Source organism: Rhopalosiphum padi, chromosome 2, assembly GCF_020882245.1.
Source record: "Rhopalosiphum padi isolate XX-2018 chromosome 2, ASM2088224v1, whole genome shotgun sequence".
Taxonomy (NCBI): Eukaryota; Metazoa; Arthropoda; class Insecta; order Hemiptera; family Aphididae; genus Rhopalosiphum; species Rhopalosiphum padi.
In genome coordinates, this window is record NC_083598.1 from 34,588,397 (window position 1) to 34,690,880 (window position 102,484).

Below are 102,484 nucleotides of genomic sequence, written 5' to 3' on the forward strand. Positions count from 1 at the left end.
TGTACGGAAAAAATTGATAACACCGAAATAGATTTGGTTAATATTAGATTATATAGCGAATTTCTAAATTGATTTATCGGATAATACATATTTGTTGGATAATTTTTGGGTATCATTGTATTAATAAATTCATCAAATTCGTGTAATAATGTTACTATGTCGTCTATAGAGGTTACTAGCTCTTTTTTCATACATTTTATATAAAAAATGCTTTTTATTACTTCAATTAATAATACTTGATATTCAAATATATTTTGAAGATTGTAAGTACTTTTAACTTCATTCATTACATTGTTTAATGTTGGCCATTTAGTAGCATTTTTCCATTCAACAACTAAATCGGAAATAGTGAACGATCCATCTTTAAAAATGTTGAATATATCTTCTAATAACATGTATTTTTGATCGTACAAATCTATCGAAAACAGTATATCGTAATTCAAATAAATCATGTATAATGTTCTATCGTTATAATAATTTTCTAAATTATTTAATGTTTCTTCAATTAAATTATGAACACTATTATTAGCTGTATCATCTACTTTAGTACAAATTATTTTTTTTCTTAACGAATCATAATAATTTTCAATATAACAATGTTTACACCTAAAGCGTTCAACTAAGTTTATCATTTGAGCAATTACTTTTTGGACATCGATAGAGTGTAATACAATTAATTCACTTTCATCATCCTTATGTTGATCAATATGGATTTTTATGTGATCTAAATATAAATTAATAGATAATAATGATTTTATTAATGTGTGATCAGAAGATTTTAATGTTGAACTTAAATTCATCAAATGGTATATATTATATATAAATTTTGCAATATATTTTTTGAGTTCAACGATACGTTTTATAATGTTTTTTAAAGATATTATTCTATTTGTATTTGACAATAGTTTGTCATTATTTTTTGAATTATCAGTTGGCAATTTTTGACATGATGAAATGCTTTCAAAAAAAATACGAAATGCATGAATAATTAAATTTGAATATTTACATTTCTGAGCAGTGTAAAGAGCTTTTGAAGCTTTAAACACAATATTTATGTCTAAGTCTAATTCACTTGAATAATTATAATCAGTTATTACTTTAAGAGCATCTTTTAAAATGATGATTTTGTTTTCAATTATTATTTTTTGATTTATAATATTTTCGATCCAAAACTCTTGAGTAGAAATTTTTTTAATTGTTAAAATTATTGAATTTTTTTCATTATTGGACATTGATATACTACTACAACACAAACAAATTATTGTATATATTATTAACAACTTCATATTGTATACGTATAATAATTTTAAATCACTAAATTGATACTTAAGAGTTTATTTCAATTTTAATTCACTGGTAATAAATTTTTAAATAATTACTTAATTACTTTGCAGTAGTATTTTAGCATTGCATGATGTGTACATATATAAACTAAATACAATTTAAAACGTTATTCTATTAAGTATAAATTATTTAAAAAAATATTAAATAGAATTTTTTATTTGTCTTATTAGTTATTTGTAAATACCAATTGTATAAATGTTATTTATCTGCACTCAGCTTAAAACCATTTTTTCAAGTTAAAATGTAATATTATATTCAAATATGTTTTTCGATAGCTTAACAATATAATAATTACACACAACTACACAAGTCATTTAAACCATATTTTTATGTTCAAAATGTATAAAAATTATGTCTTTGAAATCTTTTATTCTTACAAATTAAAAAAATTAAGAAATAAATGATGAAGAATGAGAATATTTGTGCAATATCTTTTGACATAAAATTAATTTTATTATTTTGTTATAATTCATACACGAATAATCGTAAATAGATAGGTAGGTACTTAAAATGTTCACCAAATACTTATTATTTATTATTCATTTTCTAAACGTGTGATCAAATTTTATCTTTCTTAAGAATATATTTGAGCGCTTTATAGACATTTTTAATATTTTCGATTATTTTTAATTAGTTTTCAATTGTTCAATATTAACTTTTCCCAATCGGAGGTACGTGAGATGTGAGAAGGTATGAGAGGATAAGTTATATTCAACGTATACATGGTACATACGAAGTAGGGTCAAATTAATAATGGATTAAATAATCACATATCGATATCAAATCTTCAGCGACTTTTTTTTCTTGATATTCCTTCGCCTCTTAGAATATAGGAATACTTGATATTATTGTAAGAATTTAAAACAAAATATTTTTAACATATTATTAAGTTTTTTTTGAAACTGCAGAGTTTCCTATTTTTTCCGAAGCTATTGCTTAATTTTGTGTTTAATCATTTCTTTACAAAAAATGAACAAACTTTTTTTGTAAGTAGCATCCCTCCAGATATTTCTAAATATATGTATGTAATTTTAGTAACCAATAATCTAAAATTATTTTTTTACGTATCCATTAAATTTTATTCTATTTCTGCGTTTTAAATTAAATATGTGGAATTTTTAATTGCCAGTAAATCATCTTAGTCCAATTTAAGTATAACATATTTAATATATTGAAAACATTCACAATAATAGTTAACGGAATTTAACCAAGTGCCCCAAAGAGTTAGTACCTGCAGGGTTCTGAAAATAGAGGATCAACAAGAGCCAAATTGTTAAGCAAATTTGCATGGTATGAAGCTTTAATTTTTTTTAAATTAACTTAAAAAAACTATTAATTTATAGAAAATTTTTTCTAACCTCTTCAACCACTTTATGTGTAGGACATAATATGCCAAACAAGTTAAATTCGCCGTTTTTTGAATGAAATAATTGTATAAGTTTTCTTGTTTTCACAATATATATGGTACCGTACTACCGTATCAGACACATTCATAAATAGTAAAATATTTTTATACAGTATAGACTTCAAGTCATAATATAACAAAAAAATCTGTCAAATAATTTAGGTAAAGTAGAGTGATTGACTTTTTCTAACACCTTCGACTTGAGTAGATATTATATCTCAGGATTATTTACTTCCGCGGATATACCAATTAAAACATTGCCTACATATCACACTTCAACATTAGTAGTTTCGTCAATTGACATCTATAATTTTTATTTTTTTGTACGTTATCTTTAATATTTTTAATTTTATTTATACATAGTATTAATCGATGTATAGTTTGTTTGTAACGTAGATTTGCCTAACACTATTTTTTAGTTAGTTTTTTATTGTATTTTTTTTTCGTATATTGGTTCATGGATGTTAAAACTCAATCTCAAAATAAGCCTGAATAGCCAATAGGTACCTAAAAATAATAACAATTCACTTATCAATAAAATACAGTGTAAAAAAAATTGTTGATACCGTTAAAGGTCCCTTTATTTTTGGGTACCATAAATTTATTTAGCATAAATATGTAGCCAATGGTAAAGGGTATGAATATTGAATGAATCTAGGACGTTTTCCCTCCGTGCAACCCCCTTCCCACCCTCACAACAGAACAATTTCCCTCGGATAAAAAATTAATAAAAGTAAAAATATTAAACAATATTATACAATGTAAATCAATAAAAGTACAAATTAATTATATATGTTTGTTACCTGTATTTTATAAATTATATTAAATTAAATATAATTCAATAATTCGTCATAACACTATTACCAATACATTAATATAAATATTAAACAATTTATTATACAGATGAAAATAAAATAAATACACTTTTAATATTATAATACAAAATTAAATAATACAAATAGAAAAAAAATCGAACTAATATTTTTATTCTGATAAGATAGCTCACGGAAATTACAATATTAAAAATATAATTATTTGAAAAACTTTCCCATAACTTTTTTAACCTGTCATCAGTGTCATCATTACACAAATTATAACGAAAACCTCATACTCTATAATTTAAAAGTGTATTAAGAGGACGTTATACCCGCATGTGTTGTCTCTCTCTCTTACTAATGTAGATCAGACCAAGTTTTCGTTCAGCAGAACCCATTTTTTTAGCTTTAATATTAGAGTCAATTTACCTATTATCAAACTTAAAGGTAATAATATTATCTAGGGCATCTCATAGGCTTTTATTGATATCTTAATTTTTAAGTGAGTTATAGTTATGTAAAATATTAAAACTTTAAAATGCTAGTAATTCGCTTAAAAATTAAAATATCAATAAAAGCCTATGAGATGCCCTAGATAATATTATTACCTTTAAATTTAATAATAGGTAAATTGATTAATAATAAAGTTAACATCACAAAATGTGTTCTGCTGAACGAAAACTAGGTATGATTTACATAAGTCTCTGGTCAGTGGTGAAACTTACAATAGTGTTAAAATCCACGGGAAGAGGGAAGACACGAGGGAAACGTCTAAATACCTACCATATTGAATACACGAAGACACGAACATGAAAAACAACTAAAAAAGCTTACCTATCGCAATATGGCGAGTATTCGATATTATGCAATTATGTTTATCACTTTTCGATAGATCTCATCTATTATCTATTACAAAATCTATTTTGTCACGTCCCCCCCATACTTCCATCTGCATTCTTAATATTCTTACTAAAAGTTAAAAAACGGTAATATTCATAAATTGTAGTATGTAAAATATCCGATAATGATAGTGTAGCTAAATAATAACTAGCCAATTACGTTTTTTTTAAGTTATATACTAAATTAAAAACATTTTTTAAAACTTTATGACTATTGTGGTTTTACTACTTATAATTTGTATTTATTCATACGTAATAAATTAATAAATAATAATACGAAATATGTCCGATAGTCGAATCTCGAATAACTACAAAATAAGAACCACTGGTTCATGAGCCACGTTGGAATATTACAACTCGTTTAGAACTTCATATATATCCTCTTTTTTAAAATTAAAGATAATAATTATTTTTGCAAAATATACCTTTACTCTTTAGTCATATTTCTATACGTGTTTCTTAGAAAGAGTTGAAAAGAAGTTTATACTTATTTTTTATGGTGTTTTTGATTACTAATTAAATGAATTTTTTATTTAAGTAACTTGTAAGTTAAAAAAAATTAATATTGTAAGATAGACAACAAATTATGTTATATCTATATTTAAATATTATTATTTATTATTGCTTATGATTAATCTGAATATCTGTTATATTTACTTACATAGGTAGGAAACTTAAAGTTTTTATCGCATACCCAAAATTATTTCTTGAAAAGTCAAAATGAAAATTAAACAGTTTCAAAAGACTGTTGTATCAACATGGTCGCCAAAATCAAATTATCCAATCAATATAGCAATGGGTACTGCTGCCCAACAATTAGATGCTTCATTTAACACATCATCAACATTAGAACTGTATACAGTACAATCTAATGATATAACACTTAATGCATCAATCTCCACTGATTGTCGGTAAGTCCATTAATTAAAACTAAAGATAAACTATTATAATGATTATAAATATTTTTGTATTTTATATAATATATAAAGGTTTCATAAATTAGTTTGGGGTGGTGCTAATAATAATGAAGAATGGGATTCTGGAATCATTGCCGCAGGCTGTGATAATGGTGTAATTTGTCTATATAATGCTTCAAAATTAGCAAGAAATGTTGATAGTATTTTAGTTAAAAGTGATCGCCATGTTGGTTCAGTCAAAGCTCTCAATTTTAATTTATTTCAAGTATGTATCAAATTATTTAATTATTTATTAATCGTGTGTACATAATGTAATTAATTGTTTCTACATAAATAATAATTAGGTATTATAACTTAATTTGTTTTTTTTTTTTAATATTTAATTGTTGAATCCATGAATTCTTTACCAATAATATTTTCTACACCTTCAAGTATTAACTTTGTCAAAAACTAATTGCTCTAGAAAATAGTACTCATAGGCCCCCAAACAAGTTAGTTCAGAGGATGCCATTATATATTATATTTGTAAATAAATAAATAATAAAATATATACCTAGTGTTTATTATGTACAGTTATACAGTAATTAAACATTTATTAAAATGAAATAATACTTGTGATTTAAAAGAAACCTTATATTTACTGAATGTGTAAAAAAAACCAGGATTATATCAAATGGTTTTCACTGTATAATTATGTTTTTTTTTTTTTTTTTTTTTTTATTTGGATTTCTTATTCTATATATAATATAAATAACTTAATTTTTTAGACAAATTTATTTGCATCTGGTGCTTCAGAATCAGAAATATTCATTTGGGATTTGAACAGTATGAGTACTCCAATGACTCCAGGTTCTAAATCAGAAACTTTAGAAGATGTAATTGATTTAGCATGGAATAATGAAGGTATACAATTATAATTTTTTTTTTTAATCATTATTACATTGTAATTTTATTTCTTATTTATTAAGGGGTGAGTTATGAGTATTGTAAATAGAATTTTGTTTTGTATTTTACTTTAATACATTTATATGTATTGAATGATAAAAAAATGTATCATAAATGTATATTATCAGTTACTTTAAATAATTAAAATATAGGTACTTCTTTCAATGTAATTGAAATGTATGTTTTATACTTAAAATTATTCAATGTTTTTCTTAAAACCTTTTTTTAAGTTCAACACATTCTTGGTTCGTTGTTTCATAAATATACCGTTGTATGGGATTTACGTAAGAATGAACCTATCATTAAATTATCAGACAGCAACTCAAAAGTAAATATACAAATATATATTTTTCATTTATTTAAATATATATATATAAAAACATGACTCATATAGGTTAAATGGAAAGCAATGTCTTGGAACCCTAAAGTGGCAACACAAGTATGCATCGCATCAGAAGATGATCAAAATCCAGTTATTCAACTATGGGATTTAAGATACGCATCTTCACCTGTAAAAAATTTAATGGGACATCAAAAGTGATTATTTGTTATTTTTACCATTCAAATAATAATAATAATACATGAATATTTGATATCTTGTTATAATTATATGTAATAATTTTAATTCATAAGCTAATCATCTATACTTAGGGGTATTTTATCAATGTCATGGTGTTCTGAAGATCCAGATTTATTAATAAGTTGTGGAAAAGACAATCGATTACTCATATGGAATCCAAGTAGTGAGAATGATGTAATTTTAAATTTATTTATTTTATTGTATAGAGATATAGTTTTCTTCTTGTTTTTGTTTCTAATACTTAGGTTATTTTTTGAAGCTCTTTGCACTTTCCTTGTAACTTAATTCTTTTAGACTGGTTTAAGGTGACCATATTTATAAAAATTATACCAAATATGTTAAAATTTCATATTATAAATATAATATTTTTTTCCAGGAAAATTTACTAGTATGTGATTTAGAACATAATAACCAATGGAATTTTGAAATAAACTGGTGTCCAAAAGATCCATTATTGATAGCTACATCTAGTTTTGATGGGCTAACAACTGTATATTCAATAAATGATTTGCAGAATTTTGATGATCGGGTAATAATAATTATAATTGTTTATCATAGTTTAAAATTTTTAATATTATAAATACTTATTTGTAATAAAAGTGACCATGAGAGCAGCCAGTTATATTTGAGTCGTTTTGTGACTATAAGTGGTTTTAGGTACTTTACCTATAATTATTGTAAATCACTGAATTATTATATTGTTTTAGAATATAAGTAGTAAAAATGAAAATGTCAATTCTCAATGGACAACAGCATCTAATTTAACAAACGCTCCCAAGTGGCTTCAAAGAAACTGTGGCGCATCATTTGCAGTAAGAAAATAATTGTATGAAAACAATTAAAGCCAGCTATGTTATTTAAGTATCTTTATATAGTTTGGTGGTTACTTGGTGTCATTTGATGGTTCACTTAAAGCTGTTCAATTAAACAAGACAGTGATTGAATCTGATTTATTGGTGTGGTCTGATCATCTAAGTAAAATCTTAAATAATGGAAATTTTGAAGGATTTTGTCATAATAAAAGTGAAATGACTTCTGATGATAATCTTCAGCTAGTATGGAAGTTCTTAAAAACTATGTTTCAAAATAATCCCAAGGAAGCACAGTTGGAGATACTTGGATATTCAACTAAAAAAGTTGGTAGTATAGATTCTAATTTTTATTTTATTTATCAATTTTTAAGACAAGTTTAATTTACATATTTAGGAAGAAAATGAAGGATTTCATTCAAATCTTTCAAATATTCAAGAAGAAAATAATATAGTGGCTAAATTTGATGATTTCAATTTAAAATCTTCTAACGCTGATGGTAAAGAACATTTTTATTCTTTATTTATTAAATTCTGGGTGGGATGCTCTGAATATATTGGTTTTACAAAGATGTATGTGTGAGTGATTTTATTTGTATCTACATTTTTCATAGTAGAAAAAATGCTTTGATTTTCAATCTTGAGAATAGGTTTTGGAGACAATTTGGATCTATTTTAACAGTTCCCAATCCATAGGCTGTGGGTACCGTAGAACTGGGCTGCAAGCCACATAATATTAATATTACTAACACATATATTTATAATAATATTATATATAGAAGTTCTATTAGTGATTAATGGGCCTTAAAGATTTTTTTACAAAATTGGTGGTGCGTACAATTAAAATGGTTGGGATCTGCTAATATATTTAGTACTTGGGTGGGTTGAGATAGTTAAAAAAATGATATTGAATATTGAAACATTGAAACATATAATAAAAATTTTTATTAATCAAAGAAACTTGAAACATTCCTTAATAGTTATTACCTGTTTAGAATAATTTGAATTTTTTCTTATAAATGTTAATAAAAATGTTATATCTTATATTCTTTCAAAATTTAGTAACTTATAGCAATTTAAATATATAAAAAAAAATTAGGTTTTTCTGTGCTCAGAATTAATTTTTATGCAATGATTTACCATTCAATTCAAATTTAACACATTCATTAAAGTAATGTATACTCGATACCTACTTTAAATTATAATAGAATGACTTCTCCAGTTCTTAAATATTTATTTTCTTATTCACTAATTAGTAATTTATATTACAAATATAGAACTACAAGACTTAATATATCAGTCACTTCTTATTGGAAATTTGTCAACGGCGGCAGACTTGTTTTTAGATAGCGGAAAGCCAGTTGAAGCTTTATTACTTGCAATAATTGCTGGTCCTAAAACATTATCTAGAATACAAAATAAATATCTCAAGGTAAACCAATATCATTATTAATCTATACCTTGTAATTATCCATTAAATACATGTTATAGAATTCAAGAGAACCCACTGCTGCTTTATTACATGCAATTGTTACTAATGATTGGAGTAATCTAATTGAAAATTGCAATTTAAATTGTTGGAAAGAAATTATGACAGCCATTCTAACTCATACAAATGGATCAAATTTTATTTCTTCTTTTGAAAAACTTGGCAATCGTCTTGCAGCTAGTGATGACCAAAGCTTGTCAAAATATGCACAACTCTGTTATATATGTTCTGGAAATGTTGAAGCTCTTATAGATAATAAAAAAGATATTAAAACAATTGAGAAGTTACAAGAATGTGTAGAAATGGCAATGATGTTGCATCAATCAAAATTGTCTAATAAATCTCATTTGGAAGTTGGGCAAAAGTTGTCAGGTCTTTTAGTGATGTATAGTGAAACATTGATTTCTCAAGGTGATCTGGAAGGAGCTTTAACATATTTAGAATTTACAAATAAGGTAAATAATAAAAACAGTTGTATTTAAATTTAATGTAATATAATTATTTAAATACTTAAATATTATTGCTTTAGGATTATAACGTTGAATTAAAAAATCAACTATATAAAGCGCTTGGAAAAAATCAAACAGCTGAATATTCAAATAATGTTTCACAAGTAATAAAATAATATAATTTTTGTTTTATTAATTAAAAATATGAGTAATTATTATTAATTATTTTTTAGAAAACATTTAATGTTGGTACTCAAGATTTACGAAAATACTCAACATCAAGTGCTACAGGCACTGTAACACCAGAACCACCTTTTCCATCGTATCCAAATAAGTTTATCCAAGATAATGAAATACATCAAAATCATAGACAACTTCCTTCAAGTTATCCTCCTAATATTCAATCTCAACCAACATACAATATACATAATCAACCAACACCTATTTATAACAATCACCTTAATAGTACACCAGAATATGGAAATAGTTTTATTAATCAAACAAATGTGCAAAAAACAGTACCTCCAACACCACCACCAGATTCTAGCAGTAGATGTATGACTCCTAGCAGTATTAAGCCAGGTATAAAATAATAATAATAATAATAATACTATATATAATCATGAATTAATATAAAATTAGTGTTAAAATATATTGCTTATAACAGTTATAACAAATATTATTTTCAATTCTACAGATAAAGAAAAATTTCTTATTTAATTAATTTAGCTTTTTTTGTTCAAATATAATGTAAATATATAATACTTATAATAGTATACATACATTATATTGTATGTGTTATACTATTTAGTTATTATCTTATCATTTAAAAATTTAAAAAAATTCATGTAACTTTCATAATTATTTTTTCATATTTCTAGTTTCTTGTATTTCTTGGATTTAATTTTAATGTTCTTTTTTTGCATCTTTTGTTAGCCATCATTTCTTTATTCATTTTTCTATTATCTCTTTATTTACTGTCTTTCTACAAAAAATGTTAAATATTAAAAGAGCTTATTTATTTACATAGTTTTCTATTTAATAATATTTGTAATGTATTTATATTATATTATGAACTGTAAAGTAAATTTTCTTTTTCTTTTTGTCTTGTTATAGGAAAGCCTAAGTATGTTGTTGATCCTTCTGTTAAAGGAAATAACGTTTATGGGAGTTATAACAATGGATTAGGAACTCCGTCTATGACAAATCCAGGACAACAAAGTGGTTTTAATGCACAAATGGGACAACCCCATACATTAAACCCACCATTTATACAACAAAGCGGTTTTAATTCACCAATGGGACAGCCTCTACCTCATACATTAAACCATCCATTTGGACAACAAAGTAATTTTAATCAACCAGTAGGCCAATTAAATACTTTGAACCAACCAATGGGACAACAAAGTGGTTTTAATCCACCAATGGGTCAGTCAAATTTTATAAATCAACCATTGGGACACACAAGTAATTTCAATGAACAATTAAACCAACCAACGCAACCAAATATTTATAATCCCGCTTCAGCTCAAATAAGTAATTTTAATCAGCCTAAAAGTTTTGGTCAGTTACCTAATATGAATCAACAACCAACATTTCAACCTATTCAAAGTCATTTAAATAATTTTTCTCAAGCAATTCCTCCATCGCCCAATTTTAATCAGTCATCATCAAATTATAATCAAACAACTCCATCAGGTAAATACGTATTTATTTAGTTAAAAAATACTTATGTTAATTGAATTTGTATTTTTTTGTAGTTGAACCTCTACCAATGAATTACATGAAAAAATCAACTCCTGGTTGGAATGATCCTCCAATGTTATCAACTTCTGCTCCAATTCAAGTAATAATCATTTATTTATAACATGAACTGTATATTAATATATTATCAATAATTAGACATTTTTTCCTCGAACATCGATGCTGGATTGAGCCACCAAGTTTCTAAGCAAAACTCAGTAATCTACTCTAAATATTATGCTGTGGGGCTAAACATAATTAAATACTAAAAAACTGATTATCCTTAAGTTGTGATTTTTTACCAATTAATAAGTAGTGTTCGGGATTTTTTTTCATTTATATGTTTTTCTGTAGTGGTCGTAGATTATTCTAGGTGAGTTATAAATTTGTTTTATGAAATGGCGAAACTAAATACTAAGTTTAAATTTGCATATTTTTGTATGTTTCTTCATATTTTAGGAAAAGTGCGTATTTGAGCAATTTTTAGCATATTTGTGCATATTTTGTGTTTTTTTAATTTGTTTGTTGCGTAAAATTGTTGGGAAAAATTAATACTTGAAAAAAAATTCAAAAATATTATTTATATAAATTAAGGTCATAGTCTGTCATATCTGACTCGTATGTCTGTTTATGATAATTTCTTTATCACTTGAGGACCAACTTTTTTATTGACAATTGTATAGTTGTGGTAAAACCTTATGACATCTAGATTCTAAATTGTACAACAGATTTAATCACGGTTAACTGATCACATTATACTACGCATTTACATTATTTCTTATTAACTCAGGATTTAATATGTTTTAATAAATAAAATAAAAAATTCTGATTGGATAAAACCAGAAAATTTTGTTTCCTTTATGTCTCAAACTACTGCAGTCTACATTATTAACTATTTAACACATAACATAAATGACCATGATCAATTAATAAATAAGTATAATAGTTATGTTACTAAGTAAGTAAATGAACGTCTTTGGTATTGTTATTATTACTTCATGAATTGAAAAAACATATGATACAGTTATAGTTTTATGGATAATTTAGGTATATATAAGATAACGTATATAGATAGTTCCATGAACTATGTTTCCAATATGAGAAAACAATTCAATGAATTTAACATGTAAATTGAAAAAAGCCTTGTTTCAAATTTATACGTGATGTTACACACGTGTGTTAAATTTGGCGATAGATACCACTAAAGTTTTAAATATTTAAATTTATTTAGACTATTAAATTATTATGTGGTATTTGTAAGGAAATCTTATCTAAGGGTCACCAAATTGACTATAAAGTAATTGTGTGTGTGTATATATATATATATTCATAAAAAAGAATTAAGATTTTTTTGAAGAATTTGTGTCATTATCATTCAAATGGTTTAAATAAAAAAAAAAACACTTAATATGTTGAACCACTTTAAATTATAACTCAAGCCAGTTTTGCTTCTCGATCCAGCACTATTAGTTATATTTGGCAGAGAAGAACATTACCCCTATTAATTTATTCAGTTAAATTCTACATTATTTAAGTATAAATTTTATGAAATACATTTCATGTACACTTTATTAAAATACATATTACTATATATAAAACATTTGTAAAACTAGTTTTTAAAGCAAAAGTAGGCAGTTCAAATATTGCTTTTAATAAAATAATAAACAAAAAATATATATATATATTTTATAAACAGCGTCATTCGTCAAGCATGCTACCCTCAATTTTTAATTTATTATAATTCTACTTTTTATTGTGCCTATGAGTAGTTTGTCAAAATATTTTGAAATTTCTTTTTTATTTCACATTAAAAAAAATATATAGGGGGAAATTAGCTAAACCTTAAAACTAAAAATTATGTAAAACAAATTAGAAGTTTTTAAATTAATGAATGTTTTCCAATATAAAAAAATTGCCCAGTATTTATATATATTTAATTTAATCATATATTTAGAAACCACCAACACCTGTGTCATCAATTCCTATTACACATCCGTTGTATACAAATAATCCACCTCCAATTGAAGAAATTGGAACTTACATTCCACTTCGAAGTAACAATGAAGAACAATATTCAAATAATAATATCACACAAGGTGTAGAAGCATTAACAAAACAACCTATACCACAAGAGCATGTTAAAATTCAAGTGGTATTGGAAGGATTGCAATCAAAATTATTAGAAGCAGCACCTACTGCTGTAAGTAATAGACATTTTCATGTAATTGTTTCATCTATATTCATATCTTGAGTACATTTATAATGTACTAGTTTTACTCTAATTATGTAAAATTTGTTAATATGCATACATTTTTTTCTTATAGCAAACCAGAAAAAAAGTTTTAGATATTTCAAAAAAATTAGAGTTGTTGTATGATTCTTTACGAGAAAATTCTGTAAGTATTAATATTAATACAAAATTATCTGAGAATGATATGTTTACAGTAATTTCTGAAATTTGTTACTGATAATTTTGACACAATCACAAATTTGTGACTATAAATTCTATATAAAAGTTATAAGTTGCATAAAATAATAAAAAATGTTAATATTTAACCCTTATCAGATAGTCTGGAACTGACCTGATTTCCATTTATACATTTCCTTATGGATATTAAATACCTTATTTGGATACAATTAAGGTCATTTAATCGTCCTAATACTCAGAAAAATTATAAAAATATGATTTTTTTTTATATTTTAAATACGCAAAGATGTATGTTAAAATTATCATTTACATATAATGAAATACATTTTAAACCTTTAAATTATTATTATAACTTATTAAATCAATGTTATCATAAATTACAGTTGTCAGCTTATTTGATTCAATGTCTCCACACAATGATCGATCTTGTACTGAAGCGAGATTACAATGGTGCATTTAATATACATACACAACTGGTTTCGGGCCCAGAATTTTCAAAAATATCAACTTTTATGCCTTCGTTGAAAGCACTGTTTCAGATGACATATCAATATAATGTCAGCCTTGAAGGATTGTGATCGAACTTGTATTGTTGACAAATAATCTTTAGATTAAAAAAAGAAATATAATATGTTGTATAACATTAATAACACTATAGCAATTTAATATTTCTTCATATTTATTTATATATTATAATTTATTATACTGGTGGTACATAAAAATTATTTAATTTATATGTTAATATTTGTGTATTTATTAAAATATTGTAGTAATACATTATTTATTTTGTTTTAAAAAAACTAGTTAATGAAGATTGTTTCATGCCTTGGTTAGAACTGTTTTTAGATTTTTTATTTTTGTTCTTTTTCTTATCAGCAGAATCTGATTCACAAATTTTAATTTTTTTAACAACTGGTTCAATATTTAATTCTTTAGGTTCAGGAATGTTGTCGTTTTCAGTGGACTCTGAAAGTGATTCACATTCTGTTTCCACAATTTTAACTTCTTTAGTAGTATCTACAAAAGAAATAAATTCACATCCATAGGTCAATAAAAACATTAGACTTATTAGATACTTTATTGTTTAAGTATTAAATTTAATTGAAATATTTTAAAATAATAAAAATGTGTTCTCACGGACAAAACCATCATCATCTATAAATGTGGATGTGGTTGTTTGTTTTTCTTTTTTTCGATTCTCTCTTGGTGTTGGGCGAGGTGGAGTAGGCTGTACAAAATCAACATCATCCTCATCATCCATAACATGTTCAGATCTTTTCATATCTAAAAATATATATTGATTAGTAAAATATAACACTGTACACTATCTCACATAAAAGTAATTTTAAGCGCTAATGATTTTTGTACAGTTTGTTCAGAACACACCCCTCAATTGAATTGATTTTTGTTTCTGATTGTTAGAATCACTGAAAACCGTGCTTTACTATGTGTTAGTCTTAGCAAAATGTAAATTAGGTATTTGTTGAAATAATCAGCTGATACTCTCAAAGCCTAGCGTGCAGTAGTTACATTAATTTTTATTGCCGTACACAGAAGCCCATCTGGAGTTACACTTATATGAGACAAATTATAAATAAATAAATATTCTACACATACCTTCTTCTTCACTATCTATTTCTTCATCTGAACTATCGAAAGTTTGAATACGTTTTCTTTTAACTTTTTGATTACTTTTACTTTTACTTTTATTTACATTTTCTTTTTTCTTTTTTTCTTTTTTTAAATTTTTTTCCTTACATACACTTGTTGAATTATCTTGTACATTTTTCGGTGGTTCTAAATCTATTATTTTAGTATCTACTTTTGTAATTTTTTCTGCTGTAACCTTGTTTTTAGAATCAGTAGAACCATTTGTTATACATGAATTTTTATTGGAATTTTTGAATTTTGTAAAGAAATCTGAATTGGCCTAAGAATTAATTTTTCATATTAAATTTATACATTTTTAATTTTTTGGCTTTATTTAATTTACCTTGTTTGGAATAACTTTTTTTTCAATTTCTTCCTGTTTTGTATTATTGGTACTATTATTTTTAAAGAAATCCAATCCATTTTTCTATAAAATAAATAAATAAATCATAACCGTTAGTAATTAAAAAATTAAATTAAATACTAAAATTACCTTTTTCTGTGGTTTATCTAATTTTGTACTGGCAATTGTTTCACTTTTATGATTTTGAATTTTATTAGGTGACAGGTTTGTTTGTTTAGTCAAAGGTAAATTAATCTCCATTTCAATTGCATCTTTTTGTTCAGACATTGAATCATTTATTTTTTCTTTCGTTTTAATACTTGAAGGCAAGTTAGTATAATTATTTAATGAATTATCAACTAGATATAAAGCATTATTTATATCGTCAAATCTGCTAATAGGTTGAATACTATAAATGTGTTCAAAATCAATTTGCTTAAAACGCCGGCGCATAGTTTCAACATGATCATCATACGCCAATACAATACAAAATTCATCATTTTCCTTGAGTGTCCCCCCAATAACAACTGTGATGGAATATTTTTGATCATCAGTGAGTTTAGAAACATAATCTTTTAACAATCTAGAAAAAATAAAAATAAATTAAAAAAAATATATATTTATAAGCTCTTTACTTACTGTTTTGCTTTATTTGGATGGATGTTTAATTTTTCAGTCAAATATTTATATGTAACCTAAAAGTACAAAATATATAATATTAAATTAAAGAATTAATATGAGACTAGAAAAATATATTAAGCTAAATCACTTCTTGTTAAAAAATTATTAGTGACATAGATAATGGGACAAACAATATTTAGAATAAGTATTGTAATCTGTCTAAATAACAGATTTAAATACTAGGTATACTATTACATTATATTATATCTAAATTTATGTTATTTACTAAGTATTTTTTTTTAATTAAAGTAAAATATGAGTAAATCTATTGACATACTGCATTACATTTTTTTCAATTTATGTATATAATGTTACATAATTAATGTATAAAGTAATAAAAAATTCAAAAAACTACAAAAATATAGTTATAATTCTTAGATTGCCAACAGTTGAAATATTTTATTTTTGTATTTGTTAAATAATTTTACAAGAAGCAAATACACAATTATAATTACAGATATATATCATATATCAATAATAGCATATAATATGTTGAAAAGTAACATGAATTTAAAATTTGTTAACACATACTTTAAAACTCCAACCAATAATTAATCTATAAAAGTACTTTATAAGTCTTAGTAACTTTGTAATCTATAGTACAAGAAAAAACATTCTTAAGATATGGTAAATTACAGTTACGCAAAGTAATAAGGTAAGTGAGTCATGTGCCATTTCTAATAGATTAAATAGGTAAGTAGGAAAATTTATTATACAGATTGTAGGCAGTGATGCACTCATATAATAAATAGAGGTAGCACATTGGAAAATATACCACCCACCCACCAAATTGCTTTCAAAAACTAAAAATAAATATTAATTAGTAGAATAATGATTTTTCTAATATGCTACTATTATTGGCAAACGTATTAATTACAGTATTTGTGTCAATTTGAGTATCATTTTTGCACGAAAATACCATTAAATTTTCAAGCCAAAATATTCAGGGGTAGCAGCTGCTACCCAAGAACCCTCTAGTATGTGTTATTGTATGTGCTATATTCAAAACCAAAACGTATATTATATACTAATATCATAGAACTGAAGAATATAATTATTATATGCTTAAATGAGTTGAACGTGGTTAACACAGAAACTACAAGACCAGTTTCAAAAAAATTATTTAAATATATTTCCTGAGATTCAGATGCTTATTCTTTCAACCCCTATAGGTTAGTATAGGGTGGCTCACACATGAATTTGTTTTGGCTCTCAAAAATCATATGGTTGTTTGTTTATACATAGGATTGCTATTAACTACTAAAATAGAAAATTTTAAAAAGAATTGGCAATTGACTCAGCTATACATTGCTATATGCCTATATGATAGCATTTAAATAAAAGAACATTTATTTATTATCTGTTACTCAAAATTGAAATGGTAAATGTACCACAGTATCATAGTAGCTTATAGTTTCAAAAAATTACTCCATTGATTTTGACAAGTTTCAGATATAGTTTTTAAAGTCATCAGGAAAATTTAGAGAGCAATTTGAACCATGTTCAAAAACATACCAAGTGGTCATCTCGATAGAATTAGTAGCAAGATTCGATATCAGTTTATCAGTAAACTGAGGTATACTAAAACTAGTAAAACTTGATGTATGCCAATATAACAGTACTTTATGATTGTTCCATTTTTCTCGAGAAATTTGAGATCACAGCTAGTAATATAAAAACTAGTCTTGAGAAGTGTATATTATAAATTTAATATTATTACTGAAATAATAAAATAATTTTACTTATTTAAATATTAAATATATTTTGGACTAGGGTTAAAATAAATTTGCACTCAAACTGGCACACTGCAATATTATTAACTACATCAGTGGTCGGCAATCGGAAATCGACAGCCCGCTTTAATTTCTAGAGCAAATTTTTTTTTTATACTTTTTATTATTTTAAAGTTTAAAACAGTATTTTTTTTCGTAGTAAAGAATTTAACAATATAATTTTTTTATTTTTGTCTGGTCCGTGAACTCTTTTTAATTTGTGAATATGGCCCAAGAGTACAAAAAAGTTGCCAACCATTAACCTACATATTGCTTATTGTAACCGAATGAAGCACTAATGTGTCATTTTGTTATTCATTACATAAGGACAACAAATTTTGAATTAAATATAAAAACCTTACTATTTGTTGTTTATCTTCAAGTTGTTCAACAATAATTTTAGTTTCCATTATAGTATAAATAAAAAAACTTGAATAAAAATTTAGTTAAAGTAGCTTAAATAAGCTTTACAGAAGTGTAACTTAATTTAAAGAACTTCAATGATATATTTTAAATGCCAAATGAAAGTAGTTTGCGTTATAGATTTAACACCAAATACAAAAATTCCGATGAAATGAAAACATTGAAAACCAAACGTTTAAAAAATTGATATCATTTCATTATCTAATATAATCAAAAAAAAAATTTTTTGCCGCCAAAAAGGAACAAAGAATTTAACCATAGAATAACAATGCAGATATCTTAATATCTTGTATACCTAATAGAATATTATTGTAGATTTTATCGCATTGTGGCGTCATGCACTCGTACTCGTATATAATACATCAATACCATAACCCTTACAATAAGGCACACAGGCCATAGACAAAAATATTAAAAACGGGTAAATATTTTACAAGTATTTTAAAAACTATTACGAATTACGATATTAGAATCCAGATGTATTTATAAATCAGATCCAAATCTATTTATCAAATGTTGGATTACATTGAACATTGAACTAATTTATCTGTTAAAATAATTTTAATAGGTAATAACGTTTATTTTTACATTTTAGGTCTTAAATCATTTCGGTGATTGATTCAATATTGAAGATTACAAACAAACTGATAAGAAAATAATATTTAAAAAACATTAAACATAGGTAAAGAACTAGAAGTCTTATAAGTAAATACAATAAATTGTATTGTTTAATGTTTATTGCTACTATTACTAAATTAAAATATTAAACAATATTTCAAAAAATGTAGTTTTATTAATCAATTATTATTATTATTAAAATTTTTTCTTGACTTAAATAATAAGTTCACAACATTTTAATTTAATAACTATAAAATAAAACTAATGTCTTGAACATAATGATATTTATAAACTTTTTGCAAATAAATATGTAAATATTTATAATTACCCACATGCACAGGCAATTTCAATCAGTGATGCACACTACCGACCACAAGTAATAACATATCACAATACATTGTTCAATTGTTTAGTATTTGATTGACACCCTCACAAATGGAGTAGTATGCACAATGGGTTGCAATTTATAAAATGTTTCTGGTTATTATATTTAAAATGTTTTACTAAAAGGAGTGTTTAATATTATATACAGTGGTGGGATCAAGATAGATCATAAGGTGCTGTAGTACATGTGCCTAGATACTTGGGGCTTGGGGGCCCATGGTATGTTTTCTTTTAATAATATACTGTTTTTAATTTATTTTGATGATTCAGTTAAATCACAGTTAAATTTGATTTTATGAACCTGTAGTAATAAATGTGAATAATATGTTACCAATTCAATTTTCTGTGTATGGAATGCTAATTATTACTTAGTGGAAAATCAAAATTTTTAATATTTACAATATTTAAAGATTTTCAGCAAATGAGCAAAAACTTTTAAAATTTCTCAGATATTTGCCTAGATTGAGAGGAGGCAGAAATTTTTGTTCCCGTCCCAAATTTTAAAATTGCACCACTGATGAATGTTTATGATAATATTATCTATTAGTACTTGGTATTTTTTTTTTAATGTCCTTTATATATATATATATATATATTATATATTTTTATATAATATATAAAAATTAACAAACAAAAATTCTGGATTTAATTATTAAAAATATTATAAGAAAAATAAAAACAAATTTTCTCAACATTTGTGGTATACTACCTAGTACCTGCTTAAATAAACTTACATTTTAAAAACAAAAATTTAAGATAAGGAGTGTTATAAATCATTTTGTATATAGAAAACCACATGAGAAAATTAGTTAATATTATTGTTTTTTATACTTTTTATGAATCATGTATTCACTTGTATTATGTTAGGTACAAATGTTCTGCCTATTATTATATTATTACTTATTTTTTTTTTTTTTTTATAGGTTTTGATTAATTCATTTTATACTTATTTTTTAAAACTGGTAAGTATAACTGCTTCATTTAAGATGAATAGCCCTAAAGTAAATATGAGTATTCAAGCTGCTAAAAAGGTGAATGGTTTAGCGGATCCAACTAAACCATTTTCTTCATTTATGAAATATAATAAAAATGATCTTGAAGTGACAATGCGTTTCATAAAAGCACCTGCCATGACTACTTTTCTCAAAGATAAGTTATATTCTATGATTAAAGACAATATGATGGAAGCATATAAAAAGTGTCCTTGGGGATGGGATGGAAAAAAGAAACGTGCAGAGTTATTCCACAAAGATGCTAGGTAAATAATAATTTTGCTTAAACCAAATGTACCATTAAATTAATTTTTGCTTGATATTAATTATTCAATTGAAAAAAACTGTACTATATTGTAGGTATATTTTAGTTCGGCATTCAAGTGATAACTCTCTTGCAGCTTTTGTGCATTTTCGATTTGATATTGAAAATTTGATTGAAGTTTTATATCTATATGAACTTCAAATTGAAAAAAATGTGCGTGGTAAAGGTCTTGGAAGATACTTGATGACCCTCTTGGAAACTATGGCATTTCATTATAAGATGAAACGTATTGTATTAACAGTGCTTAAAAGTGATGTGAATGTAGTCAAATTTTATTTTTCACTTCAATATGAAATTGAATCATATTCTCCTGAAGATGCATTTTATTATATACTAAGTAAAAAAAAAAAAACTTTAGAACTTACAAAGAACCAATAAGTTTGAAACAAGTTGGTTCTAAATCTATAATAAGTAATTTAACAAACTTTTTATACATATATTTTAATTTATATTCAATTTATTTAATACTTTGGGTTACATTATTTGTATCATTATTGCTATAATTTAAAATTCATAATATTGTTATGAAATAATATACAATTTAATAAAATTATATTTATAATACATACATATTTTTAATTAGTACAGATTAATTAAGAAATCACAACATTTTAGGAACTTACATCTATTAACAACCTATAACAAATACTGAAGTGTAAAAATGTGACAAACAGCTGAAAAATTAATAATATACATATATCACTCATAAGAAAAATAAATTCAAACATAAATAATTATTACATTTTACATATAAATTATTTATTTAAATCTGAAATAAAAGTAAAGATGATATTATTTAAGAAAATTAAAAATACTAATTTTACCTAAATAGTTAAAAATATTCATAATATTAAATGGAGAACAAGGAATGGAACTTTTATATTATACTTAGTATTTTTGTTCATTAAAAAAAACAACTAAGCCTAGTTTATGAATGCAATATAAAATTACTTTATAATTATTATGAGAGTATATATTTTACCTAGCCTTATTATTAAAAGAATAATATGTTGCACATCAGTTTTTATTTTACACCACACAGTAAAATAAAATATCTAGAACCCTCCATTCTTTAGTAACATCATTACATCATATTAGGTAATATGAACATATGAAATTTTAATTAGAGCCTATTTTTAGATTTAGTCGAAATTGTTTTCAAATTTTCAATATTTTAACAACATACAATATAGCTATAAAAATATATAATATATATAATATAATGTTATTAATAAACTTTTAAAATATAATATCAGAAAAAGACTAAATATAAAAAATATTTTCTGTACATTTAAGAATAGACCATAGGCATAACAATGTTAACTTGGATCCAAATTGGTTTGGAATATATTGAAAATAAGATAATTGTTTTATGGTATGTATACGAAGTGTGATATGCGGCAAACCAATAACTAGACGAATGCGTTACATTATAAGATAATTTTCTTCTAAATTTATAATTTAGTATGTTTGACATTTTCTGTCCAGTAGTTTTGAATTGTCATGGCTTCTAAGCTATTTAGAAATGAATCATTATCCAAACTATACATTTCATCTGAATTTTCCTGTAATATTAAACATTTTTTAATTAAGTTAAAGTTTTAGTTATTATTAAAAAAAAATATTTTTGTTCAATTATTTTTAATTTATCCTAACAATTGAAGGGTCTATGGGAATAACATGCTATGTAACAATTTGTAAATTTTACTGGGACGACTAAAAACAAAAAATGTTTTGCCGTATTGTATACCGGTTTATAAGTTTGAACACGATGATTGTGTACTATAAAAAAATTCTCAGAATTTCTTAAAATATATCGAGATTGCTTCATAGCATGTTATTCAACAAAAACATAAAATCCATAATATATTACACACCACGTTATTTCCACCCACCCTTCAATTATATCTGTAATAATTGGTAGAATGATATTCTAAAGAAACATAAACACAAGTGTAAATTACATTTTTAGAATAATTTAAGCTTAATCTTGACAATTAAACATTTTTTTTTTTAATTTAAATAATTGTGTCTACATTTATATTGTTTTTACAACAACAAATTAAAATTATGATACATTAATATTAACTTACTTTGAACATATCATCTAAATAACCAATAGAGTCTGCGTTGCTACAATGATCAAGTGCTTGAGGAGTATTCCATCTGCTTTTTTTGTACATTATATATCCTAGAATGACTGAAAAAAAAATTAATATAATTCAGTCATATATATATACAAATACAAATATATAAAATATTAATATGTCTACACTATTCAATTAAAATGTTTGGATAGTTTTGCGTATAACAAATAAGCTCATATATTGGCTCAAATCCCCTAATGCCTAAGTCGACAAAGATGATATGCTGATCATTTCTGGTAAACGATAAGTTAGACTATAGGCAGCTATACTCAGTGGTGTATTGCTAAAAATATTCGTGGGTATACGCCTTCTAGATCTTAGGTGTCAATGATATACCTATAACATTGAATCAAAAAAAATTTTTTCTCGCTTCGCTCGAATTAACTAACAATCTTTAGTTTAATTATCAGTATTTATCAAATGTAATTATGTAATTATCAAATTTTATGCTTTAAGGTCATTTTTGTAGTATTTTTAGTGCATTTTATTCATTTTTGAAAATTCTAACAGGTATACGGGGCTATACGGCCGTATACCCGCGTATCGTCGTTTATTTAGAGAGTATACGCTAAACAAAAAAATTGAGAAGTATACGCCGTATACCCTCCAATACACCACTGGCTATACTGAACCAATAATAAAGTTTATAAACATTTTTAAATAGTGTTGTGAAATATTTGAGTAAAGTTATTCATGTACCATGACAAAAAAGAATCAACATGACGGACATTAACTTAATGGTAATATGTTTCTGAAGTGGAATAAATAATTATTTAATAATATAAATTATCATATACTGTTAACTAATTACAAACCAACAAAATAATAATCAAAAAAACTGAGTAGTATTATAAAAGTTTTTAAAAATATTCTTTACATCACTGGATTAGTTACCATCCTTAAGAGTATGTCACACCCGCGTATGTTGTCTTAGTCTTACATATGATTACACATGTACAACATAGACAAAACGCAATTATGCATGTTAAGTAGAACTCGCTCAATTTTGATTCTAAAGTAAATATCCTTATTATAAAATAAAGAGATGATAATACTTAGGAGGGCAAAACAATGGGTTTTATTTTAAAATTTAAATTTTGTAAAGTTAAATAAAGGTTTTATAAAAATTTTGAAATTTTTGCTACTTCTAAACGATATAATAAACGTTATATTGGGAGTAATGGAAAAAACTTAGCGTCTTGCCCTCCAAAATATCGTCATATTTTATAATAGGTATAATTACTATAGAACCAAAATTAAGCGAGTTCTACTCAGACTGGGTAAACACGTTTTGTCCATGTCATAAGTATGTAAGACAGAGACAACAAATGTAGGTGCGATATCCTCTTAAACTTGATAGAGATTAGACTAAAAGTAAGAATAAATGGCACTTGGTATTATTTTTTGAATGAACTCCTTTATTAGTTTAATTTTAAAACTAAAAATGTCAAGTTTGAAATTATATAAAAAATGTTTTTATTTTAATAAACTGATCATAAATAACTAAATTGTGTTGAAGAAATCTTTACTCGCTGTTTATAAAATATTCATTAAATATTAAGTAAATTTTTTTTTATGAAATATAGCACCAGATACTTTAAGTATTTGAGTTAAATGTATATTTTTGTTCTCCTTAAAAAGTATTAAACAATAATCTAGCTTTGAATTGCAAATAATAATCAATATTTTTAATTTGTAACACTAATTTTTTATGAAAACAGCTATGACATTTAAATCCAATTAACAGTCAACAAAAAAATTACATAAACTATTCAGTATTGAATTATTTAACGGAAAGTTAAGTGTAATAATTTATCAATTAAAAAAAAAAAATTATCATTTTGGTCATGGTACAATTTTTTTTATACAGTGCATAAATATTATATTAATTAAGAAAAATATACATAAAAAACAACATAAATTATTTTTTTCATATTTTAAATATTCTCAAGGTTTACTAAAGTATTAAACGCACTAAATTAGAAATTATAACTGATTTAAAACTTCTAAGTTCTAACTAATATTATTTATAAAATACCAAATGATAGAAGAATCACGCAGCCAGCAAGTGAAGCTCCCGATATCAAAACAAAATGAGAATTCATATAACTTGAAATTTCAGGTAAAGATGTGATATTTGTATATGTGTCATTTGATCTATCAATTATATCTGTGAATAAATGTATCAATTATTTATTTTTTCTGAAAATATAAATTAATTATAGACAAACCTGTTTCATTCTGAAGTTCATATTGTTCTTTTAAAGCAAAATTGTCATTGAGTTCTGTAGAATTTTCTGTTAACAAAACAATCTGTGACTTATTGTTTACTTGTACATTGTTAACAAGTCCAGAGTTAGAAGGGACAGTTTTTAAACTGTGTATCTGTGTACTGCGAGCAAGACGAATTAAACTATAAGGAGTAAATGCATGACTGGATAATACTATTGGTAAAATACCTGAAAAAGTAATAATATATAAATAATTTGAAGTTTAAATTGAATATATATCACTAAAATATTTACCTTTCAGGTAACTAGCCAAACATATGAAACAAATTAAGTACATTATGTTGATACTAGGTAATGAAACATTTTAAGAAAATTGTTAAGTAGTATAATTTAACAATATTTCAATCCAAAATCGCGAAAAAATATGTTCAAGCAATTGTAAAATCATCAATTAATAACTTCTAATAATTATTTATTATTAAGGATTAACGAAAAGAAATAATTTTATAGCCTATTAATGGCACTTTGGCACTTTGAACTTGAATAGATGAATGGTTGATTATTATTGATTGATAACAAAATTCTTGTTTATACTTTGGTGAAAGCAAAAACAACAATAAACTTATAGGTATAAGGATATAGGTATAATAATAATTTTATTTGAATGAAATTATAAGCAATAATATTTATAACCTCTTTGGTATTTACTATTACAAAAAAACTGTATTTTGTACCCGCGATGTTTATAATAATATGAACATATAATATGATATATCATATATGTATAAATTTATATGTTTAATATTATGTGCATCATATTCCACAAGTAGTTTAATAGTTTATACGTTGAATTGTACATTTGTATAAATAAAAATAGATAAAACATTAGTCTTTCTATAAAAGAAACAAATAAAGTATTGACACATTCATGCTATATGTGTACATGATTATAGTCATGGTATTAACCAACTACTAATCAGTAGTAAATTAGCGGCAGCGGTACAGCACGAATTGTTGGTTACTTACTGGCAAAGTGGTAAGTGGCGAGTGATTCAAGGAAATCGTTGATTTTTGGTAAGGTACGTTTTAATACATTTTTTAAATATTTTTGTGCGAATTAAAAGGTGAATATGACTTACAATATGCCATCGCAGTCTGATGTCTCATGTGCAACTGATCGTTGTCGGTACATTGTTTGGTCTACCTACTCTGTTTTTTTTATTTGACTATTAATATAGTCATTGGGTTTTAGGATACTTTGTACGGTCGAGATTTAAAGTAGAAGACGCAGACGCTTTGTAGTGTCGAATAAAAATTAAGATAGCAGAACGTAGACACTATAGTAAATATGTAATATAAATTTTAAATAAAAATTTTCGGGGGGGGGGACGTGTCCCCGGTGCACAGTGGTTCGAAATTAATAAAAGGTGGCCAAAACTCAAAATGGTTAAACAATTTTCCAAAACAATATATAAAAAACATTTAAAAATATTCAATATAAAATTTTTTTAGTCCAAGCATTTTTATTGTATATAAAAAAAATACATTTTATTCATTAGTTCTTGGTTGTGTCTTTTCCTCCATCCTTGAATATCTTGATCATATATGGGTCCGTATATTTTGCGCAGTTACCTTCCTCTCAAAAATATGTAATATATCCTCCTCTGACTTTCGCAAAGTCCAACATTGTGAACCATACATGATAATTGGTTGTATGATTGTCAGATATAACTGAATTTTAATCTCTTTTGAAAGGATTTTAGAGCTCAATAGTTTGCTTTGTGCAAAAAAGCATCTATTTCCCATTTTAATTCTTTGTTGAATTTATATTTGACATTCATTCTTCCGTGTTACAATAGTACCCAGGTATTTGAAATCTTCCACTTTTTTAAACTCGTATTGATCCACTGTTATGGTCAAGGCCGTGACTGAAATTTTTTTTTTATATTTAAACGTTGAAAATGTATAGTCAATAAACTATATTCATCACTAAAATATTTCTACTTTTAAAAATTTCGGAGGAGTCCGGACCCATGGACCCTCCCCCCAATTACGGCCTTGGTTATGATTTCGGTTATAGGAAAGATGGTTACCTAGTTCCCTACTAACTTTCATGTATTGCGTTTTCTCTGTGTTGTAGCACTTGTAGCCCCATCTTTTTTGCCGATTCTATTAACCTGCCACATAAGTATACCACTTTCTATTCCTCTTCCCCTAGCAGGACTTTGTCGTCTGCATAGGCAAGCAAACTAAATTAAGTTCTATCCATTAATACTCCTTCATCTCTTTCAATATTCATTTCTCGGATTACCTTCTCTAATACCAAATTAAAAAGGATTGGTGATAGGGCATCACATTGTCTAAGTCCGGTTCTTACCTGATACCTCCACCATCCTTGATGTTTCGTTTCCTACTTTGACTTTAACTTTAGTCTGTTTCATACTAGCTTTAATTAAATGTACTATTTTCCTTGGGAAATGGAAATGCTTCAAAATTTTGGTTATGCTGGTTCTATGTATACTGCCATATACCTTTTGAAAACCTACATAGATTGTATGGAGTTCCTTATTTTTATTCCCAGCTTTTCTGAAATAACTGTCTCATTATAAAGATCTGGTCCGTCGTTGACCTGCTTTGCCTGAATCCGCATTGATAATCACCCACAACTTCTTCGGCTAAAGGTTTGATTCCATTCAGGATGCAATATAAGTATATAACAATACCTTATAATATGTTGTATCTAGCAGTGCTATTCCTCTATAGTTACTACAGACTTGCTTGTTGCCTTTTTTATGAATTGGGCATATATATGCTATTCCCCAATCTACCGGCAAAGTTTCCTTTTCCCCACACTTCTTTTATTAATAAGTATTATATACTCTCTATCATGGAGCTATCTTAATGCTTTAATACTTCCCCTTGAAGATCATCTTCCCCGGGTGACTTGTGGTTTTTGAGTCTATAAATTTGTTTAGCAATATTATTTATTTTTTTAACTTGTTTTAATATTATACTTAACCTTATATTTATATTATAATTTTTTTTACTAACGGACAATGTAACCGTCAATAAATAAAAATTCTGTACAAAATTTGATCAGAAATCCATTTTTTACGTTAACACATGAAGAACAAATGGAAATAAAGCAACTAGGATGACCGACTCCGGACTTAAAAGTTCTCGTTTTAAAATCGGAAAAAAAAATAACAAGATACACACGTGTCATTTTCATACAGATACCTACAAAAAATACACGTGGTTATGCGGGTGTGAAGTCGAAAAAACATTATTTTGTTTTCCGTGTTTTATGTTTTGGTAATGTAACTTACTTCTTGGACCGATTGTGGTATAAATCAATTGAACAATCTATCAACAAAAATAATAAAACCAAAATTAATTTGATCATTTACAAAACGAAATTAATCTTAGTGCTCGGCAATCGTTAAGTAAACGATGGAACTGATAAACTTGACGAAATAGAAATAAAACGTCATAACGAGAAAACCAAAAAAAAACCATTACATTCTGAAAATACATCTCAATTGTGTACCACCTAGTGAGACATTTATTCTTCAGTTGAAGAATCGAGGTAATAATAATATAATTAGGTACCTCCGGTAATAACAACGTGTATTTCTAGGTGCCGTTGAACTATGCAAAAGTTCTAATGAAAATCTTCTTTGCTATTTGGAAAATTCGACGAGCATAGATTGGACTTCGAATACAATCCACGACGACTTATTGGACTGCATATTCCTCGTAACCCGGCAAAACATTTTATCGGAAATCGAAAAAGTGGAATTAATTTCAATAATTGTTGACGGGACCATCAATGTTTCAAACACAATACATTTTATTTTACTGTTCCATTATGAATTAAATGGTGAACCTGTGGAACGTTTTTTTTTTTTTTTTTTTTTTTTTTTGGGGGGGGGGGGGGGGTTTCAACGCCACCAACGGATACAATGTAGAATCATTAACGCATACAATATTGTCCGAAGTAAACTCGATTGTAAAAAATGCATCGTATAAATTAGTTGCTCAATCGTACAGTGGTGCAGGTGCAGCCGTTATTAGTAAAGTAAACATTGGGGTTAAGGAATCGTACCCGTACGCATACTATATGCATTGCCACCACGATTAAAGATATATATATATTATATCTTTTTTCTTGATTGCCACTTACACCATTTGGACGTAGAAATGATCCAGTCAGTATCTATGTACAAAGAAGTGCACATTTTGTTTTCGCATTTGTCGGGCATTACTGAATTCTTTTCGAAATCACCCCAAAGGCCCAAGGGATAACTGTTTTCCACGGGCTAATGAACAACTGGTCGTCGCGATCCAAATGTTTCACCAAAACGAACAGCACATTGAAGACTGTGTACTTGTATCGAAGCGAGATAATGCATTGTGTGAACATAATAATAGATACATTGCAAAAAATGCCGACAATTAATGAGCTGGGAATTAATCAGGCGGCATCAATAAAATGTTTACTGACTACTGAGTGAATCGGGTTTTGTACCTTTGTTATCAGTATTTCAAAAAGTCATGCCAAATGGCAAATATACAGTCTCCACAACAATATGAAATCCACTGAGTTATCTAAATTTGCGAATGTACGTCTACCGATTTTGATTAGAAAATTCTAAATATTCTAAAATATTTCTAATATTTGTAATAGTGTAATTGATATTGTTTCAAACTATAAAATAAAACGTCTTGATGATCAATGCAATAATCGCAACTATAACAAAGAATCCCACAAACAATTAGCTTTTGACATTTGTGATACTTTAATAAAAACATTAAAAACAACGAAAGATCATTTAGCGTTCAGCAAGTTTCAAGCTGAAAAATACCCATCGTAATCGAAAAAATCAGTTATTTCAATTTACGTTACATTGCTACCCACTTGTTGATAAAAATAGATTGAAAACTGAACTACAAGTTATTTATTATAGAGATGATTTTCGTAATTTGTCTGGAATTATTCCAACATATCAATATATATTAAAGACCGATATAATTGATATTTTCAAAGAAACTATTTTATTATTAAGAATATTAATAACAGTTCCTCGTATAACTACAAAAAATAAAAACAGTTCTTCATAATTAAAAATGATTAAGACGTGTCTAAAAAACACTATATTTGAAGAAAAATTGAATGCTTTAATAATAATAAAAATTAAAAAAAGAAATGATTTCAAATGATACAAACTTTAGTCAAAAAGTGATAATTATGTTTAGTGGAAAAAAGAATAGATGTTTAGATTTTAACTATAAAACCAAGTAGTTTTATAAATTTTTAATTTTGTATAATATAAAATTGTAAGTAAGAAACGTAAACTATTTATTAATAAGGTACGAATAATATGAGCTATTATGAATTTTTTTATAACATTCTATTTAAGTAAAATATATTTAGTTTTTACACATATTTTGACTTCTTTGACTTCTCTTTCCAGTTTCCTGTATTGAATAAATTATATTTATATTTATTAATTATTTGCAAACACACTGATGATTATTACTAGTACTATAACTATTATACATTTATACTTCATAATATAATATGTTTGGCTATATATATATATTCACACAAGTGTTGGATCACAGCTGTCAGGAGATGAATTCATCGTTTAATTACCTACTATTGGTAGAAATAATGATGTTTCCTATTTTTTTATTGTTTTTAATTTAGTATCGCACAGCCTCATACTACCACCAAGAAGGTGCAAGTGTACACATTTGTGTGGTTAAGACATAACGTTATACTTCATTGGTGTTTATTTGTTAATGTTGTTCTTAGATCAAGTATGAATAAAAATATATAATTATATTTTTAAATTGTAAAATTAATTTTTCAAAAATAGGTAGTTATTTTTACTGCAACTAGCAGTATCTGCTAGATGTCTATATAGATCTAAGCTTTCTAGAAAGTATAATCAATTAAACTTCAAAATAATTTATTATTTATTAATAAAAGGTTTTTATTTTAAAAATAATTTCTAATTTGTATGTTGTAAACTGTAAAGGAACCATTTTCAGAATTGTATTAAAGTGCCTAAATACTTTGTGTTGTTACAAAATTTTACTTAAACAAATATTATAAACTGAGTGCTTGTTACCTGTACTAACTGTTGTTTTAACAATAAATCATGAGTAATAAAAGTAATCATAATTCGGGATCAATAAAAAGGTAGAATAGATATCAGATATCTTAATAATAATTAATAACACCTTCATCGCCTATACAAATTTCACAAATTTTATCACAGCAAATTAACAATTGATAAAAAAAAAAACACTTAAAAAGTTCAAGATTGGCTTAATTTTAATTTTTAAGTATTATATTGAATCGATTAAACATTGTTTTCAAATACCAACTAAGTTTTAAGTAATGTGTGTCATATTCATTAGTAGTGTACAGCACATAAATAATGGATATCGTTTGATTATTGCTTCTAACCGTGACGAATATTTTAATCGTCCAACGTTGCCAGCAAACTATTGGCTAGAAGATCAAAACATCATTGGAGGTATAAAACAACAATAAAAATATTTTTGTAAAACATAATAATTTCAATGTTTTAATTTTCAGGGCGCGATTTAATGTCATCAAATGAGGGTGGCGCTTGGCTGGCTTTAAACATCCGTGGTAAGTTAGCTGCTTTATTAAATGTGTTTGAATTAGATAAAAGACAAAATGCTAAATCTAGAGGCTATCTGGTTAAGAACTTTGTAAAAGGCAATAGTTCAACCCTAGAATATTTGCAAGAATTGCAAGGATCACAAGATGTGTATAATGGATTTAAACTAATCACAATTAACATAAGGTTAGCATTTATGAAATAATTTAAATAATATATGTAATCAAATATTATATTTATATTATGGTATCTGTTTTTGAAGCAAGAAATCTTTAGAAACACATTACTTTACCAATTTTGTACAAGATGAAGGACCCGCCTTGAAACACATACAAAATGGTGTACAAGGATTTGGAAATGGACCTTTTTTAAAAGTGGCTGAGGGAGAGAAACTTTTCAATGACATTGTTAAGAAATATGGACATAGTAATCATAAGGATACACTAATCAAAGAACTGCTACGATTTTTGAAATGGAATAAATTGTAAGACAAAATAAAAGTAAACAAATATATCAGAAATCAAAGCTAAATTTAAACCTATTGTAGACATTATCCTGATGAAGAGTTAATTAAACGGACTCCAAAATTTCCTGGAACTGATGACCAGAAAAAATTTAGTTCCATTTTTGTAGAAATGCCATCTCGTCAGTATGGAACTCGGTAAATTGTTGTTCATTTATGATTTAATTCTATTGATAAGGTTTTTAATTTTGAAATATTTAATTTTAGAACACACACAATAATACTAATAGATCACGATGGAAAAGTAGAATATAACGAATGGACCAAGTCTGGTTTAATTTGGAATCATCAGTGTTATACGACCATACTAAAAGCTGAAGTATAGAATATGCAGTGCAGCTCTGTGACTTGGACGACGAGACAATCGCAACCCTTACTAAAATTAATTATATATTTCTATATTTATAAAACTGAAATTTCTTAGTAGTATAATTTATAATTTACAATAGTTATAATACATATTGTTGTGTGTAAACATTAAATTTGTTTCCCTCAGATATGCATGCATACGGGGTTGTGTTTGGATGACTGGCAGCGTTGTCCAAGCTTTTCTGAATACGTATATTTTAAGTGAAGGCTCTTATGTGAATCATGTGCGTGCTGGTATGTTTAAACTGTGATCTTATATACTGGTTTTGAACAACCGGTAGCGTCGTCTATGACTTATATTTTATATTATCATTTCTATTTTCTACTGCGGCCTGCGACTAGTAGGAAGCAGATTATATAATATTATCATAATATTATATTTAATATTTATAATACTTAAATGAATAAAATATTAAGTTTAAAACTTTTATTTTTTTAATTTTATTTACAATCTGTATATAACAAAATTACAATAAATAATATATATAATATAAGTTTACACAGGATTGACAGCTTGAGAGAAGGGGGGCGTCTAGTGACGCTACTTCAGCTTGAATGAGTTTTTTTTTTAGTTTTTGTTTATTAGATTTTAGACTAATTTAGATTTTTTTTTAGTACTTTACACCGAAAATTATTTGTTTAGGAGATTACATGGCTAATTACGCTTTAAGCATCGGGGAGGATTATCTGGGATAATAAGAGACTGAGAGAGGATAGATTTGATGTTAGAGAATTTGAGTGAATCAATGTGTTGGAGTGAAATTTTATATAGTGAGTGGAAGCAAGTTCAGAGAGAGTAGGAATTTTGAGATCATTATGAAGAGTTTTATTGCTAATGTACCAGGGAGCTTTGGTTAATAAACATAAGTTTATAGACTGAAAAGATTGGAATAATTTTAGATTTGAAACTTTGGTCGATCCCCAGATTTGGATGCTATAAGTCATCGCAGGTCAAATTAGTTGTTTGTAGAGAGGCTTAAAACTTTTTAGTAATAATACAGTAGTGGATCTGAAGCTCATTTAAGGAGGGGGCGAATTTGTATCATAGATTGATAGATACTACACTCTGTTCAGCAAGGGAGCACGCCACGGCCCGAAAAAAATCAGTTTGTTCTGCGCATCCCCTTAAAAAAAAAGCCCAATGGTGGGGGGGGGGTTAATCACCAAGTCCCCCCCTCAAATCTGCCACTGTAATAATATGTGTATTGTGTTTCATTTTATTATATTTAATTTGTAATTTGTTATACCTATTACCTATGAATATGGGTATTATATTTAATTTGTAATTTGTTATACCTATGAATATGGGTATTATATTTAAAATCACACTACTACTAAGAATATGGTACTATATATATTAGAAGCAAATGAGATTAATATTTGGATAACTTCTTTCTAAAGGCTAAGAAGCTAATACTTAAAAATAACTTTATAAATTTTAAACTAAAAATATAATTATTGCTGTGGGTATTTAAGTATTTTTGATAGAATATATATACATATTTTTTTTTTGTAAAAATTTGGACATAATATTAGATTTTTTAAGCATTATATAGTTATACATAAAAAGTATAACAATATTAAAAAAAAAAAAATTATATTCTTGTTTGATTATTGATTTCACCAGATAAAAAAGTAAAAATTACATATTGTATAATATTTAACTGTGTATCATGGATGTAAATTATGATCTTCAAGAATAAAAAGAGTGGGAGATTCACCAACTACATACTACATACATAGGTACAACTTTATCTATGATACAATTCAAAACAGTCAAAATATTAATGTATTGTATTAAAATTTAATAAAAACAGTTTTATATACCTATATATTATATAATATTGATTATTTTAAAATTACAACATTTTATTCTTCACATAAAACTTGTTTATTGTTTGTTCAATTTTAGATCTTAGATACGTATTTATCCTCTTCATAGAGGATAAAGTCTCTCAGATGTTGACAAGCTGCTTAATCTCTTCATTTTCCGGGCATAGCGTAGAATAGCTACTGATTGTAATAGTATAAAAAAAATATTTGAGGGTGTTAATACCCCCAAAGCGCTCCTCTATTTATGCCTATGCCTATAGGTATAGCTAATGCGACATGCATTAACTTATATATTATACTTGGATATGTATCATATTATAAAATAACAGACTGGTGAGTATGGAAGATAATTGTTTTATTATTATTTATAAAAGATATTTACAATCTGAATACATAGGATAATACATTGAGTAAATGAGATAACATAGAATAATAGACGTAGACATGTGATGGAAGGAGCATCCATCGGCAATACTTTCAATTAGAAATTAGGGGATAGTTTCTAAAATAATAGTAGAACTTTAAATGTTTAGTGTTATTTTTTAATAGATCATGTGGCCATTTACATTCGAGACGACGGATAGATTTGTCAGGTAATGTGCAAGCACTGCAAGCGATAGTTTAGATAGAAGGAGTTTGAGTGATTAAAGCAGTTTTTATTAAATTTGTTGTAGTGATAGGAAGCAAGTGTGGATAATGTTAGTATGTTGAAATCATGATGTAGGGTGCTATTACTGACGTACCAGGGAGCATTAGAAAGGACACGAAAAGATATCGATTGAAAAGCTTGAAATTTGGTGTTTGGTTAGGTTTGAATTTTTTGAGGTTCCCCAAAGTTGGATTCCATATTCCATTGCTGGACGTAGTAATTGTTTATAAATTAGTGTTTTGTTATTTAAAGAAATTTTGGATCCGAGTAGTGATCTTTAATGATCTTTAAGATTCATTAAGTGATAGATCTTTATAATAATAGCTTTAAGCCTGATGTTGAGTGATGATCTTTTGGATTTGATATGGTTAGACCAGATTAGTCTTTTGCCAAAGAGGAGATTTAGGTATTCAAAAGTATTTTTTATGGGTATTATTTGTCTATTTAGGTGAACAGGAGTAATATTTTTAGGGCAGAGAGTGAAGGTAATTAATCTTGTAGTTGATTTAGGTGGTCTTAAAGATTGTTTATAACAGTTGTTATATCAGAGTTAGATAAGGTTATGGCTGTATCATCGGCGAAGATAACTAGAGTAGTGTTGATGGATTATGGTAAATTTGCTGTATATTATATTGTATATTGTAGAGAGTCGAAGAAATTATACTACCTGGAGACGCCAGGTTTTATAGTGCGCGTGTTGGAAAAGTTCCATCTTCACATCTTACTGAAAATGTACGATTTATTAGGAATGATTTAGTAAGAAATGAAAGATACTTGATAGGATGAGAACTGAAACTGGACAGACTGCTGGTAATATGAAGATAGAAGATACAAATTACTAATTATTGAGAAGGGAAGAGAATATAAATTTGAAGACTAACACGAAAAGCAGAAGAATAGATTAATTGTTTTCTATGTTTTTTTTTTATTTTTAAAATATTTTTAGCTTATTTAGCTTATTTGAGATTATCATCTTAAAATTTGAATAAAAACTGTTATATGATAATATAACAATTTTATAATTTTATTGTAATATTTAACATGTTATAAAAATATAAATTTTGGTTGTAAACCTTATAATGGTTAATAAAATAGAAATCCTTATCGAATTATAAATTTAAAAATATATAGTATTAAAGTGAAGTAACATATCTTGGAGAGGGCTTAAGATTGCTCGCCCTTCTATGCCCTTCCTCATATTAACGCCCATGCTATCTATAGACTTTTCAATAGGTGTATTATACAAGGTTTTTAATTATAAAGCTTTTTGATTTTTTACTTAATATTATCTATCACTAAATAGTTATCACTTAATAGTTAATACAGTTTCTAAATTCAATTTTTTCTGATGTGTTTTATGTTTTAACTATACTATTAACATTTATTATATGGTTGTAAATCTATTCTGTGGTATTAAGAGGACAACATACCCGTGTGTGTTGTCTTTGTCTTACAAATGTAGAACATAACAAATTTTCGATCAGCGGAATAAATTTTATTCTGTTGATTTTAATATTAAAATCAATTTACTTATTATTAAATTTATAGGTAATAATATTATCTAGGGTCAGGGACGACTTGTTATAAGAATATTAGGAGCTCCTGCCTCGAAAATGGGGGGGAAAAAAATATTTTAAGTTGAACAGGTTTAATCATAATTCTTAACAGAAGATTGATTATTCAAGTAAAAAATAATTGTATCTATATCATAAAATGTAAAAGTTAATGAAAAATTTAACTAAAGAAAAACCTAAAAATATTACATTGGTCATAGTAAATTTAGTTGGTGGATAAGTAGGTGGGTTGTTTTGAAACTTGCTTCTTGAGTTTTAAAAATTCAAACCGCCATTTTCTAGGGTATCTCATACTTATATCATTATTGAAATTTTAATTTTGAAGTGAGTTATAGTTATATAAAATATTAAAACTTTAAAATTAAAGTGTCAATAAAAGCCTACTAGATGCTCCGGATAATATTATTACCTTTAAGTTTTATAATAGGTAAATTGACTAATATTAAAGCTAAAAGAATAAAATTAATTCCATTGAACACAAATTTGCTATGTTTTACATTCGCAAGATGGATACATTACATGCAGATATGACGTCCTCACTCCTCTTAATGGAAAGTGAACACAGACATATACATTTATGGAAGTAAACACTGAACAAGTCAAGTATAAAATTATCTAATTTGTACAAACAGTTCATAAAATATTACTCATTTACTCTTACATTATTATAAATACTGCAGAATTGATTAAAATTTAATATATATATTTAAATATGTTTGAAAAATTATTTGCACAAACTAAGATATTTTATTATAGCTTGTGATTATTTTGTATTATTAATAACTTAAATAATACTAGTCTATTTAAGTATAACTTTACAATCAAGTTAATATGCAATATGTTGATTTATAATTTTCAGTATCAAAATTAATTAATGCATAAATGGATTTATATGCATTTGATTGATAAATTAAATGTTATCTACAATATATATACAATAAAATAAATTATTTTTAATCATGTAAACAATTACATTATTATAAATCATAACTATTTAACAATATTGATTATTAAACTTAAGCTTATAATAATGGTATAATATTTAAATTATAATTTAAAAGGTTTTGAATAAAAATAATTCAATCATAGTGATCATTAAAATTTGCTTTTTAGTTTTAAATACAATAAGATTTTTAAGATCTGATACCAAGTACAGAATTTTTTGGTGAAATATTATTAAATATAGATTAAAATAAAGTACTTATTAAATTAAATACTATTAATACCATTTTTATCCGCTTGTTCCAAAAGTGCTTGTAAATTAGTATCAAACAATTCACACCGAATAGGCATTTCTAAGGAATAAAATGGATTCTTTAGAGCAAAGTCTGCATAAATCTCATAAATTTTCTTTAAAAGTTGTTCAAGGCCTACATGCGTTGGATCAGCAATAACCATAAATTTCACTCCTATAATATACAATTTGTAAATTAATAATGAAATGTAATAGATAATTGTATTCAGTACCAGTCAGAGTTTGAAAACATTGGAGTTTAAATGTATCAGCTTCTAAAGTTTCGATTCCAGAACTCCTGGGCTCTGGACTTAATTGTGATGCAATGGCAAATAATGGATAAAACATACTGGCTAAGAATATCTTTTCATTGATAGTCATTTTTGGCCGGCCAAATTTCAAATTAAGGGGATAATTGGTTGCATCATTTAACATTTCTATTGCATCCTTGCCATCTTCCAGTTTTCTACCAGAAACAGGAACTCCATTGATTGCTAATAATACATGACCAACTAAAAATACAAAACAGCTTATTTAAATTTAAAAAAATCACTGTTTATACTGGTATTTTTAAAAATATGTGTTGGAAAATGGGTTTTTAAAAGTTTGCATTACCTTTGATGTTGTCTCGTTGACCAAACGATACCAATAGTCTGTTGTTTTCACAAGATAGTTTAAGATCTAATGGATAACCAAATGTTTGTTCGGTTTCGATTTTTGGCACAGTATAGTCATAATTGAATATTAGCCCCCCTGATTTTGACACAATGTACACACCGTATATTCCCATTGTTTTTAGGCCGTTAGGGAGCTATTTGTTCAATATATGTTCTTCATTTGAAAAAAATTGTAATTTTTAGAATGAATACTAGGTATATACGACAATTATTGAACATACAAATTGTCAATAAATAAAAGTGACAGAATAAATTAACAAAATAATAATATTATGTTTTAATTTATGAATAATTAATTACAATTTACACCATTTACTGTTTAAATTTTACACCAAAAAAATCATTGCGATAATTGAAAATTCGATATTATTATTCTGTGTTATCAGTCAGTCGTCCGCACAGATAAGATTGAATGAACTAAGTCACAGACTTAATCTAGTGAACAAGTTCATTCTAATATTTAATATTTTTTTTTTTGTGGTCTTAAGCCGTTATCAAAGTTGATAACAAAACCATCAAATTACAAATCCACTATCCACAGAACAGGTGGTGATTTTCGATTTCTAGGCTTCTAGCCTGGCTTATAATAGTTATTAGTTATTACCTACTATCTAATTTACTACAATTTTTTTTCTAGCAGTTATAGGCACTAACTACAAATTAAAAATATCTTAATTTATTATTTGATATAGTGGAATAGTTCGTTTAACTTCAACAGTATTTATTATTATAAATTTATAATTATTTATACTATATGTTAAAACATCAATTATAATGTATTATTTATATTTAATACAATATTATATCATTGTAAATCATGAAAAATAATACTGAGCGTCGATTATTTTAAGGTATTACTAAGAATTTTTAATTTTGATCTACCAAAAGAACCAACTAGATGAAATGGCGTATTTATAACTAACTTTTTTTGTGGGTGGGGGGGGGGTGAAATTATTATTTTGAAGTTGATTATTCTTAGTTCGTAAACTTTAAGTTTATGGTTTTTAATTTTTATCTTATCAAATTCATATTCTTCACAAATTTTTGCTAAATCTACATAAACCATAAATAACTCATTTCGAATTGATGTTATAAAATTAATTAATGATTAATAAAGTTCTAGTTTAACTACTTTTCCCAAGTCAACATTTACTTTTTAGAAGCTCTGCTTTAGATGTACTATTAAAATTTTCTAAAACTGAATTCCAAAATACTTTACTAATACAATAATATTGAGAGACCTAACCACGATCACGAACCGCTATAAAAAAAAAAAAAATAGATGTTATTGTCGACACCTCGACGGGCAGTTTTAATATTATTTTCCTTATTAATTATTTATTATTATTTATTTATTCATAAACAGTATGTAATATTATGATTTAAAAATTTTTTAATAAGTTAAAAAAAAAATTACCAACAAAATTAAGTTTGTGAATAAAGGAAATTGTAAATATTCAAAATTAGCCGCTGTAAGGCGTCTGTAAACACGTGCTTATATCAGGGGCGTCGAGTACAAGGTTTCTCGAGGGCTGCACCCCCCCCCCCCCATAAGCTCGATTAGGTGGAGCTCAGCCCCCTAAAATTGAAATTGCTAATACTATTAAAATTTTATAACATACAAAACAACAAATAGATAACTATATTTTAGTAATTGTTTAACGATTAGTAATGTTTAGTAATTCTTTAGGTAAAACTGTACATGTGTTTATAAAATAGTGAGCCCCCATGATATTTCTAAGACCTGGCAGCTGGCGCCTCTGGCTTATATAGTGTTTTCTGGGAAATATGGCACTGCCCAAACCCCATTAAACAAATTTCATACATCCACGTTTGACGAATATTATTCATAACATTAAAAAAAACTTGTATCAAGGTTACACATCACATTTTTAACCGACCCAAAAACGGCTTTCTAATATTATAGCGACATCGTTTTAGCGTAGGTATTCCCATACATTTTGTCAATTTTTTTCGTAAACAGTAGTTACGAGTTACGATAATGGTTGTTATGCAAATTTGTTTGCCCATAAACTTAAACTTAATTAAAATAAATATCATCATGTCCATAATCCCCTAAAAAAAAAAATAAATATGACTGGACCTACGCCTACGTGACAAGAGAGTTTTCGGATCACTACGGCCAACGTGCGTTCTCCAGTCGATTTCTCTCAGCCACCGCCGATCTCTCTCCCACACGTCACTACGTCATCACTAACACAACTCACAGTCTCGTCTCGACCAGTCGACCATAGTCGACAACTCAACAATTGTCTACTACTGTCAAAGCATAAACCGAATCGCACACGCGAAATTGCAGTAATCGCGGGTAATCGCGAAAGTTTGCATCTCAGACCGGTCAACTGCTGTACACCACACTGTCCACACTAGCACGGTGTAATACTACCACATTATTACCACAGAACAAACTATTGTAAGTTAGTTGCAAGTTCAAAGTTAGAGGACCACAGAATACTAGGAAACGTACGTTAGACCATGACAAAATATGTATTTTGACCAACAATAACTATAAATTACTACAAGAGTATAAGAAGTACTATATACACGAGTACGGTGCACGCTATATATATAGTCTGTGGTAGTACGTAACACACACACCGCTTCCCCGCGAGTTCAATCCCCACTTGACCAGCTGCACAACGCTACCTGATGTTTGAACTGGTGCCTATCGCCTGGTGAGCCTGCCGTGTTTGCGCGCGTGTGTGTGTGTGATCGTGATAACGACGTCCGTCCACCAAGACGTCGACGATGTCGTGAGATCATTAGATGACGACATAGTGTGAAAATACGTACGAAACTACGAAAACATTGTGTAAATAGAATTCGACGACGCGAATACGTGATAATAGTGATTATATTGTTCAATTATTGTTGTCATTACTCATTACTACTCATACTCTTAGTGCTTCTAACGGTGAGTAGTAACGAGATAAAAGGAGAGAAAAAGTAAAATAATAAAAAAAAAACCTTTGCACCTTCCATCACGCCTACCTTCGGACGGATATTTGTCGGTATTAATTGCGTATTTCCCGTGTAAAAATAAACGCGTCGTTGTCGGTCGACAAAAGAGAAGAAGCGTTTCTTAGTTCTAGTTTTTTCTGACTGCGTTCTAAACCGCTACCCAAGGTCCTTCGTATTCAATATTATTCAAAATCTGTGATGTCGACATCATCACTTACGATCGACCGTCGCGTCTGATGCCGTTTTGTTCTGTTTTTTGCGACCCCAATGATCGAGCCTAACAAGTCCGGCCACGACATAAAACACAAGACGAGACCACAAGGTAAACAACAGGTAAGAGATATTTCTAATAGTTCCCCTTGTTCCCAACAATTATGTGTGCGATATAATATGATTTTGTTCTCAGCTATGCCAATCCAAGCTCCGCAGTGGACCGATTTTCTGGCGTGCCCCGTGTGTTGTAATGGTTTTGACGTCAAGACCCGACATCCTATCAGTTTGGGATGTGCTCATACGGTGTGCAAATCATGCCTGTCTAATCTACCTAAAAAACAATGCCCCTTTGATCAAGTGAGTTGGCAATTATTTATTTATAATTGACATTGTTCTTGGTTATACAAATCAATTTATTAATTCATCAAAAGATATTGAAATGTCGCAGTTGAGACTTACTGTTTATTGCTTCTATAACAGTACTCGAGTTGAATGAACCAGAGTACCTAGATAATGATAATATGTATTAATGTATTATTGGTGTTGAGTACTTATGAGTTTAAAATGTTAATTGGACTTCCTTGGTATCAGTTTTAAATAAATTGCACTTGATTTTATTAGGTTTGGATAACACACATGTTACAACAAAGTAAATATGATAAATGTGTGCTATTCATAAGAAATTATATGGTAGTTTGAAATAAAAGCCACCCTTTATTTATCTCAGTTTACATATATTTTTATTAAATCACTTTTCAGCAATGCATCATTTAGTTTCATCCAATAAGACACACTGCTCTATGATGGTAGATGCACCAAATGTGTTAAAAAAATTATTTATTATGTATCCAAATATTTTTTTCTATATTGTCTGAACCGTTCCTTTGCTATATAACAAAATAATACATTTAAATAAAAATTAGGGAAATTTTGCTTATAATTAAAATGTTGTCCAACATTTAGTATTGTTTAAATAATATTATATCATCTCATATTGAGTATAATAATGATCAATGATGAATATTAAAAATAAGTTAATATTAATAAGGTATATTTTGTTTTTTCCGGAATTTATTATTTATATTTAAATAATTTAACTTTTGATATTTAAAAATATAATTAATTTAATTATACCAAACATAAGTAATTTAAGTAACATTTAAAACCAAAGTTTATATTTTAAATAAGTTTTTTAATTGATAATTTTCAATTTTCAATTTGTTCGTTATTAATAATTAGTTATTATTATCCAAAATCCTATTCTCTATTATCTGTGAAGGTATGTGTTAAAATATTAAAATGCTGTACCTAAGTCTTGTCTTTTGTCATTAATGGACTCCTTGTTTTACTTGCTTCGTGATATTAAAGTAGGTCATAAATTAATAATGGTACCGATTATATATTTATTTTTTAGTTACAATGTAAATAATAATTTATTTATTTTTAATGAAATGATAATAATTTAGTTGACTTTTGGTAATTTTAAGTTCAAGGAAGAAAAAATTTAAGATAGATATAATTTTGTGATATAAAAAAAAAAATTAGTTTTATCGCATTTGAAGGAGAAATTTTTATATTTAAGCTACTAAGAATCTACTGTGTTCCTATTTCATTAATTTACTATATTTATTAGAAAAAAATATAATATTTTAAATAATTAGAATGTATCCTTGTATTTTTTTTTACAGAATTTAATAAACATAGAAATTGATCAACTTCCAATCAATTATGCTTTACTTCAATTGGTGGGAGCATCAATACCAAACAATGAAAACATTCCAAAATCCATGTTAAAAAATATTTCATCTGATGAACGGCTGTTATATAATAAATCAAAGAAATGTGTAGAACATCTTGCATTATACCTTAAATCATTTGCAACTGGTATTTATTATTATTTATTTGATATATTACCATATAGTTTATAGTATAAATAAATATTTTAATATACTTATTAGGTGGTGGTCAATCAACAAGTTCTGGACTATCACGGCCTATGCAGCGTAAATTGGTAACACTAGTGAACTGTCAACTTTTAGAAAATGAAGGCCGTATGAGAGCCATCAGAGCAGCCAGATCTCTAGGTGAACGTAGTATGACAGAACTTATACTCCATCATCAAAGTGCTCAACAATTATCTACTAATTTATGGGCTGCTGTTCGAGCTCGTGGTTGTCAGTTTTTGGGACCAGCCATGCAAGAAGAAGTATTAAAACTGGTTCTATTAGCTTTGGAGGATGGTTCTGCTTTATCGAGAAAAGTCTTAGTAATGTTTGTAGTTCAAAGATTAGAACCACATTTTCCTCAAGCATCTAAAACTAGTATTGGCCATGTAGTTCAACTACTTTACAGAGCTTCGTGTTTTAAGGTATGTTAAATGATTATTATTTGAGTAAAAGTCAATACCTATTGCATATAATAATATAAACCATGTATATTGAAAACCATGTTTTTAATTTTATGACACCAGAAAAATATTTTTTTCAATATAAATTATTATTATCCCTTTGTTTTGGTTTTAAATTGTAAAATAGTTAATTTAATATTTTGAAAATTATAAAATATTATATAGAAGGTTTCTGACATACTGAAATTGATTGTAAGCTTCTTTATTTAATAACTTTAGCACATTTATATATTTTTAATTTATTATTGTTGGGTTCCGTCATAAATATATTTATAATTTTTTATAAACTACTTTTTTATCAAACATATTTTATTAGGTTTCTAAACGTGATGGTGATTCATCATTAATGCAGTTAAAAGAAGAGTTCCGTACTTATGAGAGTTTAAGACGTGAACATGATGCCCAAATTGTAGAAATTGCTACTGAAGCTGGACTGCGTATAGCTCCTGACCAATGGTCAGCACTTCTTTATGGTGATTCTGCTCACAAATCACACATGCAAAGTATTATGGATAAGTTACAAAGCCCACAATCATTTTCACAATCTGTTCAGGAACTTATTATAGCTTTACAGCGGACTGGTGATCCCGCTAAATTATCATCTTTAAGGTCAAATTTTGAACTTTTGGCTGCAGTTGACCCTAATCCTAGTAAGTTTAATTATTATCTTAAATATTTGAATTCACCACAATTTAATTTTTATTCAACATAGGTTTGGAATGGTGTACTTGGGAAAAATTACATTCTGTTCTTGAAAGTGCTAGAATAGTAGTAGCAGGTTTGACTGATTTTGTTAAGTCCCATGGAAATACTAATAAAGGGTTAAAGAATGAATCTATACAAAATCAAACAAATGTACCTAGGTATAAAGTCAGTTTATGTCGAGACTTAATGATACGAGGTACATGTCCAAGAGGTGGTGGTTGTACATTTGCTCATTCAGAAGAAGAATTAGAAAAGTAAATACTATTATACATATTTAATTCTTACATATAATCATTATTTTACTCTTAGGTATAGGAATAAAAACCGGAAGAATAGTCGATTGGCACCAATGATTGTTGATCATGAATATTTGACAAATAAACCTAATTTTATGCCAAAAGAACAGTTTGAATTTATTCATAATAAAAAACCAATAATGTTATCTGAAAGTATGACCTATACATTTTTTAATTTAAAATATTAATTTTTTTTTTTATTAATGTCGTTTACATATTTTAGACACTCAAGATTTGGCACCTATTCCTGTAGAACATTCATATATTGTACCAACTGGACAAAATTATTATCAGAATGGTCAACAACAAATTTATCCAGTAGGACAATATGGTCATGAAATATATGGGTAAGTGTTATTAATATTTAATTGATGCTGCTTGTAGTACATTGAAACAAAACTAATGCGCAAACATTTTTCTAGTCCTGGACCGCATCCACACGGTATGCTAATAAATCCAAACAATAAAATGTATATGGATCAAAACATTCCTGGTCATTCTAATAAAATGGTATGGCTTATATATTACAAAAGTATATTGTAATGCTTCATGTTTAAAATTGTGTAAAATTATTTTTTCTTAGAAAAATGTATCATCAAGTTTAGTGTCTCTTCAGAATCGCAAACAAGAACTTATGGGGCAAATAGACAGAGTAATGACAGCGTGTTCTATTACACCTGATCAAGTAGTAAGTTTTTCTCAAATTGCAAAGAAACAATAGAGAAACATACAGTTACTAATATGATTATTAAATGCTTGTTTTGTTTAAAAGGATTTTGATCGTTATTCAATGTGGGATAATGGATTATTTCATGCTAAAACTGGATTGCCTTCTCCAGTCAATATACAAACTGGACGTCCCATGTTAATCAGGTAAAAAAAAAAGATATATTTATTCATTTTTAGTATCAACTGCACATATACATTCTTTAACTATCTTACATTTGACGGATTCTGCCTCTTGCATTTTTTTGTAAACATCAATTAGTGGTTGACATGGTTTTGGCTCCATTTCATCAGATGAATAATATAATTTCATTTTTATTGGTTTTTCGAGCATTTCAAAACGTTCATTCCACATTCGTTTTTTGTGGTCAACCTATATTTCAAAAGTTTATTAATATTTGATAACCAATTCTATGTTTTATAATAAATTACTTGATATTCTTTACGCTTCAAAAAATGAACCCAAAAATAACTATCTATTATTAACGATGCACCAAATATTCCCCATATCAGTGCACCTGATGGGTTTTTTTTGAGTAAACGCCAAGAAATAAGCTCATTCAGACGAGTTCTTGAAGAAGGCAATGGTTTTTTTGTACATGTATTGCTCATCTTTTCTTTTTTAATAATATAAGTACTTGAATAAAGAAATGATAGAACATAAACTCATTTATTAGGTTTGTGAATAACAAACAAAATAAATGTATGTTACTACTAGTAACAGTCAAGTATGTTATATTTTTTATTTACTTAATAATAAGGGGAAATTATATAGCTATATATAATATTACATTTATATGTAGAATTTATTTAAAATATCAATTTGGACAATATGTTCTTGAGAAATAAATTTTATTATTATTATTTAATTTTAATTATTTTTGTTTTTGAGGGGGGTGAAGAGTAATAGTTATTTAAAAATTTGGTACAGTAAAACATACTATTATTTTTTATCACCAATTATTTAACTTATTTACAGAATTATTAAAATGTTAATTTATAAATTGTAAATATTGTCCATCAAATACTAATGATAGCTTGTATATCCTTATTGTTACTGAACAAATTGAGCATTGATTGGCTTTACTGTATATGGTACTATATTATTGATAATGTTTAGTTATCGTATTCCTTGAAATATTATTTTCCCTATAATTTCAAATATGCACTGTTACAAATTTATTATAACAAGATGCTTTCATTTATTCAGACATGTTTAGTTAAATAGATTTTACAAGGCATATTAACAATTTATTTTATGTATACTTACACAGTCTTGTTGATGAGCTATGTACATCATTCATATACACTGTACATTTTTGGGCATGAAGGTTTTGTCTTACTATTTTTAATTTTTAATTCAAATGTATCTATTGTGTAGTGTTAAGTTTCCTAAAACATTAATATTATTTAAGTTTCATTAATAAATTAACAGTGTTGAAAAAATTGACTGTTAAACCACAAACTGTATAAAATTAAAATGCTAGTTTTGATATCATAATAGTTGGAAATAAATATTGAAATCCTCAATTGATGTTGACAGGTCCGATTCGATTTTGGCAGATCCAGATGAATTTGTGCCATTTGAGTTAGCAGTTAATGGAAAGTATGGTCCTATTGGAGGTAATGGCACTAACCCTGTAGCACCTCCTCCACCTCCACAATCATCGGCAGTAGTTAATAACAACCAGACGGTTGGAGCGAAGAATGGCAAATCATTGAGGCGACCGTGTACATTATCAATACCTACACCAGCTGCTGCCGCTGCTGCACAGGCCCAATTTTTTAGCTCTACAACAACCACAACGATAACAACACCATTAGGCACACTTCGTGGAGCGCGTAATAGTCCAGTAGCTGCATCTTGGTATTTTAATTCACCTCAAGGTTACCCAGCCGCTGCACATATTGTTGCGTCGCCTGTTGGTGCAATTGGACAAAGTTACATTACTATACATAGTCCAGCTGGTATAATGGAACCACCAAACTTTTTTGGAAGTCATAAAGCTCCCAAAAGGTCAGTAGTTGACAGTATTAATAATATTTATAGCTGTTGATACTTTTATTACAGGGTATAACAACATATTTTATTATTTCAGTTTAATGGCAGAGTCACAAAAAATGAAGAATCAATTAAAAAATTTGGAAAAAAAAATCAATGATCTTAAAGTAATGTTCTTTTCGCAATAACTTTTTTCATTTATATTAATGATAGAAGCAATTTAATACTAACTAACAATTCTTTGTATAGCTTGCCACACAAAATGTAGCTGCTAAAGAGACCGATAAATTGTCTGAAGAACTAGCACAAATTGAAAGGGACATTCAAACAGAAGAACAGCAATTTTTGGTGAGTATTATTTTTGGTTTTAAATTTGAGTACATAATATTATAATAAAAGTAAATCTAACATAAATTTATCATTTTTATAGTTTTTAAAACTTTTAATCTATACAGAATAACAGCTAATAATTTAGATTACTTAGCCTTGTCAAATGATTTTTTGGATTCTATTTTCTATGCTTTAAATTTATTAACTATAGATTTAAACTGATAACTTAGTTGTTTCATAATATTAAATTAATTTGTAATATTATTTTAAGACACAATGTTATTCTGAAACGGCCACTATAACTACTTGGGGTGATGGTATCTGGTCAAGTACCACTTCTTCGGGATTTACCGCTCAACAAGTAAGTTATCAATTATTATTTTAATAACAATTATTTAATATTAATATATGTCTTTTATTAAACAATATCTTAATTTAATTAATTAATTTTTTTTTTTAATAATGTATGTCATTTAAAATAAGATTTATTGTCTTATCTTCTATTTTAGGACGACGCTTACAACAGTAATAATGTTAAACAAGCGGAATTAAAATGGGACGGTGGTGATAATAAATCAGAAAAATCTGTGGTAGAAGAAGTTTAAAGTTATAGTATTAATGTTTGGTCCCCTATATTTTAACTATTGAAATAATATATTTGTATTTCGTGAATTTTACCAATTTTATTTGCCAAACAACATAATGCTTTATAATTTTTTGAGATAATGTGATATTTGTATTATTATTATAGTTATTATTTTTAATAATGTTAATATTTTCTTGTACGACATGAAATTTTATTCTTGTATTTTATTATTTTTTTTATGAATTAACGGTCGATCTGACCAAAACACAATGAACACGTATAACTTATTCTTTTATAAGTAACAATAATTTGTTACAATATTTTGTGATTTATTTCTTTTTCTGTTTTAATCTATATATTTAAATAATTAATTGTAATTTATAAATGTGCAACCGAACTAAATTTCTCATAGTTACCATAATGTTTGTTGCGATAAGCGTTTATTTTATTATATCCTATTATATTGTCAAATTATTTTATCATGTCAAACATGAATTATTGTTATCTAAGAATATAATTGTATTTTTTTTTATGTTATGGCTATATCGTAAAATTTATATTAACTTCGCGATTATATTAATCTACTACATGTTGAGGGTAAAATTATATTAGTTATTTTATTTTATACAAAACATTTATTATGTATAATTTTTAATCGGTGGTATCGGTATCTTAACACTTATATAAATATTTATTATTATTGTTTTATATATATATAAATATATATTATACATACACACCCAACCTTGTTGCTAAATAAAGAACTATTTTATATATTATAAAATATAAATTTTAATAAATTTTGTTTTTCTTTTTGAATAGGTGCTTGTATATGTTTCATTTTCATGTCAGTTATTTGCAATATGTTAGCAAGAACCTAATTATTGTGTAAGTCGGAAATATTTTAAAGTATAAATTAAAATAATCAAATGTTTTCTAAAATCAAAAAATTTAATTTAATTAAAAATACTACACCAAGTGTCGTTTAGGTATGAGTTATCACCGTATAGCTCTGCCTTGTAAATAATGTTCAAAATATTTGGCATTTATCAGTCTCTCTTAGTCTCTTACATAGATTCTCTTTTATTAGTTCTATCTCTTCTCTAGGCTTTTCTGTTGGGAGATATTAATATTTTTTATTTATTTTCACTCAATTAGTTTATTATTGACATTTATTATATTTTAATTATAGATAGTTTGAGCTATTAAATTTTGGTACAATATTTTATTATTATCAGAACATAAAATAATCGGCACATTCGAATTGCGTCCATAAATTATATTGTTATAAACATATTTTCCTTCTTCTCCCTTTGACAAACTGTCATTTAGAAATAAAAAAAATAATAAGAAATAAGAAATAATTTCTGTAATTAGAAATAAAATATATATTAGACATTATAAATTATTTATTTTTCTAAAAAGTATATGATTTTTTTTCTAATTAACGGGTAAATGTTTGTACGCCAATTTTTAAACAAACTCAAGATGTGACATATTTGTTGAATATTTTTATACATCCTCTCTTTGTTTTTGAAGTTCATTTAAATATCCATTTAAACATTTTTGAAAAACAAACTTTTATCCATTAATACAATATAATTGTTTATTTTTGTGACTAAACATTTTAATTATCTATTTCAAGATGTTTCATTATTATAATATTATTAATTGAATTTCGCAGTGTTTTTCACCAAAACTTTAGAAATAGAATAACAATTATTGTTGTGGGCGCAACCGTGCACACTCAAACATGTGAAAAAACCGTAACTAGGTTGTCACGACTTATATTTTTGTATAGTATATTGGTACCATAGTCCATAGACATATTAATATGTCGATGATTCGTAGCGCAGCAAAATTACTATAGGAAATTAATACAAATCAATAATTATAAGATTGACTATTATGTCCGCCGGTGTGCCTCATCAGCCATTTAATTGTTACACACTTCATGAATTTGATTTATAACATAAGTTAGGTAGTTACCTTCTTAAACTAGCTTGTATAGAAGTTGTTAAATACCTTAAAATACGTAGGTAACTCAATGTAGGTACTTGTTATTCTATTCTAATCAATTGCAAGAGAAACCATAATTTACAAAACAATAGACGATTCAAAGATATCAGTCTTGTATTTAATTTTAAAAATAACAATAGATATCAATCATAAACACGAATAAATACAATTTCATTAAATATAATAATATATAAGTAGTATAATAATTAAAAGTGCATAACGTACATAAATACATAACATATATTATATACAATATACAAAACAAATTCACGCAAATAAAATATGTTTTATAAATACGAACATGGAATAAATATACGTTAAATGAGAAATTTCATTATTAGGCATGAATTATTTTATTTACGAACAAAGTTGCGGCGTGGTGAAGAGTGGAAAGTCACAGCAATTCATTGTTTTATAATAATATAAAAAGAAAATACTTACCTAACATATTATAGAAAAATGAGAAATGATCAATCTTTTTATTTTTAAATCAATAAAAACGCTTTGTTGGTTAGTAGGTAATGCTTAGCATAAAAAGTATAGCAACTATTTTTACATTCAATACCCGAAAACATCTAAATAGGTACCTACTAGTATTATATTTATTTACTTTTGAAAAAAAATTGTATTTTAAACAGTTAAAAAATGATACATCACAAGCGAGCCACATCGAGTAGGTAGATTATAACGACTACCGATTTACAATATTTTTTCAAATGACCATAACTCATAAGTGCTGAATATATAGGTAGCTATACTACTACTATTATATATACTCTTTTAACTTGTATATGATATAAACTAATGGAAATATTCAAATATGTATGGAAACATTGGAAATAACTGCATAGTGATAATATAATAAAATTCATGAAAACAATATGGTGGATGAAAAACGACGAGGTAATAAATGTTTTTAGGTAGGTAATAGGAATATCAAGTTATTTAAATAATGGCTGAATATTAATATATTATTACAGCGAACTGCGAACGCTGTTCTAGCGTTTTAAAAGCACGTGTGCCTATATCTTATCCTTATGTGACATACACATATACCTACCTACCTACCTTCAATGACTCGTTCATAGAAAATATGCACAACGAATAACGATACCTACATCGGCTATATCGGCATCAACATCAACTACCATTGCGAGTTATGAGGACTAAAAAATATTTGACATCAGTTTGAGACAAAAAGTAGACAAAAACAAATCCAGTGAGATCCATTAAATCTATCATCGACATTCGACGCAGACGGTTGATTGTGGGGCCCTCCTTTTCACTGAGACTTTGAAGACGCTGCTTCGCGTCTGATGTACTCAGTCTTGGCCATTTCGGTGGCAATCCATTGCGGTACGTCCGGAATCAGACAGCTTAATGCACATCGGAACGCTAACATTATATGCTACAAAGTAACATGATTACAATAGGTATATTATTAAAATTATTGTAACGCGTATACTTATAGGAGGTATCATAAACACAATACAGCATCTATATCAAATACCGTCAAGCCGTCAAACCACATGCAAACACGTATAGACGTTAATAGACAGAAATATTGTGTTTTATTATTATTAGTTATATTTATGTATAAATGTATCAGGCACGTATACAGGGGGGGTTAGGGGTTCAAACCTCCCGAAATAATTTTGAGTAACGAGGAAAAAATTGTTTTATTATGTTGCGACACAATTTGTATTCCTAAATTTTGTATCCCCCCCGAAATTTTTTTTTTTATACGTGCCTGAAATGTATAATATACTACAGACTGCAGTATGTAGTCTATAGGTCTATATAACTATATAGAAGTCTCGAGATCAAAGTGGTTCATGTAAATGATAACACAAATTTCCTTTGTCAACCTCTTATAAATATTAATAAAATAAAATACAATGATTGAGCGTGTCGCGTGTCCGAGAGTCAACAATCAATAGCGATGTATACCATATTATAACTATATAAGTATACTCAGAGTGCCATGGTTCTGATTGTTCTGAAATTCGGTACATATAGATTATAGATAATCATTATACACAAGAACGTGTATTGTGTAAGTGTAATTCAAAACCATATTTTAAACTCTGAGCAGTGATGAATGTATTAATTTTACAACGATGTGTTTTATTTTTTTTTTCTGTCTATCATCACCTTTTGAGGCAATAAAAATGCTTTGATTTTCAACTTTGAGGGGTCAAAAGTAAAAAATGCCCAATTTTTTTTTATTTTAAATCAGGAAAAAAAATTAAGGAAAACGAGAATTTTTACGGTTAACCAGTTTTAGACAAAATTGATTTTTATATTTTATTATGATTCAAAAATGAATAATAGTAGAAACTTGAAATTTTCACTAAGTCTTTATACAATTATTTTCTGTAAATGGTAAAATGTCTAAAATATTTGTACTTTTCTTGTGTTATTTATAGGCATGAGAAATTTTCAATTTTATTTTTCTATAAATATCGATAAAATGTGATTCACAGGATCAAACTTCTTAAAAGAAAATGTTATTTTTATACAATTTTACAAAGGTTGTTCTTATAACCTTATAAAAATATCTATCAGTATAAAAAAGTTTTGAGTTGTCAATTCAAGCAACTTTAATTGCTTATACTATAAGACATGGCGAAATAGTGTAATGGGAAATTATATATACGTTAAAATTCAAACAGATAAAGTTTGAAATCATAGGTATTCTTGGAATACACGCCAAATAAGCAATTTGCTACCATTGGCAAAGCCAATATAAGAAATTTGACTTCTATTACACGATTTTTTTTTTAATAAATATAGTTTGGAAATTGGAACGTTTGGGTAACCAATGGCGGTGACCCTGTACCAACAAAAAAATAATCGTTTTACACAAGCCCCTGTATAAAATTCGAATTTTGCAAAAAAACTTTTCTTCGTGTGCCTATATAAAATACTAGTAACAGTAATAACTAATAAATAATAAGTAAATTCCCTCAACATTTCAAATTCGTAGGTAATTTTAGCTTTACTTAAATCAGTCAGTAAGGACACATTCTCTTATAGGTATATGTACAAAGAAAAATACACTGTAATGTATAAATACAACTATACAAGTATGATTCACTTAATTTTCCGAGTAACTAAATTATAAATTATCACTTTCTGTTGTTGTCCGAATTTAGTTTTATCATTATTGATTATCCGCAACAATTAAGTTATCGCAAAAATAGCAATCAACTATAATAAAGTTCATTAACATGGTCACCAAAATTTAAAAACTTTCCAAAATGGGTCATAACGTAAAAAGTTTAGATTACAGTATTTTAAAAAAAATGTAAAAGTTAGAAATTAGTAAAAATTAGTTTATTTTGTAAAAATATTTACAATTATTATAAATATTTTTTTTTTAAAGTTGATAAAAAAGTAATTCAATATATGGTCAGCTTATATATTTCGTACAACATACGATCATATCAGTAACACCACTTATCGAAGGATTCATAAGAAACATTCACCTTTAAGATTTTATAAGAGCAACGAGTTTATCAAGTATCATCTATATAAAGATGGAAATACAGAAAATTTACTTACACAAGAGAGAAAAGAAATGGGGACTTGGGGTATCCGTGTACTATTGCACACTAGATACGTGTCGTTAGGAGTGATGTGTCGAGATTGGGGACTGGGGATATTGCATGGATAAAAACAGCCTCTATGAACATTTTTAAGTTAACAACGCCTAAATATATATTATTTAATGGTTTTAATGTGACATACCTCAAGGGCAACGATTAATAGAACAGTTTGAATGGCAGTCATATCGGGCAGCAATCGGTGAACTTGACCGCTAAGACCAATCAAAGCACAGTTTACAAGTACCGCGATGAATCCCATAACTTCCATGATGTTCTACTCAAAACAAAAAAACAGCAATTATTGTTAATTTTTCGGAGGCTTAGGTATCAATTATCTCATAAAATATAATATGATATATAAAATATATATATTAATATTTTATGTTATGAATTATTCAATTATAATATAACATAGGTCGATGACTGATGAGACAGCATCGTACCTGCCACATTCCGATGTCCTTGATTCGTTGACCAAACGGTCTTTGATACACGTAGCACATTTTGAATGCGTCGCTGCGTATTTCAATCAGATTATTGAGGAACGCGCACAAGGCAGCCAGCGGGAACGCTGACGAGAACATTACCACATAACCAAACTGTATGAAAATTTCCAAGTGTTCGGAGAACGTACCGTCAAACTGCATGAACAAAACGAGAAGTTAAGGATTTTAACAATGGTAAACGTGATAAACACCTATTTTCTACGCAACTAAATTACTTCATTCCAGATGATTTCAACCTGCTTCAGAAGATTCAAAGTTATGGATGTTTAAACATTATTACTTTTACACTGAGTAAAAAACACTTACTACTTATCAAAATTTCGATCTTTGGTCGAAGGAAATGTCAGTTTTTATAACGGGACAGGAACATAACTTGAATCATTTTTAGGGGAGGGGAGGGTGAACATTAAAGGTTTTAACTCATTGTCTTAGCATCATATTATTACAAAATAGGTATTATATATAAATATAAGTACTTATTTTTATAAAAGTTTTAAGAGAACGTCATACCAATATACCATCATGGCACATGGGCATCATGAGCTGTCTTCGTTTTATACTAACATACAACATACAAAATTGAGTTCTACATTTCTAATAATTGTGAATTATTGTAGCTTAAATATCAGGATAAATTCACTTGAACCTTACCTATATGTGTATGTAACTATGTTCTCTTGTTGATTTTAACAAAGTTTTAAGTTTAAAATGATTTATAGTTATTTTATTATACATTTAAAAATAGATGTTCATAACTTACTTCAAAATTAAAATATCGTAAAATAAAACCAATGGGATAATACAGAAAATATTTTCATCTTTAAGTTCTACAATAAGTCTATTACCTAGTAATTAGCATCGTTCATATATCATATACAGTTTTATTAATATTAATATAAATTATATAATTAGCAGGGTTCAAGACTTCTTGCATTTGCATGGTTTTTGGTAGTGATCGTAGATAATTATAGGTGAGTTATAAATTTGCATATTTCGTAATATTATAATTACTAATTAGAAACGATCCAGTTACAGAAAATTAACTAAAAAAACAGTGTATATATCCACGGTCTTAAGCGATAAATAAACCAAGAACAAGATTATATGATGGAAAACTGCTGAACTGCCACTTACACAATTTTCACTATAACCATTCTTTGAAGAAGGGTGTATTCGTGTATTATAGATTTTCTACGAAATATAAATACAGTTTTAGGGAGAATACGTCATATTATTTTTAGTTAACTCGATTGCATATCGCGCCAACATGAATAGGAAAATCTCTTACTTTAAACATTGAACATTCAAGTTCCGGCTGTGACACGACGCGCTCGCCGTTCGGTTTAGCCGGGCCGTCGGATGGCGTCAACGCACCGAACAAATCAAAGCTAATTTTCGCAAAACGGATTTGCTCCAACACATAAGGAAGCGCCGATTCTTTGATGTTGCGAATCAGCTGTCTGGTGATCAAAAGCACGGCCAATTGCTACATGTGTTAAATTGTATATATTGTTCAAGCGATCAGGAAAAAAAATATACAGTAACATAAATAATAAATAAACTTTTTTTTTACCGTTCTAAGTCTTTCCTGGTCTTGCAAATAAAAAGCGATGTAAAAGAGAGACAGGAAAGAATTGACAAATTGAAACTAAAAACAATTAACTTGAATTAATTCATGATGCATATATTGATTAAAAATATACTGATATATATTATTATATAATTGTCAGATTATTATTTTAATTACAATAGTATTTTTCAAACAGGTACGAACCAGTGTAACTTTGATGATCAGCTGGTTTTCGTATTCAGTGTCCAGCCTATAGTTTTCTATATGCAGCATGTGTACAAAAACAGTGAACTCAAATTCAATAGAAACCAATCTATATTTTTAATAACCTTTTTTGATAATGGTCCGTTTAACAAGTTTAATTTTAGTTATAATTTTAAAATTGTATTTATTATATGTGTGAAAGATAAATGTAGACATTTCAATATGATAGTATTTAAATAATTTTAAAAAAGCTTACCACAATCATTAAGCCAAACAGCAATAATGTTGTAAATGTCATCAAGCACAGCAATAATAAGTGCTAACATAATTTTAGAAATATAACTTAAATATGTTGGATATTCATTTGTTTCAATATACAAATCCCACCAGTCCTAAAATATTCAAACCACATAGTGTACAATGATGTAATTTCCACTTCCGAATTAATCAAAGGAAAACAACAAATAAATTTACTTGAAATTTGATTTGTAATATTGTTAAAGCAAAGACTACTGCCAAACATAGACCAATGATAGGTGCACTGACAAAATAACTGAACAGCCTTCGTTTCCAATTTGGATACCATAGTTCTGCCTTACCAGTTATTGGACTAATTCGTGGATGACCCTAAAAAGGAGTTCAATTAAAAAATTATTGAAAAAATATTTTGATACATTATAACATAAGAATTATTGTTAAACTTTACTTTAAATTCTAAGCGAGGCTGTAACAAAAACTGATGTCTTTGATCTAGTGTAGCCCATCGATAAGCTAACTCAGCACAGTAGCGTTTCCATGTTTCCAAATATACCGTCAGCCAGAGAACATTCATAAAGGCCAAAACAACAAACCATACTCCTTCTGTCCATTGATCCAGTTGCCTTCCAAATCCAAACTTTTTGATAAGATAAATAATTAAATAATGTAAACTATTAGATGACATTACTTCCACTCTAATAATATTAATACATATATTTACCCAAAATGTGGAATAGGCAATAGCTGGGTATATTAATGAACCAGTATAGTGCCCAATCCATGCAAAGTACATGGCAATTTTGACACCAAAATAATCACAAACCTTATCCAAAGGCTGCAAGCTGAAAAAAGACTTTACCCAGATAATACGCAACCATTTTAATGTTTTATTTTCATGAACTGGGAATAAATGTTCAATTATTCCATTTGACATACATTCTGAAACTGAACAAAATATAATATAATGTAATTATATAATATCTAAAAAAGTAATAAAATATATTTTAAGTGAAACAAAATAAATAACAAATGTAGTGTTACTTAATGGTTGGCTTTCGACTAGTTCAGTGATCCAATCACAATTTTGTACTCTAAGTGTGTTTAAGATATATAAAATCAATGTTTGTCTTTCTTGCATAGTGAAAAAATTTGAATGATCCTCAATTCCTTCGAATATATTCATTTCAGAGAGTATAAATTCTCTTAGGCCACCACCGCCAATAACTTTTTTTGGTAAATGTACATCTTGAGCAGCTTTCATTAGACTGAATAATAAAAATGAATTGTTTACATATTATTAGAACACTTAAAACAAATAACTTACACATGAAAGGAAGCTGTCAAGTAAAAACAGTAAGAATCGGCTGATGAATGATATTGGACATTTACAGATAAACTGAAACCATTAGATTCGTCTACTATTAGTGATTTTACCCATTCAATAGTCTTATAGTCTGTAGTTTTGGTGAATGTTAAAACCACATCACAAGCCTACAATTAATAAAATAAAATAATAAATGACTTTTAAAAAAAAAATTTTTAAATTAATTAATACTAAATATTATATAGGAGGGAAAACTTATTTTTATTTTTTCAGTATTAATTGTACAAAAGGCGGCAAAATACTCTCCCTAATTTTGAAATAAAATAAAAAAACAACAATATTAGTTATCAATTTTTATTTTTTACACATATTTATTGTGCTTGTGCAACATTGGAAAGTTTAATTTATGAATTTTTAAGTAAAATTTTGGTCAAATTACGCTCTTTATTATTGATTTTGATACATTGTTCTATTTTATAATCAATGATATAACTGTCTAGGGAAGGTACTCAAACTCCCCCTAGAATTTACCACTAGAAAATAGATAACTATAACTATATATTATTTTTTTTCTATTAAAAAAAATGATTTATAATATTGTTGGTAATTTTTACATTAGCTTTGTCTATAGATAGTTATGAACTAATTGTATGTTTATTTACTTTAGGTGGAATTGATTGGATCCATAAGTGCCGTGGAGTCATTAAGTGACCAGCTCTTGGTATTTTTCTGCGTATTAATTTTGATGCTAAAAATCAAATTAACTTTAAAACCATATAAACAAATTTAATATTTCAATAAATTTAACTTTGCATTATAATTTAGAAAATATATTATGAAATTATGTACTAAAATTTAATTTTAAAGTATAAAGTACAATATAAATATATTTAAATACCAGTCATAATTATGTAACTTTATAAGTTACCTAATAAAATATCAATTTAAAATGTTACTCTTGTTTAATCCTTTGTTAGTCATACAGGACAACTGTATTTCACTTAACTATTTCTATTTGTTATGACTTATGATTATAATAATTAATTAACTTGTTATTATTTTTAGATATATTTATTATGAATCTATGAAAAAACGACACAGAAAAAAACGTTAATTTTGGTTAAAAGTTATTATATATCTATATTAAATGAGTAATAATATGTAGGTTAGGTTAGGCTAATTAAATAAATAAATAAATAATAATGTATAGGTACAAATGTACAATATTATAGATATCTAATAGTATATGTTATTGCTATTAAAAAATTTGGTAACTACGTCTCTTTCCCCACTAAAATATTCTTCACATAATGTTTTGAGTTTATTTTGTGATTCGGCATATATATATATATATATTGTTGTTGTAATGTACCCAGTGAATTTTATGCTAATTTTGATTTGTCATTTTCTACTTCTAATCGGATTTTTGTTATTAATACCCTATCTCTATATAGAGGGATCATGGTATAATAAACTTATTATATTATGAGAGGGATGACAATTGACAATGGCCCACTAAATTTGAGAATCGACGATTCCACCTCTCCGCTTAGTTATTGGTATTGGTCCGATCATAATCATTCCATATTTTCCAAAAAAATATTTGAATTACTGTAATCTATCATGTATTCATGTAGTAAAAATTATAGTCAGGTAAACACGTAACATTTAAACATGTTTGCGTTACATAATACCTGTATGTCGTACGATACAGTTCCACGTCAAAATATCCCTAAACCAAAATATCCCGCTTAAATAATAATTTAAAATATTAACCTTTATTATACAAGTTGCGATTAGAAGTAATAATCGAACTTTATCTAAAGTGAATGTGAGTGATTTTGATAATAATACGAAAACATAAAAATTTGGATGAGTGAATAAACACTATTGTATGAGGATGTGATGGAATGAGTAACAATAAATACTTAAAAGCAATAGCATTTAACTTAGTGTTATAATAATAATACTTTTCAACGAAAAACTTCATTTTAATATTTTTGTATTTTATAAACGTTAATAATAATTATATTGTATTAATATCTATGTAAATTTTATAAAAAGGTTTAAATTTTGAATTAATATTTACGCGGGATATTTTGTCAGGGATATTTTTTTGTCGGGATAAATTGTCAGCGATATTTTTACTATGATATTTTGACGTGTCACCGTATGACATACAATGATATTTTATAGTTTTTTGCATCAGCCTACTTTTAAAATAAAAATATTTTAAACATGTTATATTTTTATGTTTGAAAAACTGATAATTATTTATAGTCTATCCCAAAGAGTATATTAATTCAATGGTCTACTCCTGCTCACAGTTCAATCGAAATTCCTATTATTACGAATCTCCCGTCTCAGAATGTTATGCTCAAGTCGCTCAAGAATAAGGTTTAAGATAGAATGGTTGCACGTGAATGTCCTAAATGTAATATATGTAATATGTTTTAAGCTAATAGACGAAGTGATCAAATTTGAGCAAAATACATTTTTAATAATCTTCTGTATGCTGTAAACAATGTAAACCATATTCAGATATAATCATTGAATCGGAATAATGAAAAAACAATAGATGTATAGCGTAGAGTATAGACAAACATAGTATGTCAATGGAATAATTATATATTACGAAAGTAAAGCTCAGATGTTTGTCAACCTGATACGCCCTAAAATCAAAGAACGATGATAAGTGATAACAGTAAACATTATCAAAGATTATTTAATAGTTATTATCAATTTTTGCACAATACAAGGCAAGTAGTAATGACTAATGAGTCATGCGCATCGGTCAAACGACACTATATTAGTATATTAGAATGATAGCTGTTGCCTGTTGTGAAGACTGAAGTTTCAAGTTCACAAGTATCAACACTATGACCTAGTACAACTAGTACAAGTGAAGATATTATTTTCTTGTTTAACATTAATAGAACCACTAAATTGGTTTATTTTTTGGAGCACAAATACTTGGTGAGTACTATTAATTATTTATTACAATTTATTTTATTTTTATATTCAGTATTGGTCAATGGCACAATTTTCTTCTTAAACCTCAGTTTTCCGTCATATTTTTAATTTTGTGCCTTTTAAATGGAAATATTCTTAAAAATATAATATGTATTATCTTTGGTTAAAGAGGTAAATTATCATAAACCAATTCCTCAATAATTAAAAATAAATAAAAGTTAATTTAAAACACATCTAAGTGTATTCACAAAATTATTGATTAAATTATGTAATCTTTATAAATAAATTAAAAAATTAGGAGTTTGATTAACCAATAGCAGCAAGGGCAGGGGCGGTTGTACTACTAACATTTTGTATGGGCAAGTATAATTATTTATAAGTGAAGTATAAACTATGAACTTAAATTTTTTATCCTTCTTCATTTTGTTTGACTTATTTTATTCCTAATCTCATAATACACTTTTTTTTATCTTGCTATCAAAAATTAAATGCACCATTTCACAGTTGAAGTTAGAACTCTGGACTAACATATATTAGTTGCCATGCTAGTCTATGGTTCAACTAATTCAATTTCAAACTGAATCATTGTCCACCAATTATAGTAACCAAATAATATTTGTTCATTTAAATAATAAATTATAAGAAAACAAATGTTATATATGTATTATAATTTATAAGTTATAACAAATCTCTTGACAAATAAATATGTTGAATTTTGTTTAATTGTTTCTATAACAAGACATTTTTTACAACTAAAAATTAGATAAGTTGCCTAACCTAACATATTATACTAGAACTGCTACTTTGAACAAGGTACTATTAAATTTGTATTCATATATTAAGTGAAAAAAAAGTAGTTGAATAAATTATGAAAAACTGTTGGTTTAGTTAAATTGCTCAAAATTATTTTTTGGTTTCATCAAAAGTAAATATGTTTTATTAAAATAGTCTTGTCTGTAGAATAAAAAGGAATGAAATTCTAGCAACAAATCTTAATAATCAATGTCATTATTAGTAGATATAATTATAATATATATATATATAAATAATCTTTAGATGGCACTACATAAAAAAAAACCTGAAAGATTACACAACTAACTCAGTTATTAACTTAGTAATTTATTATTTAATATAATCTATTTAATGACCTTGTTTATATTAATTTAATTTACATTTCAGTAAATTTTAAGTTTGATTCAAAATTATGGAGGAAGACAATTCTTTTTCTAGTAGATTCACCAAAAAGTCTCAACAAATGCCCTTGTATCCTGTTGGTATGTAAAATTTAAAGATGCGTTTTACTTTAAGGTTTATAATATTTGTATTTTTTTTTTAAATTTAGGAATATTGGGATTTGGATTAGTAGCAGCCTATGGACTTTATAAATTTAAGTCTCGCAAGGGACGTACATCTTTGTATCTTATCCAATTAAGATTAGCAGCTCAAGGAACAGCTGTAGGAATCATTGGAGTAGGTGTGCTGTATAATATTTTTACTGAAGCAACTTCAAAAAAAAGCTGAAATTAAACTTATGATTTGTTAGTAAAATATTTTATCTATTAAATAGAATCATTATTATTTATTAATAATTGTTCAATTTTTTTTTATGTAAATGTATTGTTTTATAAGTATGTAACTAAAATGTAATGTACACTTATTTTGTGTTTTTTAGTTTACTGATTAAAAACAGTATTGTCTATTTTTATCTTAATTTTTATAAAACTTAAGTGCTATAATAATTTAAAAATTATATTTAAACATATAGGTAATGTACTACTAGAAATATTGTATATTTGAATTAAGTAAGCAATGTATAAAAGTGTATAAAAGTATGCATATAAATTCTTAACAATTGTGACTTGTGAGCACGGGATAGCATAAGAAAATTTTATTTGTTTAAATAAATTGTTTCTAATTAGAATAAGATAGTGACTAAAATTTTAAACGATTCTGCTAAAATTGTATCATTGGGTAGTTTATTAGAAAACGTACCTACAAGTTTCATTTTATGACCATTTATAAGTAGTGGCATTATTATTACTATTAGGTGGGGGTGGTTGGGATACTATATCCAAAATCTTTTTTTGAAATTTATAAGTTTTAAGATATTCTATAATACAATTTGACAGTTATATATTGTCCAAAATCCATATATTAAAATTAATAAATATTTTTTTATTTTACAAACTTAACTAGCTTAAGTAAACATATTGAAAAAGTCCTTTAAGAGAACAGAAATAAAGTAGTTACTTCTAAATTGTATATGTCAACTAACTCGTGTTAAAATTAATAAAACACAAAATTTGACATGAAGTTCTGGATGTACATTTGTTCTGTAATACATTAGAGACAAAGACAACAGATATGAGTATAGCAAACCTCTGAACATTATTAAAAAAAGAACAATACAGATACAGTAAGAATATGAATTTATTTTGTAATCGAGTGGACACTGTAATGTATATTAAATTTAATTAATTAATCATTGCAGTATTTCATAAAAAAAACAATACCGAACAACAACACACATTTTTTGGTAACTAAAACAGTTATTCCCCATTATTTAAAAATAAACAGAATTTTCAATTTTGACCACTCAAAAGTAACAACTAGATCCTATTTGCTACAAGAAACCACCAACAAAGTTTAGGGTATATTTCTACTGGAAAGTGATTAAAAAAAAAAAAAAAAAACATTGTAAAATCAATACATTCATTACACTTCTCAAAATCTAAAATAAGTATATTTTTAGTTTCAATTCAAAATTATACATATTTTAGTAATTTTTAGGATTTTTAGTGCATTAAGTCTCAAGCTCTACTAATGGTCTTCAGTTTGCAAATAGTAATAAGTATTTACATCATTAAAAAAAATGATTCTGACCACAATAATTAAGAATCTTTTTGTTTCAACTAGGTTTTTGGACTCACCTAACTTAAACAAATGTTTCTAATTATATAATAAATTTTCATATTTATGTTACCTATACCTGATGATTGACTGAATGTATCCAAAATCAATGACAATGATTCAGCTGGATTTGATTTATCTAGAGATGAATTTTCTAAAAAAAACATTAACAGTAAAATTATTATTTTAAAGAACATTATGTTTAAAATTTTAATTACCTATCAATTTTGTAGCAGTTGATGGAACTGAAATATTAGAGCATGTTAATAAATCATTAGGATTTGTTGCTGATTGTAGAGTCAATAGTTCAAGAGATTTCAGTTCATTGTCTATCTTGTTTGATTCTATTAAAACAAAGTAAACTATTAGTTTAGTTTCAAATTTATATTACTTAAACAATGTCAATTTATAAGTTAAAATATTATTAATTAATTTAAGATATTTTATACAAAGCATAGATGTTTAACAATGCATCTAAGCTAGTCTAATTAAACCACTTACTGTGTCCATGATTAGTAATTGGAATCTTTGAATTTTTCTTACAAATATCATGCAAAGTAATAGTTGTTTTTGGCATTTTATTTACATTGCTCATTATTATTTATTATGTAATTGTATTTCAAATTTAAACAATTATTGACGTCTAGCAGATAAGTCTGCAGTAATTCACTAAAAAAGTCGGTACAAAACTAAAATCAACTCAATAAATGATAACTGATAACAATAATTGTAACTATCTCTGCTATCATCATGAATCACGATTTATGGGTACAGTTCGGCCCCTTGATAAGAAATTATAACTATTAACCATAGACCTTATCACGGTCTTAGAAGATATTAGAAGATATCTTCTAAGACCGTGGACCTTATACTATAAGGTCTATGCTATTAACAGAATATTATTATTATTGTTATTCTATGTCATATTATATGTCTATTCATAGACTCTATTGTCTATGTTCTATGTTATTAATATAAATAGATTAAATCAGAATGGAAACTCTGGCCGCCCAAGCCCCAAATTTTAGTATGCCATTTTGAAAAGGCTCAACCGTTTTACCCAGATAGTAAAAAATTTTCACAATTCATTAATGTTTAAAGAATTCCAATTATGTTAATTAAATATTTTTAAATCTCCATAGCCTTCATATCTTATAAACCTGCCATTATTTAGGACCCTTGTACCTCAGGACAAAAAGTTAAATAAATTTTAAAATTTTTGATTCTAAAACGTTAATTTTCTCAGAAAAATTATCCACTGAATAATTTAGCTTATTATACAAAAAGTACTGATTGAGTAAAAATATATGATAAGGTTCATAAATAAATTAGTTGTAATTTTATTGTACAGTGACGAGTAACCTAACTTCGTTTGGAACTTGTTGCACTTAAAAATCATCAAAATATGCTTAAAATTATGCAACTAATCTTATATTTTGTTTTTGAAAACTCATAAAGCATATTATAATTTTAAAAATAAAAATTTAAAAATTAGGTAGGTACATAACCGTGATTAATAAACGAATACGTACTGCTTTTCATTTCGTTGTACAATTTATAATCTAGGTGTCATTAAATTTTATTGGTAAAAACTACCGAAAAAATAACCCCATATGAGATTTTGCAAATTAATCTAAATATTAGTATTATGTCATTGTGTATAATACAATTTATAACATACATACATATAATTTTTATTATTTTTTTAAGTATGATTATTCCCGACAATGTTACGTACATACAATTTTAAAAAATGCAAAATATGTACAAATATGCTATAATGTTGCTTTCATTAAATTTTTCAAATATATGCAAAAATATTCAAATTTATAATTATAACACACCTAGAATAATCTATGACCAGTACAATAAAACATGCAAATGCAACTAATGCAAGAAGTCCCGAACTCAAGTGATGACTGATATACATTGAAAAATAAAGCCACCTAACTATCAAATAAATAGGGCTGTGAATTTAATTAACTAAAAACCCTTAAAAAATGCAATAAAATATGCACTTAAAATGGCTAAAAAGCCAAAAATTATATAGTATAAAATGCACTTAAAATGGTTTTTAATTTAATTTTTATATTACTTAATAAAAAAAAAAAATTATAAAAAAATTGATTTACTGGTTTAGACCATAATATAGTAATAAACTAATTTTATAATTTGAATAAGTTCCTGATCAATGGTCTTGGTAATATAAATTGATATGTTTTCTAAAATTAGATTACGTCAATCCAAAATGAGGTTCCTTAAGCAATGTAGAGGCACATTAATAATTAACTTTATTGGGCTGATTTGTGAATCTTAACCATCCATCAAAACTTCCTAACGAATACAAAAAATTTCATTCAAATCGGTCTAGCCGTTTAGGAGTTCAGTGACATACACACGTACAGTAGAATTATATATATAAGATATCACCTTTCAGCAAGAAAAACCACAAATTTAAAAAGAACACAAAATAATATAGTGAATTAATATTATATAGTATACACTATGTTAATCATATGAGCATAAATAAAATTTAATAAATATCAATGAAATATTTTTAACAAATGAATGCTAATACAATATAAACAATATAAAAATTATCAATATTTTTAGTAATACTATTCAGTATTTTTATTTTTCTTATACATATAACATTTTTTAGAAAATCTTGATCTTTGGTTAATATACATAATTATATTAAAATAAATTTTATCATTATAAATCAGACATAAATCAGTTAATTAAATAGTATCAATTGTTTCATGAAACTGCCCATTCTTTAATCCGATCACCAATTGCTTTCATAGACTGAAGAGTTTTAGATTTACGTTTAATTTTATTGAGCTCGCTAGAAAATTCATCACATCTGCACTCAAACACGTCTTTTTTGTCAATATTGCTATGCATTTTATTATTTAGAAATGTAGTAAACATAGCTGTTTCTGTGAACCATTCCAAAAAATTTCTATGTGCAGTATTGATACCAGCATCAATGAAAAATTGTTTCTGAAACATAATAAGACATATATTATATTCTAAACTGAAAATAATAAGTTTTTTTTTTGTATGAAATGTATATTAAATAATTTAAAATGTATAAAAGATATTGATTTGTTTGTTGAAAGTCATAATGAACTAAGCCAATTTGTAATAATAAGTTAATTAACTATTAATTAAAAATGTAATTTTTAATTATAATTTACATATAAACTAAGTATAGATAATACTATTTGTAATATTATATTTTAAAAAAATCAACTAAATTTAATATAAGATATAAATTTATTATCATAATTATTTATCTAATATCAATAACTATCAACAATAATAGCTGTTATTAATTTATTATTTTAAAATGTTTTTAACTAAATTGACTTTTCTCAGAATCACTTAGAGCTATACAACAATCATTATTTCTATGTTTTGTATTATAAATTTATAACTATATACATAGTTCCTTTCAGAAAAAATATTCATACTAAAAAAGTAAAAATAGAAAAACTATGTTATCAACAATACCTGAAAATGATATTTATTTTCTGAATTTGGTAAAATAAAAGATTTATAATGACCAACTAGTTCCACAAACAATCGTATAAGAGACTCTGATGCTAAAACTGCCTTAGTTGATTGATCTAACTCCACTTTTAGCCCAATAACATTTTTCAAACCTTTTGCAATTCTTGATGGTAGGACACTATATTCATCTTTTACTTTACGCAATGCTTTGTTAGCATCCAAATCAAAAATGAAAACCTAATAAATAACATAATTATTTGAAAAAGAAATATAGTCTATATATATATAAGTATAGTAGTTACTTGATCGTTTTCACTTAATTGAGAGAATATATCTGATTGATTTTCTGTTTTCAACAAACCAATGATATATGGTGTTGGAGCTTGAACAAAATCAGCAACAGATACCATTTGAGAAGGAAGAACAGATACAAGAGTATGTTGCCAAGTAAATGGATATAAGGAAGATGTAAGAGCTTCAATGCTACTTGATAGCAAACTATAAAAAAAAAGGATCAAAAAAGAATTTTTAAACACCAAGTATTAAAAGTTAACAAAATATTTAATTTCTTTTAATCAATAACCAAAAAAAATTATTCAAATTTAATTAAAACTGAATTTTAATATACTTTAAATTATTTAATAAATAAAATTATTATATATTTAAATTTATAAGTGATCTTTTAAAACAACACAAATTACATTTTTATAGTTTACAAGTACATATATTATTAAACATAAAAGATGTTCAAAAAGTTTGTAACTATATAGGTATGATTTATTAGTATTTAAATACATTAAACATTCGGGAAATAATTTTTTATTTCTAAGTTAAATAATATGAAATTTAAAAATAATAAGTCTAATATTTAAAAAAAATTTTTAAACATGATTAAATTATTTGATATATTTAATTACCTTATCGATTTGCTGAGAAGTATCAATTTTCTTTCTAATAACATTGTAGCTAACATTTGTATAAATGTATTTGGTTTAATAATGTGTAAAAGTTTTAGTAGATCATCTTGATCACGTAGAATATCAAATGGTATATGAAGTTCTCCATTAGTAGAACTAGAAAATTTAATTTCAATATTTATATAAAAAAAATATATGGTTCATACATAAATAAAGAATGATATATTAAATTTAACAAATAAAAACTAAAAATAAAAATAATAATATTAGAGTATTACAAAAAATCAAATTTAGACTTTTTATATAAGTTTTAATTTTAAATCAATTATATTTTTAAAATATTGATTATATCTTCACAATTTAGCATAAGTAATTTTAAATACAGAAAATAAAATCAATATTTGAACTTCAGATAAATGAAGAATAGAAATTATTAAATTAATTGTGGATCCTGTATAATATTGTATGCATCTAACTACTTAAAGTTTTTTAAGACTAACTATCAAGTATATAATATAACCAATATTTTAAGTTAATCATTATCTATTATATTATATATTAAAAATAGAGATGATAGTTTAAAATTTAAAAATGTATGTGAATTCTAGAAAAATTATTTAAAATAAGAAAAATACAATTTTTGTAACTAAAATCTAGATTCTAACTTAAGTTTTACAATTATAGTGTTTGTTATATTAAATTTTCATCTTAAATAATATAATAAAATAAAACATTTTTTATTAAAAACTTATTTACTTACAACTCAGTACAGTAACTTGCAGGTTCAAGAGGTATATAAATTGTAGAACCAAGTTCTGGAAATGGCTGATCATATAGTAATTTTATAAACATTTTCATATTGAATTCAGATAAACCATGTCTTGATTCAATTTCTTGTAATATCTGTCAAATAAATTTAAATTAATTAATATTTATGTTCAAGAAACGGACATTGATTGAAATTAGAATGTTGAATAATATAATTAAAAATGTACAGTGAAAATATAAAATACATGCCTTAAAGTAAAAACTGTTGGCTTTAATTGAAGAATATATACAATACACCAATGGTAAACAATAGGCAGCTCCTTCAGGCTGTACTCTATAACAGTACCCATAGTTACGACGACCATTTTCATCAGTAACAGTTAATGAATATGTTCTACAATCATCTGCAGTAAATGGCCAAACATGTGCATCAGGAAAACACAAATTCTCAAATTGTTCTGGTATTTCAGCCTGAGAATATAAAATAATTATTAATGATCATATATTTGTTAAAAAAGAACACTTAAATAATTATAATTTATTTAACCACAATTATTACTTGTACAGGATATTTATGTTTTATATAAGGTAATTTTTCTTTAGTTGAACTTAAGTCTAGTCCAATTAATAGAAGTGCTTGAAATAGATGATTTTTATCATGAACAATAGTTGAACATGTTGATGTTGCTACTTGTTTAGCTACTCTACGTAAATACCCTTTACGCTCTAATGTTTGTTCACTAATATTCTTATCTAAAAAAAAATACATAAATATATATTAGAATTAAAATTATGTAGGTAATTGACATTTTTAATTTACTATAAAATGTATTATTATAATTATAATTTATTTATAAAAATCTGGTTACAAAATAAATTAAAATTTCTTTAACATATTTCTTTTAATGAAATATTATACTAAGTATATTATAATGATTTAATAAAAGAAATGGTAGAAGTAAAAATCATTCTACTCAGTTTTGAAGTTGAGTACTTCATTCTGATGTTACAATCTAATCTGTCCAGCGAGATAATGCGCCGATTCTGCACAACCTTCTGCGTCACTATGCTATCAAAACTGGTTGGCTTATGGCAGGGTATCATTGGGAAATGCGCAGAAAAACTGATTTTGGTCAGTTTGCGGCGCGTTCTCTCACTTGACAGAATATAAATGGTAATATTAATAATATTTATTATCAAAGCAATGTTAAAAATGTTGCACTCAAAAGAACATAACAGTCTAAGTAATTTAAAAATGATCACTTAATAAATTATTAATTTTTAACAGATTTGGATAGTTTATTTTTAGCTAAAAAGCAAAGTACATATAATAGGAGATATAATAACACTTACATATTATAATTAAATTTGTAATATAATTTAAACATAATTTTAAGATTCAAATAAAAATTTATCTTATAAGAACAATGCAATATTAATAAAAAAAAACATTTGCAATTTCAATTTATTGACCCCTGTATAATTTCAATGTAAAATTAACTATTAAAAATGTTTTTGTATACTTTATATTATACTAACAAATTTGAGATAAAACTAGGTAATATTGGACTTGTTAATACAGAAATTTTTTGTTAGTATGTTAAGTAATATAAGTTGAATAATTATAAATTATAATTGGATCAATAATACTAAGTTAAGCAGTTTTATTGGACATTAATGTAATCTACTAGTCCTTTCGGCAGCTTATTATGTGACCTATAATAAGTGCTTAATAAAATTAAAATGAAATAGATACCTACCTACATTAAACAATAAATATTATTATAATCACATGTGTAATAAATTGTAACAAATGAATGTATTCATTATTGTTAACTTATGTAATTATTAAGGACTCATATAATTATTTATCTAACAAATTAGTTCTATATAAAAGAAAATTTATACATCTGTAATGGAATAAAAATAATTATAAAGTTATTTATTTACCCGTTAGATTATTTATTGAACCACTAGAACTGTCTTCACAATTAGAAATTGATTCTGAATCACTTTCATCTTGACTTTTAACAAATGTACCATAAGCTTCATTCATTAACATTTGAATCTTAGAAAAGTATATAGAATTGACAGTTATTAATTTATTAAGTTATAAATTAATTTAACTAGTTACAAATTAAATAAATCATTTTTATAAAATAATACTTTTCTTTTATGACTCATAGTCATATTTTTGTTTGTTTTTGAATCAGTTTCATCTGTAGTATCGATTTGAAAATATGGTTCAGATTCTTTCAAATTAATTTCAGAATTATAATCTTTAATTGGTGTGGACTACAGATAAACATAACAAATATAGATTTAATATTATTTATAGGTATGATAAATGTTTTAGTAGTGGATAAATAAAAAAATCAAATAGACAATTATTATTTTAATTATTATTCAGAACTTACCATATAATGTAGATTAGATTTATCGGAATCACAAACTCGATCATTACCAATAAGCGTATTACAATTATTAACAGTATCAATGTTTAGCCTTGAATTAGGTTTTAGGAATATTGGTTCATCATATATATGCTCTGTATCATTTTCATTATATGATTTTCTAGTTAAATAATTCTGTTCATCTGTATGATGTATTTTTAATGAATTACTATACACTTTATCACTGTCCAAACGATTTAAAGACTTTGCCAAATTGAATAAATTAGATTTCTTAGAACTTATATTTGAATTACAATCTTGTCCAGTAGTATTTTCATTTTTTGGTCCATATGTATGAGAGTTTTTAGTTATAAATTTTTCTAGCTTTTCCAACATAGCTTTTGGATCAGACTTAGAAATTGTATGAGATTCCATTGTACAATTATAAGGAAGATCTAAATCTATTTGTTTATCATGAGCAAATGTTCTTGGTGGCTTTTTAGGAGGCGGACCAATTGGTAAATGTGCTTTTAGTGGAAGTTCAATATTTTTTTTTAGTACTTTTGGTTTACAGCTAGTAGTATTGTTATTTTCTAATTTTTTTTTCAAACAATTTATGAGAGATTTTTTGTCAGTTAAAAGTTTATTTTTATCATCTTTTGCAAATGTGTCTAGGTATAATTTTTGATTTAAACTGTCAGTCTTATTATAACTATGAGAATCAATAGGTGTGATTTTATTACACTCGCTAGTGTTTGAAATAATATTACTAAGTTGTTTCACATTATTAGTTACCACCACGGCCTGTGAATGATCCACTACGAGTTTTCTCGAAATGTTTACATCCCGCCTGAACGCGGGAGTTCTTTTAATAATTCTTTTGTTCGCATTATTTTCGTGTCGTCTCTTGTCATCCAGTCCGGGTTTCTTAGAACTTTGAAAAGATTCGAATCGTTTTGTCAATACGTCTACATTAACTACGTTCGTTTCATTCATAATTTTGATAGTATCATCGGTGAAAATGTCACATTTTATAACGAATAGTTATGAAAAAAAAATAAAAATAATTAAAAATACCTCGTTGAAAGAAAAAAAAACAAAAAAAACAATTACATATTTATATTATATTATTATTTTACGGATAATTATTATAAATAGCATTCATCAACCACGTACACCGAACACAGTGCTTAGTGCACACGAGTGAACTGAACTCTGTCAACTCTCATCTCAATGCGATGTCTAATCTACACCAATAATAACGAATAATGAAACGCGCAACTTATTAATAAACACAATATGATAATAATTAATAATTAATAACAATTATCAACGCAACATCATTTGATATAAAAAAAAAAAATGAACAATTATAATATATTTATTTATACACTATCAAATTTTCGGTATATTATATTATTATTATTCAATATTCGGTGTTCGCATGCACGGCGCATTGTACTATTGTTGTTACCATTAATTCTATATTGTGGTCTATTAGGTTGTTACCATTTTAATATACGAGTAAGACCGGTTAATGAAAAGAGATGACTGCATCACGATTCACGACTACATCAGTTGCTGTTGGTCGTATGTAAATTTTGTTCTACGATATGATATCATAGAATAGATTATGGTCTATGGGTAAAACCACCTATAATGATGATGTGATACATTAACATTACAGTCATTACAAATTTATTTTTACAGATAATAGATTGTTATCATACTGACTATTCTATAGATATATGGACCACCTGTTCGGCTGTTCATGGTTCTTTTCCATACTTTATCACATTTATGATTTATATATTATGTTTTTCCGAACAATTTCCTTTATTCCTATTCCTTGCGTCGATTATTAATCATTATTACTATTATTATTTTTAATAATTAGTAGTTCACAATATTTATAATATACTTATTCTATAGTTAAACCTTTATTAAAATTCTGCAATTCACTTGTGTGTACCTACATCACATTTTCTTATTTCTATATAGAAACAAAAATTAATTTTATCCATTGGCGTTTGATTTGATAATAAACTACAGAATTAATATTTCTTTTATAAATTACTGTGATTACAATAGCAAACAAAAAATATGATGCCTAGAGGAAAAAATGGTTATTCCTGGGAATTAAATTCAGGAACTCAAGATAGTGAGGTAAGATTAAGTTCATAAAAACTTGACTTATTTTAAACGTGAATGATCAAACAGTGTAGGGTGATATCATTGAAATAAAGACTACTTATTAAAGTTTATGCCACTTTACGAAATAATGAAATTAAAATTCAGTTAATGATTATTATTACTATTTTTTTTTTTTGGTAATAATCTTTATTACAACTCTGCAGCAAGGGACATTAGTTACAGTGTCTAAATTATTACTATTAACATTATTTACATTATGTTACATTAATTTTGAATTTCAATTATATTTTGTCACTTGAATTTGTTGAATTTAATAGTTTAAATTTTTTTTTTTTTTGTTAAATGCTTATAATTTTATTTCTCAACATTTATTACTTTAATTCTACATTTGAACAACAATATTACCTCCTCAGTAGCGCAACCAAGATTTTTTCAAGGTGGGTGTCCGCCAGTAGCGTATACAAAGTTCCTCAATATATTTCCAAATTTGTTAGTATACTATGGACATAAGTTACGGTTCAAGGGGGTGTCCAGACACCCAAAACACCCCCCTTGGTTGCGCCACTATACCTCCTTAGTTTTCTTATAAGAGTGTAATTTATTTCCTCAAAAATTTTCAAGTATACCCATATGGTATATAGGTAATAGTTAATTGAATTGTTTGAACATTTAAGTTATTTACTTATATCATATAATTAAATTAGGTGCACACCAAATCTAAAATAATCTATTATATTTAATATCTTCTTTAAAAATAAAGAAATATTTAATGTACATATCACTATTTTTAATTGTTTTAATAATTTTGATTATATTAGCCTTTGCTAGAAAGAGATACTGAAGATCCAGATGATGTGTTATTTACATCCCGCCCAGGCACATCAACATTTGTAGCTGATATGCTGAGTTCACATTCTCATAAAATGAATAATCAACACAATAAACTTGACCTCATATCTAATTCAGTAAAAACTTTGAAAAATGTTTCAGAAGATATAAGTGTTGAGTTAGATCATCAAAACGTGTAAGTAGATTTTAAATTATAAATTTCTTAGTGAGACTCGGATTTAACTACTTAAGTTACAATAAACAATAATTTCGCCAATCAATTATATTATAAAGAAATGTTTATTTTTTTTTTTTTAGAATGCTTGAAAATTTAAGCACTGAATTAGATAAAACTGAATCAAGATTAGATATGGTATCAAAAAAGGTGGCACAAGTTCTACAATTGTCTGATGGTAATATTATAATAAATTCTTACTTTTTAAATTAAAAAATAATATACACACATCTAAATATGAAGAACAATTAGGGGTTCATAACGAATCTAGGACAAAATATCCAAATGTGTCAGTTTTCCCAAAATAAGTGCATTACAGTTTACTTTCTAATAAATTTAATAAAATATAAATATATTATATTATACTACAGCAATTAATAAAATAATATAATATTAAATGTAAATTAATCTTAGTTTTTAATCAAATTAATCCATTTTTCTGAAAATAAGTACATTAAACTTTACTTGATAATAAAATTAGCTTAAATACTCAAATAATATAATCATTTTGACAAGAAAAATAAAATTCTATAAATAAAAAAATGTATAATATAATAGAAAAGGATCTAGGAACTGATCCGGTTACTATATAAATCCATATCCCAATCCACCCCTGAGGCGAGCTTTTAATTGTTATAAGTTATTAGTTTACTTGTTGATATATACAGAGGCGGATTTACGCATAGGCAACCTAGGTATGTGCCTAGGACACAACATCTTTCCGGGGGTGCCGCAATTTTCTATATATTAAAAGTATAATTTATATAATATAATAGTGTTGTAATGCCTTGGGGCGAAAAAATGGTGAGTCCGTCCCTCGATATATATATATATATATATATCAGGAGCGTATTTAGAAATGTCTTATGGGGAGATACGACATAAAAATGCTGCAGACAAAACTAAAGTCGCACAGCGTCAATTGGGTACCATTGGACCACCAATGAAAAAGAAAAAAAGATTTATTAAAACATATTTGTGAAGAATACAATGATTGAATGATGGCACTAGGGACATTCCAAATTTTTTAAATGCTATAGCTAATTTTCTTCGACAATAAGATACAATTTTCTATTTTTTAAAACATATACTAAATTTTTAGTTATTTGAGTATATTGTATCTAAATATAAAAAAAAATTATTTTACATTTTATTTCATATTATTTGACTAATGTGTGTGCAGTATATTTTGTTATATTATTACTATTAACGTAATTTATGTATCATAATATAATATATTTATATTTTATTAGATTTATTAGAAATTAAAGTGTAATTCACTTATTTTTGGAAAAACGGATACATTTGGATATTTTTACCGATTACCGTTCATAACACCATACACTCAGTTTGGAAATAGATACATTTCAATATGTCTTGCCTTTAGGTATTTTTAGAATGAGTCAAAAGTACTGTAGTATAGCTTGCATATTATCCAAGGCAATGATTATAATATTTTGGTGAGCCTAACCAAGCAATTCTGACTTATCAAATCATGTTTTGGGAGCTTTACTTATCAAAATCCTCAATACAGTCCCAAACCCTCCGCAATAAATACCAGCTTTAAAAATCTTTTAACTTTTATTTTATTTCCTTTAATTCTCTATACTATTAAATTAATGATTGTAATACCTTTAAATGTTTTACCAAGAGCATTTTTCTCGACCTCTTTTGTTCAATTATCCATATGTGATTTATAATGTATGTATTATCAGATTGGAAATCATGCTAACATGGATAACCCAATCAAAAGATATTATCTTTATTACTTTTAAAAATGTATTATTAATTTATTTTTTCAAATTTCTTCATACATTTTAATGTTTGATTGCACATTGACTATTCAATAAATTGTTATTTAAGTGTCAAATAAGAAAACCATTAATATAAAGGAACATGAACAATATATTATATAAAAGATATATATACTGTTTTTATTATTTAAACATTTTGTATAGAACAATAATAATATATTATACCCAAGATGAGAGATAAATTATAATTTATTTTTCTGTGTACATACTAGCAATGGCGAAACAAACATAAAATAATCTATAAGTGACTTAAAATTTACTGCCCACCTACTGTCAATAGTCATTAACCATAATATATATCTATACATTTTAATAAATATTAGTACTAGTAATACTAACACTTAGTTATTGTTCACGACTTTCATATCGGCACCCACCTACCCCTAAATCTTTAAAACACGTTCATTTCGCCACTGTGAACCAGTGTAGCTTACATGGTATAACACAAATAATTGACGAATTGAATGAACTTAAAATGTAAAAAACTTGTTTTTATTAGAGTATATTTTAATTGATAGTAACAATTATTAAATTAAAAATTGATTAGAATAAAATATGTTTTTTCATTATTAGACAATTATATCCCTCAGTTATGTGTTATACTATGTATCATATTAACAATGTACTTTTTGTTATAGATAGGAGACAATGGATGGCAATTGGAATTTTAGTTGGTATTATTTTAATAACTATAATTCTTTTAATAATTTTGTAAATTATGTTCAAACATTATATTTGGTAAAAAAGACTGATTTTATTTATATAATATTTACTTTTCACAAAAAATATATTAACATATTATGATAAATGTGACATAGTGCCTACATTTTAATATTCAAGAATCTAGTCCAAATTATATTATCACTTAATTTATTGTTTTTCTGAATATATTTTATTTTATATCTTTAAATGTCATAATAATATAATATTATCAATGATGAATGAATAAACTGTTTTTGATTGTTCAGCAATTTGTATAACTCTTCAAAAGATTTGTATAAAATATTTTGATGTATTATTTAATTTTACCTTTGTATTTGTTTTATAATTTTCTGTTTGGATGTTTAACTACTTGAATCTCTTGTACCTTTCACCTTCCCTATTTTTTATGCGGTACTCTATTCACACTGTTATTTAATGTGGGATTTATTCTCAATAAATTTCTAAGTAGCATGAAAAAATTTCCAAGGTATGGTTTACCTGATATTTACTAACATAATACATCTCCTTATTTTAACATTTTTTACTCAATAAAGTGATGGAAAAATAAATACAAGTAATACATTTCTAAGGTATTTTAAAATATATTACTATTATTTTGTTATTATTTAATTTAAATCACACATTCACTTACTAACTAATATTAATTATTCAGTATAAATTAATAAATTACTTAATACATCATATTGATAGTAAGAATTTTTGATACACGAGTTATATTGTTTTTGATAGGTTAATCTTCTATTAATATGCATAAGTCAAAATACAGATAAAATTAAATAGATAACAATTATTTATATGAAATAAATATAAAATTAGTCAATTTATAACATACTAGTATCATTGATCAATACCATATTTATAATTGAAATTACATGAATATGGATCAGCATATTGAGATAAATTATGTTCTCTATAATACACAATGTATTCAGGATAAAATTCATAATCATTAAATTTTACATAAACCATACCATTTGTTGATTTAGCCGTATCATAAAAATTAGGTAAAACATTTAAATTATAATTGACGCTGACATCTTTAATTCTTTGAACTAAAACTCGACAAACTATAAATGCTCGCTCAATTGAAATTTCTAAAAAAAAAAAAGAAAAAATTGCTAATAAATTAATAAAACAGGAACATCTTTAAAATGTATAAATACATAAATAAATAGTAATATTTAAACAATAGATTACATTATTATAACTGCATTAAAAAAAAAAATAATAATAAAATTTACTCACCACTATTAAAATCATGCCTCGATGGAACAAAAGGTTCAGCAAAATTATTGTCAGTAATATGGTCCATAAGCCATTTGGTTGCACATTCTAAACCTTGATTATGAGTATAAAATAATGCTCGTTTGACTGCTTCTCTAGGAAAACCCATATTAATAAGTATTTGCATTACATTTTCATCGTAGTCTATTGCAGAAAGTGATCCTGGTTTAATAATAAATATAATTTAATAAAAGTACAAAAATTAATTTGATAGCATTAAATAAAATGTATCAATTATTTACCTTGAGCACATGATGCATATTTGTTGGCATACAAAGGACAATATGAAAAACATACACCTTTTCCATATCGACAACGACTTGTGAAACGCCAGTCTAAATTATTTTCAGCTATTGATTGAACATTTTTAGTGGCTGTAACGTGATATAAAAGCCATTCATTTACCGTTATATTTTTATTATTTACTTCCATTTCATTTTTTCTTAATGAGTATAAGCCCCAAAGCAGTGGATTTTGTACTTTATAAACACTTATAACCTGAAATTAGTACAATTAAATGATTAATAAAAGTATATCATTAATACATGAGTAATAAATTGTCATTTAAACTTACATCAAAAAGATCATATAAATGTCTAATTTCTTCAACTTCGTACAATTCTGAATTAACTACTGGTTCAATAGAATAATCATTCATGATTGAGCTATAATTAATATTGCTCATACAAAAACCAAAATTTAATAATAATAATATTAATTGATTAAATGTGCATAAAATAATCAAAAATTAAATTAATATTTGTTGTTTTAAAAACTTTAATGCTACAACCCAAATGCATAAAAATAAAGTGTATTTTATCATATAGTTATTATTATTAAATATTAATAAAGCTTTTACAGTGATATTATAAGTTAAAATTACATATTTATAGACTGTAATTAGTATATAACTGTAACTTATGTAGGTATACTTAAATACACTAAAAACACTGGTATTTAAATTATAATTAAGTACCTTAAATTTGAAGACCACAATTTTTAAGTAGTCCAATCTGGACAGTTTTTTTTCTATGTACAAGTTTCATGCTTTTATATTAGTTGACTTTAGAGCTATCAAATATCATTTGATATTGGTTTTAACTATTTATACGGTATAGTTATCTTAAATAATTATCAACCAACACCGTTATTTGTTACGATAATTAATTAAACTTTAATTTGACTCGATCACTATCGGTTTTGTAATATACAAATACTAGGTATTTAGGTATTTAAAAAAATAATATATAATGAGCATCAAATTTTAAACTGAAATCTATATGTGTAATATAGTGTAATGGGTACATTATTGTTTTGAGTATATAAATTATGTTTGTGATTTTATACCACTACTAAGGTACAAAAATGCAAAACGAACTTGTGCTTTTGGTGAATCGAAAAAAATAGACGATTTACATTTTTGGGTTTCACCGCAAAGCCGTAGTTTAACGATTAACGAATAACCCATATAATATATTATGTTGACATGATGTTATACTAAGACTCGATAATAATCAGAGTAATTTAATAAATACCTAACATCGTTAAAATAATAAAACAAATTTAATTTACGTACCTAATGCCAATATATTTGGAGACGCAGACATGCAATACAATCAGAAGTTAGTAGATTACTACTTCTTTATAAATTTATAATCGAAAACCGTGTCGTCCGTCCGTCAATTGACCACTTTGAAGTTTGATAGAATTAATACCATGCAATACAAAAAAATATTCGCTAGCAATGGAAAAATTTAAAATATTATTATTATATATTATTATTAATAATAATATATTATACTACATACTCTGATTTTTGAATTTGATTTATATTTTATAACAATGCATCGAATCCGATTGAATGTCAAGGTATTAATGTAATATTATTAACTAATAACTACCTATAAAGTAAATTATAATGTTTATGGTTATATTACTTTTATTATTAGATATTACTTTTATTATTAGATATTAGATGAATATAATTATTAATTATATTTATTTTATTGTGTTATTGTAACGGTTTAAGTTACTATAGTGATAACGATGGGAATTCCTAAAATAAAAGTTTATTTTTATTTAAAATGACAAGACTTACATTTAAATTACTGAAATGATTTGACTATTTGAGCGACCGCACAATCCGGCAAATCGTGATACACAAATACAAAATTGAAAATATTAATAATTATTATTTAATATGAAAATTTTTTTTCCAATGGACCGATAAGTAACAATGCTGATTTAAATATGTCAAATTATATAATATTATAAGCTATAAATAGACGGATAACGCAATCATAATTCATAAAGGTTTAATGCATACTTATCATATTCACTATATCGTCTATATCAGACATCAGTCTTCACTCTTCAGTCACGACTCATGAGTCGCATTACTGCAAGAAGTGCAAGACTCTCAAGAAAAGTGTACAACTGAATAATGACGTCTTACAATAAAAACCGTTTGCTGGCAGCTGCAAAAAGAGTTCAGAGATCCGAGCGTATTAATGCCAATAAAGGGTTACCTAGATAGGTAATTAATTTAATTCATTCAAATTATAGAAATTAAAAGTATAAAATAATTGGGAGATTTTGCTCTCTTCTCTGTCCCGTCCAGGGAAAGAACATGCTGTGCCATGACGAAAATCGGTTTTGTGGCTACGTGACGCGTCGACATCCATAGTGAAATATAATATGGTCTCTGAATTTTCCTATAGTTCTATGTTTCGATAGTCGTTTGCTGTTTTCCAGGGTGAAGCGTCGGGATACGCATGAAGCATAATTGGGTCGTCTTGAAATCGAGTTTTATAGATCTTTTTTAATTCATTAAATCGATTATAATTTACTTTCATTCTTTGCACTACAACTGGAGCGTCTTGTCGCGGCCAGCAGTGGAATAGTAGGTAGGTACCCACTACCCTACATCTGCCACAGTTATCTATACAGGTTGGAGTTCGCGAATCGCGATCTAATCGCTTGTTGAAGTGGCAACTATAGGAAACCGTGATCACTACTTAGCCGTCAATCTCCATCTAAAAAAAAGTCTAATGCACGGGTTTTAAACTTTTAAATGATTTTTTCGGTACCACCATTTTGTAATTAGTTTAAAAAATATGCATGTACCAATAATGGGTCCCTAGCCCTAAAAACATTTTTTCTTGGGATGATTTTGTTTAAAAAAAATGTATTATCAGATGTATATTTTGTTAGTTTTAAATGAATTTTGATGAAACACAAACTACAAGCAGCTTATTTATTTGTATTCGTTCATTAATATATTAATATATTATTCCCATAACCCCATGTACTCTGTTGTGAATTGATTGAATTCTTAATTGTGTAAAATAATCTTTCATTAGTTTCATTTTCATCTTTCACAACTGTACGTCTGAATCTATATTGACCAGAATATTGAGAGTAATTGGAATGAGCAATGGAAATAAGCTACAAAATATGTATGACTGGAGTTCCAAGTATTAATCAATTTTATTATTGGTAAATATTATTTAGAAATAATAAAGTTAATTTTTTTATATACAAAATTTAAAAAAAAATAAAAATATTTTCCCATACCATTAATATTTGAACAACTTGTGCTAATAGATTTTTCGTCTATTGGATAATTTAACCAATCACAAAATTGTTTATAATATACATAACTAAGTATTGTTTTTTTACAGTGATTTATGATCATGACGCACTATGTGGATATAAAATTAAAGATGGTTATAGACTTGTAGTAAAACTTTTCATCCAAAATATCTGACTTTCATAGGCATACAATATGGTAATTATCAATTAAACATTAGATTCCGTCATTTCGATATAGATGATGAGGATTATTAAATTATTGACTTAAAAAACAAGTAAAGGTACTTACAGTATTTACCAACTAATGACTATACTTATTAAATAGCTATTACTTGATAATTTATTTAGTCTTAAAATATTATACGAGTATAAGTATTTAAATGGGTTTTAAAATAATCATCAATTATTAAAATAGCTAACATTTAATAATAATTTCAACCTTTAGGTATGCTTAATATTAAGCTTAAAGTTTAATTTGTATTATAATATGCTACTATACAAAAACTAAATTTAATACACGTGAGATATGGCTTTATAGTGAGATTGTCATTTTAATTTTTGGTTGACTTTATAATGATTGATTAATGATTCAGGATTCGATTTTATGACGCAATGTTTGAATGCTATAACTCAAAAACTCCAAGTTCTAGTAAAACAATTTTGTTAAAATTAGTTAGCTTATTGATATTTAATTGATTTGAGAAAAATACATACATAATATATACATACATAACAATAATGGTTAAATTAATTTAATTTATATAATAAGAAAATTAAGAAAAATTTTTTAAAAATATATCATAAATTCTAACCATCATGTCTGCACCACAAGATGCCATTTGTAGAACACCTTCTCTGTATCTCGAATCAGTCTTACACAGTAATGGTTGAAACTTAATTCTTTTCACTGTTAAATGATGACTAAATCTAAAATCGTAAGATTTAAGGAAACAATATGCATTTAAATGAACATACAACATTTATTTTATATTATAAATTATTGGCATATAGCCTATGGAAAAGGATACTCGTTGATTAAATCAGCAACTTTAACCCAAGGTGTAATAGATTTTTCTTCATAACTCCATTTATATAAACTAATACTTCCACAATCAGCACCAACAGCCAAAAAATAAGTTTTTTTACATTCACTAATTAGTGTTGGAGCAAAGGCTACAGCTGTAAAACTCTTTTCTGATACTATTAAAGGATCGGTTTTGGCACAATAAGTTATTTTATTGTCAACACTTTGATCATTTTGACCCCAAATTACTAATTTTCCATCTCTAGATCCAGTTGCAAAATATACAGAATCATGAGTCCAGGCACAACACCATATTATTCTTGTATGAATACCAGTGTGTTTATCTGATTTACTTATGATAATAAACGAGTTTGTATCAATATCATATTCGAATAATGACCAAGTACGATCACGTGAAACAGAGAGAAGATTCTTACTGTCTGGTGAAAAAGCCAATTGAGTCACGGTTAAATTATGTGATTCTAATTTTTGTACCTGTTGAAAATTTTCTGTATTCCTAAAAAATACAAAATAAGTTTTTAGAATGTTCTTTACTTTTGTACTAATTACATTTTATATTAAATATATTGTTAGTTATTACATAATTGATTTTATTTAAATTACCATATTATAATAGAAGCTAGCTCTAAAGAGGTCGCTTTTGCTGCCGAAGCTAACCATTTATGATTAGATGAAGATGCTAAACAGTAAACTTCATAAACGTGACCATAAAGTTTTTGAATTTCAGGCCATAATGTATTTTGAATTAAATCTTCTTCAGTTGGAGGTTCTAATATAAAATAATATTGTATAACATGAGTTTAATTAATTTTAAATATGTATAAAAAGTATATGTTATATTGGAAATGAGTAATAAATAACAATAAAAAAATTGTCTTTAAATTTTAAATAAAAATAAATCATTCTTTAAAAATCCATGCATATACAATATACCTAAACAAATTGAAGAGTATCGAGATTCAATCTCCTACAAATATTTTAAAACTTATGTTTTTCATTAATTATAAATGTTCAATAACTTAAATTCTATTAAATATCCTTGTATTTTAAGCTACTAAGAAATTTACTAAGAATACAATAAACTATAATCTACATATGTATATTATATTTTTTTTAAATACTTACGATTCAAGGATAAAGGAATAAAATAATGTTCAGGATAATCTTTCTTTTTTGGTTGATTAGTAATATTTTTACAGTCATCTTCAGATACTGCTTTATTTGATAACCCAAGAGATGGAACAGAAGCACCAAGTGGACATTTTGTGATATCTTAAAAGTATTTAATAGTACAAATGTACAATATTATTTTACTGAATAAAATAAATATATAACAATGTTATTGAATTCAAAAATAACTGAATCAATATTAATATACAATTTAAAACAATTCATATTTTTAATAGCAAAACTATATTTACCGACAGAGTCAAAATTAATTTTAGATAGTTGACTCATATTTTCTAAAAAGTTGTAAGGTGCTTGAAATGCTCTAATAACTTTTTCCTCAGCTGATGATACAAAACTTAGACTCGACAACATAGCAACACTAGACATATTATATCCATGAACTTGTGGTCGCGCCATTTCATGCCAATTCTAAAACAAATATTGAATACATAATGTTGAGAATTTATTTTGTTAAAACTTCTTTCATATATAATTTAAGAATCATGTTGATAGTGCTATTCATTAAAAACTAGTTACAATGTCACATGCTTTAGTAGTACAAATATGGAGGTTAAAAATATTTTGCTTATAAGCATTAAAATTAATGTATACAAGGCAGTAAAATTATATTAACTCCAATCTATAAAAGAACGGCCATAATCTGCGCATAAATACTGATGGTTTGTTAGTACCATCAGCCAGATTTTTCTCCAATATAGTTCCATTCCCATTAATCGGTGAATCGGTGGTATGCATACAGCGGCTTACAAAAACACATAGCAAATGCATTACGTTGCCGCATTGGTTATATTATTGTAGAGTACATAATATATAAGCAATTTTCTTTTATTATTACATAATAAATGGGAGATGTTATTGTTTTATTTATTTATTTATTTAATTTTAATTTCATATAATGAAATACTGGGCCCCATTGAGAATACTTGTGTTTCTCGTTGTTTGAATGAATAATAATAAAAATATATTGAATTATGTATCACATTAAATCATTACTACCGTTACATATACAAGACTGTTAATGATACCTTTTGGTAATGATTACATTGCCCAAACAACTTTTGATTAATATGATTTGGTACATGGAGAGGGGATCAATTCACAGAAACGGACCCGTTTTTAAAGTCGTTCTCATATAAGTTAAAGCATAAGTTTAAAGACAATTCTGAGAGGTTACCTCATACACAGTAAAATCCCATTACAACAAACTCCAGGGGACCGAATTTTTTTTTCGTTGTAAAGAAAATTTGAATAAGCTCTTTAAAAGCCCTGCTTTTCAGCAGGGGACTTCTATGACTTTTGTTACATCGGGATTTTTCGTTGTAATGAGAATTTACTGTATTACTTAATTAAATACAGAGAATTTATATGTTTGAACTACTTGTATGGCCCTTCATCTGAATTCAGCATTTTTCACATAATTAATAAAAATATATAATATGACTATATGAGCTAATAAATTTGTAATTAGATATAAAATAACTTACACCAGAATGTAAATTGTTAGCTGGTTTCGATTTCAACCATTGTGCATGGATTCTAGAAGTTTGGTCAGAACCTACAGAAACAATATATTTGCCTTCTGGATCCCAAGTAATATCTTCAACAGATCCAAAATGACCTCCAATTGTAACTCCAGGAGTCCAACTTCCATTATTATTCTAGAGTTTAAATATCAATAAATAGAAAATGTTTAATTAGTTTTCATCATTTATTTTTAGTGCATACTTTTGTCCATAGATGAAATGATCCATTGTGTCCTTGAGCTAAAATACTATTACCATCAGGAGAAAATTTTCCACCATAAAACCCTAATGTATTACCCCCAACTTCCCCCAATCTTATTAAATCAACCCAAAGACCGCTGTTTTCATCATAAGCCCAAACCGCCAATGTTTTATCCATAGAAACTGAAAGTAACTCTATTTTTTTCTCTGAAATATAATATAGGTATAACATAATATAATTAGTGTTTAGCTGATTTTATATAATAAGAAATTTGTAAAATTTTTTAGCCGTTTCTTAAGAAAATCAATTAGTTTCTTTTTAGTAATGAAAATAAGAAATAAAAATTATCCTTTCATAAGATTATATTATGTTAGGTTTGAGTAAAAAGTTTTGTAACTTCATAAAATAACATTCTTTAATATTTGAAATTTATTTATTTGATAGGATTTGTGCTATTTTAAAATAGGGATTTTAAAGTCTTATGATTCTACAGGATGATAATTAATATGTACACTAAGTTTTGGCAATATTAAAAAATATATCATAAAATAAAGTTAGTGATATACTGATATACCTATTACCTAAGTTGATAGACCATTTTTGTTCAGAATTATTTTCATATATAATGATATTATATAATTTAATTCAATTTTAACAGACTTATATTTTAGTGACCATTTGGCACATAATGAATAGCACAGTAGTACTCAATAACCTACCTTTTTATTTATTGGAATACTCCAAAAAAAATTCTGTTTCAAAATATGAAATTAAAAATGTATTTTGTCATTCAAAAAATTAAAAATGAATGTTGTCTGATAAAAGAATTACACTGTATAGTTAAATCTTTTAATCTTATAATATAATTTTGAAATTAAAAAAAAATGTTGTGTACTATAAATTGGAAAACATTGCTATAGTTAACTATAATTAATTTTCTTTAAATTTACCTGTGCAAAAATTAGGTTTCCAGTGCACTCCATAAATCCACCCATCGTGTCCTGATATAACAGTTTCTGATTGAATCACATAAACACATTCAGAACCATCTTGTTTAGTAACATTAAAAGTTTTACTCTCTAATTTTAATGTATCATCAAATTCTTTGTTTGATTTGCAAGTGTTATAACTTTCTTCCATTGTAAATTTCCATAATCTTATCACAGAATCCTGAGAACCACTTGCAAGAAGTAGATTCCCTAAATTCTCTAAAAATATATTTTATGTAAGCTGTTTAATGTGCATATATTTTGCTAAAACATATTTATATACATTATGTAAATATGTAATGATCATACACTAAACAAAAATTATATCTAATTTTGTAAAATTTATAATCATACACAGTATATTTACCCTCAGATATAAAATCTAATGAACGAACCCAATCTTCATGACCTAATAAAGAATGGCTAGGAACAAACACTGAATCACCATTACTAAAATCATTCATGTACAATTGTATTTTGCTATTTGATAAACCACATGCTAATAGAAGACAATTTGTGTTGGATAACAATGTTATTTTTAGAGACAAACATAATATACTATCAAAATCAATAGTCTGAACACATTGAGATGTATCTGAAAATAAATAATTCATCAGTACTGATATTTAGAACAAAATACATGTAAATCGTCATAAATAATGCCCGATTTTCAATTGATGAAGTGAACTTTAAGTTAAGAGATATACTAAAATCCTTAAATAATAAAATACTTACTTTCATTTTTATTTTTAACCCAAACTTTAACAGTACAATCACCAGCAGCAGTTACAATAATAAGCATCTGATTAACAAGCCTTATGGCATCACTTATCGTAACAACATCAGAATGTCCTAAATACAAATTATTAAATGTAAATTATATATACATTAATTAATTATCTAACTTTGTCAAGAAATAATTAACTAATATTGAATTGATTTATAAAACTAGGGGGATCAGTCATATCATCAATAAACATTGAAGATACTTCTATAAACTCAATTTTTTGATGGGGATAATTTGTCCGTTTACCATACTTATCATAAAATATAAATTAGCCATGAGAATCATTACCAATTAGTCTTTCATAGACTTTATAGGATCCTGTAGGATGAATATCTTCCCATAATATAGCTGTATTATCAGTTGAACAAGAAACAAAGTCTTGTTGGCAACAGCTGTCTACATTTTGTACCCATTTAACACTATTTACACGTTTTGTATGTGCAACAAATGAAGAAATAACTCGTCCATCACTTTCATTCTGAAATCATATTACTGATGACATTAAAAACTATATTTATTTTTATTGATTTTTTTTTTATTCAGTTTATGTGTTAGTTATAAATAAAAACATTAATTATTCTTTCAATAACCTTACCGTTATTTGAGGATCATATAAATGGATAGCATTACAAGCACCATAAATTACTAATCCATTAACACCCCAATCTAAACAATTTGGTGTGCTGTTTACAGCAGAAGACACATACACTGTCTTAATTTGTTCAAATGTGTCCATTTTTTTACATCAAAATATAATACCTTATTAAAAAAAAATGTGTAACACATATAACAATTAACAGTAGCCACTGTTAATAATTACGATCAGGTTTAAATTTGAAATTTAATATGAATTATTTGCTACCGTATACAGGATAAACTTTGTATATAACACTACAAACCATCCTTCCGGCTTCCATAGATAAAAAAAATATTAAATAATAGAGCACGTGTTCAATGATATTTTTTTAGTTATTATCAGTATTCAGTAACGATGGTAATAAGATAATAACACGGTTCGAAAGGAATGCAACACCACAGCTGATATAGATATTCTATATTCATACGTCATACCAGCTGTGGAATGCAAGCACAGCTTAGATCATATACTATATGATCTAAGAAACACAGAATAAATCCAAACCACGATTACTAGACACTGATAATAATTATTGTTAGAATTTTTTATATCGTAAATCCAGACATGAAATGATAGAATATAATAATAATTAATATAATATTATGTCTAAACAAAAATCGTGTATGTTTAATCCATGATATAATTTATTGTAGATATTTTTAATTAAATCATGGACCATGGTTAGGTATCCAATTAATGAAAATCCAGTACATTTAAGATATACCTATACTAAAGAAAATGTTAGTTTTTTATTATTTTTATTATAGCTAAATATACCACAACGTTGACTAAATTTGTAGATATGTCATTAAAATTATTTAGAGAATGGAAATGTTTGTAATACAACCTCTGTTTATCAAACAATACGACTGCTTGGCCCATCAATAATGATATATTATTTAAAAAGGTGTTATTTATACTCGAAATTAAAAACTAAATATAATGAATCAAACACGATTTTTAACGGAACGAAGAATGTATTGATTTTTTAATACATATATCTTTTCTCAGAACACTTTTTAAGGCAGGTAATAATATTTTCTGGTAGAAAAGTGAATAAAGTTGGTATTTTGGGAGGGTCAAAAGTAAAAAATGCTCAGTATTTTTCTTAATAATCAGGATAAACAAACAAAAAAATTTAACGAGAATTTTTAAATTGATTTTTTTTTTATGTTATTCCAAAAATATTAATCGTAGATTTATGTAATTTTCGCCAAATGTTCTAGGCTGTTAAATAGTCAGCCTAGAATTGTTTTTTTAGTATACAATGATATTTGATCATTGAATTCAAATTTAATAACTTTCATTATAATAGTACACTATAAATGTCTAATGTAAAACTGTCGTAACCACTCTTTTTTTTTTTAATGTCATATATATTATATTAATAATTACATAAATTAGAATAAAATTGTTTAAATACAGAAAGAAAAATATTAAATATATCTATATCTAATACATCACAGCTAGAGAACAATATAAATCTCGAGAATCTTGCGGGCGTCCAATTCATTGATTCTCTACATGTATAACTAAAAGCATAGGCGTAAATTGAGGGGAAACGTAATTCCTAATCAGGATGTCCGATAGGTATGTGTTATACCGTTATGTGAACATTTAAGCTTTATGTATGAATTTTGTATTGTAAATTCGTAATACAATTTAAATGATTGAACTAAACAATTCAAATTTTATAACAATGACAAAAAGTTGTGTATTATACGCCGTTAAATAGATTATTTTGAAATTTTTATATAAATCTTATATAATAAATGTTACAATAAAATTGTAAAATTTATATGTAGGGGTGCAGGGGGCAAAACCCTCCACAGGTCTGTTCTGTTTATAATTTTAGCCCCCCTTCTAACCAGGCAAATTTACACCCATGACTATAAGTAAGTTATAGTATCTTAAATCGTGGTTATAATAGTGGAACAATAAAATAAAAATGTAGGTATTTTATTGTATTTATTTATTTATTTATAAAAAAACAAGTTATAAATGACAGCTATTTAAAAATAACAAATTTTTGTTTTTAACCATTATTTGAAATTTTTAAATAAAGGAAGTTTTCTATTTTTCTGTAATAGTGTACACCTTGACCATGATCATGGCTCAAAACAAATAATAATACACATCATAAATTAGAGTAAATATAAAAATAAAGTATTTTCTTAGTAATTAGGTAATGAGTTAATAGTACCATAATACCACAGAACAAATTAATTATCATTATTGATAACACTTGTAAGGAGTCAACCAGGTAATATTAGAAAATTATACAGCTGTCACAATACATTTGTCAACTATATAAAGATTGTAGATTTAAAAACATTTACAATTCACAGATTTTTTAATATATCTTGTACAATATTATAAGGGGGAAATAAAATGAAAATTCTTTTAAAATAAATTTGATTTCATGCAACAGATGATTTTAAATAATTTTTGGCTTTTTCATAATCGTTATCAAATCTCTTCAACACTATAATGTTCTGTATCGTGTTGGTAAATCCATCTGCTACTAACATCTCTAATAAAACATCAATATCTTTAGATAAAGGACGTGGAGCTGATTTAGGTGTATCCAATTTTATATTTTCAGGCATGGTTGACGAGTTCTGTAATATATAATAAGTTTTATTAAAATTAGATTAATGTGGAAATGATATTGTAACTTTACATTATTAGTAGGAGTAGTTGTTGATGATAACTTTTCCTTGTCCTTTTTGGTTTTTTTTTTGACGAACATCTACATTGGGCTTTAAATATTTTATGTCTCCTTCACCTAATTACAATTAATAAATTTATTTTAAAAACTATTAAGTATTAGAACTTTATATCACATTTAACTTGTCAAACATACCTAATGAATTCTCTAATTTGTTTCCAGAATCTATCTGTAAGTGCTCAGCCAAAATCGACCTATACACATATACTAAAATGAATATCATTGATTATAAATACTAGTATCTATATAATATATTAATAAAATACCTAATAGTAGAAAAAGTACTAGTTTTATCTTCATCACTTTTTTTGATAAATTCTTCTTCTAATTTATCAATTTTAGATGTTAAGTTGTCAATTTTATTTGATAAAATCTGAAATCCAACTACATATAGTTAATGTTTACATAAAATAATAAAATAACATTTTACATTACCATAAATTGAGCGCTTGTGTCATTTGGAAATTTATGAATTATAGTTACTACAAGTTCTACATTGCAATAAACTTCTTTGGTCACAGCATTATAGGAGAGTTTTGTTTGCTGTAATTGATATATACTGTTAATAAGTAAATAAATGTAAAGTATATAATTCTATAAAATATAAAACAATTATTTTAAAAAAACTCTTCATAAAAATTAGTTATAACAACATTATATAATAGTACTTGTTTATTAATCTCCATACAGACTTTATCACTCTGCCACTAGATAACTTTCTGTTTCTCGGATATTACTTAGAAATCATTACAAAACTTTCAAATTAAAATTAATTAGAATAATAATTTTAAATCAATAATTAAAATTTCATGATTACATATAAATAAACACAAAACAATTTGACAATTTTCAAATTCAAATTCTTTAACTTATTTATGCAGTAAAAATGTAATGCTTAGTCTCATTAGTTTTAATTTTTAACAATATTTTTAAATATGTTAATGAAATTTATAAGATAAAGAAGCAAATTTGATGCCAATCTACTTCAACAGTTACAGTAGTAAAAAATAACGCCAACAATTTTCTTTGAAATAAAAATAAAACTTAATTTTTATAATTTATGAGCTAAATAAAATGTTTTTGTTTCAATAAGTCCAATACTATTTTATCTTTACCTTTAAACATTCAATATCATCATCTGATTGGAGTTCCATCTATAAAAAAATTAATTTTAAACTAAGTAAATTTAATGCAGTATACTCTGGTATAATATGTAGTCATAATTTAATGCAGTAGTCAAAAGTCTAAGGGTTATTTTAACAATAACAGTTTATAATATTGAATTTATTAGAATTATCTTACTATTTTCCCGTCAGATGTTGGACACAATATCACTAACTCATCTGTTTCCTCCAATTGTAATTCATTTTTCTATAAAATATCACAAATTGAATTGAATTGAATTGATAGGATAATTCATATTGAAAAAAAATTAAAAAATGATTGAGTTATTTTAAATACTAGAAGCACTAGAATCTAATAAAAAAAGGTAAAATCAAGAGGCATTGGTAAAATTTCTAATTAATAATGTAACTGTTAAGTATTAAACTATTTATTTACCAGCGTTTCAATGAATCCAGATATATCTATAGGTGCTTTTATTTTACATTCAATCAGTTCTTTTTCATAGCGAATTTTAAATGTAATGAAAACGTTAGACATTTTCAGGTATGTATCTGTTTTAATTTTAAACAAATACTTACATAATTATTAAATTAAATTAGACAAAAAATTAATGAATTTATAAATATACTTATGCTATGATGCTATACAAAATATGAGTTGAATGCGAACGCGAAGAAAAGATGATGAAATACAATTTAATAGTTTATCTTGTGTCCGTGTCCAGTGGTCAAATATTAAGTTATTTAATGATTTAATGTCGAATACTGAAGAATCAGTGTTATCCGCGACCGTAGTCTGTGGAATATTTGAGACTGATGACTGATGAAGTGATGAACAACACTAAACTGCTGAGTGCTCAGTGCTGACTACTAAGTAGTGACTAATGACTATACAGTTGCAGTATTTAGTATATACTTTGAAAATATTTCAGACGGTAGAGACAAAGGATAGAAGAACTGAACGAATAAAAACGGAAAAACCTAGATGCTTACATGACGAAAATATAAAAATATTAAACCTGAAATCGGCATTTAATTTTAACATTTGACCACAAGATAAGATTAGAATCAAAATCCAGTATATTTTACTATAATATAAACATGGTATGATCGCAATTGTCTAGATTTGGTTCAAGTCTGCGCAAGACAAGGCAGACCCACGAATTAAAATATATTAAGTATATTAAGTATATTTTAATTCGTGGGCAGACCTATTGTTATTATCACGGTTTAAGATATATCTTAAACCGTGGTTTTTATTAACTGCTGCCCATACCTCTAACCTTTATACCTAAGATACTAGTATCTATATCATAGACATGGCTAAAGATATTATTATAGTTTATCTTAAGCCATGATCATGGACATAATAGAATTATGTCTATGATCTATATCCGTGACCTAAGTATATTTTAACACAGAATAATATTATTATTATTCTGTGATTTTAATTAGTGGCTGCTACCATGACTATTTTTGAGACTGGACAAGTTCTCCCAAAATATTATAGTTCCAATGGATGATTTTCCCAATTTTTGTACAATATTATTATAATATTTTTATATTATAAAAATATGATAGAGTTAATTATTATTTAGAAATACAATTATTTGGACAATTATCCTAATAATCTAACAAATAATTAAAAATTAATATTGTTACAGCCATATTTTCCCAACGACATATTTCCAATTACCAGTTCTTCCAATTTATTTTTAATTCTATAATTAGTAATTAGTAATCTAATTCCAATATTTATTTATTTTATGAATTAACACCTAACGACTTTTACAATGATACTATGATATGATATACATGCACCATTCGTACTTTTACCGTAATAAATCTTTTTTTTTAAAGAATTAGCTTTATTTGAAAAATTACGATCTATAAAGTATGTACAATAAGTAATATTAATAATTTACAAACAGTTGAAAATGACTATTCACATGAGGAGGGAATCACACATTTGCGACACCTCTTACATTCTTAAGTTTTAACTTAAGTTATCAAATCTCGGCACCATTTCTTCTTGAGGCGTCTGGTTGGGTTACCTGGAAGTGTTAGAGAAGCTAACTCATTGATAAGTTGATTAGGAGTATCTTGAAGTTAGGCGTGGAAGCGTTTGTAGTAGATAGCAGCTGTGTTGTCGATGGAGGGTAATTTGAGATCGGAGTTTAGGGTCACGTTTGAAACGAACCAGGGTGCACCAGTTATTACACGAAAAGTGAAGTTTTGAAAAGCTTGTATAGCTCTCTTGTTCGAGTTCTTAGCGGAACCCCAGATTACAATACCGTATGCCCATATTGGTAGAAGAAGAGTTTTATAGAGAATGATTTTTATGGGTAAGGTAAGGTTTGAACGAAGTAGTGGCCTTAGAAGGTGGAGTTTGGAGTTAAGTTTCTTACGGTTGTCTTTAAGATGAGAGGACCAGGTGAGGCGTCTGTCAAATATAAGTCCAAGATATTTAACTTCTGTTGAGTGCGGAATGACGATGTTGATTGTTACAGCTGGGCAGTTTAGAGGTCTGAGTGAGAAGGTCACAAAAGAGGACTTTGATTCATTGATTTTTATTTTCCAGTTGGTGAACCACTGTGAGAGAGAATTTAGGTGAGTTTGAAGTTGATGAGATGCAGTGGTATGGTCAGAAGAAACTGATAATAGAGCAGTATCGTCAGCATATGTTCAAACTAAAGTATTTTCAGATGTAGGTAGGTCCGACGTGATTTGCCTAAAAAAATAACCCCGGAAATTTAGTCCCCGAAAAAATAACCCCATATGCGATTTTGTAAGACTTTAAATAATAATAATTGTCTAATATTCAAAATGAAAATGTATATTCTAATAAATACGTGTGTATGAATATTTTATAAAATATTTTAATTATTAAGTGAATTATGAGCATTTTTAAATATTTAATATTTTTCATACTTATAACTCACCTAAAAATTAAAATATCGTAAAAATCAGATTATAACAGATTATGCTCTTACCTAAAAGTTAAATAAAAGCACACTAGATATATTGCCGGCGCAACGTCCTCTTAAGATATGGTATATCTTAATATCTATAAGTCATCCTATATTTATATTTGTATTGTTAAAATATGGACTTCCTAATCTGCCAATGTTACTTCTCGCCTAGTTACTAATAATATAATAAAATAATAAAATAACCAATAATATATAAATAAAAAAAAATGTAAATAATTTTAAGCAAATAGTCAATTTTTTCAATTACCGTCAATAATATATAACTGAATTGAGCCCAAGGGGAGGGCGATCAACACGTCGCCCCCACATAAATCCGCCTCTGATTGTGACAATTGTGTTGTTATTTTTACCAAATTTTGATAGGAGTAATCGGACTAATTTGATTGCTATTTGATTTGATGTTTATTTATATTCGTTCTAAAATAAATTATTTTATTAAGAATTATTTTTTCAAACATTTTGTTTCGTAATGGTTTTAATTATGTGAAAATAAATAATTTTAAAAACGTTAATACTTTTTGAGATAATGAGTGTTCACTATTAAAATAATTACCTGCTGCAGACAGCAGACGCAGACTACCTACTATTGATTGATCGAACTACGAGTTCCGTTCGATTTCGATGAACAGCATACGTATACCAGTGGCGTATATGGAAAATAATTTCAGGGGGGTTAAAAAAAATTTCCATTCTTAAATTCTAATTAATTATACGATCAAAATTATTGCCTGTACCAACCATACATTTCGGAAGGAGTTTGAAACAATAAACTCCTACCCCCCCACTATATACGCCACTGACGTATACATTAGTAATACAAACAACCGAAGATGGTATTATTATAGATACTGTGATACAGAAGGCAGGATTTAGGATTTGTAAGCTTCTTGGCCCAACCTGTGGTGAGGCCCTACCAGAGGGTTTCAGAAGAAATAGAAAGGGCATATGCATAAACAGAGGCTAGAGAGACCAAACCCACTCTAAAATATAATTTTCTGTGACAATAATAAATATTAACTATAAATATACTTAAACAATCTTTTGTCCTTCAATGTTAGTCCGTTGAAACTTTGAAAGCTAATTTAACTACGCATGGAATAAAAAAAGATTTAATTTAGTGATAAACTTGGGGTTTTGGTGAATTGCTGATAACATTTTTCAATTGACAAACATTATCAGTCTACATACTATACCAACTCCCAAGGCGATTATCAATACTGCTAAGCTTTAGCATTAAGTAACTACTGTTGAATGTGAAGTGTTAACTATTTTATCTCAACTATAATTTAAATAATAAAGTACAGCTTAATTTTGTTTATTTTTTGTATAATTATTATTCAAAACATTTAAACTGATTTGTTAATTATTATATTGATCAATATCCGCCCACTTCAAGTCACTTCTAGTCCTTACATTGGACTTGTATTTCTGTTTGTAAGTGTGACCACACCCATCGAAAATAGGCCTATCCGATACTGCAGTCATGGACATGATGATTTCCAATCTGCAACAGCAGCGGCAGATAACGGAACAGCTTCGCCGAGAAGCAGCTGTGAAACGTATACCTGTTTCACAAGCTATACAAGACATTATAAAGTATATCAGAGAAAGAGAAATGGAAGATTGTCTAATGGTTGGTTTTTCATCACAGAAAGCTAATCCATTCAGAGAGAAAAGTAGTTGTGCAGTTATTTAAATTTATGTATTATTTAAAATTTAAAACTACTTACAATTAATATTGAAATTTTAAAAGAAACAAAAATAAACAATTTATGCTATATCTACTGTATTAACCTATTGATCAATTATAATTATTTTAACTTCTCATTTACAAATTTTTGTTTGCTTAGTTATGTACCAGTGAAAATTTATTATAATATTATATAATGTGTATTATCTGATTCATTTTTTTAAAGCAATAAAATGTTTGTACGACAATTAATATTTTTTATTTGTTTATTTAATTTGTGCTTAGTCATAAGTGGATAGATGTAAAATACTAAACACATACATTTTGATTTTAATTCATTAATTCATTAAATCATATTTATACATTAAAAAATTACTATTAGTAAATAATCAAGTAATAAATTTCCCCCCCCCCAAAAAAAAAAAAAATTAGGAAGAACTTTCTCTGTTAAATTAATTGATGAGAAAATCATGGAATGTAGATAAATTAGTTAGGTCAGAGATGGATTTATAGAACTACCGCTTGCATGGTTTGGAGGTGAATTTTATATGCCTATAAACTTAACCACGAGTAAAATGTATTTTTTAAGTACTTTTTGAAATTATTTGTAAAAAAAAAAAAAAAATAACGTTCTGATTTCTGACACTGTTCTATAGAGTATTACTCTATGTACTGTTTTAATCAAGAAAATAGTATACCAAATCCAATACAATATTGGAATCAGTGGCATTGATGTCGAACAAAATTTTGAATGATTTGGTCACAGCCATCCTATTTAAATTTTACCATCTATCCCACTACAATATTAGCAATATAATAGTGATTTATAGGATAAATTTATTCGATACTCATTTCCTACACCTACCACCTTTATAAATTTTGTCTGGTCATGACCAGACTTCAACCCCAAGTTCGGCATCACTGTTTGGAAAAACAATTGATGTATATAATATTTATATAATAGATCTACTACAATTTACTTAAATAACTTAGTTCTTGTCTTCTTGAAGTTAAAATAAATGTTTACAACATAAATGAATGGAAAAATAAAACTTTAATGGTATAAAATAACAATCTATTTAATTTATTTAACCTGCTTTTTTTTATGAAAATGTGTATTATATCTTCAAATTGTATTCTATTTATCATATAATTTTCAATCAAAATAGCTAGTTTAATTTTTTTTGAATATGCAAGTAGTTTTTCATCTGCTTTAAAGAAGGAAAAAAGTGCAGTGATTTTTTTGGCTGCCTCACCATGACCATACCATAACTTTAAAAAAATAAACAGAATTGTCACGATTATATTTTTGTACATAAATATATATCAAAGAAATCTCAGTACCTTTAGTTTATAATTAGATTTTAATGATTTTACATTTTATACATTATACCTGAACTAATAAAAATAATAGGTATTAATTTTTTCATTTGTGTTAAATAATGATAAACAATAATTACTAAATAGAACCACTGAATTAGATAACCGATACGTTAGATTACAAAAATGCATAACTAAAAAATGTAAGTATTTTCCCTATAATTATTTATTTATATTTTAACTGGTATTACCCTTTAACATTTAAATTACAATATTAATTTTAATTTAAAAGTATTACAAAAATTACAGTATAAAATATTACAGAATGATAATTAAATATACTTAAAACAAAAAGTGGGTTCAGTGGCATTGGTATTTTACTTAAGACACTTAGTCACTTTATTAGTTCATTGGATAATTGGTGGTATAGGTTTGAATTAAGAATAAATCACACGCTCCATGTGATTGATCTGGGTATCTATGAATCAGGTACTTTAAGAAACTTAAAGTTCAATAGAAATTAAAAGAGAAGACAAGTAACATAATCACTTAATAAGCCATAAATTAATTTAAGTTAAAAAATTTCTCTGCGATCTCCCAGCAAGTTTTTGTCAAGATTTGCAATTGATGCATATAAGCGGACATTTAGTTGAATTTTTAGGGGGGCTATAATAATCTAATGTAAAATGACCCCACACCCCCTTGCTATACACAAATATGACATATTACTTTCGATTTTTTGTGGGTCTAAGCCTCTCTAAGTCTCCCCGATGTCCGCCTATGTTGGTGCATAGTTGTAAGGTGCACGTTAGTAAAATAATAAAAATAATCTTTTTTATATATTTAAAATGATTTATTTATGATCAAAATTCTCATACTAACAAATAATAATGCCAAATAACCACACCAAAAATATATATTGAAAACAATTAAAATTTTTATTAGTAACAATTTTTGGAATCTATTTTAGAAGTTAATTCAGTAAAAAAAATAAAACAAATCACCTACTTACTATTAATAATAAATTAAAATGTATACTAATTTGTTTTTATTTATGTATTTGATTGATAAAAATATATAAATATTTGTTTTCTACAATATGTCTACAAATCCATTTAATAACAAACACAATTTATACTATAGCCGATATTATTTATTTGGTGATTCCAATAACTCCACAAGCAATTCTGGCTCCAGCATTCCCTGTAGTAGCGCTTAACTCATGACCTCCTTTACCTAAATCATCTTGGTCAGCATGTACCTATAAAAAGAATAAATTTGTTAGATTGTGTGAAGTAAATGTAATACCTAGTAATATCATGTCATAATGGTCATAGCTTAAACAAATAAATTTAATGATAGCTAGTGTGTATAATAAGTAAATAATTTAGTAATTTAAAATAATGAAATTATCATAAAATATTAAAATATTATAGTTTTAAAACAATTATATGAATTTTATTAATTCCTAATTCCAATAAATCCTTAGAATCAATAAACTATTTATGTACTTAACTAGTTCATATATGTATCATATAACTTTGCATTACATATTAAAAAAAAAATACTTACCACTAAAGTACGACCTATAATATTGAGAGGTCCTGTAAGAGATATGATTGAGTCATGGAAATTTACTTCTGTCACAGATGAACCAGGAGCTTCAATATTACCTAAGTCACCAACATGTCTCACATCATCATCTGGAGCTCCATGGGTTTTACCAAAAGGATTAAAATGTGGACCAGAGCTCATACAACCTAAAAACAATATTATATTATATCCACTTATAAGATTTAAGAATTTATTATATTTGTATTTTATATATTACGGGAAAAATTAGAATTATTTGATTAAATACAAATATTTATTTTAATTTTAACTGGTACAGGATTATAATTACTCATATGTTAACCATAATATAATATCTTTGAAACAAAAATACTATATAACACTAAAAATGAATACATAACAAATTGGAAATCAATAATAATTTATTGAAGACTTCAAAGTTTTGTTGAATAGATATTTCTAAGATAAAAAGAAAGAAAAATTCAAATATTTTTTTTTTTACTGGTAATTCCTGATTGATTTTGCTTTGTGTTGAATAATATTCCGTTGTTTAGATATGCTAGATTAAAAACTAAGATTGTAAGAACTCTAACATTATAATCTCAAATGATTTGCATATTAATTGCAGATTAACAATTTGAACAAATGTTTTTTTTTAAATGAGATAACAAAAAAACAAATCTTTTAATTTGACATCTATAAAAATATCTGCACCCTGTCCTATAGCACTTGCTCCCTTTGCTGAAGTCCTTTAGCACAACCTTGGTAAATAACTATAATCTAGAAATTTTGGTTAAGAATTGAACAAATAATATATTATTTAACTTACCATTAGTGTTGTCGCCGAATTCATGTATATGAAATCCATGGCGGCCTTTAGATAGTCCAGTTACTTCACCAGTTACTTCAACAGGAGATTTCTCATCCTAAAAATAAAAATAAATTAATAAATACTATAACAACTGTAATACCTATATTATAGTTGTGTTTGTGTACTTACAGTTTGAGAGAAAAAAATGGTACCCTTCACATTTTCACCATTTAATACACATACTGCTTTAACCATTTTTAAAAATTACTTTTTTCAGTAAGTACGTTTCAAAATATTTTTTAACTCACGCGTTAAAACGTTCGTAATTTTGTAATAAGAAGTAAATTTTACGTGATTTTAGTCTATAAATATAATAATGATTAATGACCTAATGAATAATGATTAATAAATTATATAAGATCATGCAACGTTACTAAATACGTGACCTCGAGTATGTAATTATAAGACTTGAAACATGGAAACAGAATATACGATAATTGTTAATGTAACTATGGAAGAATCGAAATTACCAATACAAAATTAATAGAATTCAAATAATGAAATATGTATTCTCCCGGTTGTACCTATCTATATATTATAGTATTATCTAATATCTGTATTTCATGAGTAATGCCATAACTTCATAAATATGAAGTTCATACCGACATTGGTGGCAATATATAGAGCATGTCTTAAAATCCGTGTGTTCCTAAAATGTTTACTTTATAGATCGCGTAGTCGTATAGTATGATCTATTGATCTAACGATTCTAACGACCAAAATAGTAAGTGTCATTTTGTCATGCTATTTCCAATCTTTTTTTCCCCCCAAAAGTTCTTTTTCACAATACTATTTTAGTATTTTAGCTCAGCCAGTTAGCACCCCTACATTTTTTAAATTTTTTCAAGAAATTTAAGGTTATATATTAGAGAAAATTATAAAATATAAAACGTAATTCCTAATCAGGATGTCCGATAGGTATGTGTTATACCGTTATGTGAACATTTAAGCTTTATGTATGCATTTTGTATGGTAAATTTGCAATAAAATTAAAATTATTGAGCTATACGTTAATATTTTATAACCATAACGATAAAAAGTTAAGTAT

At 26.3% G+C, this 102,484-nt stretch overlaps 16 protein-coding genes and 1 long non-coding RNA gene across 28 annotated transcripts; 7 read left to right on the forward strand and 10 right to left on the reverse strand.

Moving 5' to 3' along the window:
* Positions 1-4,852: 4,852 nt before the first annotated feature.
* On the forward strand, positions 4,853-14,565 carry LOC132919768 (protein transport protein Sec31A). 2 transcript variants are annotated; one of them, XM_060981593.1, is made up of 20 exons: positions 4,854-5,007; positions 5,129-5,374; positions 5,453-5,645; positions 6,148-6,283; positions 6,556-6,653; positions 6,720-6,862; positions 6,977-7,079; positions 7,282-7,434; positions 7,613-7,717; positions 7,781-8,041; positions 8,112-8,214; positions 8,992-9,146; positions 9,206-9,658; positions 9,733-9,816; positions 9,886-10,234; positions 10,769-11,350; positions 11,413-11,498; positions 13,350-13,595; positions 13,720-13,791; positions 14,207-14,565. In XM_060981593.1, exons 2-20 carry the CDS (start codon positions 5,184-5,186, stop codon positions 14,399-14,401), a joined length of 3,708 nt encoding a protein of 1,235 aa, XP_060837576.1. In that variant the 5' UTR covers positions 4,854-5,007; positions 5,129-5,183; the 3' UTR covers positions 14,402-14,565. The 2 variants fall into 2 exon arrangements, with proteins under 2 accessions (XP_060837577.1, XP_060837576.1); XM_060981594.1 differs by lacking the exons at positions 13,350-13,595; positions 13,720-13,791; positions 14,207-14,565 and adding an exon at positions 11,555-12,242 and having other exon boundaries at positions 4,853-5,007.
* Positions 14,485-18,862, reverse strand: LOC132919769 (DNA polymerase delta subunit 3-like). Its single transcript, XM_060981595.1, has 7 exons — positions 18,632-18,862; positions 16,456-16,511; positions 15,967-16,399; positions 15,817-15,900; positions 15,441-15,753; positions 14,961-15,107; positions 14,485-14,840 (listed from the first exon to the last, which is right to left on the reverse strand). Exons 1-7 carry the CDS (start codon positions 18,677-18,679, stop codon positions 14,605-14,607), a joined length of 1,317 nt encoding a protein of 438 aa, XP_060837578.1. The 5' UTR covers positions 18,680-18,862; the 3' UTR covers positions 14,485-14,604.
* A 112-nt stretch (positions 18,863-18,974) lies between these two features.
* Positions 18,975-21,575, forward strand: LOC132921953 (N-alpha-acetyltransferase 40). Of its 2 annotated transcripts, XM_060985220.1 has the most exons (4): positions 18,975-19,113; positions 19,288-19,374; positions 20,618-20,952; positions 21,047-21,575. In XM_060985220.1, exons 3-4 carry the CDS (start codon positions 20,681-20,683, stop codon positions 21,387-21,389), a joined length of 615 nt encoding a protein of 204 aa, XP_060841203.1. In that variant the 5' UTR covers positions 18,975-19,113; positions 19,288-19,374; positions 20,618-20,680; the 3' UTR covers positions 21,390-21,575. The 2 variants fall into 2 exon arrangements, with proteins under 2 accessions (XP_060841203.1, XP_060841204.1); XM_060985221.1 differs by lacking the exons at positions 18,975-19,113; positions 19,288-19,374 and adding an exon at positions 19,383-19,686.
* A 630-nt stretch (positions 21,576-22,205) lies between these two features.
* Positions 22,206-25,950, reverse strand: LOC132921952 (uncharacterized). The gene is made up of 5 exons (XM_060985219.1): positions 25,684-25,950; positions 25,390-25,617; positions 25,197-25,328; positions 23,105-23,211; positions 22,206-22,576 (listed from the first exon to the last, which is right to left on the reverse strand). The coding sequence occupies exons 1-5, from the start codon at positions 25,724-25,726 to the stop codon at positions 22,466-22,468; spliced, it is 621 nt and encodes a 206-aa protein (XP_060841202.1). The 5' UTR covers positions 25,727-25,950; the 3' UTR covers positions 22,206-22,465.
* A 255-nt stretch (positions 25,951-26,205) lies between these two features.
* On the forward strand, positions 26,206-33,373 carry LOC132918883 (transport and Golgi organization protein 2 homolog). 4 transcript variants are annotated; one of them, XM_060980223.1, is made up of 6 exons: positions 26,206-26,468; positions 31,822-31,940; positions 32,003-32,237; positions 32,314-32,535; positions 32,599-32,712; positions 32,782-33,373. In XM_060980223.1, the coding sequence occupies exons 3-6, from the start codon at positions 32,014-32,016 to the stop codon at positions 32,897-32,899; spliced, it is 678 nt and encodes a 225-aa protein (XP_060836206.1). In that variant the 5' UTR covers positions 26,206-26,468; positions 31,822-31,940; positions 32,003-32,013; the 3' UTR covers positions 32,900-33,373. The 4 variants fall into 4 exon arrangements, with proteins under 4 accessions (XP_060836206.1, XP_060836207.1, XP_060836203.1 ...); XM_060980224.1 differs by having other exon boundaries at positions 26,206-26,463; XM_060980222.1 differs by lacking the exon at positions 26,206-26,468 and having other exon boundaries at positions 30,776-31,940; positions 32,003-32,059; positions 32,123-32,237.
* LOC132918885 (uncharacterized) lies at positions 33,349-35,227 on the reverse strand. The gene is made up of 2 exons (XR_009660578.1): positions 34,240-35,227; positions 33,349-34,197 (listed from the first exon to the last, which is right to left on the reverse strand). It is a non-coding gene; the product is annotated as an uncharacterized LOC132918885 (long non-coding RNA).
* Positions 35,228-37,932: 2,705 nt separating this feature from the next.
* LOC132918884 (trafficking protein particle complex subunit 4) lies at positions 37,933-39,329 on the reverse strand. The gene is made up of 3 exons (XM_060980225.1): positions 38,849-39,329; positions 38,467-38,745; positions 37,933-38,408 (listed from the first exon to the last, which is right to left on the reverse strand). The coding sequence occupies exons 1-3, from the start codon at positions 39,021-39,023 to the stop codon at positions 38,209-38,211; spliced, it is 654 nt and encodes a 217-aa protein (XP_060836208.1). The 5' UTR covers positions 39,024-39,329; the 3' UTR covers positions 37,933-38,208.
* A 1,687-nt stretch (positions 39,330-41,016) lies between these two features.
* On the forward strand, positions 41,017-49,957 carry LOC132918882 (roquin-2). Its single transcript, XM_060980219.1, has 16 exons — positions 41,017-42,225; positions 42,299-42,462; positions 43,794-43,989; positions 44,064-44,473; positions 44,829-45,162; positions 45,225-45,471; positions 45,527-45,666; positions 45,737-45,860; positions 45,936-46,023; positions 46,097-46,201; positions 46,286-46,386; positions 47,783-48,256; positions 48,339-48,408; positions 48,491-48,589; positions 48,843-48,932; positions 49,081-49,957. Exons 2-16 carry the CDS (start codon positions 42,301-42,303, stop codon positions 49,174-49,176), a joined length of 2,736 nt encoding a protein of 911 aa, XP_060836202.1. The 5' UTR covers positions 41,017-42,225; positions 42,299-42,300; the 3' UTR covers positions 49,177-49,957.
* A 1,315-nt stretch (positions 49,958-51,272) lies between these two features.
* LOC132920974 (anoctamin-8-like) lies at positions 51,273-65,228 on the reverse strand. Of its 4 annotated transcripts, XR_009660812.1 has the most exons (17): positions 65,034-65,228; positions 64,751-64,876; positions 64,606-64,686; positions 59,312-59,397; positions 58,650-58,816; positions 58,367-58,590; positions 58,047-58,270; positions 57,774-57,962; positions 57,542-57,694; positions 57,324-57,459; positions 57,068-57,123; positions 56,867-56,941; positions 56,582-56,779; positions 55,231-55,428; positions 54,930-55,061; positions 54,744-54,864; positions 52,450-52,584 (listed from the first exon to the last, which is right to left on the reverse strand). XR_009660812.1 is itself a non-coding variant. In XM_060983745.1 (16 exons), exons 1-16 carry the CDS (start codon positions 65,125-65,127, stop codon positions 52,459-52,461), a joined length of 2,259 nt encoding a protein of 752 aa, XP_060839728.1. In that variant the 5' UTR covers positions 65,128-65,228; the 3' UTR covers positions 51,273-52,458. The 4 variants fall into 4 exon arrangements, 3 of the variants coding, with proteins under 3 accessions (XP_060839728.1, XP_060839727.1, XP_060839729.1); XM_060983745.1 differs by lacking the exon at positions 54,744-54,864 and having other exon boundaries at positions 51,273-52,584; positions 64,612-64,686; XM_060983744.1 differs by lacking the exon at positions 54,744-54,864 and having other exon boundaries at positions 51,273-52,584.
* Positions 61,424-63,321, forward strand: LOC132920975 (HIG1 domain family member 1C-like). Its single transcript, XM_060983747.1, has 3 exons — positions 61,424-61,625; positions 62,802-62,896; positions 62,965-63,321. Exons 2-3 carry the CDS (start codon positions 62,827-62,829, stop codon positions 63,141-63,143), a joined length of 249 nt encoding a protein of 82 aa, XP_060839730.1. The 5' UTR covers positions 61,424-61,625; positions 62,802-62,826; the 3' UTR covers positions 63,144-63,321.
* A 1,757-nt stretch (positions 65,229-66,985) lies between the features above and the next one.
* LOC132919599 (DENN domain-containing protein 2A-like) lies at positions 66,986-73,749 on the reverse strand. The gene is made up of 10 exons (XM_060981314.1): positions 72,154-73,749; positions 71,903-72,031; positions 71,687-71,804; positions 70,296-70,489; positions 69,986-70,207; positions 69,729-69,871; positions 68,969-69,124; positions 68,354-68,549; positions 68,052-68,288; positions 66,986-67,538 (listed from the first exon to the last, which is right to left on the reverse strand). The coding sequence occupies exons 1-10, from the start codon at positions 73,123-73,125 to the stop codon at positions 67,293-67,295; spliced, it is 2,613 nt and encodes an 870-aa protein (XP_060837297.1). The 5' UTR covers positions 73,126-73,749; the 3' UTR covers positions 66,986-67,292.
* A 77-nt stretch (positions 73,750-73,826) lies between these two features.
* Positions 73,827-78,131, forward strand: LOC132919602 (syntaxin-10). Its single transcript, XM_060981320.1, has 4 exons — positions 73,827-74,295; positions 75,102-75,307; positions 75,430-75,524; positions 77,799-78,131. The coding sequence occupies exons 1-4, from the start codon at positions 74,233-74,235 to the stop codon at positions 77,873-77,875; spliced, it is 441 nt and encodes a 146-aa protein (XP_060837303.1). The 5' UTR covers positions 73,827-74,232; the 3' UTR covers positions 77,876-78,131.
* Positions 78,132-78,444: 313 nt separating this feature from the next.
* Positions 78,445-81,158, reverse strand: LOC132919601 (uncharacterized). Of its 2 annotated transcripts, XM_060981318.1 has the most exons (6): positions 80,976-81,157; positions 80,744-80,905; positions 79,742-79,832; positions 79,410-79,665; positions 79,129-79,329; positions 78,445-78,977 (listed from the first exon to the last, which is right to left on the reverse strand). In XM_060981318.1, the coding sequence occupies exons 3-6, from the start codon at positions 79,823-79,825 to the stop codon at positions 78,721-78,723; spliced, it is 798 nt and encodes a 265-aa protein (XP_060837301.1). In that variant the 5' UTR covers positions 79,826-79,832; positions 80,744-80,905; positions 80,976-81,157; the 3' UTR covers positions 78,445-78,720. The 2 variants fall into 2 exon arrangements, with proteins under 2 accessions (XP_060837301.1, XP_060837302.1); XM_060981319.1 differs by lacking the exon at positions 79,742-79,832 and having other exon boundaries at positions 80,976-81,158.
* Positions 81,159-81,680: 522 nt separating this feature from the next.
* On the reverse strand, positions 81,681-89,474 carry LOC132919600 (elongator complex protein 2). 3 transcript variants are annotated; one of them, XR_009660659.1, is made up of 14 exons: positions 89,094-89,473; positions 88,787-88,976; positions 88,447-88,563; positions 88,079-88,306; positions 87,673-87,930; positions 86,723-86,928; positions 86,482-86,655; positions 85,228-85,405; positions 84,932-85,078; positions 84,410-84,575; positions 83,790-84,302; positions 83,574-83,688; positions 82,017-82,214; positions 81,681-81,961 (listed from the first exon to the last, which is right to left on the reverse strand). XR_009660659.1 is itself a non-coding variant. In XM_060981317.1 (13 exons), the coding sequence occupies exons 1-13, from the start codon at positions 89,232-89,234 to the stop codon at positions 82,203-82,205; spliced, it is 2,445 nt and encodes an 814-aa protein (XP_060837300.1). In that variant the 5' UTR covers positions 89,235-89,473; the 3' UTR covers positions 81,681-82,202. The 3 variants fall into 3 exon arrangements, 2 of the variants coding, with proteins under 2 accessions (XP_060837300.1, XP_060837299.1); XM_060981317.1 differs by having other exon boundaries at positions 81,681-82,214; XM_060981316.1 differs by lacking the exons at positions 81,681-81,961; positions 82,017-82,214 and adding an exon at positions 83,165-83,407 and having other exon boundaries at positions 89,094-89,474.
* A 1,612-nt stretch (positions 89,475-91,086) lies between these two features.
* LOC132922121 (uncharacterized) lies at positions 91,087-93,775 on the reverse strand. Its single transcript, XM_060985467.1, is given in 10 exon segments — positions 91,087-91,756; positions 91,819-91,875; positions 91,877-91,923; positions 92,002-92,060; positions 92,133-92,239; positions 92,302-92,409; positions 92,982-93,020; positions 93,169-93,237; positions 93,427-93,542; positions 93,620-93,775. Coding segments are annotated over 9 exon segments (789 nt in total). The 5' UTR covers positions 93,529-93,542; positions 93,620-93,775; the 3' UTR covers positions 91,087-91,555.
* A 3,388-nt stretch (positions 93,776-97,163) lies between these two features.
* On the forward strand, positions 97,164-97,925 carry LOC132919490 (guanine nucleotide-binding protein subunit gamma-1-like). Its single transcript, XM_060981148.1, has one exon. The coding sequence runs from the start codon at positions 97,467-97,469 to the stop codon at positions 97,677-97,679; it is 213 nt and encodes a 70-aa protein (XP_060837131.1). The 5' UTR covers positions 97,164-97,466; the 3' UTR covers positions 97,680-97,925.
* Positions 97,926-99,891: 1,966 nt separating this feature from the next.
* On the reverse strand, positions 99,892-101,951 carry LOC132919489 (superoxide dismutase [Cu-Zn]). The gene is made up of 4 exons (XM_060981147.1): positions 101,566-101,951; positions 101,395-101,491; positions 100,566-100,753; positions 99,892-100,254 (listed from the first exon to the last, which is right to left on the reverse strand). The coding sequence occupies exons 1-4, from the start codon at positions 101,629-101,631 to the stop codon at positions 100,147-100,149; spliced, it is 459 nt and encodes a 152-aa protein (XP_060837130.1). The 5' UTR covers positions 101,632-101,951; the 3' UTR covers positions 99,892-100,146.
* Between the last annotated feature and the right edge of the window lie 533 nt (positions 101,952-102,484).

Bases quoted from the DNA above. Each gene is read 5' to 3' on its own strand.
- LOC132919768 (XM_060981593.1), top strand. From the start codon at position 5,184: ATGAAAATTAAACAGTTTCAAAAGACTGTTGTATCAACATGGTCGCCA. The intron at 7,718-7,780 runs GTAAGAAAATAA...ATCTTTATATAG, and splicing joins ACTGTGGCGCATCATTTGCA to TTTGGTGGTTACTTGGTGTC. The intron at 9,147-9,205 runs GTAAACCAATAT...TACATGTTATAG, and splicing joins TACAAAATAAATATCTCAAG to AATTCAAGAGAACCCACTGC.
- LOC132919769 (XM_060981595.1), bottom strand. From the start codon at position 18,679: ATGGAAACTAAAATTATTGTTGAACAACTTGAAGATAAACAACAAATA. The intron at 15,754-15,816 runs GTAAATTAAATA...ATTAATTCTTAG, and splicing joins AAAAAGTTATTCCAAACAAG to GCCAATTCAGATTTCTTTAC. The intron at 14,841-14,960 runs GTGAGAACACAT...TTTCTTTTGTAG, and splicing joins AGATGATGATGGTTTTGTCC to ATACTACTAAAGAAGTTAAA.
- LOC132921953 (XM_060985220.1), top strand. From the start codon at position 20,681: ATGAATAGCCCTAAAGTAAATATGAGTATTCAAGCTGCTAAAAAGGTG. The intron at 20,953-21,046 runs GTAAATAATAAT...ACTATATTGTAG, and splicing joins TTATTCCACAAAGATGCTAG to GTATATTTTAGTTCGGCATT.
- LOC132921952 (XM_060985219.1), bottom strand. From the start codon at position 25,726: ATGTACTTAATTTGTTTCATATGTTTGGCTAGTTACCTGAAAG. The intron at 25,329-25,389 runs GTTTGTCTATAA...ATTTATTCACAG, and splicing joins TGAACTTCAGAATGAAACAG to ATATAATTGATAGATCAAAT. The intron at 23,212-25,196 runs GTATTTTATAAA...TTTTTTTTTCAG, and splicing joins CGTGATTCTTCTATCATTTG to TCATTCTAGGATATATAATG.
- LOC132918883 (XM_060980220.1), top strand. From the start codon at position 31,802: ATGTGTGTCATATTCATTAGTAGTGTACAGCACATAAATAATGGATAT. The intron at 31,941-32,002 runs GTATAAAACAAC...TTTAATTTTCAG, and splicing joins AGATCAAAACATCATTGGAG to GGCGCGATTTAATGTCATCA. The intron at 32,238-32,313 runs GTTAGCATTTAT...CTGTTTTTGAAG, and splicing joins CTAATCACAATTAACATAAG to CAAGAAATCTTTAGAAACAC.
- LOC132918884 (XM_060980225.1), bottom strand. From the start codon at position 39,023: ATGGGAATATACGGTGTGTACATTGTGTCAAAATCAGGGGGGCTAATA. The intron at 38,746-38,848 runs GTAATGCAAACT...TTGTATTTTTAG, and splicing joins TCAACGAGACAACATCAAAG to TTGGTCATGTATTATTAGCA. The intron at 38,409-38,466 runs GTACTGAATACA...TGTATATTATAG, and splicing joins ATGTTTTCAAACTCTGACTG to GAGTGAAATTTATGGTTATT.
- LOC132918882 (XM_060980219.1), top strand. From the start codon at position 42,301: ATGCCAATCCAAGCTCCGCAGTGGACCGATTTTCTGGCGTGCCCCGTG. The intron at 45,861-45,935 runs GTAAGTGTTATT...ACATTTTTCTAG, and splicing joins TATGGTCATGAAATATATGG to TCCTGGACCGCATCCACACG. The intron at 48,590-48,842 runs GTGAGTATTATT...TATTATTTTAAG, and splicing joins CAGAAGAACAGCAATTTTTG to ACACAATGTTATTCTGAAAC.
- LOC132920975 (XM_060983747.1), top strand. From the start codon at position 62,827: ATGGAGGAAGACAATTCTTTTTCTAGTAGATTCACCAAAAAGTCTCAA. The intron at 62,897-62,964 runs GTATGTAAAATT...TTTTAAATTTAG, and splicing joins AATGCCCTTGTATCCTGTTG to GAATATTGGGATTTGGATTA.
- LOC132920974 (XM_060983744.1), bottom strand. From the start codon at position 65,127: ATGAGCAATGTAAATAAAATGCCAAAAACAACTATTACTTTGCATGAT. The intron at 58,271-58,366 runs GTAACACTACAT...TATTTTGTTCAG, and splicing joins AGTCGAAAGCCAACCATTAA to TTTCAGAATGTATGTCAAAT. The intron at 57,460-57,541 runs GTAAATTTATTT...TGAATATTTTAG, and splicing joins TATTACAAATCAAATTTCAA to GACTGGTGGGATTTGTATAT.
- LOC132919599 (XM_060981314.1), bottom strand. From the start codon at position 73,125: ATGAATGAAACGAACGTAGTTAATGTAGACGTATTGACAAAACGATTC. The intron at 70,490-71,686 runs GTAAATAAATAA...ATTTTTTTTTAG, and splicing joins TTCAATAAATAATCTAACGG to ATAAGAATATTAGTGAACAA. The intron at 67,539-68,051 runs GTATTGTTGATA...ATTATGTTTCAG, and splicing joins AAAATAAATATCATTTTCAG to AAACAATTTTTCATTGATGC.
- LOC132919602 (XM_060981320.1), top strand. From the start codon at position 74,233: ATGATGCCTAGAGGAAAAAATGGTTATTCCTGGGAATTAAATTCAGGA. The intron at 74,296-75,101 runs GTAAGATTAAGT...TGATTATATTAG, and splicing joins CAGGAACTCAAGATAGTGAG to CCTTTGCTAGAAAGAGATAC. The intron at 75,308-75,429 runs GTAAGTAGATTT...TTTTTTTTTTAG, and splicing joins GAGTTAGATCATCAAAACGT to AATGCTTGAAAATTTAAGCA.
- LOC132919601 (XM_060981318.1), bottom strand. From the start codon at position 79,825: ATGAATGATTATTCTATTGAACCAGTAGTTAATTCAGAATTGTACGAA. The intron at 79,330-79,409 runs GTAAATAATTGA...TTATTAAACCAG, and splicing joins ATATGCATCATGTGCTCAAG to GATCACTTTCTGCAATAGAC. The intron at 78,978-79,128 runs GTGAGTAAATTT...TTTTTTTTTTAG, and splicing joins GAGGCATGATTTTAATAGTG to AAATTTCAATTGAGCGAGCA.
- LOC132919600 (XM_060981316.1), bottom strand. From the start codon at position 89,234: ATGGACACATTTGAACAAATTAAGACAGTGTATGTGTCTTCTGCTGTA. The intron at 88,564-88,786 runs GTAATGATTCTC...ATTTGTATTTAG, and splicing joins AGTCTATGAAAGACTAATTG to GACATTCTGATGTTGTTACG. The intron at 85,079-85,227 runs GTAAATATAGTT...AATACTTTTAAG, and splicing joins AATTAATTTTGACTCTGTCG to ATATCACAAAATGTCCACTT.
- LOC132919490 (XM_060981148.1), top strand. From the start codon at position 97,467: ATGGACATGATGATTTCCAATCTGCAACAGCAGCGGCAGATAACGGAA.
- LOC132919489 (XM_060981147.1), bottom strand. From the start codon at position 101,631: ATGGTTAAAGCAGTATGTGTATTAAATGGTGAAAATGTGAAGGGTACC. The intron at 101,492-101,565 runs GTAAGTACACAA...TTTTATTTTTAG, and splicing joins CCATTTTTTTCTCTCAAACT to GATGAGAAATCTCCTGTTGA. The intron at 100,255-100,565 runs GTAAGTATTTTT...TTCTTTTTATAG, and splicing joins TTATAGGTCGTACTTTAGTG to GTACATGCTGACCAAGATGA.